At 40.0% G+C, this 144,179-nt stretch overlaps 1 protein-coding gene and 2 non-coding genes across 5 annotated transcripts; 2 read left to right on the top strand and 1 right to left on the bottom strand.

Moving 5' to 3' along the window:
• Positions 1-22,260: 22,260 nt before the first annotated feature.
• Positions 22,261-76,088, bottom strand: LOC126416281 (serine/threonine-protein phosphatase 2A regulatory subunit B'' subunit gamma-like). Of its 3 annotated transcripts, XM_050083926.1 has the most exons (10): positions 75,950-76,088; positions 75,732-75,856; positions 75,471-75,575; positions 75,271-75,383; positions 72,128-72,296; positions 56,013-56,201; positions 55,347-55,483; positions 54,729-54,942; positions 32,860-32,987; positions 22,261-22,412 (listed from the first exon to the last, which is right to left on the bottom strand). In XM_050083926.1, the coding sequence occupies exons 1-10, from the start codon at positions 76,011-76,013 to the stop codon at positions 22,301-22,303; spliced, it is 1,356 nt and encodes a 451-aa protein (XP_049939883.1). In that variant the 5' UTR covers positions 76,014-76,088; the 3' UTR covers positions 22,261-22,300. The 3 variants fall into 3 exon arrangements, with proteins under 3 accessions (XP_049939883.1, XP_049939884.1, XP_049939885.1); XM_050083927.1 differs by lacking the exon at positions 56,013-56,201; XM_050083928.1 differs by lacking the exon at positions 32,860-32,987.
• A 16,136-nt stretch (positions 76,089-92,224) lies between these two features.
• Trnal-caa (transfer RNA leucine (anticodon CAA)) lies at positions 92,225-92,299 on the top strand. The gene has a single exon. It is a non-coding gene; the product is annotated as a tRNA-Leu (tRNA).
• A 226-nt stretch (positions 92,300-92,525) lies between these two features.
• Positions 92,526-92,600, top strand: Trnal-caa (transfer RNA leucine (anticodon CAA)). Its single transcript has one exon. It is a non-coding gene; the product is annotated as a tRNA-Leu (tRNA).
• The last annotated feature ends 51,579 nt before the right edge of the window (positions 92,601-144,179 follow it).

Consider the following 144,179-nt stretch of genomic DNA (forward strand, 5'->3'; position numbering starts at 1 on the left):
CCAACACATCCTGTGTTTGAGAGCAGCATTCACAATGGGGCTGCATTTTGGCTGGTGCAATGTGTTACAAGGCAGTGAACAAATAACTTTAAGTTAAGCCTGCTGATCATCTTTTAATCTGTTAAGCTAAAAAGTTGCTAATTCTCTATAAGATTTGAAGCAAATATACAAAATGAGATTTCTATAAAGGCAACACAAAAAAAAAGTTATTAGTTCCATAAAACGTTTTGAGGTTAATTGTAGTTGTTATCAAACTCGGAATCAGAGTTAACTTACAATAAATGTAGATAATATGTAGGGTTACTCCTCTTTAAGGAAAAATTGGATGTAACGCAATTTGTTAGTTAGAATATCTGCTACAGTAACTAAATCACAAATGTCGAATAAATTCAGATAGCTTGTAGATTATGCAAAGGACGATGGTGGTGTCTGAAAATCCTCAAAAACACACATTTATTTCTGTTGGTATATGATGAAACTCTGTTGTAATGTATTCTTTGGCAGTAACTGTGAATCACAAACACTGATTTGCTATGGAGAAAGTTACATATCCAAAACACTCATCCCGGAAGGTTGAGAAAATACAGCATTAAAAAATTCTTAAAAATAACCTATTTCTCACATAATTATTCAATAAAATTAAAGCAAGATTGTTTTGAAAGAGGATAGGCCTAATGTTCTCAAAAGCTGCAAAAGAGCACAACCAAGTTTAAGCCTACAGTTGACGATAACAGTACGAGTTTATCATGGCACTTGCAAATGTCTGAAATTTCACAATTTATCACAATACAAATGGGTACTGATACAACCAACACGAACAGTGACATATGTGAATCTAGAACTTGAAATCGGCTCACAAATCTTGTATGTGTGGTCTTACACAAAGGAAAATTCTGAAGTCTGTTTTTATACATAGATAAACATGCTTATTGCACAGATTTTTCACTTAGCTTTTTCTGTGCACAATTCTAAACTGGCTAAAATGTACAGCATCAATAAAGCACATCTTGCCTGTCGCTGCTAATGATACAGATTCATAAAATGTATGGTTAATTATCTGGCTAACTACAGGGAGAATTTTTGTTACTAACATTTATACAGATTACTGTTATCAAGTACAACTAGTTTCTGATAGTACAATTGGAAATAAAAGAAAACATGAATATAGGTGTTTGTTTACATAATTTCAAACTTGACCATCCCAACTAGAAATACTACAGACTTTTACAACTGTTCACTATTTGATACTGTGCAACTTAGCTAGAAAAAAAATCACATTATCTATGTTTCAACAGTATGTAAAATCTGGAATCTATCTAGTTATGAGAATGAGGTATCGCACAATTCATTATATCCAACCTGGTACCCCATATTACAAATTGATCAAACAAATAATGGCATTTGAGCTAAAGTTGTTACCAGATCCACCAGTTACAATAAGTATTACTACAGTGGTTAATCTTGTGTGATAATTCCACTTCAAATCTATCCAAATTGTTAGACTCAGGCATCTGTATGAGTTGACCGATTCCATTTGTGATTCACTGATATTTTAATCCAAGGATACTATGTTTCTTTTCGTTTTGTTAAGTGCACAGTCTTACATTTATGAGCATTTAAAGGAAATTGCCAATTGTTGTACCACTTGGAATCCTATAAAGTTCCGACAATATCTTTGTTATTGATAACTGCATCATTTGCAAAAGGTCTGAGGTTACTACAGGCCTTTATTTATTTATTTATTTATTCAAATAACCCTTTTTGCTTCTTTGTGTTTAATTTTTGTTGCTCTCAGACTTCATTCACTCTTTGAAGGAGTAATTTCTTTTCTTCCTGGGTCCTTTCCCTTCCATTTTCAGCCTTTTTTCTTTCCTGAAATCCTCCTGTTGTGAATGCAGTAACTGAAGGCTACTCTTAATTCAGCCCAAACTTTCATGGTAGCAGAAAAACATTTCACTGCTATAGTTCATTTTATTTATTTATTTCATGTTCTGTAGATCCTGGAAGCGAATGAATTGCAAGGATATGGAAAGTGTCAAATTGTACATAGTTCAAGCATAACTTGTATAAATACATACAATAAAGACACAATGTAAATAAAATCAATAGACAACAGCACAATCAATAAACAGAAAATTGTTTTACACATATTAAGGATAAGTAATATATATATCATATGGCATGTGTCTGATTGTACACACCTGAAATATATCTTACAAAAAATGCAACAAAATGATACAATGTGAATACGGTACCAACTAAACAACAGCACATTCAACTAACAGAAAGTTTTTGTTTCACATGTTAAGGATGAGTAATATATACAGGAATCAAGATAAGTTCACTATTCCAAGGGAAATACAGAAATACCAATAAACAATTTTCATATGCCTATTCAAAACAAAATTAATTACACTATTTATACAATACTTGCAAGTTTAGTGATTATATACATTTTCTTTCACATATTCATCAATTGTATAAAAAGATTTCTCTATCAGGTACTCCTTGAGAGTTTGTTTGAATGCTGGCAATCTATTGTTAAGGCATTTGATGTGTGGTGCAAGAGCATTAAACAGCTTAATACTGGAGTAGTAAGCTCCTTTTTGAACCATAGTGAGACTTTTCAATTCAATGTGCAGACTGTTTTTGGTCCTTATGTTATAGTCATGAAATTGGCTGTTATCTTTATAGATAGAAGGGTTATACAGACAAAGGTCAACAAAGAAAAGATATACTGTGAGGCGGTGGTAAGGATCCCCATCTTTCGAAACAAGCATCTACAAGAGTGTCTGTGATGGACACCACTCATTATTCTGATGGCTTTTTTCTTTGCAGTGAAAATTTTCTTTGCGAGAGCAGAGGTTGGCTCCCCCAGAATATAATAGCATATGACATTAATGAATGAAAATAGCTGAAGTAAGAAGCCTTAATGGTATCTACGTCAGCCACTGAAGCAATAACCCGTAGTGCAAATATTGCTGAGCTAAGTGTTTTGTAAAGATGAAGAATGTGTGTCAACCAATTACATTTGCTGTCTATATAAGCACCCATGAATTTTGTAACCTCAACTTTTTGTATTGCTTGATCTCTACACTTAATGTTAATTTCTTCCAGATTTCTTTGTGGAGTATGGAATCTCATGTAAAGAGTTTTATCTGTATTGAGTGAGAGACCATTTGAAGAAAACCAATTTACTATATCATTGAAAACTTCGTTTGTAGTTTGTTCAAGATTGTTGTCAGTAAAATCATCAATTAGAATTGTAGTGTCATCTGCAAAAAGAGTAAATTTACTCTTTGCATCAGAGCAAAGTGTGAGATCATTAATGAAGATGAGAAGCCATTGCTTGCTATGATTATTTAATGCTTATCTGATAGGGCAGCACTATAACAGAGATGTGGTAACACAATAAGAAGTAACAAATAACATTTGTTATGAGCATGTTAAAAAATTGTACTTACCTTTGGTACACTTTGGTGTGTGACACTTCTCCTAACTAATACAATGATACTAATTAACTATGCTGTCTCTTGTGTAGTGGTACTACTCAACATACCTCTTTTTTTCTGCACGAAATATAGAACAACACAATACACAATAAGTTAAAGTTATGAATGTTACAATTTACTAGTGAACTTTCCCCACAGGCATGATTTACCTGAATGGTCATGTGTGAATAAGGAAATTCACAGAATTAATGCGAAACTTAAAAGTAGTTGTAGGCTATTCAGCAATGTGAAATTAATTGACTCAAGCACACTTGATAGAGAATGTTTTACGAAACATGGGCTTCACCTTAACAGAAATGGGAAGGCCAGGTTAGGAACCTTAATAAGGGAAGCAATTAAATGTAATTACAAAGCGACAGCTACTGAACTGGGATGGTATAAATCTCCAATAGCAGAAACACCAGCACAAACAGCAGCAGCACGCAAATGGACCGTCCAAAAAATAGTAGCAACAGAGGAACCTACTACTGGACCAACATTAGCAGCAGCAGAACTAACAACAGAAGCAATAGTTACAGCATCAGAAACCAACCAACCAGAATCATTAGCAGTCACAGCAACATCAGAAGCAGTAGTTCCAACATGAATAACCAAGCAACCAGAATCACTGGCATTCACTGCAACAGCACACAGCAGCAGCAGTGGAAATAGGAGCAGTCGTCACACCAGAAGAAGGCAGCCACAGTTGAGAAGCCAGGATTTTTGCTGGGGCAAAACAGTGAACAACAGCACATTACAGGGAAATGTTTGCAAGCAGAGGAATCTACAACAAGGTATGAAATCTTGTAACAGTGTAAGAGAAAATGCATCAACAGAGTGTAAAGTCATAGGTCAGTCGGTTTGTTCAAATCAGCTAAGAATTATGAGTCTGAACATTCAGTGTCTTAAAAACAAGTACCTTGAACTAGAGGGAGCAGCAAATAGTGTTATGGAACATTGGTGTAGGGACAGTGAACTAAGCAGCATAAACTTAAGCCAATATAAACTTGCCAGTCAGTTCTGTAGGCAAAATGCCAAAGGTGGTGGTGTATGCATTTATCTAAATCCCAAGCTTAAATTTAAGTTAAGATACTAGGCTAAACCATTAATCATAGAAAAGGATTTTGAGGCAGTAGCCATTCAGTTATATAGTTTAAAGAAGAAAATAATTGTTGCAGCAATTTACAGGTCACCATCTGGAGATACTGAAGTCTTTCTTAAGAATTCGGAAGAAATGCTCAACATTTTCTCAAATGAGAACTCTACCATAATTCTTTGTGGTGACTTTAATATTAATCTATTGGTCCAGAGTCCAGTAAAAAACAAGTTTTTAGACATACTAAAATGCTTCAACATGTTCCCCCACATATCAGCTCCCACTAGAACAACAGATTCCAGTGAAAGCCTAATAGATAACATCTTCTCAAATGTGGACACACATGAAGTTGCAGTTACAAACGTGAATATAGGATTATCAGATCATAATGCACAAACCATTAATCTCACTGCAACTCCCAAGGAGGAGGAAAATAAAAAGGAGTACAAACGATTTTTGTCTACTGAAAATTGTAATTGGTTCAAAAATAATTTAAAAAATGCAGTTTGGTCAGAGGTCCTGGCACAAACAAACACAAATGATGCTTACAATATATTTGCTTCCACTTTTATGACATACTTTGAAATGTGTTTCCCAAAAAAGCTTTTGAGTTATAGATCATCTGGATCCAAAGGGACCTGGATTACACCCGGAATTAAAAAGTCAAGTGAAACCATGAAATTACTAAGTTTAAAGTTAAAAACATGTCATGATCAGCAGTTTGTTGAGTATGTGAGGACATACAAAAAGACTTACCGCAAAGTAATAGCAAAAGCAAAATTATTAAGTAATGATAGATTAATAAGGCAGAATGATGTGGAAAATGGTAAAAAAAGAATGATGTGGAAAATGGTAAAAAAAGAAACTGGGGGTCAAACTAAAGAACAGGAAATCAATCTTAAAAATAATGAAAAAATTCCCATAGAGAAAGATGCCATGGCAAACTATGTAAACAATTATTTTGTAAATATTCCCCTTACTTTAAGTAGTAAATTTAAGCAACAACCAACAGTGACAACTCCAATGGTAAATACCAGCATGATGGCAATGCCAACAGATGAGCATGAAGTTCTAAAAGTCATTAAATGCTCGAAATCCAAAATGTCCTCTGGGTTGGATGATGTACCTGTATCAATAATTAAGAAAATTGCTCCATGTGTTGTCAAACCTATAGTGCACATAGCAAACTTGTCCCTTAGTGAAGGGATATTTCCAGACAAACTTAAAATCTCCAAAGTGATACCTCTATACAAAAATGGTGACAGACATAAAATAGAAAATTACCGACCTATATCTCTCCTCCAAGCCTTCTCCAAAATGCTTGAGGAATTAATGAAAATCAGGGTTACAAAATATCTAGAAAAACATAAACTAATAAATAACAGTCAACATGGTTTTTGAGCAGGGCACAGTACAGAAACAGCCATATTGGACTACACAACAGAAATAGTAAGAAATTTGGAGTCAAATAAACAGGTTGTCGAATTAATCGAGATTTATCCAAAGCCTTCGATACTGTGAACCATGTAATATTACTAGAGAAACTTGAAGCAATAGGCATCAGGGGTACTGTTAAAAAATGGTTTGAATCTTATCTGCAAAACAGGTCACAAGTTGTTGAGCTGAGGTCATCCAACAATCTTCACAATTTTAAACTCATATCTGAACCAAAACAAATTGAAATAGGTGTTCCACAGGGCAGCATTTTGGGCCCATAGTTATTTCTAATTTATATCAATGATATACAGGCTCCAGACAGCTCAGCCAAAATTCTACTATTTGCAGATGACACGAGTATCATAATTAGTGATATAAAAGAATCATTGTGTACTACAGCAGAGAAAATGCTCTCATACATACAGTCATGGTTTTATTTAAATAAGCTGACATTAAATACAAAGAAAACAAACTTTATACAATATGGAAGCAATTGTCAAGGGGAAAATATGTGCCTTATGCTGGAGAGCAAACAAATAGAAAAAGTGTGCACCACAAAGTTTCTGGGAATGCGAATTGACCAAGATTTAAACTGGAATGAACACAGTGTATATCTTACTCAGAAACTTAGCTCAGCATGTTTTGCCTTAAGAATAATATCCAAGGTATGCAGCAAAGAATGTATTAGAGCAGTGTATTTCAGTTATTTCCAATCAGTTGCAAGCTATGGCATAAGTTTTTGGGGAAAAACCAGATCAAGACTAAATGACATTTTTATTATGCAAAAAAGAGCTATTCGTATCATGACACACAGCCCACCACAAACTCACTATAGACCCTTATTCAGACAACTAAAGATACTTACAATACCATCAATATATATTTTTAAATGCCTGGAAATGATAAGTAAAAATAACTGTGATCTCCAAACCAACTCAAGCTACCATGATCACAATACAAGGCATTGTAAAGACTTCCACATTCCCTATGTAGCAAAAACTAGAAGTCAGAAACATGTTAGCCACTTAGGAATAAAGCTTTTAAATGCACTTCCATCTCAAATTAAAAAATTGAAAGGCAAAAATAATTTCAAGCATGAAGTAAAAAAAATACTTGATGGAAAAATGCTACTACAGTGTAAATGAATTACCTGTCTTAGACTGTGGATTGAAACCTGTAGCCTACTTATTTTTTAAAAATTCAGACTAATTTAATGATGTTTTCAACTTTGTAATTATGTGTTACGTGTAATCAAATGACAAATCCTATACCACATGTGTGATCTATTGGATGCTAAATAAATAAATAAATAAAATACTTAGGAAAAATTTGTTAAATACCTGTAATACATTTTGTGTATATCTGTAACACGTTTTGTGTATAAGGCATAGGTCATGATCTAAAATTGTTTATCATGAGCACGTACTTTTGTTTTTTGGGTAATAAGTTCTTGCACACTACTTATATACTATGTGTATGTAATTTGTTTGCTGTTTGTATATGTTTGTCAATTTATTATGTGTATGTGTTGTTATGTGTTACGTGTAATCAAATGACAAATCCTATACCACATGTGTGATCTATTGGATGCTAAATAAATAAATAAATAAAATAAATTATAATTGTACCTCTTGTTTTCCACAATCATTCAATACGATAAAATTGATAAAAATGCTTTAATTTATTGAAATATTAATTGACTGTATCTCTCTGGTTATGAAACATAGTATAACAATAGTATATGCATATGTTTGCATGTGAATAATCAATAAGTAACTGGAGTCAGTTTGTCTGTTATGGAGTAGCAAGATGGGAATGAGCATAAGGTGCTGGACTGTAAATTCGTATTGTAAATGATTTTATTAACTTGTGAACAAGTACTCTGATTGTTGTGCAGTGGAGGATTTGACATTCATTAAAAACTTATGCGAAGAAAGTAACCTGCTTCATTATTGTATTTCAATTTACACATTTCCAAGCAACAACTCAAATGTCTTGTAACAAGCACAATCAACCATCTAGATGAACAGTAGGACAAGAATTTCAACATCAATGAGCACAAAGTTAAGTATAAATAATAAACTTTAACTGTTCTACATTCACTTGCTCGTACTAACTTGTATTTATCATGCAAATGAATGCACAGTTAGAAGGTCACAAAGTTTGCTTATTTCTTTAGTACTTTAATTATTGAAGTGAACAGAGCTAAGAGTGGGTTGGACTTGGCAGTCACTGTAACTGATTATAATTGAGCAGACACTTGATAGTCCAAGTACTCCATGAATAGTGACTGCTATGGTGGAAGGCAGGCTTCAGAGTACTGTGCTGGACTAACTGCAGGCACTGAAGTATATTGTTGGTGCCGAACTTTGCGTTGCTTATGTGGAACTGACTGAGTGACCACTGCATGTCGTGTTTTGAGCCTGCTTGTGGAAGAATCCCACGTCCACCCATGCCTGCTGAGTTCCTCACCGGCTAACAGAAGACCATAAAGAGCAGTGAAGGGCCATCTGTCCAGAACTGCTTGCATATTACAAGGCTGATCGTGACAATTTTTTGTCAAACATCACCACATGTGACGGAACAAGGGTTCATCACTTCGAACCGGAAACAAAATGGTAGTCCATGGAGTAGTGCCACGCCAATCTCCCCTAAAGTAAAACTCCTAAGCTGCACCTTCAGGTGATGAAGTCACGGTGACCGTCTTCTGGGACTCTGAACAAATTATTCTGTTTGATGTCCTCCCTTATGGTGCAATGATCTACTCTGAAGTGTATTGTGCTGTCCTCAGGAAACTTGAGAAACTACTTCATTGCATTTGTTACCACAAAAATTCAAATAATCTTCTGCTTTGCCATGCCAATGCCAGGCCTCACACAAGGCTGCACACCCGAGAAGAGCTCACAAAACTTCATCAGAATGTTCTTCTTCATCCACCCAACATCTGGGATCTTGCACCATCTGATTTCCATCTGTTTGTTCCAATGAAGGATGTACTCCACAGGAAGTAGTAGTGAATGATGGGGAGGTTATTGATCCAGGAAGACATTGGCTCTGACATCAATCAGTAGAGTGGTACCAAGGGCGCATACATGCCTTTCTAGTAAGGTGGCAGAAGGCTGTCACACTGAACGGAGATTATGTTGAAAAATAGGGTTTTGTAGCCACAAGAGTGGAGAATAATATGGTGTATTGCACTCGTGAGCAAAACCAACCTGCTTTCAGGAAAGAAGTATGTTGCGTACTTCCTGAATGCCCCTCGTATTTTGTCTGCAGTTCTGTGATGGTGCTATTTAGTGCGCTAGTAATTAATGCCTCATTATCTGCAGAAGTTAAGACAATTTCTGGATGACTTTATTTGAGTTTCTTGCTAGTTGAACACCCTCAGTATTGATGGATTTTCTCAATTTTGTCACTACCTTCTCTAATGTGCAGTTGAAAAGCAGGGGTGACAAACCATCTCCTTTCATACTCCTGACTTTATTTCAAAAGTTTGGACAGTTCCCCCTGAACTGTATCCCTTTCCCTAAACCTCTACAGTCCTTTTCCTTCACCCCTCTTTCTTCCCCTTCAACTCTTCTGCCACAAGGAGTCACTGGCTCTGAAAGCTTGTAAAAGTTAAATCCTTTGCTAAAAATACACTTTTTCTTGTGTGAGAATATAATGTTTCCCTTGCAGAAATTCACTTTTCTTAGTTGAAAGTATATTTTTCCACATTAAGTGACAATACAGGTAATGTAACGGATGATGATAAACAGAAGGCCAAAATTCTAAACCTAGCTTTCAAAAACTCGTTTACGTAGAGGACTGCAGCACCATTCCCCTTTCAATTGATGAACAAATGCAAGGATGGCTGACATAGTGTTTAGTGTATCTGGGATTGTAAAACAGTTAAGATCCTTAGATGCCAGGAAGGCATCTTGCCCAGACAGTATCCCCATAAGATTTTATGTTGACTATGCTACAAATATAGCACCATTCTTATCCATCCTCTATCAGAGATCATTGGAATAGCAGGAAGTTCCACTAAACGGAAGGGGCTGCTCACTAAATTCCAAAATCCGATCTTCGCCGAGGATGTAGAGCGTATATTGTTACCACCAACTTTAAAATCACGCAATGATCACCATTCAAAGATAAGGGAAATTAGAGCTCATACTGTGGCGTTCAGACAGTGGTTTTTCCCTCATGCGATCCGAGTGGAACAGAGGGGGGGAAATATGACTTTGGTGTGAATAGTGGCCTCCGCCACACACTGCTTGATGGATAGTGGAGTATATATATGTAGATGTAGAAATATACTTTCCCTCGGAGCTGTAGAACATATCAATCATTTGAATGGTGGAAGTTTTATACACTGGCATAGAACTCCCCACTGCTTTAGAAAACTCAACCCAGCAAAAAAAAAAAAAAAAAAAAAAAAACATGGCAACATTTACATTGCATATTTTTGTATTATGAAAGTATAAACACAAATTCCACCAAATATACCACAGTAGCTTCCGAAGCATTGAAATCTAGAGTGTGATGCACATTTGTCAATCAATTATAGTTCACGTTACAGGACCTCGCTAGACAGTGAAGCAAATGTTCAGAGCATGTGATGTAGTCAGCCAATACCAGGAAGTTTCATATCAGCGCACACTCCGCTGCAGAGTGAAAATCTCATTCTGGAAATATCCCCCAGGCTGTGGCTAAGCCATGTCTCCGCAATATCCTTTCTTTCAGGAGTGCTAGTTCTGCAAGGTTCGCAGGAGAGCTTCTGAAAAGTTTGGAAGGTAGGAGACGAGGTACTGGCAGAAGTAAAGCTGTGAGTACCGGGCGTGAGTCGTGCTTCGGTAGCTCAGTTGGTAGAGCACTTGCCCGCGAAAGGCAAATGTCCCGAGTTCGAGTCTCGGTCGGGCACACAGTTTTAATCTGCCAGGAAGTTTCATATCAGCGCACACTCCGCTGCAGAGTGAAAATCTCATTCTGGAAATATCCCCCAGGCTGTGGCTAAGCCATGTCTCCGCAATATCCTTTCTTTCAGGAGTGCTAGTTCTGCAAGGTTCGCAGGAGAGCTTCTGAAAAGTTTGGAAGGTAGGAGACGAGGTACTGGCAGAAGTAAAGCTGTGAGTACCGGGCGTGAGTCGTGCTTCGGTAGCTCAGTTGGTAGAGCACTTGCTCGCGAAAGGCAAATGTCCCGAGTTCGAGTCTCGGTCGGGCACACAGTTTTAATCTGCCAGGAAGTTTCATATCAGCGCACACTCCGCTGCAGAGTGAAAATCTCATTCTGGAAATATCCCCCAGGCTGTGGCTAAGCCATGTCTCCGCAATATCCTTTCTTTCAGGAGTGCTAGTTCTGCAAGGTTCGCAGGAGAGCTTCTGAAAAGTTTGGAAGGTAGGAGACGAGGTACTGGCAGAAGTAAAGCTGTGAGTACCGGGCGTGAGTCGTGCTTCGGTAGCTCAGTTGGTAGAGCACTTGCCCGCGAAAGGCAAATGTCCCGAGTTCGAGTCTCGGTCGGGCACACAGTTTTAATCTGCCAGGAAGTTTCATATCAGCGCACACTCCGCTGCAGAGTGAAAATCTCATTCTGGAAATATCCCCCAGGCTGTGGCTAAGCCATGTCTCCGCAATATCCTTTCTTTCAGGAGTGCTAGTTCTGCAAGGTTCGCAGGAGAGCTTCTGAAATGTTTGGAAGGTAGGAGACGAGGTACTGGCAGAAGTAAAGCTGTGAGTACCGGGCGTGAGTCGTGCTTCGGTAGCTCAGTTGGTAGAGCACTTGCTCGCAAAAGGCAAATGTCCCGAGTTCGAGTCTCGGTCGGGCACACAGTTTTAATCTGCCAGGAAGTTTCATATCAGCGCACACTCCGCTGCAGAGTGAAAATCTCATTCTGGAAATATCCCCCAGGCTGTGGCTAAGCCATGTCTCCGCAATATCCTTTCTTTCAGGAGTGCTAGTTCTGCAAGGTTCGCAGGAGAGCTTCTGAAAAGTTTGGAAGGTAGGAGACGAGGTACTGGCAGAAGTAAAGCTATGAGTACCGGGCGTGAGTCGTGCTTCGGTAGCTCAGTTGGTAGAGCACTTGCCCGCGAAAGGCAAATGTCCCGAGTTCGAGTCCCGGTCGGGCACACAGTTTTAATCTGCCAGGAAGTTTCATTTTGTAGGTTATCTGGCAGAATATGTGTTTCGTCAAGCATTTACTTTTACAAGGAAAAGCCAATTATGTTAGAAATTGCTCAACGACTCACTTAACATTTTTTCTGAAGGATAGTTACTACTTTTTGCTGCTGTTGTTGCATAATTTGTAATCTATTAAAGAACTAAAATAAGTAAGACAAATTAACCACGAAACTTTGTCTTTGTAATGTGTGTTACCCTCTAAGATAGACCAGACACAAATGTTTCAGTAAAATTTTAAGTAATGGTCTTTTGTGCACAAAATTTTTCTAAGTTTCTGGTCCTCAGTGTTCAGTTTTAAATAAGTCTAAAGCTCCTTGATTTAAGAAAGTAATTGCATATTACCACATGTAACATAATTCACCTTGTGTAAAAGTACATCTACTTAGAAAGTAACCCTTTCCAAACCACCATTCGCAATATGTTTCAACAACCTGTTAGAAATTAAACACCTGTTGACATCATGCTCATCGAAACGAGGCCCACGAGAAAGAAACAACGAAAGCAGTTTGTTGTTAAGAAGTATTGCATAGTCTTTGACAGATTTTGCTGTTGCCAGATGCTTGTGTGTGCACTGAGTTTTGTTGTAACTGGTGCATTTCTTTGCAACTGAAGTTTCATTTTGGTGTTATTCTCTCGTCTATGTTTTATTGCTGCAATATTATTCTGCAGTAGCTGGTTAAAGTAAGATTTTTTGTTAGAGTATCAGTTCTTACTGGTCAAAACGACAAAAATTTAAGTGATCAAACAATGGAAAACCCAGGATGGAATGTAAAAGACCTTTGTTAGTCACTGTCCTCACCCATCCAGCACCTTCCGTTCCCATTCTAGCACTACACAGCCGTCATTCCACCATCACACCCACTCTTTTTATTTCTTTCCTTTTCTGCTACTTGACCCGACCCCACTCCACCCCCACTACCCATCTCTCCCCTGCCCTCAGTCTAACCTGCAGCACTTCACTGTCCGTCACCCCCCCCCCCCCATATTATCCCTCCCCCTCCTCACTCCAGCTTCATCCTTACCCCCACCAGTCGCCAGTCCCATCATGCGCTGGCGCTGCTGCTCGCAGTGTGGTTTCAATTGCCTGAGACAGCAATCACGTGGGTGAGTGTGTGCTTGCGTGCGCAAGAGAGAGATGTCTGTCTATTGTTGACGGAGGCCTTAATGGCTGAAAGCTATAATTGTGAGTGTCTTTTTGTTGTGCCTATCTGCGACTCAGCATCTCATCTATATGGTGAATAAAAAATTTAACTGAAAACTAAAACAATGAAAAACTCCCCACATTTGTCCTGGATGAAAAAATTCCCGGGTTTTTCCCAGTTATCCCAGGGTGTATACACCCTGGATACGCAGTTTGTTGTCCAAATATCTTGGACACAGAATAATGTTCTCACTAGTGTGTTTCCTTAAGTTGTTTTATAATTTCTCTGATTTGCTCTATAGTTTGTGGCTTTGAGTGTGGTTGTACTTGGATTATGTTATCACAATGAAATCGTCTTTTGGTGGATCACAGTTGTGTAGTTCTTTGAAGTATCTAAATGTGTTCTTCAGTTCTCAATGATATTATATGCAGACTTCTGTGCTTTTTGGGCTTGTAAACTGTAAACAAGGTGGTGCGTACTTCTTTAAACTATAAAAGTCTTTGTGGTTGTGTGCTTTTATGACTCAACTGATGTTAGTTGTTCTTTAATGTGTTGTACTCTGATATTTGTGAGATCTTTTGATGTAAGTTTCCTGGCTTCTATAAAATTTTCCCCACTCTTATCATTTCTATTTGTGTTTTAGATATCCCACATTTCTTGTCTCTTTATAATTAACTCACACCAATCATCATTCCACCAGGCAGTTTCCATTTCTTTTTAAGAGGAACAGTTTCTTTTCCACCTTACTAATTTTTTTTGAAGTTGTTCCCAACAAAAAAGAATTTTGAAATCATTTTCTCTATGTAGCGTCTGTATGCTAAACTTTTTGGGTTGGTATTGGTTCTTTTTTCTAAATAGTTAATGATACATAGGTAGTGGTCTGAAACTAACCAGCACTCAGCAACTTTTACATTGCGTACATTATAAAAAAAACACAATTATGGGATTTCTGAATCAGCTAGATCTTACAGTATCACCCTTGGTCAACTGAAAGAGATGATTCCACTTCCATTTGGGTAACATTTATAGCAATTCTGATCGTAAAGTATGGATGTTATGACTTTTACATAATTACACAATGCTCTGAGGTATTTACAAAATTGTATTCTTCGCAAATTTGTCTACAGTATAATAAAACTTTTCCCGAGTTGTTATGTAAAAAACTGATAGTATGAAAATTGGTGCTTCACTGTATTTAAAAAGAATTGGCACCCTTAACATGTTGACAGCTATAAGGCCACTGGTGCCACAGCAGAGCCTTAAGCCTGACCATGTGCTTGTCAGTGGGCACATCAAAGCCTGGCCTGGTGGTGTGAAATATCCATCGCTATACAGGGTGTTACAAAAAGGTACGGCCAAACTTTCAGGAAACATTCCTCACACACAAAGAAAGAAAATATGTTATGTGGATATGTGTCCAGAAACGCTTACTTTCCATGTTAGAGCTCATTTTATTACTTCTCTTCAAATCGCATTAATCATGGAATGGAAACACACAGCAACAGAACGTACCAGCGTGACTTCAAACACTTTGTTACAGGAAATGTTCAAAATGTTCTCCGTTAGTGAGGATACATGCATCCACCCTCCATCGCATGGAATCCCTGATGCGCTGATGCAGCCCTGGAGAATGGTGTATTGTATCACAGCCGTCCACAATACCTTGTACACCAACAACTTCTCTGACGCTGACATTAGGGTTATTGTCAACTGCATGAAGAATTACCTCATCCATTGCAGGTGTCCTCATCGTTCTAGGTCTTCCCCAGTCGCGAGTCAGAGGCTGGAATGTTCCGTGCTCCCTAAGACGCCGATTAATTCCTTCGAACGTCTTCCTGTCGGGACACCTTCGTTCTGGAAATCTGTCTTGATACAAACGCACCGTGCCATGGCTATTGCCCCGTGCTAATACATCAAATGGGCATCTGCCAACTCCGCATTTGTAAACATTGCACTGACTGCAAAACTACGTTCGTGATGAACACTAACCTGTTGATGCTACATACTGATGTGCTTGATGCTAGTACTGTAGAGCAATGAGTCGCATGTCAACACAAGCACTGAAGTCAACATTACCTTCCTTCAATTGGGCCAAATGGCGGTGAATCGAGGAAGTACAGTACATACTGATGAAACTAAAATGAACTCTAACATGGAAATTAAGTGTTTCCGGACACATGTCCACATAACATCTTTTCTTTATTTGTGTGTGAGGAAAGTTTCCCGAAAGTTTGGCCGTACCTTTTTGTAACATTCACCAGGAACCGCAACTGGAAATATCACTTCACTACCCAAACACAGCCCCCAAATACTAGATCCAGTGTTGAACCCCGTCTAGAACAGTTCCGATCGCCTTCTCAAAGGGATCCTCCTCCCATCCCCCAAAACCATCCCTTGCAGACATTTCAGGAATTCCTCACATCCAGTGTTGCCTCCCAGTCCTCCTTGAAGAACATCCCGACAGCCCCCAACATCACCCCAGCTGAATCCCGTGCCATTAAGGAGCTGAAAACAGACCGCTCTATTGTCATCCTCCCGGCAGATAAAGGCTCCACAACTGTGGTACTTGACCGTGTGGAGTATGTGGCAGAAGGACTGCGTCAACTCTCTGACACCTCAACCTACAAAGCTGTTACCCAAGATCCCATTCCCTCCATCCAGACTGAGCTGCAGAAAATCCTAAAAATCCAAGGTCCCTCACAAGGCCTCACAACGGCATCCATAGACTTACTCACTCCACCTGAGCCACGTACCCCTACCTTCTACCTATTACCCAATATCCACAAAGAGAACCATCCTGGCCGTCCCATTGTAGCAGGCTTCAAAGCCCCAACAGAACGTATCTCAGCTCTGGTAGACCAGCACCTCCAACCTATCACCCGCAGACTCCCATCCTACATCAAAGACACAAACCACTTCCTAGAATGCCTCAAATCCATTCCCACTCCTCTCCCACCTGAAACCTTTCTTGTCAGCATAGATGCTACATCCCTTTACACGAACATCCCACATACCCATGGTCTCTCTGCCCTTGAGCACTACCTCTCCCAACGCCCACCCGAAGATCTTCCAGAAACCTCGTTCCTTATCACACTTACCAACTTCATCCTCACCCATAATTAATTCACTTTTGAAAGCCAGACCTACAAACAAATCAGGGGAACGGCCATGGGAATCAGGATGGCTCCGTCCTATGCCAACCTCTTCATGGGCCGCATGGAGGAGGCTTTCCTGAAGACCCAACAGCTGCTTTCCCTGGCCTGGTATAGGTTTATAGATAACATCTTTGTGGTCTGGACTCATGGTGAAGAAACACTCCTTAATTTCCTCCATAACATCAACTCCTTTTCAAATCTGAATTTCACCTGGTCCTTCTCCAAAACCCAAGCCACTTTCCTGGATGTTGACCTTCACCTTGTTGAAGCTCACATCCACACCTCTGTCCATATCAAACCCACAAACAAACAACAGTACCTTCACTTTGATAGCTGCCATCCATTCCACATCAAACGCTCCCTTCCCTACAGCCTAGGTATTCGTGGCAAACGTATCTGCTTACACCAACAACCTGACCAGTGCTTTCCTCTCCCGCAATTATCCTGCAGAACTTGTCCACAAACAGATCTCCCGAGCAATACATTCCTCCCCGTCCAACAACAATGTTCCTACCCCCAGACCACACAGAAGCATCCCCCTTGTCACCCAATATTATCCTGGCCTCGAATACATCAACAAATTACTCCGCCAGGGATACGGCTTTCTCAAGTCAACCCCTGAAATGAGATCATCCCTTGACAAAATTCTCCCCACACCACCCAGAGTTGCCTTTCGTCGCCCCCCTAACCTCCGTAACATCCTTGTCAAACCCTACAATATTCCCAGACTACCTTCTCTACCCAGCGGTTCCTACCACTGTAACCGACCCCGCTGCAAAACCTGCCCCATGCATCCCCCCACAACCACCTACTCCAGCCCTGCTACTGGTAAAACATACACAATTCAAGGCAGGGCCACGTGTGAAACTACACATGTCATTTATCAGCTGACATGCCTACACTGCACAGCCTTTTACATCGGAATGACAACAACTAAACTGGCTGAGCGCATGAATAGACACAGACGAACTGTCCGCCTAGGAGATGTCCAATACCCAGTAGCGGAGCATGCCCTCCAGCATAATTCTAGGGACCTAGGAACCTGCTACACCGTATGTGCCATTTGGCTTCTCCCACGCAACACCAGTCCCTCTGAACTGCGGAGATGGGAACTTGCACTCCAACATGTCCTTCCATCCCGCCATCCCCCTGGACTGAACCTACGTTAAACAACCTCGCTCCCATTTACTCTTCAGTCTTCTCCTCTTTCCCTTTCCTCTTTAGCCATTCACGCATCTTTTCATCCTACATAGTTGTGTTTATCTTTATATTATATACCTCTTTACTTCTGTATGCATCCTCTTTGGTTTGAAGCTGGCGCAGTACTGACAGTAGTATATCTTTGGCTTCCCTCTGACAACCATGCCTCCATCCTTGCTACCCTCCCTGTTTTCCTTTCCCTGTTGCTTCATAACCTGGGTTGTGAGTAACTGAGTCCACTTTCCCTTCTTCCCTTTCTTTCCCCTCTCTCCTCCCTGATGAAGGAACATTTGTTCCGAAAGCTAGGAACGTAAATTTTCAGTTCTGTTCTGTTTTTTGTGTACCTATCGGCTGTACTGAGCTGAGGTAAGTACTGGCCAGCCCCTCTATCTCTTTGTTAGTATTTGTTTCACATCTTTATATAAGATTTTCCATTAATCATTTAGAGGATATAAAATGTAGACTGGCAATGGCAAGGAAAGCATTTCTGAAGAAGAGAAATTTGTTAACATCGAGTATATGTTTAAGTGTCAGGAAGTTCTTTCTGAAAGTTTGTATGGAGTGTAGCCATGTATGAAAGTGAAACATGGACGATAAATAGTTTGGACAAGAAGAGAATAGAAGTTTTCGAAATGTGGTGCTACAGTAGAATGCTGAAGATTAGATGGGTAGATCACGTAACTAATGAGGAAGTATTGAATAGGATTGGGGAGAAGAGAAGTTTGTGGCACAACTTGACTAGAAGAAGGGATCGGTTGGTAGGACATGTTCTGAAGCATCAAGGGATCACCAGTTTAGTATTGGAGGGCAGCGTGGAGGGTAAAAATCGTAGAGGGAGACCAAGAGATGAATACACTAAGCAGATTCAGAAGGATGTAAGTTGCAGTAGGTACTGGGAGATGAAGAAGCTTGCACAGGATAGAGTAGCATGGAGAGCTGCATCAAACCAGTCTCAGGACTGAAGGCCACAACAACAACAACAACAACAACAACATCAGTATCCACTGCAAATACTATGACAGTTAGGTGGGAGGTGAGAAAACATGGATTTCATGGCCAAGCAGCTGCTCGTAAACCACACATCATGCCGGTAAATGCCAAACGATGCCTAGCTTCGTGTACGGAGCGTAAACATTGGACGATTGAACAGTGGAAAAACATTGTGTGGAGTGACGAATCACGGTACACAATGTGGCGATCTGATGGGAGGGTGTTGGTATGGTGAATGCCTAGTGAACGTCGTCTGCCAGCATGTGTAGTGCCAGCAGTAAAATTCGGAGGCGGTGGTGTTAGGGTGTGGTCGTGTTTTTCATAAAGGGGGTTTGCGCACCTTGTTGTTTTGCATGGCACTATCACAGCACAGGCCTACATTGATGTTTTAAGCACCTTCTTGCTTCCCACTGTTGAAGAGAAATTCGGGGATGGTGACTGCATCTTTCAACACGATCGAGCACTTGTTCATAATGCACGGCCTGTGGCGGAGTGGTTACACGACAGTAACATCCCTGTAATGGACTCGCCTGCACAGATTCCTGACCTGAATCCTATAGAACACCTTTGGGATGTTTTGGTACGCCGACTTCATGCCAGGCCTCATCGACCGTCATTGATACCTCTCCTCAGTGCAACATTCCATGAAGAATGGGCTGCCATTCCCCAAGAAACCTTCCAGCACCTGACAATGTATGCCTGTGATAGTGGAAGCTGTCGTCAACGCTAAGGGTAGGCCAACAGCATACTGAATTTCAGCATAACCAATGGAGGGTGCCACAAACTTGTGAGTAATTTTCAGCCAGTTGTCCGCCTATATTTGATCACATAGTGTATGTCTTGTTATGAAAAATTGTGTGCAAATGAGCTTTCTTGGTGTAAAATCGATTTGTTATCTTTTATTACATGTGCCAGTTTAACTGAAAATAAAGAATAAATATTCAGAAATAGTGTCTTTACTGACTTGTGATGACCCTGTGGACCTATTCATCTACAAATCAGATGACACTGATGTGCTGTCTCATCAAAAAAAAGTGTGAATTTACCTTTATTCTACAAATTATTTGATCAAATTTTGAACGAGTCTCTTTTTCACCAAGTTTTGATGGACTAAAGGAGCACCAAAGAACTTTAGAAGTGTGCTACGGCATTGTTACAGGCTAATTTCAGCCTCCAGTTAAGAGTGTTTACTTATAGCAATATGACAGAGTTGTTTTTCAGCACAAATCGTATTTCATGATACCCTTGTAGTTTGTTTTCTAGAAAAGTTTTTTTGAAGAATATAGATTTTAGCACCATCTGTTTGCACAGACTTATGAATCTTTCTCTATTTGTGTTGGTTCTTTTATGTGCAGAAAATTTTCCTACTATGGCTGTGTGTTGACGTTCTTTGTCAGTTTGTATGTTAAAGTCTTCTAGCAGTATTACTGTGTTTTCCTATGTAATGAGACCTAGAAGGTTTGACAAATTTTGTCAAAAATTTTCTGTCTGCTCATTCTGAGTTCTGTTTTTCTCTTTTGTTGGTGCATGTATATTTAAAATAGTGCAAACTTACTTTGATAATTTACATGTTAGCACAGAAATCTTTCATTAACTGATTTAAACTCTATTATTTAGTTTAATGTGTTTTGTTTGCAATGAAACATGTTCCAAATTGAGGTACAGTGTTCATAATTCTTTTCTCTGGTTTTCCCTTAAATATCCCAAATCCTCCTGAATCAAAGGGATGGCCATCAGTAGATCTTGTTTCTTACAATGCATTTTTTGGTTTAAGAACGTTTATTAAAGTTTCTCTGTTTTTAAGAGTGAATTTATATTAAAGTGGGTAGGTAATTTATTTTGCTGTGGTTTATTTTTTGGGTTTCAGAATGCTCTGACTTATCCTTTGCAGTCTTTTGCAGGTCCCACGAATCCAAATGCCTAGTTTTCATTTCCTTGGAAATGGAAGACTGGTTACTTACTAGGGTAAAATCTGATGCAAAGTACATTTCCACTGTTGACTGCTAGTTCCCTGAAGACAATTCTAGTGACTGTTAGCTCAGAGGAAAATGTTTACAGCCATACCTCTGGTGAACAGATGTTGTTGCTTGTTGCAAGTCACACACACTGTGGATTTTTTTCTTTGAGTTGCTTCTTCCACTAGTTCTGCTGTTCCAAGATCCATTCTTTCTGACCTCACTACCATTGAAGTCCTCATTGTTATACTGTCTTGGATCACTCAAAGGGTACTACCACATGGGCCAGGTGAGCCCTGTTTTTAAGAGGTGGTTGCTCCTCCCCCCCCTCCTCACTTTCATAAGGCAGCCCTGGGCTTGGGATCAGCATATCAGAGTTCTGTAAGGCCACTAGTATACTAGATGTCGGGCTTGGTAGTCTGTATTAAAGGGTGTACTTGGAAATGGAGAGGTGTAAAATCAAATCCTGGTCACCCCATGAAATATTTCAACAAAAATGATAGGGCTGCTAGATAAGTAAACAATGCAGAACTGCAAAAACATGGGGTTATGGATACGACATCAAAACTAAGGCTCAGTCATCACTGAGCAGAAATCTGGGTTGCCAAGACTGAAAAAAACCTGATACGTGCGATCAAATGTGAATGTAATGCTCACTGTGTTCTTTGGTTTTAATGTCATAGTGCACTACAAGTTCTTTACAGGAGGTCAAAAGATACATAATGGAAAAAAAAAAAAGATTAGAGTTCAACGAGGCAATTAGAGACAATGCTCAAGTTTGAATTTGTTTTGTCCTCCCAAATGAGAGTCCAATGTGCTAATCACTGCACCATCTCCTTTGGTGAAGGTCAACACCATTTTCATAAATCAAATTGCACAGATTTGTGGAAAATAATTCATGGCTTTTGTACAAAAATAATGCTCATGCTGACTCTTTACTTGTTCATGATTTTTTGACCAAAAGCAATGCTCTAATGATACCACAGCCTCCATATTTGACAGATGTGGCACCAAGTAACTTTTTTTGTTGCTGAAAAGAAACCATTACAGGACTGTCATTTTACAGGCACAGGTCAGTTTAAAACCTCACTGCAGAGTGAGAAAGCTATTCCAAAGAACAAGTTCTGAAAGTGTTTTGGGGACTGGAAAAAGCAATGTCATAACTTACAATATCTAATGGGGACTATTGTGTAGGGATAACATTGATAAAGTCAAATAAAAAATATTCTTTCTAAAAACAAATATTCACTTTATTTTTCGAATGCCTACTGTACAGTAAGATGTGTAACACAGATGGAAAACAGGCAATAAGGGAGTCAAGAGACTACTATAAAGATTGTGACACAGTACTCTGTGTTGGTGTTTGCTTGTATGCATGTAATTCACCTAAAAGCGTTCTTACATTTTTGGGTCTATGACATCATAACCAACCTATGCAAGAGCTTTAAAAATATGAAATTTTAACACAATTTTCACTTGTTTCTGTGGATGAGTATTTTTAGAATTTTAAATACAATGATATTAAACAATATAGGACTCATTACTTTTAGCTTCATTTGTTAGTGTTTTTTTTTCATTTCCATATCAAAATCTCACAATAAGGCATGTATTTTTTTATAGTAAAAAGTAATAAAATAAGTTATAAAATAATTATAATGTTATCTCACAGCAAACTACACTTCTGCAGATGCCTCATTAGTATCAGTAGATATGGCTTCCCTGTTCTCATATGTCCAGAAATCATTCAAATCTATCAGGATGCTTACTACTGTATCACCTTGACCACTGCAGAAAGGAAGAAGAAAAATATCATTTACTACTTTAGAATATTATCAGCAATAAAAGATTAGCAAAGTTTGTTTATATTTCATGTAGATAATGAGTGGTAAATGAGTGAACTCAATGCAATAAGTATGTGATCAAGAGGGGAAATACAGTAATTAGAGAGCTTCAGTAGTTTGGTCTTTGAAAATAATCAGCACTCTTATGATACATGTCATTGCTTTAGAGAGAGATCAAATCAGGCAATCAACTGAATTAAATGGTTTGCAGAAATCATTATTTATAGGATGAGTAACAGAGTTACAAGGTCCATACACTCTATAAAATCTGAATCCTTGTTATAGAAAAGGTGCTTGGTTTACAAAATGAAGTAGTAAACTTAGATTCAAAATATGCTCTACTACACTACTGGAGGGAAGTAAATGTAATTTTCACAAACAAAACTTGGTGAGTTGACACATTTTATGTTACATTAGTACATTTTGCATTTTTGACTTGAACATACAAGATAAAAGGCTGCAACAGTTAGGAAGTAATTCATAAGATACAAGGCATTCATTTTTAATGTAATATATAGTCTGTACAATTAGTTTGGTGTTTATGTAGTTTCAGGACTTTTGTAAGTAGAGTGAAACATCTATTTTACATTTTTGTAGGGTCCATACTTAGAAACCGCTAAACTGAGGAAAATGCAGAATATGTCTATACAATAATTTGTGGTAATGAATTTCATCAGATCCTAAAAAAATCACAGACATGTAACAACAAGTAAAAACTTGCCAAAAAATTGAAATTGGTATCTGGGTACAAGGTAATCGAGCTATTTTCCAACATGCTACAACCACAAATTACACGCCAAAACATGCTGCTTGAGACAAGTTTTCAAAACATGTTTCCGGCTACACGATGTAGATACCATTTGGAAACATCTTTCAAAACACGGAAGCATTCTTAAAATTCTGGAGCAGAATCAGCTCTTCAGCTGTTTTGCTGCAGCTATTATTTCTTGGTAAAAGAAAGAAAGGAAGACCAGGATTAAAGTCCCCATTGGCGAAGAAGTTTTTAGAGAGGATATAACTCAGACTGCACAAGGATGAGGGGCAATTCCATCCTGTCCTATTCACAGGAACCATATCAGCATTTTCCTTAAGAAATTTAAGGAACCCAAAGAAACCCTAAATACAGATAACAATATGGGGATTTGCGAACACCACCTTCTGAATGAGAGTGCCAATGTTTTAACTATACCAGATTACCCTGTTCTCTTGTACTCTTCATCTGTATATTGTTTAACTTTTCTACAATTATTCCTATTCCTGCAAGATACCATTCTACTGCTTATGTGGTTAGCCATTAGAGAAATGGAATACACAATATATTACATGTGTAAAGGAATTCAGGTGCTTCAAAAAGCTCACCTTCACAATGGATGAAGTACTGTGGCTGTAAAAAGATTGAGCCATGACTATGTGAATGTATGTCCTTCGAAGGGGAAATTTAATTCTGGGCATAAATCTGGTTTAAAGTGATTAGAAAGGATGTGACAGAGGTTGAGGGAAATGTTCAGCAGTGGACACAACTGTACATGGTGTGGGGAAGGTAGTACAGAAATACCTAACATGAAGTGTGACCAGTAATTTTTGGATACTTGTACTGATATGGCTGATCAAGTGAAGTTTGGGAATTTGGTTTAATGATCATACAGCTGTCTGACTAACATATACTAAAACAAAAAGTGTTACATGCTACTTAAATGTTTTCCCAAACAGCAGTATCATGCCAAGAGACGTATCCAGTTATTTCTGTACGTGTATCTCATTATAATAAGAATGCACAAATACATAAAGCCAGGACATAATTAAAATCAGATCATGTATTCTATGACAGAAGAAATTTAGGTGTAGGCTTTCCTGTACAAAGGAAACTCAGGCACAGCAGAAAACCATGTTGTAGGGAAAGTGATCAAAGGGCATTTTTGGTTGGGATACCCCATCTGGGGTTGGTCTGTTGCCTACCGCTAAGTCCTTTTATACGATGCCACTTCGGCGACTTGAGCATTGACAATTAAAGGTGTGAGAATGATTTAGTCCAAAGCCAAACTCATCTTAAAATATGTTTCTTGTGTTAGTTGAACTTCTACTCACCAGAGGAAGCTACTGCGAAAATATTTTAACTTTCACTCACTAGATGGCAGAGCAGTTCACACTTGTTGTTCTCATTCAGTGAGGAAGTAGTCTTTTCGAGTGCGTGTGTCACAATTCAAAGCCACAGTAAAATGGCACTTGCAAAGAAGAGGTTATTTCCATGTGTAACCAAAAAAGAAGATTCTGAGACAGAAAAGGCCAGTTCTGAAGGGTTACTCATCCAGTGGAAGCGGTTAGTGTCCCTCTGATGAATATTCATCCGAAAATGACATGTAAAGTTGAAAATACTTACTTTTTTAAACATTTAAAAATTGAGGCTTAGGACTGTGTCACAGTAAAATATTATTGAGTAATTATAACTATTATATACTTGCTAATTAAAATATGTATGTGTTAATCATGAACAATTTACACTTCTCCTATTAATTACTGCATAATTAGTAATAATTTTAATATTATAAGGCTATTTGTATAATATATTAAGGTATGTTATATGTGTTAAAGTGGCTTTGGTCTTTCTCATTCTGAATACTTTGTTTGGCTTAGGATGCTGACGGACGTAAAAGGTCTCCCAGAGTATTTCCTGCTAAAGAACCTGAAGGCAGAAAGAAAGAAGAAATATGAACAATTGGGAAAGGGAAAAATGTAAACGTCAGAGAAATTCTGCCAGAGAGTACATATCTGATAAAACAGGACAAACTGCTGGTGCTAAAATGTGTAGTCCTGGAATTGGGTGATTTCAATCGCCAAAATAATTACCTTCTGAGCAATATTAACATGAAACAAGTGCAAAGGAGGTAACTATGATTAATGAAAATCTGAAATTAATTTTTTATATAATGTATTTTTTATACGTAAAATATTATTATTTTCATTAATATGTTTTACCTTTTTAGGTACTCAAAAGAAAAGGAATAGCGCAGTTTCACGGTGAATAGTTACTTTTTTTGTACCAGGTTAAGGTTAATGGCTGTAATATTTTGGTATGCAGAGAAGCATTTTTAAGTGTGCATGGGCTTCAGAACAATCAAGGATGCCTTAAGAACTTACAAAAACAATTGTCTGATGGATACTCTACTTCTCTAAAAGACAGAAGTGGTATTTAAAGATTAAATTAATGTTGCTTCCCAGAAAAACCATAATTTTGCTCTATTCTGATTATTTATCCAGCATTTTTCTTTAAGTATCATTTTCAAACAAAAATTCACTTAATTTCTCTTATCTGAGCATTTCCCTTTAAAATTACTATTATTCATTTTGTTTCCAGGAAAAATAGGGAATCCATCAAGGAAAATTTCACCAGAAGCAGTTCAGACAGCTCAAATACCTAAGTAAGCCAGTCATTACAGCCGCACACAGAAAACTAATGAAGTGTACTTCGACCATAACATGTTGATTTCTTCATCACCTCAAGAACATTGTTTGAAATATTGTGAATAAAATAGTGCACCACAAGTAAAAGTTTCGAAATTTCGAGATATTTTTAACTACAAATTTAATATTGGTTTTAAATTGCCATGTTAAGACACATGTCATGCATGTGATGAATTTCAAATTCAAATAAAAAATGCACAATTGACCAACTCTTAAGATATGATTAGAAGATTAAAAATTGAAAGGGAGCTACGTCATGCCAAAGGATGTGCTGGACAAAATATCGTTACACAGTTTTCCAAGTTAGCTAGGGAAAATCCTGAGGAACATCTTGCAATAGCTTTTGATCCACAACAATTTTTTCCAACACCCAGGCTGATGTCTGCACCTGCATTCTATAAGAGGAAGTTGTGGACGTATAATTTTGCTATTCATGATTGTGGATCTGAAAGGGGACATATGTTTGTGTGGAGTGAAGACAAAGCAAAGTGTGGATCTGATGAGATAGGAAGCTGTCCAGTAAAATTCATAGAAATAAAAAAAGTCTCAAGCAAACATTCTTCACATTATAAGCGATAATTGCAGAGGCCAAGGCAAAAACTGCACAACTGTTGCACTAGACAGATCACTAGTGCGTTCAGGAAAATTTATGCTGTTGAACACTGGTTTCAACAAGTTGGACACACACAATTGCCCTGTGATAGAGATTTCAATTGAATTGAGAAGCACATTAAGAACAGACACTCCACTGTGTACACCCCTGATGATTGTATTACAGTCATTAGAGAATCGAGCAAGATAAACCATTTTCAGCCGTTAAAATGAAGCAAGCAGACTTTATAGATCTGATATCTTTGCAGATAAATATTGCAAAGAAGGACAAACATGATTATGGATCTCAGTTCTGATTTTCTGAAGTGACAGCTTTTTGTTTTGATGAAGGAATGCCTCACATTTAAAAGTGAAGTATCAGTACACTGATATTGAAGAATTCAGAACTGTAAATATCACTAGAAAAGGATGAGCACAACAGGAGCTTAATCTGTTTGAGCTATCAAGGAAATACTTAAAACCCATTCCAATTTGTGACAAAGAACTCAAAGATGTTATGTCATTGATGCCATTTACACCAGATGTTTCGAATGGATACTTCAAGAGTCTGAGTGAAACAAAGGAAGAAAATGATGAAAATGACACAGAGGTTGATAGATATTGGCTATATTGTTTGAAATACTGTAGTCGCTATCATTATAAGTTCTGTTGTATGCTGACGTTCAAATTTTTGTAAACCTTGTATTCATTTAGTATGAGACAGGCCAAAGCCCAATGTTATTTCACCCAAGGGATAAAATATTTTTTGTTGATAATGTTTAAGTTTGTTCACACTATAATGCTGCACACTGTACAAATAACACCATTGGTCAGAATGACATCAAATTACAACGGAATGTTATTGGAGAAGGGAGAAAATGTATGGCACAAGCGGAAAAAAAAGTGTTAAAATTATCAACAGATGGTTCCGTATGTACCAGAATATGTAAATGAAAACACTTGTCACGCTTACAACCCATTGAAGTTGGTATAAACAAGTGGATACACAGCTTTTCCTCTCTGCAATGTTAGCCATGACTGTCTCAATGCAGGATCGCGCTCTCCTTGTAAAGCTGTATTACAGGAACGATGACTGTGCACACGTCAATCTGCAGAAGTTCTGGCCACTGAAGTGTTTGAAAAAAGGCATTTATCCGATGACTGCTGTGGGTCTGGAGAAAATGATTTGGAAATTCGGAAAGACGGGTTCTTTTGGTGTGCAACCTAGTAGAGGGAGGAAACAAATTAATTCGACGTCAGTGGAAGCAGTGGCCACAGCAATGCAGTAGGAGATGAGTGGTGGTGTGCAAATGTGTAGTGGACGGAGAATTGCCCGAACATTGGACATACCCGTCAGCACGGTGCTTAAAATCCTACGAAACATCCTTCTTTGTTATCCATTCAAAATTCCCCATGTGCAAGAGTGGCTTCCTGTTGACCTGCCAGCAAGAGAGACCTTTGCTTTAGAATTTCTTACTCTCAAGGAAGTGGACAATGATTGGCCGCGGAAGATTTTGTGGACAGACGAAGCCCACTTCCATCAGTAAAGATATATCAATGCACAGAATTGTTGAATATGGGCAATGGAAAATCCACACGCAAATCACCCAGCACCACTTCATCTTGAAAAGGTCACTGCGTGGTGCGGGCTTACAGCATCATTTATCATATGCCTGTATTTTTTCGAAGAGACAGGTGCTTCTGGTCCTGTTAACTGAACCGTCATTGGTAAGCACTATGAGTGTCTTTAGCACAACCAAGTCACTCCAGCTCTCCAACAGCATGGATGTGATCATTTTTATGCAAGATGGCACATCTCCACAGATTGCAAATCCAGTTAAGCAGCTGCTGAAGTGCCATTTCGAAAATGCTAGAATTATCAGCTGCAATTCCCCTACAGCCTGGCTGTCCTTATCACATGATCTTAATCTGTGTGACTTCTGGCTGTGGGGCTATATGAGAGATGATGTGTTCAGTGTTCCAATTGCAAACTTAGCTGTATTGAAGGCACACATTGTGCAACACATTCTGAACATGACCCCGGAAACACTTGTTGCAAACACAATCAGTTGTGGAACGTGCTGTTTCTCAGTTTCAACCCATTGCAAAAAACAGTGGACAGCATATTGAACATGTTTTGCACCAGTCGCACAGAAATTAATAATCTGATTTGATTTTGATTGATGCTTTTTATGCGGTTTTTGCTTCAGGACAATTGAAAACCGATTTTTCCCATCTGATGTGATATGACCTTGCCGTGGTGGACGGGCTTATGTTACTAACAGCATCACACCTGTACACCCACGCACACTGAGGAGTACAGTTTGTTTAATGTCAAATGTACACCTTAAGCATTGTTGTATGATTCATTTGTCATTTGTAATTGACCACTATTAAATTATGTTGTTTACAGCGCCATCTATTGTTACATTTTGTGACTATTTATTTTTCTTCCGTCATTCATTTTCCCCCTTCTGTGATAATATTCTGTTGAAATTTGATCTCATTCTGACCAGTGGTGTTATTTCTACAGTGGTTTGAAAGTTTAACTTTAATTATAATCACTCTGTATATTAACACATTGGAGAAATAAACTACTTTTGTAGGATACCCAGAAAAGTTGAAATATGATTCATGGATTTAGTTTTAAAACACTCTTCTGAAAAATTTACATTTTGTGGCTTTGGATTATATCTTTCTCACCCCTTCAATTATTACATACTGATAAGAATAACACAACACCCAGCCCTCAAGTGGATAAAATTTCTGACTTGGCTGGGAGTCAAACAGGTCCCCTGCACAGCAATTAGGCACATTGACCACTTATCCACAGAGGTGGACTATGAAAATCACTTAAGTCTATACATGAACATGCTCATGTTCTGATGACGAGGTAGAAGATTTCTGCAAACAGTTACTCAAGCTAATAAATGACATCAAACATCACTATAAGACATTAGTGAGGAGGTTTAATATATAATACTAAAGTACTACAAAATTAAAGATTGATTTCCCAATGAGAAATTTAGCATAAAACAAAAACAATTCAGGTCAAATAGCACTGAAATTTGTCAAAAAGAAAACATGTTCATTTTTAACGCATTATTCAGAAGAAAGCAAATGAAAAATGGACTTTGCAAAGAGCAAATGTAATTAAAAATGAAATTGACTACATTTTATCACACAACAAAGGAAATATATAAGACGTAAACATGCAAAGCTGTTTTATAATTTCATGAAGTCACACAGTCGTAATAAAGATGCAGAGTACAAATTAGCAATGTTATACGGATACAGACAGAAGGAACAATTGTTTAACACAAAATAAAATCTCAAATAGAATAAGGCAACTATTAATGAGAAGGTGAGAGATTTTAAATTTTATATCTGAGCCTCAGGTTACCGTAACAAACTTATTCAAATCTTCTGATGATGACTTGGTAATAACTCGACAACTGAACAGGCCCAGGGAGGTGCCTCTCCAGGCCTGTTCAACTGACATGTTACTATGCAATCTATTCTAATCATCAGATGATTTGGCAAAAAGTTGAAACCAGTAATGATATCATTTGAGTTACCTGAGGCTGAAATATGTAATTGTTAAAAAGCTTACAAGATCACCACCACATTTCTCTTAAGGCCATGTGCCTAGTCTATGTAAGATTCAAGGAAATTATTGGGAATGCAAAAAATGTTTTATGCAAATGACAATAAGAATGTGGAAGTATATACTAAATTAAACAAAAAAATACAAAAATATCTCTGAAAGGATGAGAAAAAACACAACAAAAATTTGGCGAAATGAACATCTGAAAACAATGAGAATGAAGAAGAAAACAACAGAGACACTTCTTGTGTATACACTATTATTTTATTGGACAAGTAATTACTAATACACAGATCACTGTATACAAGTGTTTTAAGATTTCTTTAAATGTTCATTTAGTTCACATGATGAATTAAAAACACAGATGGTTAGCAACTAAAATATTTATTTCGGAAGTAGCACAAGAAATCAGTCAAGGTATGAAGGAAAGAAGGGCACCTGAAAGTAATAATGCTTGAATAAAACTGGGTTAAGCTGGAGCCAAGTACTACAAAAGCTGTTGAAGAAGACGATTCCTGAATACTGGAACAATGCTGTAACTGATCTAATTCAGAGGAAAACATTTGAAGCAAAACAATGCTACAGCCTTCCTTAGCCTTCATCAGCAAGTTCAAAAATTCAGACTGCAAGAGGAAAAATATGAAGAGATTTTTTAAGGGACAGTCAAATGAAAATGAGACAGATGGAAAAAAGTAAGTAAACTGTTTGTTATTTCAAAAGTAATCACTTACCCACATGCTGCCAAGGTTGTTTCGAGTATGCTATAGAAGTTTCACTGGGAAGTCCTTACACATCCTCTATAAATTCCTGATCTCTCCCCATGTGTTTCCTATATTTTTGGAGCCCTGAATAAACGCATTTGCGGCTGTCGATTTGCTTTGGATGAAGAGGAGCATGTCTGGGTACAATCGTGGTTCCATAGGCGACCACAAACATTTTTCCATTAAGGCACTGACCATCTTGTTTCACAGAGGGATAAATGTATTAACAGTTATGGAAATTACTTTTGAAATAATAAACAGTTTACCAGCTTTTTTTGCCTCTGCCTCATTTTCATATGACTGCTCCTTATATATCAGGTTCACAAACTTGGAAAATGAAGAAGTAATGCTTGTTGATGGAATCTGCATTTTTCTCATGACATTGTACTTACTGCCTGTATTGCACATAAACTGTAAGAAATTAATACAGCAAGTCTGAAAGTACGCCTAAAAATCAGTTGCAATAAAACTAAAATAATGAATAACCAACACAATGGAAAAAAAGATTGTGAAAACAATGAAGTCATAGAAAAAGTTATGGCAGTCGCAGACAACAACTGGATGGACAAGAACAGAAATAAATAAAAATGTCAAAATGGCTCAGACAGTTTCCATTATTAAATAAAGCCAGTGAGATAAGATATTTTGACATGAAAACCATTAAGAAACTGAGGGTTGGTCACTGAGCACCGTAGCGATGCATGTTGGGAATTTCTACGCGACATAAGGAAAGAAATTGATCAGGGAACAGATAGGAAATTAACAAATAGATCAGGAAAAAGACTAGAGTGGACAATATTCCTATAACCGCAATGTAAGTGATAAAGGAGGTTGGCAGAACATGTATCCACGCAAACGGATGGTGAGCAATATAATCTTTTTGCTCAATTGAGAGAGATTAGAAACGACCAACCCTACGATCTAACGAAACATGACTAAATAACATTACAAAACATTCAGGAGCAGTATGAATGTGTGTAGCTGAAGACTGCAATATACGGTCGTGACTAGAGGCCTTTATCAAGCAGTGGATGAGCTATGGGAAAATCTCAAGACATTTTTATGCATGCACCATGAGACATGCCAATGGAAGGAAAAGGGCTTGGAAAAATGCTCATCAAATATAGTGATCATTACTGTGCATATAGAGCAACTGGTACTTTACAGAGTGCTTGCATTTTTCACTTGGTAGTCTCAGAGCTTTTTTTTGTTTTGTGGACAGAAACACAATTGTGTGTTTAGATCTCACTGAAACAAGATGATGTAAGGATGTTCTTACCCTTGTTATTTCTTAGCTTTTGAAAGCAGCCTGGCATGAGTGTTACATGAATGATATGACAGTGCAATTGACTATATCCTCAGAGGCTGGACTTCAACTTAGTTGAATAATTGTGGGTTGTCTCAGAACACAGAATTTCTTCTAGAACTAAACAAGCCACACAGATTCATCACTTTGCCTTCACTGTAGATTTCCAGAAAGAAGAGCCATAATTCCACAAGAGACTTTCTTAGGGCCGATTACAAGAATGTCATTAATTGTTGAGAAGACAGCTGTAAAGACTAATTCAGCATCAACTGTGTAGTAATTGGTACAATGTGAACTGAGTCTATGGAAGACTAGTAACTTCACCTTCTGAGATACATAGTCTACTTTTCATCATTTATGATTTTTGTTAAAGTGTGTGCTGACTTTCTAATTGGTTTTCAATCAACTGTCAAAAGTAAATTTTAATAGGTATTTCTGTCAGTCGAAGGGCGGAAGGGATTGTTAAAATTACTTTCCTGAAATTTGAAGGAGCAGGCTTCAAACCTCCATACAGCTTGAGGTTTTCTGTGGTTTTGCTAAATCAATTAAGGAAAATGGCAGGATTGTTCCTTTAAATAAATCATGGACAATTTTCTTCTCCATGCTTAATAAATACCGGGCTTCAACTCCAGCTCTAATAACTCTCTCTGACAGAGCATTAACTTACCAGTTTATTAGATCTTGAAGAGTGATTTTAGCTGGATTGGTGGGCTTGACCATGTCAAATATTTCATCACTAACATCTTCAAATGAGACAGGCTCTTGTCCATGTACTACCATCTGTTCTTGTATTGACTGAAAAAAGGTTACTTAGATTCAATATACAAACAAAGCAAGTGTGACAAAACACCAAACATTTCAGAGGTTTTTCCCCCAAAATACAGGATAATCTTGTATTTACATATTAATCTATTGGCTCTGAGGTCAAAGCCTTTGTGTTGAGTAACACCTTAAATAGACATCATCTTACATTTACAGATGAAGCTTTGGAAATGGAGGTCACATGCAGATTTAATTTGAAGAGTTCAGAAGGATAGGAGGGAGAACAGTGGCATCAGCTTGGCCGAGCACTAGGATGGATGTGTGGAGGAGAGTAGTGAACGAGCAGCAAATTTTGTTGTGCTACCAACCATGGGAATGTGTACTGTGTATCTTGGCTTTTTATGACCATCTACCACACTTAGAACTGTAGTCTGCCTGAATCCGACAATAGCTGGAACTGAAGAGACTTTAAGGAGGAGGAGGAGGAGGAGATCAGTGTTTAACGTCCCGTCGACAACGAGGTCATTAGAGACGGAGCGCAAGCTCGGGTTAGGGAAGGATGGGGAAGGAAATCGGCCGTGCCCTTTCAAAGGAACCATCCCGGCATTTGCCTGAAGCGATTTAGGGAAATCACGGAAAACCTAAATCAGGATGGCCGGAGACGGGATTGAACCGTCGTCCTCCCGAATGCGAGTCCAGTGTGCTAACCACTGTGCCACCTCGCTCGGTGAAGAGACTTTAAAATTGGACAAATACACAACAATAGTATACGTTTCTATAGGAGACAAATTAATACTAACAAAAATGTTTGCACAGAACACTTGAAATGCGCAATGACAAATGAAACATGATCTTCAAAGATGGAGCTATGGTGGTCACTGCTCTACAGAACAACTGATTTTCAAATTTGGCAAAACAGTTAAGTCCGTTTCCGTAGCTCACTGATCAGTGTGTCCGGTTGCTATGCAGAGGACCCTTGTTTGAATCCCGGTACTGTCAGAGATTTTCCTTGGTGGGAGGCCTGATAAGAGGTGCACCCAGCCTCATGAGGCTAACTGAGGAGCTACTTAAATGAGAAGCAAGGCTCCAAGGGCAATAAAGCTGACAGAGATCTGGAGAGTGGTATGCTGAGCCCACACCTCTTCATACCACACCCAATGATGCCATTGGCAGAGGACGACATGATGGTTGGTGGATCCTGGCTGGCCGATCAGGGCTAGAATGTAGAGCTTCACTTTGCAACACAGTGAACCCGAAGTGGTATGACTTCTGCCAATTCTGCTGCAAAGAGACAGAGAAGACAACATATTGCTGTCGTACAGTTTGCTAATAGTGTCAGCACTGTAAGAATTGTTAATTGTAGCAATCAATAGTGGACGCAAAATACAGCTGTGACTCTTGAGAAATGCGGATCTATGAATTCACAGTGCAAAACTGCTCAACATACGCAATACAATTTTTAGTTCTTGGTGATTCATGAAGCAGAGGCTATGAACATCTGTGCAGCAGGAAGAAAATTTGCTGTCACCTAAGTGAATGCTCATAGGTGGTGTCAGATGAAGAATAAATTGAAGAACATCAGTTGAACACATTAAATTTTCAGGAGAACGAAGCAGGATATTTTTCATGAACTAGGCCAGCAGGTTGGTCAGTATGTGTGAGAGAAATGTAATGGAGGCTCCCTGATTACTCGAGAAATTATCCAAATGCAGATAATAAACAGCGATTTTCCAACTACATGCACTGTGGAATTCAAAGGAAGTTCTGGCCAGTGTGCGAAGATGATTTGGGGACAAGGCTTATGTTATGATGCAGAACATTGTATCTCAGCAACTGCCCATGATATTTGATGAAAAACTACTTGTGTATCACTGTCATAAAATAAATCGAAGAAAACGTCACAATTACATCTTGGCCATATGGGAAATGTTAATCATACACATATTTATTCTGATATTCCAAAACTGTTACTGTTGATGTGAAGGGAGTTAAAAGTGTTCATATAAGAAGTTCTGTCAATGAAAAACCCATAATAACAGCAATGCTGGGGGCACTAGCAGATGGAAGCAAGCTCCCCTCTCCAAATTTACCTTTAAATGCCAAGAAAAGGGACAGATAACAAATGATCCAATGCCAGATTAGTTGAAGGTTGGTTGGAGCAGAGTAATAGGTTCTCTGCTTAAAAGAAGGAAAATGTGGGTGCTGGATTCTTTCAGGATAATCTCACCCACAAAGTCGAGGAGCCGATATTGAAGAACAACACAGACTTGGTAATAATTCCTCACAGAATGACCTTAGTTTCACGTAACAGATGCTACTGTGAACAGCCCTATCCGGCTCACCCATGATAGATTTACAGTGAGTGGTTTATTAGAGGCGGCCCTGCCCTCACTGCAGGTGGGAAGTTAAAGAAACCCTTAATACCTATGCTGTGCCAACAGATTCTTACTGCCTGGGGCAGAATATCAACTGGATCTATTATGAAAGGATTAAAAAGGTGTGTGTATCTAATACCAAGGATGGTTCAAAAGATTGACAATATGGGAGGAGTGCCAGAAACGAAGAAATGGAAGTAAATTTACAAATGAAGACACTGATTAAAAATAGTATTACCACAGAGTACTTGCTAAGACTGAAAGTAAAGAAGGAAGTGAAGATGAAAATTAATGTAAATCATTTCTTTTTCTTCATTTTGTTTCATGTTGTATAGTTGTTGTTGTCTTCAGTTCAGAGACTGGTTTGATGCAGCTCTCCATGCTATTCTATCCTGTGCAAGCTGCTTCATCTCCTACTGCACACTGCATCCTTCTGAATCTGCTTAGTGTATTCATCTCTTGGTCTCCCTCTGCCATTTTTACCCTCCACGCTGCCCTCCAATACTAAACTGGTGATAGTTTGATGCATCCGAACATGTTCTACCAATCAATCCCTTCTTCTGGTCAAGTTGTGCCACAAATTCCTTTTCTCCCCAATTCTATTCAGTACCTCCTCATCAGTTACATGATCTACCCATCTGATCTTCAGCATTCTTCTGTAACACCACATTTCGAAAGCTTATATTCTCTTCTTGTCTAAACCACTTATCGTCCATGTTTCACATCCATACATAGCTACACTCCATACAAATACTTTTAGAAAAGACTTCCTGACACTACAATCTATAACAAACAAATTTCTCTTCTTCAGAAATGCTTTCCTTGCTTTTGCCAGTCTACATTTTATATCCTCTCTACTTCAACCATCATCAGTTATTTGGCTTCCCAAATAGCAAAACTCATCTACTACTTTAAGTGTCTCATTTTCTAATCTAATTCCCTCAGCATCACCTGACTTAATTCGACTACATTCCATTATCCTCGTTTTGCTTTTGTTGATGTTCATCTCATATCCTCCTTTCAAGACACTGTCCATTCCATTCAACTGCTCTTCCAGATCCTTTGCTGTCTCTGACAGAATTACAATATCATCAGCAAACCACAAAGTTTTTATTTCTTCTCCACGGATTTTAATTCCTACTCCAAATTTTTCTTTTGTTTCCTTTACTGCTTGCTGAATATACAGATTGAATAACATCGGGGATAGGCAACAGCCCTGTCTCACTTCATTCGCAACCACTGCTTTCCTTTCGTGTCCCTTGACTCTTGTAACTGCCATCTGGTTTCTGTACAAATTGTAAGTAGCCTTTTGCTCCCTGTATTTGACCCCTGCCACCTTCAGAATTTGAAAGAGTATTCCAGTCAACATTGTTAAAAGCTCTCTCTAAGTCTACAAATGCTAGAAACGTAGGTTTACCTTTCCTTAATCTACTTTCTAAGATAAGTAGTAAGGTCAGTATTGCCTCACGTATTGCAACATTTCTACGGAATCCAAACTGATCTTCCCCGAGGTCGGCTTCTACCAGTTTTTCCATTTGTCTGTAAAGAATTTGCGTTAGTATTTTGCAGCTGTGACTTATTAAACTGATAATTCGGTAATTTTCACATCTGTCAACACCTGCTTCCTTGGGATTGGAATTATTATATTCTTCTTAAAGTCTGAGGGTATTTCGCCTGTATCATACATCTTGCTCACCAGATGGTAGAGTTTTGTCAGCACTGGCTCTCCCAAGGCCGTCAGTAGTTCTAATGGAATGTTGTCTACTTCCGGGGCCTTGTTTTGACTCGGTGCTCTGTCAAACTCTTCACGGAGTATCATATCTCCCATTTCATCTTCATCTACATCCTCTTGCATTTCCATAATATTTTCCTCAAGTACATCGCCCTTGTATAGACCATCTATATACTCTTTCCACCTTTCTGTTTTCCCTTCTTTGCTTAGAACTGGGTTTCCATCTGAGCTCTTGATATTCATACAAGTGGTTCTCTTTTCTCCAAAGGTATCTTTAATTTTCCTGTAGGCACTATCTATCCTACCCCTAGTTTGATAAGCCTCTACATCCTTACATTTGTCCTCTAGCCATCCCTGATTAGCAGTTTTGCACTTCCTGTCGATCTCATTTTTGAGATGTTTGTATTACTTTTTGCCTGCTTCATTTACTGCATTTTTATATTTTCTCCTTTCATCAATTAAATTCAATATTTCTTCTGTTACCCAAGGATTTCTACTAGCCCTCGTCTTTTTACCTACTTGATCGTCTGCTGCCTTCACTACTTCAACCCTCAGAGCTACCCATTCTTCTTCTACTGTAATTCTTTCCCCTGTTCCTGTCAATCATTCCCTGATGTTCTCTCTGAAACTCTCTACAACCTCTCGTTCTTTCAGTTATCCAGGTGCCTTCTCCTTAAATTCCTACCTTTTTGCAGTTTCTTGTTTTAATCTACAGTTCATAACCAATAGATTGCGGTCAGAGCCCACATTTGCCCCTGGAAATGTCTTACAATTTAAAACCTCATTCTTCCAGTGTCTCCAATACCAAAATATAATAAATGACGTAAGTTTAAAATAGATATATGTTAACTTTTTAGGGAGATATTTTATATCAATAACACTGTTTGTAATTTTAATTAGAATATGTTGAGCATAATAATTTCTCAAGGAGCTCTTTGTTTAAGGGGGGAGGTCATTTTATATTCAAGGTAGTCTTATAAATGGGTAAATAGGTACAGCAAATTGAGAGATGATCCTCATATGGAACTTTGTTGATGACACTTAGAAATTTCCTTCAGCAACTTCATTGGAAGTCCATGCCACTTTATAGGCTGTACACTGCAACCACCAGTAAAACGTTAATATATAATGCACACTTAAGAAAAGTGAAACAACAAACATTTATGAAAACAAGGATAAATATAAAAGCACAAAAAATGGAAGAGGCCACAAGTCAGCTGGTCTATTGTTTACAGTAGCTAGACAGCCATTTCAATCTTCAGCAGTTTCACCCAAGGCACAGAACCAGGAAAGAGGCACAGCAAAAGTATAACAGCAGTAGGAAAGTAATGAAATGCAGTGAGGTGGTGTAGGTATGTCAGCCAAAAGCAGGTGTGCGCTCCCGGGGGATAGTCTTGTGGCAGACCCCTGACCGGTGGTCCCCCGTCACTAATAAAGGCAGAATGCTCCCATCACATGGAAGGGGGGGGGAGGGGGGGGAGGGGGGGGAGGAGGAGGACTACAAGTATAAAAGCATGAAGACTTTATGTCATATGTCAGGCCATTGAACTATTTAAAGGCACGTAGTCAGCGAATTCAATCTTTAGAGATTCCCCCTGAGGTGTGAAACGAGAACGAGAAAGCAAAAGTGACATAAAAAATAATAAAATACAGTGAAGTGGTGGAGGTGCACTGTCCAAAAACAGTCCCAAAAGATTTATTTCGCAGTGGGTTGTCAGCTTCCGCTTCTGACCAGCAGCCCACTGTAGAAACCTGGCAAAGTGCTTGTGTCACAGAATGGTAAAGAGAGGTTATGAGGACACGTGACAAACTTCAAATGAGAGTAAATAAACCACTTTCTGCAGTAAAATGTAGAACCAAATTCACTGCTTGCATTTCATCAGCTAACAGCAGAGGTAATGAGCTCTCAAGTTTTTGCAAAGCACTAAACCTGGGGCAGCCTGATAAGGATGTAGGCCACTGATGGAGGGGGTGCCACAATGACAATAGGATGGGTCCTATTGCCTGAGGATGTAGCCATAAGTAAGCTGTGTGTGACCAACACGGAGCCAAGAAAAGATAGTCGATCCTCTTAGGAAATCGTGAAGGAAAGGCCAGTGTGCAGTTGATAGATCTTATGTTGCTTGACAGCTTGTTCGCAATGGCCATCTATATCTTTATCCACATCTACATACATACGCTACCAGCCACCGTACGATGCATGATGGAAGGTACCCTGTGCCACTACTAGTCATTTCCTTTCCTGTTCCACTTGCAAATAGAGCAAGGGGAAAACAATCATGTATGGTTCAAATCAATCAGTTCCAATGATAGCATTGTTTTAGGGCCTGTAAGACTGTTAAGGGGGCAATGCATATTAGAAAATTCTCACACTTCAGTGCAAGTGTAATGGAGAACTCGGATTGCGTAATTCAGATGAAAAAATTGTGCACCTGTATGGTAGGGAATGTTGCATGTGAGCCCTTGAAAGTGTGAAGTTAGTGCCATCTGATACTCTACTTTTGTCAATAGAGATCACTTCTTAAGCAGAAGACACACTAACTAGCAGAGGGGTTTACTATTTATATCTATCAGAAGAAAATGTCCAGGCTGAACTTAGGGTGAGGTACACACCTTGGGGAAAAGTAAGGAAGGGGGGGGGGGGGGGGTCCACCAGTCGCAAGTTGGATTCTGCAATAGTGCAAAACGGGGCCAGTATGCATAATGACAGTGGGGATACTGAACATAAGCCAGACACCCATAATCCAGTTGAGATAGAACGAGGGCTTTGTAAAAAAAAAAGTGGAGGTATTCCACACTACAGGTGGTGTTACAGAGGAAGAAGAGAATGTGCAGTTTCAACTCACTACTTTTTATAGGTTGGTGAGTACGTAGTGGTCACATCAACCGAACATCAAACAGAAACTTCTAAAAGTGAGATGAGCGTATCATTATGAAAGTGAAGTCTAGATGTTGAAAAAGTTCCAAGATGGCAAAAGAGCGTAACACGTTTTAAAAGAAGAAAATTTTAAGCCATGATGAAGCCCCAGGGCTGAACTTTCCTCATGGTGACTTGCAGCTGGTGTTAATCAACATTCACAGTTGAACTGCAGTAAATGAAAATGTTGGCAGCACATAGGGACGGTGAAACCATATCTTCTGTGAGCCAACTGATTGTCATTACAAAAAAGCCCATAGATCAGATGTACTTTTTGTTCCAACTGATTCATAATGAGAAGATCCTCCAGGATGTCTAACATGTTAGAAAAACAAGAATACACAATAAATATTAACAATGAAAAACAAATATGCTAATGTACCTTGCACAGATCCTAAGTGAAATAATTGTCACTGATCTGGAATGAGTCACAAAAATTTTAAGCATATTTTCATTTAAAAGGTAGTAATTACCAAATAGAAAAATCATTTTGCAACTCTTATTTACAATGACCATGTTGCTGCTCCAAACTTTTTTCTGAGTTATCAGTCTTCAGACTGGTTTGATGCACCCCACCACAAAGTCCTCTCCTGTGCCCTCCCTTTTATCTTCGAGTAATATTTGCAACCAACATACTCAATTATTTTGCTGGATTTACCCCAATCACTGTCTTCCTCTACAGTTTTTACCCTGCTCAGATCCCTCTAGTACCATGGAAGTTATTCTGTGATGTCTTAACAGATGACCCGTCATCCTGTAACTTCTTCACGTTAGTGTTTTCCAGATATTCCTCTCCTTGCTCATTCTGTGGAGAATCTCCTCATTCCTTACCTTCTCTGTCCATCTTATTTTCAACATTCTTTTCAAATGCTTCTATTCTCTTCTGTTCTGGCTTTCCCGCTATCCATGATTCACTACCAAACATATGTTCCCAGAAATTTCTTCCTCACATTAAGGTCTATGTTTAAGACAAGTAGACTTCTCTTTGCCAGGAACACCCTTTTTGCCAATGCTACTCTACTTTTTATGTCCTCCTTGCTATTTCCATTAAAGGTTATTTTGCTGCCTAGGTAGCAGAACCCCAAACTTCATATGCTTCATGCTCACCCATTATGATGTTAGATTTCTCACTGTACTCATTACTGCTACTTCTCATTGCTTTTGTCTTTCTTTGATACTCTCAATCCATATTGTGTACTCATTAGACTATTCATTCCATTCAACAGATCCAGTAGCTCACTGTCACTGAGGATTGCAAAGTCATCAGTGAATCTTATCACTGATATCCTTTCACATTGAATTTTAATCCCACTCTTACTTCCAACATTGCTTCTTCAATGCATGGATTGAACAGCACAGGTAAAAGATTACATCCCTGCCTTACACCCTTTTTAACCTAAAAACTTCGTTCTTTGTCTTCCCCTGTTTTGTTTCCTCTGCTTCTTGTACAGATTGTGTTTCACCTGTCTTTCCCTATACCTTACTCCTAGTTTTTTCAGAATTTTGAACATCTTGCACCATTTGACATTGTCGATTGCTTTTTCCAGGTTGACAAACCCAATCCAAGTGTCTTGCTTCCCTTATCAACCAGTGTTGGAATACTCCCAGGTGCCTTTACATTTTCTAAAGCCAAACAAATCCTCAATTTTCTTTCCATTCTTACGTATATTTTTCTTGTCAACAACTTGGATTCATGAGCAAATAAGCTTAATGTGCAATAATTCTTGCACTTGTAAGCTCTTGCAGTTTTCAATATGTTATGATGTTTTTCCAATTGACTGGTAATACATTGAGATTGAAAAGTCATTTTGTTGCCACTTCTCCCAATGATTTTAGAAGTCCCGATGGAATGTTATGTTCCCTTTTGCCCTTTCTGATATTAAGCTTTCCAAAGCTCTTTCAAATTCTGGTTCTAATACTGAATCCCCAATCCCACTCCTATCAACTCGTGTTTCTTCTTCTATCACACGATCATGTAAATCCTAACCCTCATAGAAGCCCTCAAAGTAATGTTTCCACCTATGATCTCTCTCCTGTGGATTTAATAGTGGAATTGCCATTGCACTCTTAATGTTAGTGCCTTTGCTTTTGATTTCACTGAAGGTTGTTTAGACTTTTCTGCATACTGAGTCAAGCCTTCCAACAATCATTTCTTTTTGGTTGGTTGGTTGATTTGCAGGAGTGGACCATACAGTGAGGTCATTGGTCCCATCGGATTAGGGAAGGATGGTTAAGGAACCATCCCAGCATTTGTCTGAAGCAATTTAGGGAAATTGCAGAAACCTAAATCAGAATGGCCGGACGCAGGTTTGAACCGCCATCCTCCCAAATGCGAGTCCAGTGTGCAAACTACTGCATGACCTCGTTCAGTCATTTCTTTTGGATTTCTTCACTTTTTCATGCAACCATTTTGTCTTAGTTTCTCTGCACTTCCTATTTGTTTCATTCTTAAGTGATCTGTATTCCTGAATTTCCTTACACATTTCTGTACTTCCTTCTTTGGTCAATCAAATGGAGTATTTCTTCTGTTATTCATGGTTTATTCACAGGTACCTTCTTGGTACCTATGTTTTTCTTTCCAACTTTTGTGATTGCCCTTTTAAGAGATGTTCATTCCTCTTCAACTGCAGTGCCGACAGAGCTATTCATCATCACAGTGCCTACAGCCTCAGAGAACTTCAAGCACCTCTCTTCATTTCTTACTGTTTCCATATTACACTTCTTTGTGCATTGATTTTTCCTGACTAGTCTCTTAAACTTCAGTCTAATCTTCATCATTAACAAATTGTGATCTGAGTCTATGTCTGCTCCTAGGTGTCTCACAATCCAATGTCTGATTTCAGAATCTCTGCCTGACCAGGATGTAACCTAACTAGTATCTTTCCGTATCTCCCAGCCTTTTCCAGGAATACAACCTCCTCTCATGATTCTTGAACAGAGTATTCACTATTACCATGTGAAATTTATTGCAGAACTCAACCAGTCTCTCTCCTCTCTCATTCTTACTACCAAGTCGATATTCTCTCGTAACCCTTTCTTCTAATTCTTCCCCAACCACATTCCAGTCCCCTATGACTATTACGTTCTGACCTCCCTTTATGTACTGAATTACCAGTTTAATATCCTCATATACCTTCTTTATCTCAACATCTTCTGTTTATGACATCAGCATGTGTACCCGAACTATCTTTCTGGGTGTTGGTTTGCTGTTGATTTTGACGAGAACAACCCTATCACTGTACTGTTCACAGTAACCACTCTCTGCCCTACCTTCCTATTCATAATGAACCCTACTTCTGTTATACCATTTTCTGCTGCTGTTGATATTACCCTACATTTATCTGATAGAAAAATCCTTCCTTCACTTCACTGAGCCCCACTGTATCTACATTGAACCTTAGCATTTCTGTTTGCAGATTTCCTAGCTTCCCTACGATCAAACTTCTGACATTCCACACCCTGAATCTTAGAACACTATGCTGTAGTTGGTTAGTCAATCCCTCCTGGCAGTCACCTCCCGGAGGCTGAATGAGGAACTAGTCCAGAATCTTTTTCCAATGGAGAGATGATCATGACACTTTTTCGATTGCTGGCCACAATTCCTATGGATACACATTACGAATTTTTATTGCAGTGGTTTCCATTGTCTTCTGCATCCTCATGCAACTGATCATTGCCATTTCTTCTGTCTTTTAGGGACAGTTTCCCACCCCAACAACAAGAGCGTGCCCTGATCCTCTGTTCACTCCTCTGCCCTCTTTCACAATGTTGTTGCCAGAATGAGGGTGACTTCTCTTTCTGGAAGACTTTGGACACCATGGCTGTTTTTTCTTCTTTTATTTTCAAAAATTTAAGCAGCAGCAGGGTATTGTATTAATACTCGCAATACTTGATATTACTAGTAAACTAATTTCATCAACCGAATTTTTGTAACACTCCACTTGTTTTGTTGTTTACTGCAATGTTTGTATAATTTGCATACATAACAAACTTGGCATTTTGTAACATTACTGATGAATCGTCATCGATATCCACATGACGGAATCTTGTAAGACACTACATGTAATTAGTTCCCAGTTGGATGATCCCTGATAGCTTAATATGTGTCTCTTTCCTAATGACACCCTTTGTGTCCTGTCATAGATACATGATTTTTACCATTTTGCAGCATTTCCTGTTACACAAGAATATTCTAATTTATTTAAAAGGATATTGTAATTTACACAGTCAAAGGGCTTTGACAGATCATTCAACACAGACACTAGGGGACAGCATTTTCCTGGGTATGGAGGGTACTGTAGGACACACTGACTCAAAAGCAAAACAACTGGAGAAGATTCCATACAAATATTGGGAAGGAGCATCTGAAACAAGACTCATACACAAGGGTGGCAAAGATGTGGCCAAACTACGAAGTGTCACAGGTGTTTCTCCAGTCCAAGATGATAGTGATGAGCTGTCGTTATAATGGAAATCAGGCAAATTAAGTGGTCAATTGTGGAATGTCTCTCCTAAAATCTGCACAAGTAATTTGCATAGAAGATTCAAGAGCTTGATGGAGTCAACCAGATGACCATCTTATGTCAGATATTGACAAAGTAATGACTTGTAGGTTGTTAAGCTTAAGATCGTTGGGAGCCATCAATGGCACTCCAAGATAGGACATCAGAGAGAGAATGCAGAGACCAGGCAAAAGTGGTAGTGTTTAGATTACCGGAGATAACAGTAACACTAGAGTCCTGCAAATTGCAGATGCTCTGGGCAACTGCACCAGGGGAGAAGTTCCATTTCAGAGAATTAACTGGTAACTCCATCAACAGCCTAGACGTTGTTGTAAGATGTCATAGTTGAAAATGGACACGAAAAGGCATGTCTAGCAGAGGCAGCAAGCTTGATACTTGCTCCTGAGAACTGTAAGGTCAGTGAGTTAATGCAGGTTACAGCACTACTACAGCAGTTCTCAGTCACAAAAGGACTGAGGAGGAGGTCAAGTGACACAAAACACTGTTGTTGTTGGTCACAATAGGAGTGGCAGTGATGTTTAGCTTTCAGATGAATGCTGTCATTACCAAATTTGGGATTTGTTTATGTAAAGTCCAGAAGCGTCCCTACCTACTGAGTAGAAGGGGAGGAATCTAAATGTGATGGCCAGAGGCGCCCTGAAGGTGCAGAACGACTCGTCAAATTGGCTAAAGATTATTACTGTCAGTGGATTGGTGGGATGATTATAGAAAGGGAGAAATAGAGTACCGCCATGATTATTTAAAAACCCATGTTCTTGTATTCAGAGGAAGTTCTCAGACAGATTGTTGAGGTGCTGACTCTATGTTGCTTGCGGCCAGCCTCGGTAAGCTCCAACATGTCTGCTTTTCTCACTTTGAGAACTGCTCTCAAGTTTGTACCTAACATGCTGCTGGTGTTTGCCATTTCTATTATCATTTACCCCTGTGGATTCAGACATTGGCTTCTGCTGTGCAACCAACAGCCTCTTTTTTTCCCCCCTAATGTTTAGAATTAATACCCCTGTGGATTCAGACACTGGCTTCTGCTGTGCAACCAACAGCCTCTTTTTTCCCCTAATGTTTAGAATTAACATTCAGTGTAGAATGTTAGTCTGGTCACAACTAAGTAGTATTAATCAGATTCCCGAATTCCATGAGTCTGCTGCTGCAAGCAGCAGAGTCCTAAAAATTCACGCCTCTTGTAGGTGCCCTGTGACAGTGTTTGGGCCTGATTCAAGTCAACCTGCCTCCACTGGCAATTTGTCTTTCTACATTTGCTCCCCACCACTCAGAGATTGCAAACTGACCTCAAAACCCATCTTCCCTCTATCCTCTGTTAGGACAACACTTATACAGGTTTTTACTTTCTTTCAAGGTTGTGACAATTCTGCTTTCCCTCGACTGGGTTGGGAATTTAGCTTCACACTAGATATGATTAAAAACGGCAAGGACGTGGTGTCTGTGATCTACAGATACACATAGTGCTTTGTTGTGGATTCTATGTACTGGACAGGCTATTTTCCTCCACATGCCTCTTGTGTAGATGGAAGTTGCCAGACACAGCTTGTTGAGTGAAGTTTTCAGAAAAGTGTGACGCAATAACTGTACAGTCAGTGGGAACATCAATATCTATGAGGCTTATAGGAAAATGTTGCTAATTGACAGCCATACGTACAATGCAAATTGGCCCACATCTGTTAAGAGGTGGTAAAGGTCCCTATGGAAATGATGTGCCTTTCCCATTGTTCTTTCTTCTGGTGTTTTATGAGACAGTGTGCCTGAACATAGAGCCTTTTAAAAGCAATAAGGTTTTAATAAATGTAAAACACTATCTGGATCACAGTTTCTTTTAATGCTATCAGTTTTGATTTGCTCTGTGGATAATCTTCACATTTAAGTTGCAACAGGAAAAAGAGGCAACAAAAATTGCAACACTGTAACATTATAAACAATACCATCAAAGATAGACTTAAAAACATCCAATCATCATGTCACTCATACATACCTGGCACATCATGGTGCAATTCATCAACAGTGGTTCAAATGACTTACAAGTAATGTGAAACACAAAGGATGGAGTAGCAGAAAAAGACTGTATAATCACATGGCACATGTACTGTGATTGGCTAGTACTTTGATATAAAATAAAAATAATTAATACAATTAAAAAATCAACAATTTAAAAAATTAAAAATGTTAGTGTATATGCATGTGTTACAGAGTAAATAATAATATAATAGAGGGAAACATTCCACGTGGGAAAAATATATCTAAAAACAAAGATGATGTGACTTACCAAACGAAAGCGCTGGCAGGTCGATAGACACACAAACAAACATACACACAAAATTCAAGCTTTCGCAACAAACTGTTGCCTCATCAGGAAAGAGGGAAGGAGAGGGAAAGACGAAAGGATGTGGGTTTTAAGGGAGAGGGTAAGGAGTCATTCCAATCCCGGGAGCGGAAAGACTTACCTTAGGGGGGAAAAAAAGGACGGGTATACACTCGCACACACACACATCCATGTGTGGATGAATATGTGTGTGTGTGCGAGTGTATCCATGTGTGGATGGATGTGTGTGTGTGTGCGCGAGTGTGTACCCGTCCTTTTTTCCCCCTAAGGTAAGTCTTTCCGCTCCCGGGATTGGAATGACTCCTTACCCTCTCCCTTAAAACCCACATCCTTTCGTCTTTCCCTCTCCTTCCCTCTTTCCTGATGAGGCAACAGTTTGTTGCGAAAGCTTGAATTTTGTGTGTATGGTTTTGTTTGTTTGTGTGTCTATCGACCTGCCAGCACTTTCGTTTGGTAAGTCACATCATCTTTGTTTTTAGAGTGAATAATAAAATACATATGTAGGAAACAATCAAGTGTAAATTTTACTTTTGGCTTTTTGTATATATATTTTGTGAAACTACAAAATTCACAAACACATCTTGTTGCATTGAGTCCTCCCTCTTTTGAAACAACTTTAAGAGCTTGCCTTTATTTAAAAATAAAGAATAATAAAACTAATGAGGACTCTTACTATAAGATGAAAACGGGATAAGGAATTAGGTTATAAAAAAGCTGTAGCTTGTAGCAAGCAATATTACTCATATTTATTTGTTTCCTGTTCCAACTTAGATTTGAAGATGATCTGCAGTCTGATTGAAACTAGTAGTTGGCAATAGAAGAAACTGTATTCCAGATGGTGTTTTTTCATTTATTAATTCAACGATATCACAGATCCTATGGTGTGGCAATCAATCACAAAATGTTTTCCTCTGAAGGATGAAACTAGATGTCATTGGAGCACCTGCCTGGAATCTTTGATGGCCTTGGCAATTTCCTGTAGCCACAATGGGACTGGTTTCTAATGCAGAGTTCCCAAGGAAAAGGGGGTCATTAATTGCACTACTTTTATTGGGTTGGTGCACTAGTTCGTAGCGTTTTCCACGAGTTTAATAAACACAACGGATACACATAACAAGAGACTTTAGCCATCAATAATATATTCTCGGTCACTATTTAAAACATTATGCCAATAAAAGAATAACTTTTCGATTCCATAACTGAAGAAATCATGCAGTTTTGAGGTGAAGAACTCATTGAGCAACGTTTGAAGCGCATTTTCATGCAGTACGGATGTTCTTTGAAGGCTGTTCAACAGAGAGTGGGAAAGGTGAAAATCTGATGGCACAAGATCAGTTAAAGAATGTGGATGCGGAATGAATTCCCAACCCAAGTCCTGTATAGTACTTTCTGTCAGTCAAGCAGAATGCAGCAAGGTGCTATCGTGGAGTAGCATCACTTCATGTAATCTTCTTGGTCATTGTTCTTGGACTGTGTTTGCAAGACATCTCAACTGTTGACAAATTTCAGCAGTGATGGTTACACCTTGAGGAAGCAATTCATAGTACCCCACCCCATTGCTGTTCTACCAGATGCATAACATAAGCTTTTCTGGATGTGAGTATATTTGTATGAAGAGTTGCTGCTTTGTTAGGGCTCAACCAATCCTTTATTTTCCTTATGGTAGCATAAAGACACCATTTCTTGTCGTCAGTAACCATAAAGGATAGGAACGGTCAGTGTCATTCACGAGTCAATTGATGAGAAGAAAGCAGAGATGCACATATGGCAACCCACTGATTTTTGTGATTTTAGCTAGGAGCACATAGTAAACATACACCTGATTTTTGAACCTTTCCCATCACATTCAAGTGTCGCACTGTGGCTGTTTCTACCTGCTTTTATTTATTCATCAATTGATGATTGTTGTCCTCGGTGTTGACGTACAGCGTTGCTACACTGGCTGAAAAATGGGTTGTGGATTCCGACACTGACTACTGCAAACTACGTAGCCGACAGGTGCACAGTTGTGTTTAATAATACTTTAATTTCACTGTTCCCCCCCCCCCCCCCCCATAATAACAGTTATATGACCGGTGCACTATTGTTTAACTTGTGATAAGCCTCATTAATAGTTTGCAGGCGAAACTCCACATACTGCTACAATAGTTAACTGTTGAACATCTACGAGCAGTAAAAACATAACCACAAAGCCCACAGTTCTTAAAGAATAATCAGGTACCTATGGAGCTGTCACTGTCATTGGTTTTTACACACAGCCTAATTGTTTAACACTTCTTTCACAGTTAAATTGAAGCATTGTTGTTGTTCTAACCAGCACAGGTTACTTCTCTGAAACTCTGCCGTGGGCTGACTGTCTTGTGACCAAAAATTAGGCCCTTATACAGGGTGTTACAAAAAGGTACGGCTAAACTTTCAGGAAACATTCCTTACACACAAATAAAGAAAAGATGTTATGTGGACATGTGTCTGGAAATGCTTTATTTCCATGTTAGAGCTCATTTTAGTTTTGTCAGTAATGACTGTACTTCCTGGATTCACCGCCATGATTTCATACGGGATACTCTACCTGTGCTGCTAGCACATGTGCCTTTACAAGTACGACACAACATGTGGTTCATGCACGATGGAGGTCCTGCACATTTCAGTCGAAGTGTTCGTATGCTTCTCGGTGACCGATGGATTGGTAGAGGCGGACCAATTCCATGGCCTTCACGCTCTCCTGACCTCAACCCTCTTGACTTTCATTTGTGGGGGCATTTGAAAGCTCTTGTCTACGCAACCCCGGTACCAAATGTAGAGACTCTTCGCGCTTGTATTGTGGACGGCTGTGATACAATACGCCATTCTCCAGGGCTGCATCATGGCATCAGGGATTCCATGCGACGGAGGGTGGATGCATGTATCCTTGCTAACGGAGAACATTTTGAACATTTCCTGTAACAAAGTGTTTGAAGTCACGCTGGTACGTCCTGTTGCTGTGTGTTTCCATTCCATGATTAATGTGATTTGAAGAGAAGTAATAAAATGAGCTCTAACATGGAAAGTAAGCGTTTCCGGACACATCCACATAACATATTTTCTTTCTTTGTGTGTGAGGAATGTTTCCTGAAAGTTTGGCCGTACCTTTTTGTAACACCCTGTATATCATCACAATAGTAGGTGCTGAAACTACACACTGTTTAAAGTTAAATTTACAGAAATTACAATTAAAACTTAATTCACTCAATTAACTGAATACATCGGAAAATTGCATCTTTTTAACATTTTCTTGTACTGTGAGGTTTAGGCCGAATTATTTGTTTAAATCATGAAATTAACAAATATTGTTACACAAACAATACTTTTGACAAAACTGTAATTACTTTGGAATTAATTCCTAGCTGGTTTTGCTAACATGTTTTCAAATATAGCCAAACAGATACTTTGAGATTACTAGCATTTCGTCTTCCAAATGTTTATAATCATTACAGAATTTATACTTGTTTATATGTCAACAATAGAATTTAAGTCACAAAACAATTAATGATTTCGCTCTATAATGAAATATAGTAACCAGTAATAGTCAAAATAAATTAGAAAATCAATTACATACCTAAAACTAAGCACAAAATTAGATATAGTATTATTTATTTTAAAACTGAGGGCCAATATTTCTCTTTTATGGAAATGCAGATTATATTCGCGTACGTTAATGATAATTAGTTAAAAGTAACAAAACGAATTTAAAGGAGGCAGATGGCAAAATAAGAGGGGAATTACAATCATCTCAGCTTGCTTCGTCACAGCACGATGGTGGAATGAGCACGGTTCATTACATTTGACAGTTCTTGAGTATACTGACATGGATCTTTGTGGATTAATGCATTTAAAAGATCTTCATCAAATTCCCAAATATCTTCCTGAACATGGAGAGTCACTAATGTCAAAACAATCATCCTCAAAATGAGAAAAACATTTTCGATTTACGGCATTATCCCTATACATACTGCAATGTTCTTGGCTGCCTCTGTTGCTGTCACCCCTCAACTGAACTCTAACAGAGGAATCCACTAAACTCTAACAGAGGAATATGTTGGAAATGCTCCAATTTCTCCACCTGGCATTCCATTTTCTAGCACCCACAGCTCCACTTTCTATCTCGAACTGACAAAATGACAATATGTAAATTCAAATAGCAACAGTAAACTACTATAAAAATGACAATCGATCAATACACCCATAGCAACTGCAACACTAGCACGCAAAACAAAACTGCTACGAACTTATGCACCAACCTAATAGTATTGTGATACTTGTATCCAGTAGTATATTGTCGATATTCCCTTGTGGAGTAGCACTGAATGATAAGGTGACATTGAAAGCATACCAGTCAACTTTATTAAGGTGCCACTGTAGTGGGCACGCACTGGATGACAAGGTGGCATTGACAATTAACTTCAGTAAGGCCCCACTGTGGTGGGCACGCAGGTGGGTGATGGTGAGGAAGGTATATGAAAATTAGCAAATGATAACTCCTGCAGAAGTCAGTGTGTGTGCTCTATTGCACTGAGGGGAGGAGGCAAAAGTTACAGATCAATAGACTGATATTAAATACATTTAATATGCCACATTAATTTGACGAAAGTGGAGTGTTCCATTGATTGCATTAGTCAGATGTTCTGATACCATTCCTCAACAGCTTATGGGCATAGAAATTGGCCAGCAGGAGGAGAGGCTGGGGTAGCTGGTGGATCAAGTTAACTACCTCTTGATAGGGCAGCTCCCTATCCAGAGAGAGAAATTTTTGTTTGTCATCAGTTTCTGACTGGTCTGATGTGGCCTGTCACGAATTCCTCTCCTGTGATAACCTTGTCATCTCAGAGTAACACTAGCAACCAACGTCCTCAGTTATTTGCTGGATGTATAAAATCTGTCTTTCTTCACTATTTTTAACCTCTACAGCTCCCTGCAGTACCTGGGAAGATATTACCTGATGTGTAACATTTCCTATCATGCTCTCTCTCCTCCTTGTTGGTTCAATTCATAAGCTCCTTTTTCGTTGTTTCTGCGGAGAACCCCCTAATTCCATATCTTATCAGTCCACCTAATTTTCAATATTCTTCTGTAACATCACTTCTCAAATGCTTCGATTCACTACCACACAGTGGTCGTGCTCCGAATATACATTTTCAGAAATTTCTTCCTTAAATTACGGCCTATGTTTGACACCAGTAGACTTCTCTTGGCCAGGAACACCCTCTTTGCCTTTGCTAGTCTCCTTTTTATGTCCTCCTTGCTTTGTCCATCATGGATTACTCTGCTTCCACAGTAGCAAAATTCGTTAACTTCATCTTGTTACTCCTCATTACTTTCATCTTTTTTTAGTTCGTTCTCAATACATATTCTCTGCTTAAGAAATTGTAAGTTACATTCAACGAAATTCTTCATTACATTTAACAAATCCTGTAATTCTTCTTCGCTTTCACTGAGGATAACATCTGCAGATCATCTAATTGATATCTTTTTACCCTGAACAGTACAGAAAGTAAAATCTCTACTTGCACACATGTGGAAAGCCACATCATCTAATTCTGTATGGAGTGGTACGTGTTCTCTGAAAAACTTAAGTACCAGTGTACAGACGTCACCTGACACTCTTTCATGGTCACTCTATTTCTGAAATAAGCCTGGTTCTTATGCAGGGCAGGGTTATATGTTTCAGACAAGTTTTCTGAAAGGCAATACATACTGCTGGAAATATGATATTCACTGTTTAATTAATGGAAACTTGTTTTGTTTGTGATCTATGTAATTGATAAATATGAAATCAAGCCATATGCAGCGTGACTGCATTGCTGTTTAGGTGTGGAACTTTAGTAGTTCCCCTTCTCACACTCAGACAGCATGGTGTGGCAGTGAGGGATGTGCGCATCCATGCGAGAGAGCTATGGTACATGAGCAAGAGCACTGCACGTGTGCCGATTTCTTGGCCATTCCTAACTTACATTATGCACTAAAGAAGTAACATCCAAATCATACAACTGAAAGTCAGTTGGATTTAAAGTACCCAATGATTTCGTGAGAAAGCTAGGCGTATAATTCATTACACAATAAGAGGGTTTAAGAGGATTTATGTTTTGACACATTTGAAAAATCCAAATCATAATTTTACAAATAAAAGGCTAAAAACAGGTTTTCAGATTTAATAAAAGCATAAAATAGTTGCAGTGGAGGGGGCATCCATGTTAAGGGTAGACTTACGTCCTCTAGCTTGAGAAAATTCAACCACAGGCAGATGCTGGGATGTGAAGTGGTGGTAGTCAGGTAATCCTTCATTATATGAAGAAGGTATACTTTATGAACACACATGAAGAATTAGAAATTTATGCCCACCTGAAAAAATTGAAAGAAAAGATGCTCAGCCCGCTCGGTTGGCCGTGCGGTCTAACTCGCGGCTTTCCGGGCGGGAAGGAGCGCCTGGTCCCCGGCACGAATCCGCCCAGCGGATTTGTGTCGAGGTCCGGTGAGCCAGCCAGTCTATGGATGGTTTTTAGGCGGTTTTCCATCTGCCTCGGCAAATGTGGGCTGGTTCCCCTTATCTCGCCTCAGCTACACTATGTCGGCGATTGCTGCGCAAACAAGTTCTCAAGTTCTCCATGTATACTCTACCACGCAAACATAGGGGTTACACTCGTCTGGTGTGAGACGTTTCCTGAGGGGGGGGGGGGGGTTACCGCACAATAACCCTGGGTTCGATGTGGGGCACCAGAGGGGTGATGTGGACTGTAGTAGCCATCGTGGGGTTGCAGACCACTGCGACTGCGGCGGAGCCTCTCTGTCATTTCTAGGTCCCCGGTTAACATAACATAAAGATGCTCAATGAGCAATGTATATTTGAAAACACCGGTTTCTTCCTGACCTGTTATTAACAACTCCATAAATTCAAAGCTGTATTTACAGATTTATAAACAGCTCTGTAAGCAGTCCACAATGCATCCAAGCTGCAGTTTCCTGTGGTTCAACTTTCGTACACTAGAGGACGTAGTTCTACATCTGAAACCTCCAGGACAGAGATGGGGAAGAGAAGGCAACATTTGGAGCAGGCCAGAGTTGAACATAATGATTCGGAAGTGTACAGCCTCTGAGCACTTTGATACAATGTTTATTTAACAATTCTAATGTTACACAGGCACATATTGGCATGAATGCAATACATGCCAGTGAGGCGCTCTTTAGACACTGAGCTTAAGCCCCTTTGATACATTATTGGCAGCTTACAAATATGCAGCAAAATCTAACAAAACTATGTTTAGTCTTTTATCTGTAAAACACCCAATTTGGATTTTTTGTGTAATTCAGAACACAAATACTCTTAAACCTAAGGAATGCTGATAATGTAATTAACTGTACAGCCCATGTTTCTCACAAATACATTTTGAATTCACCTGACTTGCTATTTTATTATTTGGCTGTTGCTTCTTTAGAGAATAATTTAAGTTTAATACTGTATCTGACCTTATAATATGCTGGGTATATCAAAATTAATGATCTAGTTTGTGACTGTAACAATTAAGAAAGAGGAGCTGCACTGGACACGAAATGATTGAATGGGCATGGCCTAGAGTTTTAGACAATTGCTGCTACATGTCACTCCATGCATTGCTCAGTCAATGTGACACAAGACAGTAGTGGGTCAACACAAAGTGTTTTGTGTACTGCAGTTTAGGAAGAGTGAGTCATGGATTACAGTCTAGCATGAGCTTCATTGAAATCTTGGGACAGATCCATCTTTGCTGTGGGGAGGGAGAGAGGGACAGGGGGAGGGGGGGGGGGGGGAGGGATGGAGAGAGAGAGAGAGAGAGAGAGAGAGAGAGAGAGAGAGAGAGAGAGAGAGAGATTTATTTTTGACTCACCCGAAAGAAGTAGTTGAGTGTGAATACATCTAAGTAGCCTTTGCCATGTACATCAAGAATTTTAAAGAGGTAATGCAGGGATTGTGGTTCCTGTCTATTTTCCATGGCCAGCACAAAGTCAAGGTATGTCTTGTAATCCATTTCACCATCATACGTGAGACATTCTTGAAATACTCGTTCCGTGAAAACCTTTGATAGAGTACCAGTGCCATACCTAAAAAAATATTTCATTAACTCATTCACGAATTACATTGAAAATGTTATGACAAACATAATCATCTCTTAAGTTTAACTACATTAACATATATCACAGGAGCTGAAAGATTCTCAAAAACAATAACCACAACAATGGCATTAATTGCCTAAAGAAGAAGTGAACCAATATTTGTTAATTAAGTGTGAATGTTTTCTTCAATTAAAGACAATTATTTCTTACAGTAATGAATACTGAAGACATTATACAATTGAAAGGACCTCACCACATCGAATGTAAAACAGCTTCAAAGGTTTCATTTTATATAAAAATTGACATAAAAAACATTACACAGAGGCTAGTAGAACAGAAGCTTAAGATAATACTACTGCTCATTTATTATAGAATATAAAACTTGTCCATACCCCGAAAGCTCACTGCAACTGAGCATACCATTGTGATCCTTGTCAAGATTCAGGTACTGGCCATAGACACGTAAAGCTGATGGAGCTGAAAACCAGTTGCTATCTTGCAGGTCCTTTGGTAGGTCCACATCACGCAACTGTAAATGTCATTGTATACAAGTTATATATAAATTACCATACTTTTCCACCAAAATATTTACAAGAGCAGCAGTATTTTAATGTCAGTGCCTTGTTGGAGTGTATCTGTTCTTAAAAGTGTACATTATACTGCAGAGATCTTGAATCAGCATATAAGAATTATTTCCTACAGTCCAATTAATTGTTTAGAGCTGACACTTGAATCTGGTAAGACAGGTAAGGAGGAAGTTGAGAGTTTTATGCCCATCAGCAGAGTTTGTGGCCTGTCGAACTAACACAACTTTTACTTGAAGTCATTTAAGGAGACCACACAATACACAAATCAGGACTGTTGGAAGGAGATAGAAATTCTCCCATTTTGAATATAAGTACAGTGCCTTCACCAATCTGAAACTGCACTAGTTCTGAACATATTTTTAGCCTATGTCATAGGGTCCATTATTATTTATCCCACCTACTAAACATTACAACCATAAATACACACGTGTTCTAAATCAAACAGCATAACACAAATTCAACAGTACACACCTCAAGCAAGTCATCAAGGAAGCTACATGCAAGTATGTCTTGGATTCGTACACGGCCTGTACGCAATGGATCCAAGAAAAAGAGAAACTTGCGAACTGCTGTACACACATAAAAACTATGGAATGATTTCTCCAATCCATCCAACTGAGGGAGTGTAGGTATCAGCTCCATGATGTAATTTTCTAGATCCTGCAACATGAATAATAATGTCACGTAAGTGTAGTCTGCAATAGTACTAAACAGAAATGAAGGACCAGCAGTATCGCATGAGATAATAAAGCAAATAAATTCTCCATTTGTATCATTTGTCACATTCTTGTACTTGCTAAATCCTTACTAATATGATAACTGCAGAAGTAACTATCTGTTATGCTTTCACAGGGTCTGAAGCGGTTTTGATGAAATTTGGCGTGGAGATAGCCTATGTTCTTCCTTAGGGTTCAAGATGTTTTAGAAAGTGAGTAGTATAACATGTTTACTGATTTGAAGAATATAACACGAAATATGGAACAATAATTACTCTTTCAAAAAGCTATTTACTCTTTTTCTTTTGAATTTTACCATATTTGTGACAAGGCTTTTATTGTTTGATATGTTCTACATACAAAGTAATGAATACAATGCTTATTCAATGATCCACACTTCCATACTAATGTCAGTCATAACCCCATTGCAGTTCAACCACTAATCTTAATGTGTCTGTTACAACTTCTAAGATGTGTGTCTATATCTGTGAGCAGCTCGTGGGCATGTGGGAAATGTTACTGACCGTCAACCGTGGGGTCCCGTGTTTGATTCTTGTCCGGGTCGTATTTTTTTCCAAGCGACTGGATGTGTGTGTGGTCCTCAGCACCATTTTATCATCGCTGATGCAGAAGTTGCATCAGTGGAGAGTAAAAGGACTAGCAGAAGCTCCCAAACATCATGACTGGGGTCTCCTTTAATTTAATTTCTTTTCATTTAACCGCTATGTGAGCACAGCCATGAGTAACAGTTAGAATGCAATGTTTATACAATCTTAACCCATACTAATACTATGAATGCGAAAGTAATTCTGTTTGTTACATTTTCATGACTACACCATTGAAGTGATACTCATGAAATTGGTATGAGATAGCTTGAACCTTGAGGAAGAACACAAGTTACTTTATAAAGTTTGTAGTACAAGGTAACAGTCAATAAAATTCTTCTGGGTTTGAGGCCGCATTGTCATCTGTAAACTTCCAACGTTTCGGCGACTGTTGCAAGGTACCTTCCTCAGGCTGTATTGCTAACTGCTCCAGAAGGATTTTATTGACTGTGACAATGGCTGCGGAAGACTACGTTTACATACAGAACAAGTTACTTACTGATTTGGAGAATATTACGTGCATTAAACAAAAATATTTATTCTTTGCAAAAAACTATTTACTCTTTCACTTTTGAACTTTACCATATATTTCAAAATGCTTTTATTGGTTGGTATGTTCAACACAATATGATTCAACATAATCAATACACCGCTGATTCAATTCTCAATGTGTTTAATCCATAGTTCCATACCAATATCAATATTATCAAACATAAAAGAAGTTCTGTCTATTACATTTTCACGACTTTACTGCTTAACTGATTCTGATGAAATTTGTCATGGAGATAGCTTGAAACCTGAGGAAAGTCACAGGCTACAGCAGAAAGTGTTTTTTTTTTTATATTATTAACATGTTTAATTATGGTAAATGTGTGTGGGATGCAGACAACATGGTGCAATCATCGGTAACTCTTAGTGTTTGTAGAGTATTCTGTGAAAAGTGCAAATCCAATGTTATTGTGCATGCGGTTTATGATACCGAGTTGTTACACAACCTGGCAGAGCTGGAGATACAACAATAAAACCCAATGGTAAGCCCAAGGACCATATTTAAAACTATTATGATAAGCCACAAAACGCTAAGTCTGATTTAGCACTAAGTTCTAAGGGAGCTCAAGCTGCGAAAGTTACTCGAATCCAACTAACTCTGGAGCAATCTCAGGTCCAATGGAGCTTCCATGCAGTCAGGCAGCCTTGACACTTACGGAGGCAGTAGAAGACTCACAAGCCCAGTTGACCATAACGCATCTCATACAGCTTCCATGATGCTTCAAGACTCACAACAACGGCAACATTTAAAGGCTGTACGACAAACAGAGACTTCGTACTTTTACATGTGGAACATGGGTGAGCAGGGAGAGGGGGGAGGGTGGGAGTGAGAAGCTGCATATGATTACAATCTATTAAATGATTATGTTAATATAAATTAGTCATTTTAGGGGGATGGATGAAAAATGTAGACTCTATAATGCATTGGAATGGGAAGAAGAGACAGTTACTGTGTGATGCTCTGGTAGTAAAAAAAAAATCTCACATCCAGAACTGTGTGACAGTGCAATCGCTAAAAACTACTACTGTATACTGGCACTGCATATATAGATGCATCTCTACAGCACTATATACATACACATTTATAAATTGTCAGCTTACTTATTCACCATCTCTCATCATAAAAAAACTACTGATATGTGAACATAGCAGTGGGTAACACCTAGTTTTCCATAAGTTGATTTGTTCTGACAGAAAGAGACAGCTCTTTTTAAATCAAAACAGTGCCACCTTGACTTCTACCAATGTAGTTTTAAATAAATATGTTGATTTAATCTGGATTAGAGAGATTCAGGTTTTAACATTAATGATAACCATCATTTACATTGCACTGAAACATAATTTTTTTCTGTAACTTAAATTTGTGGTGAAGCAAATAAATGTGCGTATTCTTTAACCTATTTTTTTTACAATTGTGCAGGATATATCACAATAATAATAATTAAAAAAAAAAAAAAAAAAAAAAAAAAAAAAAAAAAAAAAAAAAAAAAAAAAAAAAAAAAAAAAAACCACCAGCTTCCAAGACAAAAATGTTTCAGCAAACAAGGACGTAAATGAATATGTGAAAGTTATTTTCATTCTACAAGCCTTACTTCTGAAGTTTCTGTAAGCATAGTATTTCATTTTTAGGTTTGTATCTGCAACATTTATCAACTATGAATTATAGTATCTTTGTACATGTCATCTACTCTCTCTGTAAACATAATACAGAAGTACTGCAACTGAAGTAAACACGTCCTCTATATACCTTTGAGAACTTCCACTCACAATAACTAGAGACACATGCAAAAATTTCTAAAATCATCTCCTTCCAAGACAACCTAAATTTATGGAACACCTTGGCTCCTTGCAAAAACAGTGTGCTTTCTTTTGAAACACTGTAAACTACAACCATTACAAAATACCTATTGAAATGCGTACTTTAGTTGATGAGCCTCTACAATTTACTGGCCACAGGCTTCACTCAGATATCTAAGATACCGACCATTTTCTGAACTGCTTCAATGTGTATGTGTCACGTTCACACTGTGTGTTGCTAGTTAACATAAATTCAGCATACATTAATATTAGTTACACTGAAAATATCATAAATCAACTATCACTTGCAAGTAAAACTATGATCACTTTTCTTCCTAATTTCATTTGGGCAGGACTGAACAACATTCAACTTGAAAGAGCACATTGATTAAGATCATTATTTCTGAAGCCTCTGTCAAGAAGAATGACTACGCAGCCAAATTTAAAGTTGCAATTGTACAAGGTCAATACCACGCCACAGTTACATGAAATGATTATGAAAACCGAATGTCACTGTCTGTTGACTAAAATTAGGCACAATGAAGGCTTCTTCAATTTGCTGTGCAGCTCTTACACAGTCAGAAAGTCACAATGTGGTGTAATGTCTCTTCAAAGGGTATAATCAGCCTTTTTTCTTTTAAGATTAACATGGATGAGCAACCACAGTCACATCTCAGTGGTGTGCTGCCATGGTTGACAACATTCCTCACACTTGAACAGTCTCCTGCAAAATACACACACACACACACACACACACACACACACACACACACACACACACACAGAGAGAGAGAGAGAGAGAGAGAGAGAGAGAGAGAGAGAGAGAGAGGGGGGGGGGGGGGGTTCCTTAGTCATAACAGAAAAATGATAATGAATAGCAGAGGTAAGAGCATAATAGAACAGAATATTGGCAAAAACAAATTGAAAGATAATGACAATGTGCAGGAATATGTCATTAAGCTTCAAGGTAGACCTGAGTTTCTAACAATGGAAGACAACATTGGCTTTGAAGGCAAGTGGGAAATGATATAAGCAAATGTGGAAGATGCAGCAGTAGACATGTGTGGAAAACAGAGGGAGTAAAATCTATCGTTCTTAGAAGAATGCAAATAAAAAGTGAAATACAGGAGAATAACAATGGAAAAACACCAAAATGAAGATTCCAATCAAAGTAAACAAGCACATGAAAATGCTAATAATCTTCTCAGAAGAAAAAAAGGGGGAGAACATGTGGAGAGTCTAATTAAAAGAGCAGAAGAGGATAAGACTACAGGGAATGCAAGAGATTTTTACAAGTCACATAGGTTCTTCAGTAAAGGATATATACCAGGGATCTATGGGATAAAAGATGAAAAAATGGAAATATAATTTTGGAAAGAACAAAAAGTACGGAAATCTGGAAGGAATATTTTTGACTAACTTTTAAATGTTGAAGTTGGAAGTACAGAAAAGAAGGAACAACAGCAATATCAGAATGTTGATGTCTTAGTAGCATCGCCAACAATGTAACATACAGTCCGTAGAGTCAAACTAGTAAAAATCAACAAAATTCCATGGTGTGATGGAATAAAAACAAAACTACTTAAAAATAGAGAAGACGAACTTGAGAAATGCACCAACCCATAACGAACACTTGGAACAAAACAGAGTGACAGGAGAGGGAAAAGATGCGACCATATTACCAGTCAGTAAAAAAGGCGATAAACATGAATGAAGATATTGTAGAGACATCTCATTAATTAGCACAGCCAACAAAGTAGTCTCAAGATCTTTCAGAAAAGATAGGAACCATATTTAAAAGAGGTAACATTTGAGAAACAAGTGGTACTTATGAATAACTGAGCAACCACTGAATAGATATTTGTACTATATAAAAAAATACAATACACAAAAAACCTCTAAAAACTTAAAATTTAAAAATACCCAACACAAAAACTTCTAAAATTGTTTTATTTAAGGTTTTTATACATTTTCTACATTTCTTTTTAATTTTAACTTTAAGTTTCATTTCATGTTATTTAAACTTTATATTATTAGCACAGTATGATCAACATGCTACCCCACATTCACCTGACTACTTTCCGGAATGAAACAAGACTCTGCAGCACGAGATCTTTTCACTTATGGAATTTACACGTTTCTTTCTTTAATTCACACATATATTTATTGACTGTGTTTTAGCATATAGTTAACTAATTTATATAACATAAGTAATAAGCAATGGTGACAATTCTAAATCGAGTCGGAAGAAAGTGGGCTGCCATTGCACTCTCTTGCAATAGGCTGCTTAAAGTGTTATGGCAAGATCATTTGATTTTATACTGAATTGTAGTCCTCAAAAAGAGTCTTTGAAAGCATATGTTTATCTTTTACAGTTGAGTTACAATCACCCTTTTCCTACTTTGTTAGTGCTGAAATGGGTGACTTCTCAAGCCAAAAATCATCACTGTCTGTCAACCATAAAAGGCAAACATATGTTCTAGTGGACTTTTATTTCGATCTTTTTCAGCTATACAGTCTGGTCCTTCATAACTTGATGTAGCTCTTATGTATTACGTAGTGTATATCAAGACAGAGCACTGGCGGAAAACATTTTTATTTAATTTAGCTGATGAAGTGTAAATGGCTGAATGGACTTCCATGGAACATAGCTATGAACCAGTCTTACTACACCAGCTTCCAAATAAAAAAATTAAAAAAAAAACTGTATTAAAATTGGACCTTTTGTTTTGGAGCTGTGAAGCCACAGACAGATACACATGTTAATCTTGTAACACCCCTCTGTTTTCATCAGAGGTTAAAAACATGCTGTATAAAAATACTGAGAATACAATGAAACAATGGCAGCATTAACTTTTCATAACTGGGATTCACAGTCATGTGAAATTTCTTGAAAGACATCATGTTTACACCAGTGACTGTTAAACTTTTTATTTCCACTATTGCAATTCCGGCCTTAGGCCATTATCAAGTGCATATTTTTTGGCTTTAAGCCATGTCTACTTTGTACAAGCTGACATATTTATATGTCTTTGTTAACATATATAACAGTGAATGACGTAGCTCTTATGTATTACGTAGCATATATCAAGACAGAGCAATGGCGAAAAACATTTTTATTTAATTTAGCTGATGAAATTTAAATGGCTGAATGGACTTTCATGGAACACAGTTGTCAATGTATATAACAGCAAATGACAATGACACATAAATGTGTCAGCTTGTAGACGTGGCTTTAAGCCAAAACATCTGTACTTGATAATGGCCCGAGGCCGAAATTGCAATAGTGGAAATAAAAAGTTTAACAGTCACTGGCATAAAAATGATATCTTTCAAGAAATTGCAGTATTGTTTGTTCTGGTCCACAGAGCTCAAACACTTCAGACAGGGAGAGACTTACTGAAGTTCTGAAGGAATAGTTACTCAGATTGTCAAGCAGAGTGGGCATCATAGACAAAAGCAAGAATGCCTGAGAAAGAAGTTGAGACTGGGACAGAGAAAGAATGGCCAAGAATCACTAATCCTTCTAATAATTTCCGGGTATGCAGCCGGATCCCGTCGACATTCTGCCACGATATTTCGGCCCAGAGACGTCCGGCCATCATCAGGTGAGTACACAACTACTGAAGAGCCCAGGTGCAGTCGCGGTATCCTGGGCTCTTCAGTAGTTGTGTACTCACCTGATGATGGCCGGACGTCTCTGGGCCGAAATATCGTGGCAGAATGTCGACGGGATCCGGCTGCATACCCGGAAATTATTAGAAGAAGAAATACGCCGGGAAAATTTCAGAAGTCAAATCACTAATCCGACTTATACTGGCCAAATACACAGAGAGATTGTAGATTTCTATGGAAATATGGTGTCCAGTGCATTTTGCTTCTGTCAACAAAGATAAGAAATTATCCCTGTAATTTTAAAGATAATCTAGATCTTGGAAAGCCAGGTGCATACTGCATTGTATGTGAAGGTAGCATGTATTATGTGGGACAGACTATTAGAACAGTAGACGAGAGAGAAAAGCAACATCAGCAACACATCCTACTAAAACAACCAAGAAAGTGAACTGTCACTGAGCACTGCCTAAAATGTAATTGTCAATGAAATATGATGAGACTAGTATTATGATGGAAATATCATGCTTTTGGATAGAGAAGTTAAGGTGTCTATCAAAATAAAGATGTTGAAAACCTCATAAGAAGGGATGGAGGTTTTAATTTGTGCAAAGGTTGGGGTCTGGCACTCAATTTATTAAGATTTCATCAGCCATCACATCCACTAGAACAGGAAAATGCGGAGAGAATGTGCATTTCACAGAAAAATGAAAGAGCAGCAAAGGGCATGGAGGGCATCAGGAGTTGCTATAAATAGCTGCGTGACGTCCACATTAGTTTACAGTCTGGTTGGAATACAGACATTGGACTGCATATTGCTAACGGTCCTGTTGTTTTTGTAAGACGGAATTAGATATGAAGTTTATACGTGTAGGTGAGAACAGTAGATAAGTGTGCATCCTCCATGATACAGGGTGTATCAAAAAGAATAATCCAGTTTGGCATGTTTTATATTCCTGAAACTAATAAACATATACAATGAATTTTGTTTTTTGACGAATGGGAAACACAAGAAGTTTTTTTTTTTTTTAATACCTTTTCATAGGTGTCCGATCACCCCTTTGAGATGCAGAATGTGCTATTCAAATTGTTCCCACACCGCAGCAAGCATGTCTTGAGTTACAGCCTCAACGGCTGCTGTTAAGCGATGTATCAGTTCATTTATTGTTGTTGGTAATGGAGGCACATAAACAGAATCTTTTATAAACCCCCGCAAGAAATAATTAGACACAGTCAGGTCCGGTGACCTTGGAAGCCAGTAATGTAAGGCTGAATCATCTGGTCCAGTGCGACTAATTCATTGTTCAGTAATCCTTCAATTTAAAAATTCCCCCACATCCAGATGCCAGTGTGGTGGTGCCTCATCCTGTTGGTACATGAAGTCATTTAAGTCAGTCTCCTACTGCGCAAAAAGAAAGTTCTCAAGCATATCCAAATATGTGGTTCCTGTAACAGTGTTCTCGGCAAAGAAAAATGGACCATACACCTTTTCCGATGCAACAGCACAAAACACACCTCCCATGTTTGTACAACTTTAAATGGTTGTTCCATACCCCATATTCTCATATTATGATGGTTCACCTTTCCATTTAAATGAAATATTGCCTTGTCACTAAACACTAAGCATGGAAGAAAATGGTCGTCCTCCATCTTGCCAATAATGAAATTACAGAAATCCACACATTGTTTGACACCTTCATGAAGAGCTTGCAGTAGGCGAATTTTGTACGGTTTCATGTGTAAACGTCAACAACACATACCAGATGGACATTGGGAGTATGTCGAGCTGTTGAACTGCAGAGCGAATGGATTTCTGTGAACTCCTTGTGAAACTATGGCGGGTGCATTCAATGTCTGTGTCAGACACTCTAGGACGGCCCGGCGATTTGCCTTTCCACAAAAAACATGTTTCTTGGAATTGTTCATGCCATTGTCTAATGCTCTGTGCAGTAGGAGGATCCACACCATACCTAGTATGAAAGTAACACTGAACAGTTATTACTGAGCTGCACTGCGCAAAACGTAGAACACAAAACACTCCCTGTTGTCCTGACACCATTTTTAATAGAACTGAAGTGGATACACACTGCTGCTACCTAGCAGGAACCATGTAAAACTCTAGAGTTTACTCTTTCCAACAGTACATTGTTCATGCACATATCTCAAACAACATAATAGTTATTATTTTTTTAAATCAGATGATTCTTTTTGGTACATCCTGTATTATTCAAATAATAATGCTTCCGAAGTATTTTAGGGAGCTGGTCTTCTTAACTAGTGTGTTCCTTCTCCAGTGCTTCCTCCGCTTCTTCATTTTTACTTTTTACTTTGATTCACTTGATTTTCTCTCTGCTGTTCCAACATAATACATTCAGATTCCTCACCTTCAACCCTCACTTTACACTTAGTTTGTTCAATGTATAACCTACTCAATAGAGCAGCTTCAAAGTTCTGTAATACACGAAACATGAAATTTAACTGATAAAAGTATAAAACAGAAAAAAATCAGCATATGAAGTAGGCAACAGGGAATACAGGTTCTTAAAAAAAATTGACAGAAAGTAAAAAGTGCCAAAGCAGATATGGCTAGGAGACAACTACAAAGCTGGTGAAGCATGCATGACTGCCCAAAAGATACAAATCACTTGTAGGAAAATAATAGAAACCTTTGGAGAAAAAGAGAAGCAGCCGTATGAACACTTTGAACTCTTAACAGCAAACCAGTATGAAGGAAGTAGGATGAGGCCGAAAGTGGGGCTCGAAGGGGAGGGGTGGGGGCATACAAAGCAGGGCTGTAAAAGTGGAAGAAACTAGAGTCAAATATTATGGAAAGGAAAGAAGATGTGGATGACCATGAGATGGGTAATATGAAGAATTTTATTGGGCACTGAAAGACCTAAGTTGAAACAAGGCACTCTGAGTGGGTAACAATCTCTCAGAATAATTAAGATTATTGAGAGAATCAACCACGACATAACTGGAAAAATACCCTCATACTGATAAGAAAACTATAATAACGCAAATAACAAAAAAGCCAGGTACTGACAGGTGGTGTGTGTGTGTGTGTGTGTGTGTGTGTGTGTGTGTGTGTGTGTGTGTGTTTGTGTGTGTGTGTGTGCACACTGCAATAAGTCGTGGCTCCATAACAATATGGATTATACTCGATGAATCACCTAACACTTGCATTGCAAATATTTCAGACATAGAAGTAGCTCCCATACAGTTGCATGAGAAAATGGCACACATTCTCCACTGACATTAAGTTCCATCGCTATCACATATCTCTTCATCGAATGCTGCATGGAAATGATTTTGCGAATCTTGCGAACTTTTGAGCATAACCATTAAGATGTGTTTACGGATGAAGCAACATTTACGAACCATGACCAAGTAAATCTCAGAAACATGCACTGCTGCTCTGTTAACAATCCCTGTCGGCTTCTACAGGTGGTACATCAGTGCCCATGGAGTTTAACCATGTAGTGTGGAATAGTGTACCATCACCTCCTCAGCCCTCTATTCATAGAGAGAACACTGAATTTGCTCAGGTATCTCAACCTGCAGACAGACCCGAGTCATGTTAGACAACATTCCCCTTCAGACTAGGAGGAACCTGTGGTATCAACATGATAGCACACAAATTAAAACTGCGTGTCTTCAGGTATTGTTTCCAAATCGATGGATTGGATGAAGAGGACCTGTACCTTGGCCAGGGAAGCTGAAAGACGCTGTCTACAAGGACATACCAACGACACCAGACGGTATGAAATGGTGTATTACTTCTGCCTGTGCTGCAATTTCCACTGGAATGCTGGAACATGTACGGCAACCATTGCATGGCAGACTGCAATCTTGTATTGACATTGGTGGTGATCATTTGGTTCTTTACGTGTCAGACCTCAGAGGTATTGTATTCACTTTTGTCTGTCTTTTGTTTGTCCTAGATAATGGCCCATTTAACAAAATGGTATTTCCGTAGATATATTAACATCTGTGTACGGATGCATATACACACCCGTATCTAACATTCGTTTGTGCAACCACATGGAACAAACAAATGTCTTTGTTTACACTGTTCAAACTACTATATCTCTAACTACTTGCACTCGACACTAGTAACAAACACTTCTGACATTCCTAATTTACTCTAATTTGATTGTGGTACTGTCAATCGGCATTGTTCCAATGAAATACTTGTACCTTTTCCAAATACAGCAAAACCTCTATTTTACGTTTTCGCGTGGTCCAGACTTATACGAAAAACGGAGGAAACTGCAGAATTGAGGAAAATGTTATAACTCCCCAAATTATGAGCAAAAACAGATGTAATTGGTGCATATGACTAAAAATCGCAATCCTCTCAAATACTTTGTATAAAATCTATCCAAGTGAAGGAAATTAAATATACAGTACAATGTTTATACAATAATTTGTGGTAATGAATTTCATCAGTTCTTAAAAAAATCACAGATGTGTAACAGCAAGTAAAAACTCAACAAAAAAACTGTGGTATCTGGGTATAAGGTAATCGAGCTGATTTCCACCATGCTCGACTGCAAATTATACATTTGAAACAGACATTTTTGAGAGATCATCCTTTGTATACACCTAGAAAAACGCAAAAATTGATGAACATGTTGAATTAAACCAAAAACATCACAGCAGCTAAGTGGTTAAACCATAAATGTACACGTGGACATCTGCTTAATGATGTACTTTGTCACCACTGCTGTTACTGTTTAATGCTTTTCTTATGAGTTGCATTTCATATGCTCACCACCTTTGAAGTGTTAGTTTAGGCTTGATGAGCGAAACAGAGACATGAAAAAATGAGTTTACTTCCCTAGTTGACATATTACAAGCTTATTGGAAGTTGGCTCAGTGTATTTCTGTACAGTGTGTAAAATGTAAATCTGAAAGAAAGCTCAGATGCTACAGTTTTGCTTCATGCCCTCTATCACTGCTGCCAGCCTTTACAAACTGTAGTGTGTGCTGCAAAGTACATAAATGTGTAGTGTATGTAGTTGTTGCAACTGTATCGTGTCAGATTTGAACACAGAAGTCTTCAAAATGTGCCCTTGTTCAATTTCTGTGAGATACCTCTGTCACAGCACTTCATCTGGACGAAAAGTATATTTTCAGCACTTCAAAAAATGCTTTCACCCCTTCTTGCAATCCCATCACTGAAGGACCACTCCCCCTCTCTACACATCCGTGAGCTCATTTCACATGTGTTAGTGTTGTGTGGTGGCTATGCTGGCTATTGGGCAACTTAACAATAACCGTTCACTAGCCAGAAATGGGCAACCTTTACTCAATTACGACCAAGCATATTCTTCGAGACTCAGGGTTTGAATTTAAAAGGTTGACGATAGATATTGTTGCTGAATACAGTACATTGGAAATATATGCAAGAAGATGAGACTGAGTTACAAGTGGCACAAGAAAACATGGTGGCTGGACTCCTTCATCATGTATTGGCTGGATCCGGTACACTTTGCACCGACGGTCTTGTTTTCCATTACCACTGCAATCTAGCAGAAGTTGTATCATAATTTCAGGGTGAAGCTAAATACTGCAAGTTGTGTTGGCAACACTGATTGTGGATTACATCAGAATTTCCTCTCTCTCATCTCACCACTCCATAGCAGCCTAAAATAGTCCCTTAATTTTGCCACCACCAGTGATGCGAACTATCTGTCTTTTGAGCCACTTAAAACTTTTTCAGTCACATCAAATGTCAACAGGAAGAAAACATGATAAAGTCAAACGAGACATCAAGTAAGAACTTAGAATCGAGGTAAATCTTACTAGGACGAAATGTAAAATCAGGGAATTTAGCATTGATCTTGTGGGTTTTTCACAGCGGCTATGAAGTTATGGTATGGAAACACGGAAAATGTAAAATCGAAGGTTCACTGTAAACACACATCCAAAACTGATAACACTGTATATAGGCTGCAAAGGTGGCCCTCTGCCTACCATTACCATCTGCAAAATCCGTATAGCAATGGTGCCTCCCTTTCTGAATATCAGTTTATGTTTAGGAGAAAAGTAGAAACAGGTGAGGCAATGCTGCCCCTAAGATTAATCTTAGAAGATATGCATTTGTAGATTTTGAAACAGTTATTGAAAAGATTGACTGGAATATATTCTTTGAAATCCTGCAGTTATCAGGCAGCAACATGTTACCTCCAAATTGTTCTGCAGAGGACAGATTGAAGGTAATGAGATTCACGGAACATGAAAGGAAGGCAGTAATTGAGAAGGGGGTGAGACAGGGTTGTAGGCATAACCCACATCATTCAATCCATAAAGGAAGCTAAAGAGAAATATGGAAAGAGAATTGAAGTTCAAGGAAAAGAACTGAAAACTTTAAATAAACATTAACAGAAGTAAAACATGGGTAATGGAATTTAGTTAAATTAAGTCAAATGCTACTGGCAACAGTACGTCAGGAAATGGGGCTTTAAAAGTGGCAGACAGTGTTTGCTATTTGGGCATCAAAAGAACTCAGAACACAAAATAAAAGAGGATACAAATGTAGAAAGGTAATAGTACGAACAGCTTTTTTGAAAAAGAAAAATATGCTAACATCAAATATAAATTTAGGTGTTATACAATCTTGTTTGAAAGAATTTATCTTGTGTGTGGTGGTACATGGAAGGCAATTATAAACAACCAATAGCACAGACAAGAAGAGAATCGAAACTTTTGGAATGTGGTTACAGAAGAATGTTAACAATTAGACAATTTAGATCTCACAATAAAGGAAGAGGTACTACATTTAATTAGAGAGGAAAGAGCTTTATGGCTACAGTTATTCATCCTGATTTTTCTGTGATATTCCTGATTTTTAACAAAATGATAAATGAAAAGCACCAGTTTGCTTCTGTTCTACAGTATTAACAAAATGTTTCAGTTTTTCATCTTACATTGTTACACTTTTCTTTTTCACCTATCCTGATACAATGTTTTGTTTGTCTGAGTTTTTTGAATGTTGTTATTACACTTCATTCGCACGAAAGAACTAAACTGTGTCGGTTGTCAAGTTCAATACAATATATCAATTCTTTTGGCAACACAATGGTACTGTAACCTCATAAACAACAACACATGTTCTAATTTCAGTATGTTGTACAGTTTACTGTTTCCAGTCCTTGAGGTGGTGACTGATAAACTTCATTTTAATATTAACTCTGTTAATCATGGGAAACCACAAGTGCAAACTAAACAATAAGATGCCACAAGGATTCCCTTTTACTAAAGGACAAAGGGAGTATGCTCAGTGTACAGTTTGTACTGTGAAATTTAGCATTGGGCATGAAGAATGCACTGGCATAGCAACTCATATGAGGCCCTACAAAACATTATTCTACATTTCAGGTTAACTCTAAGTTCAAAATTAATAAGTACTAATCGTGAAAGTAGTTTCAAGTCCATGGACTGAACCAGTGACATAGTTAACTCGCTCAAACCAGTTATCACAAATGAGATTGTATTCCTTGCTATTGAACAAATAATGAAGGAAGAGAAAGAAGCACAATTTATTTCAGAGATTGTAGATTCTTCCAGCCACATGGACTTTGAGCTGGCTCCTTCAGTGATTAAGCTTCACCATCTGGATGAAGGCATGATAATGAGTGTTGGAGTTGGTATTAAACGTACCAAGCATTCGACTTCATATTTCCTAAATATGTTGGCAAAGTTCACTCTTAAGAAAATGGTTGTAGCAAATTTGACTGACAACACAAATACCAATTATGGATGAAAGAAAAGAAAAGGAAAGGTAAAAACTAACTTTACTTTATGTTGCATGAAGAGAGTGAAAATAATTTAATAGGTGTAAGATGTCCTGCTCACATTGTTCACAATGGTGCCCACACAGGCACAGATGAATCACGCATTGATATACAACTCATAACTCGTAAAAAATCTACTGAAATTTCCATATTTATGCTACGTAAGTTGAACAACTAAAATCATTCTGTGAGTTTGCGGAAAAGAATGCAAGAAACTTCTACATCACAGTAAACTAGATCGGCATCTCTTGTACTAGCTGCTGAAATAGTAATGATGTTTTCCAAACATTAAAATACTACCTCCTGTCCCTTGATAAGTATTCTATCATCACGAAGAATTTTTTTAAAAATCTGCAATGCTTCACCACCCTTCAGTTACTTCCACGCCAGTTACATACTTTCTCCAATAGTATTCTGAGTATTGGAAAAGATGTAACTATAATTGAAGTTGCAGACAAAATAATATATTGCTTGAAAAATTATAAGCCAGAAAACCCAGAAGAGTTTTGACATCTGCAGCAAGTCAGTACTCACATGTGTTGGTAAGTGAGGGGCTAGTGACATTTGATTGAAATCATGATAGTTCTCTGTGGTACCTGCACTGGATATATTCATAAATGGTGTAAGTCATTTCTTGAATCTCTTCAGCTGATGGAGTGGATTGCCCTAAATAAAAGAACTGTGCAGTTTTGTAAAATCTAGTGTCAGGAACTTCACTGAAGATGAGGAACAGAGTGAATGAGTGAGTGAATGGATGTCAGCTGTGGTAATCACACAGAAATGAAGTCATCTGCACATGCCAAACTAGCGTGGAGAGCCATATCACATCATTCTTCGGACTCGCCTACAACCTTGACATTTGCAATAGTTTCTCTTCCAAAACTGGAAATAACTTGGTGCATGGACAGCACTACAAGGTATTTATTTCAAAACATTCTATCCAATGGAACACAACAGCCCCTGTGTGCCAAGTGCATATGAGCAATGACATGCAATATATAGTGCCATGTGCTGTTTAATTTGAATAGATAAGCGTAGCTTGTGCAACATGACGCAGCACACATTAACACCAATAACCTACCCTGGGAGTAAAACTGCAATCAAATGAGGACTCTCTCTGTCTCTCTGATCCACAAAATTATTGTCTTAGTTTTTAAGCTTAAGTTGAAAGCTTTGAACTTTCCGGTGTGTGTGTGTGTGTGTGTGTGTGTGTGTGTGTGTGTGTGTGTGTGTGTGTGTGTGTGTGTGTAAAACTCTTAAACAGGTGATAATTACAGACTGATGCTAATTCTTGCTTATAATAAGCAACATACATTTATTAGACAGATATATATCTTCTATCTGGCTATCATATTTAATAAAATAAACAAATGGGAAACTAATGAACTTGGAAATAGAACAGTAATTGTTAGATTAGTCTGAGCAAGAAATGTTAAAGTTCTATGCAGCCAATGTGTCAGTGTTTTTCATAATTATATTATTTATTTGCAAGAGTATATCCTTACCAGCTCACGTAAATAGCCCTGACCCACAAAATCGTAGAGAGACAAACCAATGCGAGTCTCGTGGTACCATACTTTACGCATAATGTAGTTGAAAAGTACCATTATGTTGATTCTACAATAGGGATCTCCATGTTGCAACTTAGCAAATACCCGTGGTGTGAAATAGTGCCTGCAATGAAGTAAGAGTAACAGAAATTTTTAAAGATTATGTATTATATATTACAACAATATGCTATGGAAAAAAATGAAAGTACAAGGGTGAATGAAATATAAACCAGCATTTTTGTTTTAGTCACCTTTTGGTAAATGAAGAGTGGGACAATCACTGCTCATTGTTGGTTTCATTTCTAGTGACTATTCTCAACAGCTAGAACAATGTTGGACTGTTTCTTTAGTTTGAATTGCAATCTCAGAGCAAGAGTACCGTCATCTGTTGTGCAATGCATTATAGTCAAGTTTCTCACACAGAGGGCATAAAACCATCTGAAATTTTGAAAAGACTGGCAACACAGTTTGAGGACAACAACCTGAGAAAGCCTCAAATGTTCGGAAGACACAAACAGTTTTTTACAGGATGAGAAACAACTGAGAATGCAGCTCACTAATGTCACCGGAGCAGGATGACTGAGGAGAATATCTGCATTTTTAGCCAGCTCACTAAAGACAGTTGTTGAATACCAGTTGCTGTTGAGGATGGCATAAGCTACGGTAGTGCTCAGGCAATCATTACTAACAACTTTAGGTTTGGAAAAGCATCCAAAGGTGGGTGCTTCATCATCTCACTGCAGAACACCAATTTCATTGTTTCAAGGTTTGTAAATGGGTACTGTCATGCTACGAAACTGAAAGGAAATATTTTTTGTAACAGACTGTGTCCTATGATGAAATGTGGGTGCATATTACACCCCCGAACCAAAAAGAAAGCACCTTGGAACAGTGCAAAACTGACAAATCTGCACCTCTCAGAGCCAAAAACAGTTTCTGTGTGGGGAAGATTCTTGCAACAGTCTATTTTGATTTTAAAGGTGTTCTTCACATACATTTTCTCCACTAATGTTGTACTGTGAACACTGCATATTATTGCCAACTTTTGGACTAAACAAAAAATGTGCATATCACCAGAAAACGCACACATTTCCAATCCAGGATGCAATCAGGCTTCATGATAATGCTCGATACGACACTGCTACCAAAACTCAACAAAATGTCCAAGAATTGTTCTGGACCATGCTACAACATCCTTCCTACAGTCCAGACTTATCCCACTGCAATTTTCATTTGTTTGGACCACTAAAGGAAGCAACCTGAGGACACAGATTTGATGAAGTGTTCATGTGCAACTAGCTGTTGTCACAGCCACATTCATTTTACAAAAATAGAACCAAGAAACTGCCTATCCAATGGGAAAAATGTATTTCCCATACAGGATACTACATAAAAAGACAAATCTGTGTGTATGAATTTTTCTGAAGCTTAAATACACTTATAAAAAGAAATTCCGGTTTATATTTGATTAACCCTTGTGATTTTATAGAATTATCATAGCTAAAAATAGAGATGGAATGTTTCCTAAAGTAGCAATATAATGACTTTTTGAAACCAATGATGACAATATATTGGAGGTACAACTATTTATGTTTCTGATACACCGTATTTTGCTGCATGGTGCACATGAACTCTGGCCTATCAGTATTTCTGCTTCTCCCATTGGATGTGGAAGCCGCTCTTTGTCAATGCTGTGACTTCGGTGACTGAAGATTGTGTCTCACGCTTTACTAAGAGTGAACCACTGTCCATATTGATCAGGCCGCTGCTCACTCAACAGCCTCCTTTAAGAGACAATCCCAAAATGGTGATGTTTGTCTTAACACTTGCATTTGTTCACATTTCATGAAGCGCACCATAGCTATGTAGTGTTACACAAATACACATTTAGTGTGCTCCAGGCATCCTTCTTTGACTGTCTGCACATTCTGGTTGATGTACGGCTAACCGTATTACACAGATTATGATAGGCACCCAGCTGACAAAGTCCCACCTCACCTTTCAGAGTACCTAACGGTGCTCATGTTTTTGGAGGAAGACAAAAAACACATTACACCAAGCCACGATTCTGCTAGTTGTTCTGAAACTTTGTTGGCACGCAGCAGGTATGCCACTGTCTTATTCTCCTCATAGTGTTCCATTTGTTGGGCGTCTACCTTCTGCTCAAAAGCAAGTCGGATTTGTCACTCATTTTATCTGTTCTCTTAGACTACACCTTTACGACAGGTGAGCTCCATTGGTATGCTTTCTTTGTCAGATATTGCATACACCCCATGGATCAGTGCACGTTGCACATCTTCAAGTTGTTGGCAATAATGGTAGCTGAAAGTGTGCAGGTACAAAGAAGCATGGATGGATTTTCTGCACACACTGTGCTCCATAGTATCTTCCACTTCAATGGTGAACTGATGCTGAGTTGCAGTGTTCAAACATTGGAGGAAATACTGAAGCCATCACACCCATGTAGCCTCATGTCAAATGTGTCACCACAATAGCTACGGACACACATGAATTTCAGTGCACCATTTTTGAGATCATTCTCTTCAAAATCCTCCATGCATATGTTCAAGCTCTACTGTTAACAGAGGGCAACCCTTGGTGAAACCATCTGTTTGTCCACAACCACTATTGAAGAGAAGGAATTTAGATGTGAGAACAAACTGGAAGAGGTTAGTCATTATGGAATTGAGCTTCTCCCTGATCAATTGGAGAGAGTCAGATAGCAGCACCCTGCTGAAAACACAAACATATGTAATCAAGTCTCAGTCCCTTTATATAGATAACTAATGAATATGAAACTAAAAACAGCCTGTTTGTGGTGAAAAACTGATTATAGCACAGAGGCACTACCTCAGAGCAAAATACTGATGCCATGCTCTCAGTTGCCTCTACAATAAACAGCACACAAAAAAAGATTTATTGTTCAACAGTACTTTAAAGCTATGAGGCTCATTTTTACACACAGTGTGAAGAAACTTTGCGCTAACACACTTAAAAAATCATGCAGTCAATCACGGAGATGGGCATTATCATTAATACAAATAAACAATCCATCTCTAAAGCAAGATCGTACCCTAATAAACAAGAACGATGTTTACTTGCACTTTGGTCCTCCCTTCTCTGCCACTTTCAGAAAGTCTTCATAGTTAATTAACTGTTCATCATCTGATAAGGGTGGGCTATGATGATTCTCCAGCAGGACCCACAGAGCCTACGACATTTTAAAAATTAACAGATTGCAGGCAATCACATCAGATAAAACCAGCAACAGTTCGAAGAACCAACAAATGTTACATACCTTCAGTTCATTGCTGTTCAACAACTGACGGCCTCTTCGTTGTAGAAACACAGCTCTGGCTTCTTCTCTCAACTTTTGCGCAAGAACATCATCTTGCTTTGGTAGCTGCAAATTTTGGACAATTATTAAATCACCACATATACTTTTAACGAAATTATGGTATAAAACAGTAATTACCATGCTCCTGAAGTGGTGAGAACGTAAGACTGCACGTTTAGGAGAAAAGTGAAAAAAAAAGTCATGAATGGAACACTGACTAACCTTGCGATAGAACTTCGGTATTACGTCGTAGGACGAATGGTTTTCTTTCGGTTCAGAGCGCCATTCAGTCAGATACTTTCTATACAGCTGCTGTTCCAATTCTTTCAATTTCTCTGGTGATTTCTCTGCACAACAAGTTACATCGTAAAGTAAGGTATTTGGTGTATCAAATATAAGTTAGGATTTACAAACGTACTTTCTTTCTATGAGTTACTTACTATTGCCACTGGATACGCATGCTTGTAAAGCTTCCTTTAAAGAACTCAGTGGATTGTCATCCATTATTTCAGCTAAACATAAACGTCAACAAAAGGTACATTTCAAATGATGCGGAATTATGCCAAAGATATACTTAATAGTTACGACCAGAGAGCTAAACTACTAACTAGACTGTGGCTAAACGTCAAAATAATCATCTTGGGGTTGAAGCTCTTTCGTTCCGTGTTTGCTTTAACAATACGTATCTTTTTGGATAGGGTCCGCCTTTAGCAAAACACAGTTTTGTTTTCTAACCCAAAATGTTTTACTGGAGTTGCAGCATCTTCAGTGGCCTTTCATTTTTCAGCTGTTAAAGATAAAGTGTTCTTTGCTTTTTGTATACATGTAGCTATCAGTTTTTAAATCGTAATTGCAAATATTTGAGAAAACACATAAATTACGAATTCATACCTTTTTACCACATGGTGTGGTTTTCCTGACGTGTTGTGTTTCTGCAGTGTCCGTTTTGTTCCACGGTTTGTCATCTGCAACCACTTATACCTTAAAGTAGGTAAACTGTTTAAGCCAAAATTACAATTTGAAAACTTGTTATTTCTATGCCTGAAATTATTTAATTCTGTGTGTGTGTGTGTGTGTGTGTGTGTGTATTTACATAATGTTTCACTACATTTTCCTTTTAATCATCTTCATCACTGTCAAACAGTGACAGTCCAAAATTCTTGAAAAAGTAATGTATTGTATAGTAGCTTCACACCTTTGTAAAAATAAAGTTTTAACAAAATGTCAGTTTGGTTTCCAGAAAGGTTTTTCAACGGAAAATGCTGTATATACTTTCACTAATGAAATATTAAATGCTCTGAGTAACCAGAAGTCACCTGTTGGCATTTTTTTTGTGATCTCTCAAAGGCTTTTGATTGTGTAAATCATGAAATACTTCTAGATAAGCTCAAGTACTATGGTATGAATGGGACAGCACTCAAATGGTTTAAATCATACCTAACTGGAAGAGTGCAGAAAGTTGAAATAAGCAGTTCACATAATATGCAAAAAACTGGTGATTTCTCAAACTGGGAAACAAACAGGAATGCGGTGCCACAAGGTTCGGTCTTGGGTCCTCTGCTGTTCTTAGTATATATTAATGACTTGCCATTCTATATTCACGAAGATGCAAAACTGGAACTTTTTGCTGATGATACAAGTATAGCTATCACACCCAACAGACAAGAATTAACTGCTGAAATTGTAAACGATGTTTTTCAGAAAATGATTAAGTGGTTCTCTGCAAATGGGCTCTCATTAAACTTTGACAAAACACATTATATACAGTTCCACACAGTAAATGGAATGACACCATTAATAAATATAGACTTCGATCAGAAATCGGTAGCTAAGGTAGAATGTTCAGAATTTCTAGGTGTATGCATTGATGCGGGGTTGAACTGGAAAAAACACACTGAAAATCTGCTGAAACGTTTGAGTTCAGCTACTTATGCAATTAGTGTCATTGCAAATTTTGGCGATATACATCTCAGTAAATTAGCTTACCACACCTATTTTCATTCTCTGCTTTCGTATGGCATCATATTCTGGGGTAACTCATCATTGAGTAAAAGAGTGTTCATTGCACAAAAGCGTGTAATCAGAATAATTGCTGGAGCTCATCCAACATCATCCTGCAGACACCTATTTAAAGAGCTAGAAATCTTCACTGTAGCCTCACAATATATATATATATATATATATATATATATATATATATATATTCACTTATGAAATTTGTTATTAACAATCCAAACGAATTCAAAAATAATAGCAGTGTACATGGCTACAACACTAGGAGAAAGGATGATCTTCACCACTCAAAGTTAAATCTAACTTTGGCTCAGAAGGGGGTAAATTATGCTGCCACAAAAATCTTTGGTCGCTTACCTAATAGTATCAAAAGTGTGACAGATAGCCATATAGCATTTAAAAGGAAATTAAAAGAATTTCTGAATGGCAAATCCTTCTAATCATTAGATGAATTTTTGGATATAGTAAGTGGGTAATTTCCCCACCCCCCACAAAGAAATTAAAAATACACTACTGGCCATTAAAATTGCTACACCACAAAGAAGACGTGCTACAGATGCGAAATTTAACTGACAGGAAGAAGATGCTGTGATATGCAAATGATTACCTCTCCAGAACATTCACACAAGGTTGGCGCCAGTGACGACACCTACAACGTGCTGACATGAGGAAAGTTTCCAATCGATTTCCCAAACACAAACAGCAGTTGTCTGGCGTTGTCTGGTGAAACATTGCTGTGATGCCTCGTGTAAACAGGAGAAATGCATACCATCACTTTGATAAAGGTCGGATTGTAGCCAATCGCGACTGCGGATTATCGTGTCGCGACAATGCTGCTCGCGTTGGTCGAGATCCAATGACTGTTAGCAGGATATGGAATCAGTGGGTTCAGGAGGGTACTATGGAACGCCGTGCTGGATTCCAACGGCCTCGTATCACTAGCAGTCGAGATGACAGGCATCTTATCCTCATGGCTGTAATGGATCGTGCAGCCATGTCTCGATCCCTGAGTCAACAGATGGGGACGTTTGCAAGACAACAACCACCTGCACAAACAGTTCGACGACGATTGCGGCAGCATGGACTATCAGCTCGGAGACTATGGCTGCGGTTACTCTTGATGCTGCATCACAGACAGGAGTGCCTGCGATGGTGTACTCAACGATGAACCTGGGTGCACGAATGGCAAAATGTCATTTTTTCGGATGAATCCAGTTTCTGTTTACAGCAGCATGATGGTCGCATCCATGTTTGGCAACATTGCGGTGAACACACATTGGAAGCGTATATTCGTTATCACCATACTGGTGTATCACCTGGCGTGATGGTATGGGGTGCCATTGGTTACATGTCTCGGTCACCTCTTGTTCGCATTGACGTCGCTTTGAACAGTGGACGTTACATTTCAGATGTGTTACTACCCGTGGCTCTACCCTTCATTCGATCCCTGCAAATCCCTACATTTCAGCAGGATAATGCACAATGGCATGTTGCAGGTCCTGTACAGGCCTTTCTGGATACAGAAAATGTTCGACTGCTGCCCTGGCCAGCACATTCTCCAGATCTCTCACCAATTGAAAACGTCTGGTCAATGGTGGCTGAACAACTGGCTCGTCACAATATGCCAGTTACTATTCTTGATGAACTGTGGTATCGTGCTGAAGTTGCATGGGCAGATGTACCTGTACACGCCATCCAAGCTCTGTTTGACTCAACGTCCAGCCGCATCAAGGCTGTTATTACGGCCAAAGGTGGTTGTTCTGGGTACTGATTTCTCAGGATCTATGCATCCAAATTGCGTGAAAATGTAATCACATGTCAGTTCTAGTATAATATATTTGTCCAATGAGTACCCGTTTATCGTCTGCATTTCTTCTTGGTGTACCAATTTTAATCGTCAGTAGTGTATTAAGTGTTATGTAATATTTTGTGTAATGTAATATCTTGTATAGACACCTTTTATTAACCTGACATGTTCCACATCAATACGAAGTGTCGTATTCATGATCTATGGAACAAGTAGTGATCTAATCTATATATTGAGTTGCCAGTGTCACTCTCAGTGTAACTGTTTCACTGCTTTACTAGCTATAAAAACAAACATGGTGGGCAGTGGAACAATTGAAAGTGTAAAAAGATTGCTGATAGTGGAACAGTTGTAGGTGTTCCTTTTTAATACTAGATACACAGAACACAGAAGAGCATTAAAAAGTAACAGCTGACATTTCACATTTGCTGAACATCTCATGGACAAGAAACATAACCCAACAGACATCAATATGGATTTGAAAATCCTCCAATGCAGCAACAGCCCCCCCACAAAAACTAATAATTGAAGAAAATTATCAGATACATAAAGCCATAGTGGAAGGCAAACAAGTGATAACCAACCTATAGAGCTCTCACCTTCCCCCCCCCCCCCCAACCATCCCAGCCCCCCCACACACAAAAATAATAAAAAAATAAAAATAAAAAAAAGAAAGAAATCCCTAAATCTACTGCCATTCTCTCTCTCTCTCTCCCCTTCTCCCTCTCCCTTTTCACACACACACACACACACACACACACACACACATACACACACACACACACACACACACACACACACACACACACAAGCACACACACACACAAAAGCAAAAAGAAAAAATCACAGACACCTCTGAAAGATTCAGAACAACCGCCAGGAACACCTTCAACTGTTCCCCTGTCAGCCATCTTGTTTTTACACCTTCAATTCTTCCATTGCCCGCCATGTTTGTTTTTACATCTGGTAAAGCAGTGAAACAGTTACAGTGAGAGTGACAGTGGCAACTCAATATATAGTGTTTGAAAGTGATGAAGATGATTAAAAGGAAAATGTAAGTGAAACTTTATGTAAATAGACACACACACACACACATACACACACACACACACACACACACACACACACACACACACACACACACACACATACACATAGAATTAAATAATTTCAGGCATAGAAATAACAAGTTTTCAAATCGTAATTTTGGCTTAAACAATTTATCTACTTTGAGGTATAAGTGGTTTCAGTTGACAAACTGTGGAACAAATTGGTCACTGTAGAAACACAACACATCAGAAAAACCACACCATGTGATATAAAGGTATGAATTAATAATTTATGTGTTTTTTTTCAAATATTTGTAATTACGATTTAAAAAGTAATAGCTACATGTTTACAAACAGCAAGGAAGACCCTTTGACTTAAACAGATGAAAAATAAAACCCCACTGAAGATGCTGGAACTGCAGTGAAACATGTTTGGGTTAAAACACAAAATTGCGTTTCGCTAAAGGCACACCCTATCCAAAAACATACCTAAATTTCAAGGTTTACATCTACGAAGCTATCGACAAGAAGGAAAATCTTAAAGGCCAGGTCACAAACTGACCTCCACGTCAAGTTGTACTCACACTCACTACGTTTACGTGCGACACATCTTCCGAAATACGAAAACCGAATGTCGGGAACTGTTTTTGGCTATCGTGTTTACATATTAAGGTCTGAAGCGGGTTTTCTACCGCAGTTAAATATGGCGCCTGGGAAACAACTGACGCAGTTTATGATTTAATCAGTACAATCACTATTTCTCTTCAATCAGTCTAGGTGTAAACAGCTTCAGTCTAATACTTCTACTCATCCTTCACTGCCCAAAAAGCCACTCCGCCCATATTAGCCGAAAATTTTTAAAAAGAAGACGATACCTGACAGCGCAAGAACGTTTCAAAACCGGTTGCGTTTACATGGGAACGACAATAGGATGCGGAATTGATAATTCGAGAACCAGAAGCGGATTTCCAGAATCGATCTTTAAAGCCCTTTCCACACGAGACATATGAGCTTGCAAGATTACCCATGACGCACCATTTCCGCCAGCATCTAACGTGTAGACGGACCCACCTGCACGAGATTCGGGTGTACGATCGCTAGAAGGCGGAATAGCATGGATCCTATTCTCACGCATATGTAGGTGCTTCGCAGATGTGCAGACCTCCAAGTGGAGAGCGCAACTGACGAACAGCGCGAAGTTCTTTGTGACTTGTGTCTCCTGCTCAACGAAACGTTGTAGTTCGTTCATCTTAAAAATAGTTAAGGGTGGAACATCTGCTATAAGCGTTCACTGGATTTAAACCGATAAGACGCTTGTATTAGTAAGTGAATGTAAACCAGTGGTCTGGATCTATCTGGAACCGCTCTTAAGAAAAATGTTCTTGTTCACTCGCATAAGAGCCATAAAGTTCCTTCTCATCAAAGGAAAAACGTGAGTTAATCTAGTAAATTAATTCTGGCAACAGAAAAGCAACATTTCTATTGGTTTGTCCATGATTTCGAGCTTTTATAGTGAGGTCGTTTACACATGTAAGTGACTTACTTTCACATAAACTGCACGAAAACAACTAAATACAGCGTCACAGTGTCCGTCTGAAATACAGTTAAATATAGTAATCATTACAAAAGGACATAGAATACTTTATAGTCGCGAAGAGTAAATTTAAGCCGTTGGTTCACTTCCTAGTATTTGATAACAAAAACAGTAGACCTGTAGAGCAGACGACTAGACAGGCATGTATTGTGTAAACGCTATTTTGTTGCTGAACCGTCTGTCGGGTGGAGCACTGCAGCAGATGGGGATTTTGTTGTTCATGTGGCATGTCCTGTGTAAAATGGGCTTAAGTATTTACATTTCAGCCAGCTACTGCTTATCTCTGTTCACTGAAGAGATTCAACGAAGTCGTTAGGCAATAAATTTTCATTTTCAAGCTCAAACACCATATACTCGAAAATCTAAGTCAATATGAAGATTAGTAATAAAAATCAAAGAGTGAAGAAGATTGTCCGTGCGCTCGTCGTCACAGAATAATGGGCTTAAGTATTTACATTTCAGCCAGCTACAGCTTATCTCTGTTCACTGAAGAGATTCAACGAAGTCGTTAGGCAATAACTTTTTATTTTCAAGCTCAAACACCATGAACTCGAAAATCTAAGTCAATATGAAGATTAGTAATAAAAATCAAAGAGTGAAGAAGATTGTCCGTGCCCTCGTCGCCACAGAATAATGCTATGCTTCACTGTGCATTCGCAGATGTTCTTCTGGCGACTCTCAGAAACGCCTCCCACTCCACCCCTCGCACTGAAGAGCAGAGGAGGAGGAGGAGATTACTGTTTAACGTCCCATCGACAACGAGGTCATTAGAGACAGAGCACAAGCTCGGATTAGGGAAGGATGGGGAAGGAAATCGGCTGTGCCCTTTCTAAGGAACCATCCCGGCATTTGCCTGAAGCGATTTACGGAAATCACGGAAAACCTAAATCAGGATGGCCGGACGCGGGATTGAACTGTCGTCCTCCCGAGTGTGAGTCCAGTGTGCTAACCACTGTGTGAAGAGCAGACATCCGGGAATATATATCACCTAATGCCCAGCTGTCGTAGGTAGTAAAGGTGTTGCTTGAATTTCTTCAGCCTCTGTTATTGGTAGTGACGGTACCACTTCATCTTGTGGTACCGAGGTGGTGTTGTCCATGTCCAGTAGTGCAGAAGATGACACTTGGTGTTGCGACGTATGTCCTCTTCAGTCGGTAATATATGTGCAGTCTGACCCATTCCAACAATACCATTGGGTCATCCCATTTTTATCTACATGCCTATATAGGAAATCAGTTATAGTTACCAATTCCAATATTAGCAACTTTTTCACAGAAGAAATGTAATCAATGGAAATATTAAAACAAACCACTGTGAACACACATTATAAAAATGCAGAATTTGCATATCTTGGAATCAACGAAAGAATTCACCTGTGCAGGACAAAGCTACTAATACAACTCAAAAGACATTATTGTTAGGTAGTAAAGAAAACATTTCCTAAAATGAAAATCTATAAAAAAACATCACTCTACACCTGAAACACAAAATCACAAAAATGACAAACCTTGGAATCTGTACCTAGGCTACACATAATTCACACCAGCTACAATGGCTCAAAAATGAAAACCGTAGCATGTGTACCGCAGGAACGAAAGTGAAACTGACAGAAGTATAGCAGAAACATTGAAATGGAAAAAAGAAAATGGCTACATATAAAGAAGCTTACCACTTATGAACTCCCAGAGGAGCTGAACATTGAAGCTGACAAGGAGAGCAAAATAGAACATTACAAGGAATAAGAATGGTATGAGGTCAAACTACAACAAAATATGCAAAAACCAAAATAATTAACTAAAAATTAATAATAAACGCTAAATGCCAGGCACAAAGGAGGTGCCACTCAAATTAGTTCTTCCCCACCATCCTCCCTCACCTGGCTGCAAAATCTTAAAATGGAAAACACAAAGAATATCACAAATCAGAGACAGAAACCTACACATACAACTAACCTCTTGCCCTATCATTGTATTCAAAAAATATTAAAACAACAGAAAAACGTCCCACCACAGAGAAACCAAAAAATGCCACAAATCCACAGATCATAGTAACGGAAAGAAAAGCAACAGAAAACAAGAAAAATCCACTGACACCTAACTAACAAAACAAAGCTTGTACAGTTTGCTGATTACGCTCATAAAGGCTAAAAATACACAATAACCTTAAGAAATACTCTTCCTCCAACACTATTCAACCAAATGGCCTTGCAACACTGAAATCCATCTCCTTCTCCGTTCTGCAACAGATGTTACAGCCCCCCCCCCCCAACGTCCCTCAATTGCATTTGTACATGACCCCATCTCATAATCTTTACACTGAATGTCATGATTTACAACCAAACTACGATGACCCATGTGACCCAACTCTTGTATCAAGCAAGCCCATCTGACATTACTACTGAACCTTCATCGACATATTCTTCAATTAAAGATATTAACACTTTTTTGATACGATTTCAATCCACCCTATAGAATGAGAACCAGCTGCCATGCAGGATTAGCCGAACGGTCTAAGGTGCTGCAGTCACGGACTGGGCAGCTGGTCCTGGTGGAGATTCGAGTCCTCCCTTGGGCATGAGTGTGTGTGTTTGTCCTTAGGATAATTTAGTTTAAGTAGTGTGTGAGCTTAGGGACTGATGACCATAGCAGTTAAGTCCCATAAGATTTCACACACATTTGAACATTTTTGGGAACCAGTTACCTACAGTGCCATACACAATCCCTGTTTCGTGCATAGCGGATTCAGCGGAATATTCAAAGCAAAAATAGGAAGTTAACAGGACTATTACTTCTAAATTCAGCCTCGATGTTTCGAACTAGGTCCTTCTACAGATAGAACTCCATATATTACTTCCTCTACATCTCCACATGTATTCATCAGATGTTCTTGAAGCTGGAATCTTTGTCAGCACCATGTAATTTCCACTAGCAAAATTCACTGGTAACACCCAGTGACTGTAAAAGTGTGGTAGTAGATTTACGATTAAGAATTCTATCAAGGAAAATTTTCGCACAATTGCTGAAGAATGGGATACAACCATCGGATTCGATCAATGACGTCAGCTGTTACCACAGGTGACGTATTGCTCAAATTTAACAGCAAAGACGAATGTTGAGAAACAAAAGAATGTAGGACAGAGTAAACAGGTGATGGACATAGTAGTAGTAGTAGTAGTAGTAGTAGTAGTAGCTTTATTCATCTGTGGATCTTTTCACAAGGATATAGGACATGTCAAAGTATTTACAAATTTAGATCAATTTAAAATAAGCTAATTTGTATACACATATATTTACAGACTTCCAGTTAGAGACAATCATTAGACTTACTCCTGTTATACAACACTTTTTTTTACAAATAACTTATTAAATAATGTAATGCCACACTGTTCACTCATATCTCACTATCAGTCACTGCACACACTATACACACATTGTTTCATAACGCTTCACTCACTACACACACACACACACACACACACACACACACACACACACACAAACAAACACACACACACACTGGTGACCTCTGGGCCATTTTCTGTACTGCAAATTCCTATTTGCTATCCTGAAAAACTGAGTCAGCATCCCTCCATAATGAGTGAGATGTTGAGCTCAGAAAGAGGAAGAGGTGTTAGTATTGTGCTATGCATAGCTTGGGGTAAGTATTTCTAGAATGGAAAAAAAGAATGAAGAAAACATAAAGTGAAGGTGTTATGTGGAATGTTGGGTATTTTATAATCGTTATTATTATTATTTATTTGTATAACATTTTTTATCAGACCCCTACTCTGTTTTAGCTAAATAATCCGTCACTGTATAAAATGTATTGCATAACAGGTACTTTTTAGATGCCTTTTTAAATAAATGTATTTTTGCAATTTCTTTAATCTCTTTTGGTAATTTATTGTACAGTTTTATTCCTTGGTACTAAATGTTGTTTTGAGTTTTATGATTATTTTTTCTTGGTAAATATAAGTTGAGTGTATCTCTTGTAGCATGGTAATGGACAGAGCTGTTTGTGCAGTAATTACCAACGTTATTTTTGGTGTGTGCAACTGACTGGTAAATGTATTCACATGGAGCAGCTAAAATCGCCAATGTTTTGAACAGATCTTTACAATGACCGCAACTACTATTTTTGGTTATTATTCTTATGGCTATTTTCTGGAGTTTGAAAATTGTGTTCATATTTTGTGTGTTTGTTCCCCAAAAACAATACCATAGCTAAGAATTGAGTGTACATATGAATAATATGTAATTAAAAGACACTGCATGTTACACACTGATGATAGGATTCTAAGCGCATAACATGCTGATGACATTCTGTTTGCAAGTACCTTTGTGTGTTCACATCACTTCAACTGAGAATCAATATTCATTCCTAGAAATTTTGCGTTTGTTACACAGTCTATAGAGGTGCCATCTACATTTAATTTAACAGCGTCATTTTTCCTCTTGAAACTGAAATTGATGGCATTAGTTTTCTTAATGTTCAATGCCACTTTATTGCTTATTGACCAATCATAAACTTTCTTGACAGTTTCATTTGCCTTCTGGGCAAAGAGTTCTCCTGTTATCTGAGTGACTATAATATTGCTGTCATCAGTGAAGAGAATTTTCTCACCATGAGTAAGAGTACTGAGAAAGTCATTGATGTATATCAGGAACAGTATTGGTCCTAATATTCTACCTTGTGGAACTCCTATATTAATGTAGTTTGGTTCTGCTAAGTGTTTTACTAAATGTTTAGATCTATTTGAAGTATGTGTTATCTCTGCTCTTTGTACCCTATCTGTTAGGTATAACCAAAACCAGTCATTAGCTACCCCTCTTATTCCTAATGCTTATAATTTTATAATTTATTAACAGAATCTTGTGGTCGGTTTTATCAGACGCCTTAGAACGATCCAAAAATATGCCTGTGACACACTCAGCTTTATCAAGAGTATCAAGTACAGCTTTTGTGAATTCTACTGTTGCTGACTCTGTAGTTTTCCCATTTCGGAAACCAAACTGTGATTTGCTGAAGAGATTGTATTTATTCAGGTAATTCTTTTGTAATTGCTTCTATTATTTTTGAGTATGGTGATAGCAGGGAAATGGGCTGGTAATTTTCTGTGTCTTCTGCATTACCTTTCTTAAGCAAAGGTACAACACTTGCCTGTTTTAACTGCTCTGGAAATGTCCCTGATGTGAAGGATTCATTTGTTATATTTGTTAAGGGGCCATGTATAATCCTTATGCATTGTATCAGTACACACATTGGTACTTCATCTCAGCCTATGTGACTTTTTATTTTTTAGTTTTTGAACAGTTTTATTGACATCATTCTCTGTGGTTGGAGGTAACATCATTGTATTTAGTGCAACATCGTTTAAAGGTGTTATATTTGTTCAGGGGAATTGTTGCTGTAACTTCTCTGCAATACTTGAAAAATGCTCGTTTACATAGTTTGCTAAGTGTTATGGATCATTTATTATCTTATCCTTCTCCCTTAGCAGTATGTTATTCTGCATTTGTTTGCCTCTCCCTGTTTACTTTTTTATAACATCCCACACTGCTTTGCTTTTATTCTCTGCATTACATATTATTTTGTCATTAAATGACTTTTTTGCAGCAATCAGCACCTTCCTATAGATCTTTTTGTATCTATGATAAAAATTTAAGAATTCTGGATCACTGCTAATCTGTTTCATGGAACTGAAGAATTAAAGTGTTTGGGAGGACTTCTTAATATCTGCTGTTATCCATCTGTTTTTGTGAGATGTTGATACAGACATGCATACTTTTGGAAATGCCTTTTCAAAATTCAATTGAAACAATGTGGAGAATTTAGGGAATTTCATATTCACATTGGTTTCCTTGTACACTTCATCCCAGTTTTATTTTTCTAGTTCTTTTGAAAAATCTTTTATTTTGATTTCTGATGGATGTCATTTGTATGCTTATAGTTTAGTGAATGATTTGATGCCTGATTTTACTGTTGTTATTTGACAGAGATGGTCTCATAGTCCGAGATCTTTTACAGCTACATCACATATATCATGCACAATCATATTTCGAACACAGTGTTAACTGTATCTCTTCTTTGAGACCTAGTGTCCTATTCTTCAGTTAACCTATATAGCTCAACTGAAGAATGGGATACTAGTGCAAAAAAGAAAGCCAAAAGGGACAGAAGTAACATTAGCATGAGGTGCCTCAGTTGACATATATGAGTTATGTCCCGAACTTCATCTGATCTTTATAGGTCATCTGAAGTACGAGATACATATTTTCATGGTACAGGATACAAATTTAACGTATGTCGACTTTTTCGCCTTCACTAGCACTGTTATCCTATTCTTCAGTTGACCTACAAAAGTCAACTGAAGCATTAGATATAAATTTTACAGGTCTTGATTTTTTGGCCTCTGCTACTACTAGCATCCTATTCTTCAGCTGATACTAGTACTAACGAAGGTGAAAATACCAACACACATAAAATTCGTATCCCAAACTTCAGTTGACCTATATATGTCAACTGAAGAATAGGATACACCTCCAAAAGTACTAGTATCAAGTGAAAAATACCATAGTGATAATAGTGCTAGCAAAGGCGAAAAATAGAGACAACCATAAAATTTGTATTCTGAACTGCAGTTGACAAATCCTGCTTCAGGTCTTGCATATTCATAGGAATGTACAAATCCATACCTACAAACAAAAATCAAAAAGTAAAAGCTGTCAAGAATAAAAAACAATTCTTCCAAAATATCTCCAACTCACTAAGAATGAAAATAAATATTGAATGAATTGGAATGAACAAATAATTTAATACAAGTGACAAAAATTGTACACAATATCTAGCCCTGTCTTTTATAAGCTCTTTCATTTATTTCGTTTTACAATGATGACGCTTTGCCACAGAAGATAACCGATTTATTATCTATGGCTCGAAAATTAATATCTATGAGTAAACTATGACATCATTGATAGAAGCTGATGGGTTGTATCCCATCCTTCAGTTGACCTGTTTTCACTGAGGCACCTCATCCATAATGCAGAAGCAATTGTGTGTGAAATTGTGATCTTACAAATCTTGAATAGTTTCAACAACCAAAGATACTGAAAACAAATTATGGTAAGAAAACAAAAAGATTGTACATCAAATTTTTAATATAGTCGTGTAACGAATAAATCCAAAGAAAACATTAACATTCACAGCCACAGTTTGCAACATAAAAATAATAATCTATTGGTCCGTTGGCTTGTTAGGTAATAGTCAATGTCAATGAAATTCATCAACAGCACTGTAATTTAAGATGTAATTTTATTTTATTTTGAAGGCTACCAGTTTCAGCATTTCATTATGTCATCTTCAGGCCCCTGCATAAAAAAGAGTATATACATAACGTACATCTGGGTGTACAATGCAAGCTTACAGAAAGTAATGGATAACCAGAGTAGTGCTTAAAGCTTGAAAATGAAAGTAATGGCGTTAAACCAAACTCTGTGTACATACAGCATAATAGACTGAAACATGTTTATATATTTGTTAGTCATAAACCATTTAACAGCTCAGATTTACAAGAGAACATGCAAAAAATTAAAACGCTCAGAACCAGACAGCATACAATCAGGATATCCATTGAATATATATGCATTTATAAAATCCTATAAAATTCTTACACATGGGGAAACTCCTAGTATATATGAGGACCGATCTTCATTTAGAGTTAAATGTCACACAGTAATCTATGAAGTACAATAGTATGTAGATTTACAGCCTGGGTACTATCACAACTGGTAATATAATTAGTTGTCATAGCATCAAGAAACAACCTGATGCAAAACCCAATGGCAGTCGACATATCAAGAGAAAAAGAGCATGCAACGACCATGCTAAGAATATTCACAAATATTTTGTGGACCTAGGTTATACATCAAATCGAAAGAAAAAGATAGGATTTGGTTTCCTTTGTATCACTTAACAGCTCGGCATTAGCACAGTGAAACAAACCAACAAGGATCTCAAATCCTACTTAACCAAGGGGAGTCCTCCAAGTTCTCAGCCAACAATGTCATATTATTTCCCTTGGGGTGGAAGACAATACCCTAACGACCTATCTATAGATGATGAACCATTGTCTTTTAAATTTAGTTGATGAATTTGGCCTATCAGTGTCTAGTCATAAGTCATTTCTGGTACTTTTTTTAGTAAATTTCATCTTGTTACTTTGTTTTTTTTATGTGGATGATAGGTGTTAGTTTTGTTCCGCAATATTTATGTACCTCTACATTAATTTAAGCCTTTACATGTCTGACCATTATGTTTCCGACAATATACATTTTTCTTCACCTATAATTTTGTTGTCTAAGAAACTTAGCATGAATGTTATTTTTCCACCTTACTGTAACGCACTGATTTGTTTTGATGAGCCATATGATGTGTCACCTTTATGTGAGCTTGTAGATCTTGTTTTATTCTGCAACTCTTTGTGTCCTGCTTTATAGCAGTCTGCTCTCTTGGTAGGCACAATGTTTTCATTAGTGACCACGTTTTCAGTTACTTGTTATCTTATATACACTACTTTTATACTTAGGACAATGCAGTATTTTACTGCTTCCTTATGGTGGGAATTGGTGTTATCATTGTCAGCTACCACCTTTCAGCCAGTGGCATTTCTAGAGTCAAATTGACACATTCACCAGTTCACTTGTGGGAATTCGGTATGTCTTGAATACATGTTATGAGTACGATTCGTACCTGGATGGTTTATCAGCGTGTCAGCGTTGTCCTTAGTTCCCCATACAGCTCAGAGAGAATGTTATGATGTTCTTACTAGAGACATGTTTTGGTGCTCATACAGTTTGATGATGTTACCCACTTTGTGGGCCTCAGCTATGATGATATGGTGGTCTTTCCACACTCATTTACGTGTCATCTTCTTCCATACCCAACTTCTGTATTACTACACAACTTGCTATGTCTTACTATGTAGATGGATTTGTCATCTATGTATAGGTCGTTAGCAAGTTGCCTTACACTCTCAGAGAAATAGTATGACATTCCAGAATGAGATTTTCACTCTGCAGCGGAGTGTGCGCTGATATGAAACTTCCTGGCAGATTAAAACTGTGTGCCCGACCGAGACTCGAACTCGGGACCTTTGCCTTTCGCAGGCAAGTGCTCTACCAACTGAGCTACCGAAGCACGACTCACGCCCAGTACTCACAGCTTTACTTCTGCCAGTGCCTCGTCTCCTACCTTCCAAACTTTACAGAAGCTCTCCTGCGAACCTTGCAGAACTAGCACTCCTGAAAGAAAGGATATTGCGGAGACATGGCTTAGCCACAGCCTGGGGGATGTTTCCAGAATGAGATTTTCACTCTGCAGCGGAGTGCGCGCTGATATGAAACTTCCTGGCAGATTAAAACTGTGTGCCCGACCGAGACTCGAACTCGGGACCTTTGCCTTTCGCGGGCAAGTGCTCTACCAACTGAGCTACCAAAGCACGACTCACGCCCGGTACTCACAGCTTTACTTCTGCCAGTACCTCGTCTCCTACCTTCCAAACTTTACAGAAGCTCTCCTGCGAACCTTGCAGAACTAGCACTCCTGAAAGAAAGGATATTGCGGAGACATGGCTTAGCCACAGCCTGGGGGATGTTTCCAGAACGAGATTTTCACTCTGCAGCGGAGTGTGCGCTGATATGAAACTTCCTGGCAGATTAAAACTGTGTGCCCGACCGAGACTCGAACTCGGGACCTTTGCCTTTCGCGGGCAAGTGCTCTACCAACTGAGCTACCGAAGCACGACTCACGCCCGGTACTCACAGCTTTACTTCTGCCAGTACCCCGTCTCCTACCTTCCAAACTTTACAGAAGCTCTCCTGCGAACCTTGCAGAACTAGCACTCCTGAAAGAAAGGATATTGCGGAGACATGGCTTAGCCATAGCCTGGGGGATGTTTCCAGAATGAGATTTTCACTCTGCAGCGGAGTGTGCGCTGATATGAAACTTCCTGGCAGATTAAAACTGTGTGCCCGACCGAGACTCGAACTCGGGACCTTTGCCTTTTGCGGGCAAGTGCTCTACCAACTGAGCTACTGAAGCACGACTCACGCCCGGTACTCACAGCTTTACTTCTGCCAGTACCTCTTTCAGGAGTGCTAGTTCTGCAAGGTTCGCAGGAGAGCTTCTGTAAAGTTTGGAAGGTAGGAGACGAGGCACTGGCAGAAGTAAAGCTGTGAGTACTGGGCGTGAGTCGTGCTTCGGTAGCTCAGTTGGTAGAGCACTTGCCCGCAAAAGGCAAAGGTCCCGAGTTCGAGTCTCGGTCGGGCACACAGTTTTAATCTGCCAGGAAGTTTCATATCAGCGCACACTCCGCTGCAGAGTGAAAATCTCATTCTGGAAATATCCCCCAGGCTGTGGCTAAGCCATGTCTCCGCAATATCCTTTCTTTCAGGAGTGCTAGTTCTGCAAGGTTCGCAGGAGAGCTTCTGAAATGTTTGGAAGGTAGGAGACGAGGTACTGGCAGAAGTAAAGCTGTGAGTACCGGGCGTGAGTCGTGCTTCGGTAGCTCAGTTGGTAGAGCACTTGCCCGCAAAAGGCAAAGGTCCCGAGTTCGAGTCTCGGTCGGGCACACAGTTTTAATCTGCCAGGAAGTTTCAGTATGACATTGTTGGCTGAGAACTTGGAGGACTCCCCTTGGTTATGCAGGATTTGGATCCTTGTTGGTTTGTTTCGCTGTGGTAATGCCAACCTGTTAAGTGAAACCAAATCATATCTTTTTATTTCGATTTGTTGTACAACTGTACAATCTCTCTCTCTCTCCACACACACACACACACACACACACACACACACACACACATACACACACACACACACACACACACACACACACACACACACATATATATATATATATATATATATATATATATATATATATATATATATAGGTATTGTTTCAACAGAGCTCCTGATTGTACACTGTTTAGTTCTGATCTTGTTAATGTTTCTGTATGTTCTCTTGTAAATCTGTGGTGTTAAATAGTTTTATGACTAACAAATTTGTACACAGGTTTTAGTCTATTGTACTGCATGTACACAGAGATTTGGTTTAACACCACTACTTTCATTTTTAAGCTTTAAATGCTGCTATGATTACCCATCATTTTCTGTAAGCTTGCTTTGTACATTACATATATACTCTTTTTTATGCATGGGACTGAAGGTGGTATACAATTAAAAAGATCTTAAGTTACACAGCTGTTGGTAAATTTCATTGACACTGACAATTAAACAAAATAACGTCAGAAATTATGCCATTTCTCAAAGCTGATGGGTGGAATCTGACACTAGAATTGACCTTTTCATAGCATCACATTGCACATGACTGTAGATCTTTGTGCACAAACTTAGTTACCGCCCCACATCTCTAGACAGTGGATGGGCGAAGTGTGGCCATATGCTTGTTTACCGTTTGGAGTACATACAGCAATTCGGCCTGTCGTGTCCCGGTTTGATCAGCAAAGAATTCTCCGAGCAGTCATAAGTTCACCATAAACCAATTCTGGAGTGGATGCTTCTAAATACGCATTTAATGATGTATGAAGGCCCAACCAAACTAGTGGCAAAGCTGATGGTCAAGATTGCGTGTGGCACATTAAGGTGGCTTTTAACATCCTACGCCAGCATTCCACCATTCTAGTGCTTGTCGGGTGGCACACTGTGGTATGGTGATGGTGGAAACTACAGAAGTTGGCCAGTTCTGAGAACAACGTCGATTCGAATGGACGCCCCTGGTCTGTGGTGACATGTAAAGGGCAGCCGAAACGTGCGATCCATGACGAAAGAAGTACCCATGCCACCGTTTTCGCGGAAGTGTCCGATAATGGAATCGCCTCCGCCCATCTGCTGAAGCAGTGCACTGCAGTGAGGAGGTAACGGTATCCTTCCGATGGAAACAGAGGCTCCACGATGTCCAGGTGCACATGTGTGAAACATTGCGTCATAAGTGGGAAGTCTCGTACCGCTTTGTGCACGTGTCGTCGAACCTTGGCAGTCTGACAGTCTAAGCAATTTTTTACCCGACTATGACAGCCCTTATTTATATTGGACCACACGAATCTGTCCATCATCAGTTCGACGCAGGCGTTTATTACCATGTGAGCCAGCACATGGATGCTGTCAAATAATTTCCGTTGCAATATCTCAGGTACAAAAGGTATCGGTTTCCCCTGTGATGCGTTGCACAAAACTCGGAAACTTTCACCATCAGATGTACTATTGCAATGAAATTCAGCGAGTTGTTGGTTTGTCTCTTGTGCAGCAGCTAACTCCTTGTAGTCAGTGGCATGAGAGGTCGACTCCAACCGAAGCAGGAAATCCACCACGATGTTCTCAGCTCCTTTTATATGCTGCAGGTCTGCCTTAAATTGGATGATGAATTCAAGTTGTCAAAATTGTTGCGGTGAGCAGCCATCCTTGTTCTTACAGAAGGCTTGTGGTCTGCGAAAAGTGTGAATTGTTTGTCCTCCACTTATGGCCGGATGTGGCTAATAGCTTCGTAAACTGCCAGCAGTTCCATACCGTAAGTACTCCAATTAACTTCTGATGACATGGCCTTATGGGAAATCCAGGGGCTGCCAGTGGCCTTTGACATGCTGGTATAGAGCTGCGCCAGTGGCTTGCTGGCTGATACCCACAACACCTGCCAGTCGTTCCTGAGGAACCGAATTTGCCATCACGATTGCATGACACAGACACACCTTGATCTTATCGAATGCCATCAGCATCTCTGGTGTCCACTTCATAGGTCGTTTGCCTATTGCGCCCTTGGCACCTCGTGCTGACATCAAAGGTGCCTGGATGGTCGCCACATTAGGGAGATGTTTTCTACAGAAATGAACTGCTCCAACGAACTGGTGTAATAGGTGATATATGGAGGTATTCGAGTAGGTCCATTAGTGTCTTAATAGCCGTCTTTGGCATATTGGCAGGTGTAACTGGTATCTGGTGATATCCTTTCTGGCAATCAATGATCTAAAATGACTGCACCTGCCAGCTAGTGCGCAAGATCCTAATATGTGGTATCGTGTAACGATCGGGAATGGTATGGGCACTGAGTGCCCGGTAGTCTCCACATGGTCTCCAGATCCTGTCTCTCTTCTTTACTGGATGAAATGGGGATCTTCATTGGCTGTTGGATCTACAGATGGCACCCGAGCGCAATAGTGCTTTGAATGCTGCCTTTGCTGTGGCGGAACGATCAGGAGCTAACCGTCGCGGGTGCTGAGACACTGGTTGACCTGGTGTGTTCGTTGTGTGATGGACCTTGTTGTGCTTAACAGTCTTCACATACGGCACGGATTCGCGGTTTGCTACGTGTGGCGTCAGCCCCTGTCTGTTATCGGACGGAGGCAGAGAACCTTGGCCTAGGGTGCCTTTAATGCACTTCAACTGCATAATGAAACGAAAAATCCGCACCCAATATTGAGTCTGACACATCAGCAATCACGAAAGCCCATAGTAAACGTTCTTGAAAACCGATGTCTACATCTATGTCGTTTCCCGTAAGTCATTATTGAAGTCTGGTTTGCCGCTATGAGCTTTAATTGAGATGGGGGAAGCTCCATATCACAACTTCTAACAGGCAATGCACTGACGTCCGAATCTGAGTCGATTAGATAAGCGCGGCCGGATTTAACGTCTGTGACAAAAATTCGATGGGACAGCGAGGGTAAAGATGAAAGGTTACTCACCAGTAGTAGCCCGTCATCGCTCTCACCTAGCAGTGGTAGGCGGTGGTGCTCGAACTCGCGACCGACGGGGCTTATCGCTGGCTGCTGTCGCCATTGGAGCGAGTGCACCGTTCCGCCTTGTTACCGAAGCGACATTCGTACCAGCAGATATTGCCTTCTTCCTTGCTCTTCTTGTATGTATTTTCCTTGCCTCCGAGCAAGGTCGATATCTGTCGCTGTGATTTCGTAGCTCGGCCAATTGTTGAGTAACGTCCGGTCGTTGGCGTCGTTGTATCGCTGCAGCTTCCTGAAGGTCTGTACTGCTGCGTTAGAACGTCACAGACGACGTATGCCCTGCATCTAACGAGGCATAGACCTTATTGGCTACTAGGAGCAACGATGAAATACCGCGTGCGTCGGACATAGAGTAAATATCTCTGGAGTGAGCATTGCATTCTGCACATGTTGTCAACATTAAACCAGGATTGTCACGTGTTTTCGGGACTTCGCTGTGCGTGTGTGCTTTCCACAGCGTTTGAAGTTTGTAATATCAAGAGCTTTTGTTGTGTTTCACCGTTTGTTGATAGTGTAATAGCGATGGTGAATTGCTGTTGTTGCTACGGATGAAAAAAAAAAAAAAAAAAAAAAAAAATATATATATATATATATATATATATATATATATGAAAGGAGGGATAGTAACTTTTCATGGGTACATACCATGTAGCTCCAATTATAGTTATCATATTAATAAGAGACACTGTACATGTTAAAAATTTCGAACGCATTATAATTAACGCTTGATTCTGTAGACCTATTTTTCTACGATTTTATGACTATATAATAAATATTACGGCTCGTACAAAAGCTTACAAACAATCGCTTCCTCTCGTAAATTTGCTAGTAGAATAGGAAAGGGAATGGTCAGTTGTTTCAGCAAATACTATCCTCCATGCATTTATCAGTGACTTTTCGATTATGTACATAGATTACTCAGTCTACTATTTACCTAATAAACTGGGAGCAAGTACGTAAAATGCGTTAAATAATTACTTCGAAGTGTCACCAGTAAGAAAAATTGTGCTTTAGGTCGCAAAAACGAGAAAAGAAATTCGCAGAAATAGCAGAGAAAAAGGACGAATTAGCAGGGATATAATCGATAATGAGTGGCAAATTCGGTGTTTTTCGGACACTTGCAAATGTACTAGCCTACTGTCAAGTCGTTTTGCAAGACTATCACTGCAAAAATGGGTACATCAGGCTCTTTAACACTATAAAGTGCCGTATCATACCGAAAACGACCAAAAATCGAGTCCATCTGAACTGTGACAGCTATCGCAAAGAAGCAGAATGCAATACCACTTGCCCTTAAAAGTTACGTAGCTAGTTTATTCCCGGTATCAAATTGATACTGATAAAATGTCTGCGCAACATATATAAATAATCCACGACACGTATGAAAAGAATCCGTCTGTACTAGGGATGTAGTGACATTCTAAATATACAGGGCGCTATACGGACAAACACACGACGTCCCGAGAACACGTGACCTGGCCGGCAATGTATGTTGACAACACAAAATCTGCTCTGCGCATGTGAATGCTCACTCCAGAGATATTTACTCTATGGCGTCGGAAAGCGCCACAGCTATTCTGACTCTGGCAACAGTGCGCGCCATACATGTTACAGTGTCGTGTCTGGCAAGTCGGTGTCGTCGACTAAGCTTCGCAGGTGCCGCCAAAATTCCGAAGGCCACTTATCTCCTCTCTTTTAACCATGTAGTGCTTGTTGGATACCAGCCGACGTAGCCATTCAAGAAGTAACTGTTTAAAATGCGTATACTTCTGCGTGGCGGGCGGAGTATTATACCTGCGTTGATCGTTGCTGTTTTATTGTCGAGCTCACTAACGGCGATCGTAAATTTGATATCTTCATTTACAATGCCGTGGTGCTAGAACGTCAGATGGAGCATTGTAAGCCATAATTCAGGTTTATCAGGAATGAACTGGGGTAGGCATATTTTCATCTTGCTGCTGTTATCCGCTGAACGACCGTTCCTTGATGCAATACAAAAGTTCATCGCAGCGTTTCCCTGGTTTTCAAAACCTCGTCGTAAATCTTCGAGGTGCTTCAACAAAGTGTCGCGCCGATCCGTAGTACTCTCTGTGTTGCGCGGTCGCGCCGCCTCTGCAGTAGACGATAACCGACGGTGGTGCATCTGTTCGTCTACAACGGATTTCAGTGTATGGGGTCACAAAACACCGTGAGCAAAAATCTAACTTCGTATAAAGAATAGTAATAAAAACCAAAGGGGGAGTCAGATTGTCCGGTGCTCTAGGCCACAGAGTAATGCTGTGCTACAATGTGCATTCACAGATATTCTTCTGGCCATTCCCACAACATGACCACCCAGTAGCGGTATTGGGAAAGCGGTTTAAGGAATCCGGTTTTGGGAGCAATATGTAAGCAGAGTGATTCTCCGTCACGACATGGCACTACAAGTCAATTCAAGTCACGTTACCTCAACTCGCATGGCTGTCCTCAGCTGTTTTTCTCGCAGGAATTGCGATCTTCGCTAGATGATTTTCAACTATTTTTACGCTCGAAGTGCATCCACGCAATGCAGCAGCACATATACATGGATGATGCAGTGCACATTTCTACGAAAGTGACATTTATTGGACTCAAATGGTTTGCAGCTTGCAGGGATAGGATGTGTATTACAGAAGGAAGACAGAGGTGCAAAACAAAACAAAAGAAAGTGTGGGTTCGAAAAATGTCATTACATGGCACAGAAGGGGAATTTCACACATTATACAAGGAGCTCAAGGAAGAGGAATCTACCTTTTGTATTTTAAAAAATTCTAACCAGCAGCTTTTCCATTTATTACGTCAAACTGCATCCAGAATTACTAAAAATAAAATAGTGTTACGAGCTGCCATCACATCCCATGAAAAATTGGTTTGTTTGAAGTTAAGCTTAGTTGCTAATCCAGTGCAAATTCTTGTGCAATAGTCATATCTCCCTCAACATCTTTCCATTCAAGACTTATAGGTTTTCTTTGCATCTTGTGCTTAGCTTCTAATAGTTCAAGTGCCTTATTTCTACTGGAGCTGGCTAGTGAAACCACATAAGTATTGACCAATGATGCTTGCAAAACTGTTTCACACACAATCCAGAGAACTACTTAACAATAAATAAGCCTGCCATGAGCACATGTTTAAGCAAACAATTTTCTGTGTCTGAAGGTTTCAGTCAATTTCTTTATGAAACTCTACAAATGCCTGACAACATTAAAATAAATTCCACCTACTAATCAATCTGTTTCTAAATGCAGCACTTTTTTCACTTCAAATTGCAACCATTTCATTGTAAAATATTAAATATGGCACCGGTGTGTATAAAGATCCACTTTATAAATGTATTAGAAGACAATTAATTTAGTATGCTCATGTTGCACAATTCAGACTGCTACCACACTGCTTTAATTAACCTTCCAACATTTATCTTAAATTTTAACAAAAGAAATAAAGAAATGTCCAGAAGACTTTTTTCTTTTAGCTTTTTTCATAACCTATGTCACTTCTTCTGATACTGGTTTCAGGAACATTGAGTGGCTTGGCTTATCTGTCACTGTGGTCTGGTGACATCCTTGGTTATTACATTCTTGCTTCAGGTTTTCTGCTGTATCTATGTAGTTATTATTCAGCATGTTGACAATTTATATTTTATCTGTGATGATTTTGTTACACACTTTCTATTTCATTTGTTTTCTGTGTGTTCTTTTGTTGCCCCTCTCACAGTTAATTATATCCCAGGGTGTTTTCACTTTGTTTGTTGATTTTCAAATAATCTCATTAATTGTTTTGGCTTTTTCTTCTCTTATCAACTGTCAGTACTTCTTCTGGTACTCTTTGTGGGTTCAATAGTTTCCCTGTGTTTTGTTACTCCTAAGGCAACCCTCAGTTCTATTATTTCCTTTGTTATCCATTGCTGGGTTCGGAGAATTTTTCTTTTTCTCTTGGTTTTTGGAAATGCTATATTGAAATAATGTGTTCACATTTCTTGGAAAGAATTGTATTTTTCATGTGTTCCCCAAGCTTGAAGAGTGTCTGCCCACTGTCCTTTTCTTAACATTACTTTAAATATGTTGATGTTTTGTTGGTTGAAAAACCAAAAGCCTAAAATCTCTTTCTACATTTTTATCTTCTGTTTGTGAGCTCAGTTTTTCACATACTCCACAAAGCTGTCAAAACGTAATGTTTTACAATGAAATGGACTGCAATACAGCTACAATGTGAAGTGAAAATAGTATTGTGGGTACAATCAGTTTGATTAGTGGAGAGAGTTTATATGTTGGCAGGCATTTGTAATTTGTGGACTCAGTAACAGTGGAAAAATGCTTTTTTGTGAAGTATATATCAAGTAATGTACTGGAATCATTTGCTTAAATATGTGTTTGTGGCAGGCTTCTTTATTGTTAAGCAGCTATCAGGATTGTGTATGAAATAGTTTTTCGTATCATGGTCAATATTTATGTGGTTTCACAAGCTAACCCCAGTAAAAAAAGGCTCTTGAACTATTAAAAGCCAAATACAGCATGTAAAGAACATTTATAACTCCAAGGTACTGAAGGAGATGTGACTGTTATACTATTGACTGTGCTGGCAACTAAACCTTAAACAATCCAGTTTTCAGGAGATGTGATGGCAGGTTGTAACACTGTTGTAGCTCTGTGTTCCTTTTAGTAATTCTGGTTGCACTTTGATGTAACAAATGTAAAATTGGTGCGTTGACATTCTAAAATATTTATAAAATGCAGGATCCTCTTCCTCAAGCTTCTTGTGGAGTGTGTGAAATTGCTATTACGCACCATACAATGACATCATTTTTTGGACCTACACTATTTTTTTTGCATTGTTTGACACTTCGGTTTTCCCCCTCTAATATACAAGCTACCCCTGAATGCTGCGAATCATCTGAGGCCAATAAATGCAATTTTAGTACAAACATGGACTCTAGCATCCATGTGTATAAGCTACTGCATTGTGTATGTGCGCTTCACATGTAATAACAGTTGAGGACAGCTATGTGAGTTGAGATCACATGACTTGATGTGAACTGATGTGATGGACAGTTTTAATACACCCTGATGTGATGGTACCATGACATGATGGTGCTGTGATGGCCATTGTGCATTGGCCTATTGTGAGCTGGTTTTTGCAGGATGGTCTATCTCTAAGTTAAATCATCTATCTTCAAGCTTTTGCCAGTTCAAGTTTTTCAGAATATCAGTCATATTCTCCCATGGGTCAAACAAACCTTTGACAATTATGCTGTTGTTCTTTGTATACATTCAATATTCCCTATCAGTTGTAATACCTTAGTTTTATTTTGTGCTTCCAACAAAGCAAGGTAACTGAGCGAGATTCACATCCAAACATAATTCTGTAGAGATGTTGGCATCTTCAATATATAGATAAAATATTCACTTTGTCCCCCTCTTTACAAAGATAGAGACGATATCAGAGGATGTTAGTTCACATCCAGCAGTGGTAAGAAACTGACACTATTTCTACAAGCTTCACCGTTTTTTGTTATCAACCATTACATGTGACAAATTAATGTTAAACTATGTGGCATAAAGACTTGGAATTATTTTATACAGAAGTGTATGAAGAGTGCATACTTCTTTTGCTCAGAGCAAAATAAAAGTAAAAGCTAAAAAAAGATTATAATTCATGTCTTCAGCGTTTTACTAATGAAAATAAATTTTTCTGTTCTCATGATCCTGTACACAGAGGACCAAAAAAAGAAGAATTGCTGTAGAACATTCCATCACCCATGAAAAAAATGGTAGGTGGCCCACCTTGCATAAGGAAGTGCCTAATACTGCCTTGTATTGAAAGAAGCAAGGCACTGTGCATGCTTACTTTAAGAAATATTTGAACAAGAAGAAATTTTAGGAATAGGAGATGCACCCACTGATGTATTAAAAATGTTAAAGGGAAAACTACCCATTAATACCAGAGCATTCCTGATCACAACATGGACAAATATCTGTCTGTAATCGATACCACCTATTTGAGTGAAGAGGAGAGCCATTGCACCAAATACAATGGTCACAAATCACACACTGACAATTGCAAGAGCAACAGACACCACTAACACACGGAAGTACATGCTGTGAGTTGCAAAATAACCATGACTATGAATAACACAACTCGATCAAATAATAGAAAATGGAAAAATAGACACAATGGTCAATACCACCCCAGTTAGAATAATAGGCTTTGTGCTTAACTTTGACAGCTGCTGGGGTAAACACAATGTGACCATGTCATCAAAACAGCAAGAACGCTCAGTATTTCTAGACACCTGCTGTTGAAATTTAACTCCCTGCGACTGATGGAAATGAGGATAAAAGTTATTTGCCAAGTGATTCATTACATCATATTTGAGCAGTTTTGCAAGTTCATCACCAATCGTGTACTTCCAGTGAGTCATCATCATTTGTCAATAGAAAGACTCACTTTAACTATTTTGGCACATGTTTACATGTCCAACTCAGACAATCACGGCTTTTGTGCTGTTAAAGCTATCCTTCACTGGCAAACTGTGAAGTGTGTTTATCCTGGAAATTATGAGAAGAAAGACACTGCACAGTCACGTCCCATCATGACAAGACAGCGAACCGTTGGATAGTAGGAGATAACTGCAGTTGATGAGCACTGCAAGCATATCAGCAACATGGAATATAACTTATATTTTTCCGCACCTGTATTCTAATTGACCAACTAAACAATACGTGGATTCCATAACTGCTAACATTCTTATTCTTTCATGTAAAAAACAGCACCTTACTTCTAGACATAATCATGAAAAGTAAAATTATTTTAAACAACAAACCATATTAATTCATGACTACGAAGTCTTTCGCGACGGAGTCCTTGCATAAAAAGTTCTCGGTTTACTTGCCGTGTCAAATTTCGATAAAATCTGATATTAATTCATATCAGAAAATTTAATTACAATTGAAGATATGACTGGTGTCTTATGTAATTTTTTATTTATTATACAGTTTCATATCCTTGTGTCAATCCAAACCCCTTATTTTCTGTGAACTAAGAAAGCCGAGTAAATACAGTCCTGGACATTGGATATGTATGATCTCAAATTGTCCAATCCATAGAAATTCCCACACCCTTATTTTCTTGGTGATTAGAGAAGAACTATGATTATGAATCAGGACTAAGTCACTGATATTATAGTCATATATTTGACTGACTTATCAGAATAGGATTTCCTTTAGTTCACTCTCATGGATAAGTTTAGCAATGTTTGCCTTATGTCACCTATATGAGACTTTCTAATTCACACTAGTTTTGAATTGGATATACATCAATCGTTATCTCCTGAATTGTCAAACAGAAATTCACACGGTGCGTGTAACCAGTTGTTGTGTTTGGCAAATCATTCACTATTCTCTCTATGGGTCACATGTATTCTAACCACTTAGTCTATATGCAGCCTTGCACTATATGTGGCTGCATAATCAGAGACAGTTCATCTAAATATTGTGATCAGGATTCTTTTCAAGGTGGTATTTTGAGATCAGAAGTTGCCGTATCCCATTGTTCGAGAAAAACCTGTCACTCATAAATGTTGTGCCATTGTGAGAGAGTAGTGCTTCAGGCTTGCCCCCTCTCACAAAATAACCAGCTTTTATGTGTCATACTCATCATATTTTGAATCCATACTTTCTAAACTCGTCATACAATGCTACCACATAGTGGATTGCAGTCATAGCTCATGTGTGAGATCCTTAGATATCTATAGGGCAAGTTAAATTGGCTTATTTGGAACAATATAATGCAATATTCCCTTGTGGCAGAAGTTTGAGGTTTTTGTTTTCTGAGAAATCAAGCAGCCCTTGACTATCTGTTAAATTCATTGTCATATACTGGAGAATAACCAATACACATTGATTTTTTTTTGCAAAGTTTAATATGCCAAAATGACCCAACATAAGATGCATGCAACAAAACAGTTTTTTGATTGCTTCATGGGGAATGCACATATGCTACTTCTCACTATTCAAATTTTCTGGTAATACAAGACATTAACTTCAACGAAATTGTCGGACATGAGCTGTACATGATTCTCTTCTAATAGTTTTTCTGCTAAATAATGGTTAGACCACTGCTAATGTCTCTAGTTTGTTTGTCAGATAAGCCAGTTCAAAATTATTTAACACACAGTTCGCTACACTGCTTGTTTGTACCACTGTTTCAAAATGGCTCTGAGCACTATGGGACTTAACATCTATGGTCATCAGTCCCCTAGAACTTAGAACTACTTAAACCTAACTAACCTAAGGACATTACACAACACCCAGTCATCACGAGGCAGAGAAAATCCCTGACCCTGCCGGGAATCGAACCCGGGCGTGGGAAGAGAGAACGCTACCGCACGACCACGAGCTGCGGACCCACTGTTTCACCATTTACTTGTTTTGTTGGAATAGGCAGCATCCTATTCCTATTTCTGAAGCATCAGCTGGTAGAAAAAGGTAGAGATTCATGTCAGTATGATATAGTACCCATCATTCAGACAAGCTGGCCTTGAACTTCTGAAAAGACGCTTGCTACTCAGGTGACCAATACCGATATGACCAATACCAGTGCCGATTTTTCTTTAATAGATTGGTCAACGCCATGCTATTTAGAGTCTGATCATGTTCAGAACGTCTATACACAGAAAAATGATGTGAGTTATTTCATCATCTGAGAATGTGGAAAATTGGTGAGTGCTTTTCTTTTCTCTCTATTGGGCATGATAGCTTATTGATTGATAATGTGCCCAAGAAATTTAAGTTTGGCCTTACCATACTTTGAGTTCTGGAAATTAGCAGTAATTTCTGCATCTCTAAACAATTGTCATACTTTTTGGAACTGAGGCTCCTATTGTGGACTGGCATGAGGGCTGTCTGTGGGTTCAGAAGTTCCCTAATGCAACAACTGGTTTATTTATTTTAAGAGTGCAGGTCTTTTTTGTCCAGGAATTGGAGAACGGTGGCAGATTGAATGGTTCATGAGGTAGAGCTTTCAATTTGCACTCACAACAATAAGTCACTCTAGGCTTTTTCTCAAAAATGTCGCTATATTTGGTGAGAATACTTTGCAGATCGACTCACTGCTGATCAATAATATGACTTGTTTCAGATGCTTTATCTTCAGTGGCTGTTAGTATGCATTTGGTGCCCATCATCTGCACTCATACCTGTGAACAGAACCAAACACAGCCTTCAGCTAAACATAACAAATTGACCTTGTAGGTACAGGGCACTGATTGTAAAATCAATGTTCCAGCAGAAAAGTCGATCATTGCATTCTTCTCGGCAAGGAAATCAACACCTAGGACGCAATTATCAGCAGACAGTTGACAATGAGAAAGGTGTTACACTACATGATCCTCAAGTTTCACTTCAAGATGGGAGCCCACAGCTCATGGTCTACAGGCTAACGTTGTTGCCTCTGGATCATGGGGTCCCAGGTTAGATTCTTGGTCGGGTTGTGGAGTTTACTCTGCCCGGCGTCTGGGTGTTTGTGTTGTCCTCATCATTTTATCTTCATGATCATTCGTAACCATGGCTAATTTGGACTGTGTAAAAACTGGACTGTGAAAAAATTGGGACTTTGTATGGGCGCTGATGACCACGCAGCTGAGCGCCTCACAAATAAAACATCATCATCATCATCATCATCATCATCATCATCATCAAGATGGGTCTGCTGCTAAACAGCTTTACTTCACATACCTACAGCACCTAGGATTGTCTATGTGTTAACAGGCAATGTTGGCACCATTTTGCATTCAGAAATTCGTTTGAACAGGGAGGTTGAGACTGATGTCATTTCAGGTCCAGAATCAATAACTGAGATGGTATCGATTCCCTCAATATGAATCGCGATAGCTGAGTCTTTCATTATGGGTTTGAACCAAGGACAACTGTTGTGGATATCTTGTAAGTCATCACAAATGTCAATGCCATCATTGTAGTACAACATGTGAATGTCTAAATTTATGCCTCTCACATCCCCCTTGAGCACAATGGGGCTAACTTATATGGTTATGATTGGTGTTCCTGTGGGTTGTGATCAGCAGGTTCATCCAAACCTTGGCTCTAATTATGATCCCTGAGCCGTGGCGGGACCAGCGCCACTAGTTTACTGTGATTGTGCTCGCTCTTGGTATAGTAAGACGTTGCTGGACGCGTGATGTTATGTTTGTTCGATTTCATTTGATGCCTGTTACTAAGTGTGTGCTCTGTTTCCTCATAATATTGATGTATTTGCAGAATGTTAGCTCATTAGCTATTATTAGCAAGTGTTTCATTTGCTTACGATATCGGTTAATCCATGTCAATATGCCCTCTGCGGGCGATCTGAGTTTTTATTTCTAAAGGTTACCGTGTTGAGCTTTGCAGGCCCACTTAAGGTGGCTAGTATGTGTGTCATGAAGTTCTAGTGAGTGTCGGTTCTCTTGAGCCAGTTCTTTTCCCACTCTTAGCGTTTGTTTATCAGGTACTGTTTCACTTAAAGAAAGGACTTCCGAGCGAAATTAGTTGTTTATTAGCCTTGATTTTATAGTGTTAATTTACTGGACAATCTTGAATGATAAAGTTAAGAAAAGTTTCTTTGGGTCTCCTGTTGTCGGGCGTGGTCTGTGTTTCAGTGAGCTGAGGCAGCGGGCAAACAAAGCACAGAGCTTCCCTTTAGATTACAAGTTCGGCTTACGGGCAGTGGATTTCGCCTGAGCTTGTGTGTTCCTCTTCGGTAGCGTATGCTGGGTTCACATTTTGGTGGCCTACGCGATGTGGAGTTGCAAACGGAGCCACGTCTTGGTTCGAACTTAAGTATTACTTCCTTCAGTTGGCTCCACTGTTCGTGGTTAAACTTGGGCTTTACAAGCTTGGGTCTTACTTCTGTTCTTACATATTTTTGACTGTAAGAAGTTGAAACCTTCTATGCCCTAAAAGCCCATCTTACAAGCCAATGGGCATTTGAATAATTTTGTGGTTCGCTCTGCAAGGTCCTCTAGTCTAGTAATTTCCAAGATTGCCCAAGTTACGTTTTAATAATTTAATCGTACAATTTCGTATCAGTTATCTATTGTCATAAATCTCAATATTCAGATTACAATTCTTCAAACAATGCTCAGGATAATCGGCACGAAGACAATCTCTGAAGCTCTTTTTCTAACAACCACCAGAGAGAGTACTACAAAGAATAATTATGCGCTCATGGCATAGCTATTGTATGAAACTACTTTGCGCATGGATTCTGCGAGTATGAAGATAGAAAATTAGTAAACGTCATTCAAGGGTAGAATAGTATCAGAATAATTCATCGAATATTGTTGTTGTTGTTGTGGTCTTCAGTCCTGAGACTGGTTTGATGCAGCTCTCCATGCTACTCTATCCTGTGCAAGCTTCTTCATCTCCCTGTACTTACTGCAGCCTACATCCTTCTGAATCTGCTTTGTGTATTCATCTCTTGGTCTCCCTCTACTATCTTTACCCTCCACGCTGCCCTCCAATGCTAAATTTGTGATCCCTTGATGCCTCAGGACATGTCCTACCAACCGGTCCCTTCTTCTTGTCAAGTTGTGCCCAAACTCCTCTTCTCCCCAATTCTATTCAATACCTCCTCATTGGTTATGTGATCTACCCATCTAATCTTCAGCATTCTTTTGTAGCACCACATTTCGAAAGCTCCTTTTCTCTTCTTGTCCAAACTATTTATCGTCCATGTTTCACTTCCATACATGGCTACACTCCATACAAATACTTTCGGAAATGACTTCCTGACACTTAAATCTATACTCGATGTTAACAAATTTCTCTTCTTCAGAAACGCTTTTCTTGCCATTGCCAGTCTACATTTTATATCCTCTCTACTTCGACCATCATCAGTTATTTTGCTCCAAATAGCAAAACTCCTTTACTACTTTAACTGTCTCATTTCCTAATCTAATTTCCTCAGGATCACCAGACTTAATTCGACTACATTCCATTATCCTCGTTCTGCTTTTGTTGATATTCATCTTATATCCTCCTTTCAAGACACTGTCCATTCCGTTCAACTGCTCTTCCAAGTCATACCGAGCGAGGTGGTGCAGTGGTTAGACACTGGACTCGCATTCGGGAGGACGACGGTTCAATCCCGCGTCCGGCCATCCTGATTTAGGTTTTCCGTGATTTCCCTAAATCGCTCCAGGCAAATGCCGGGATGGTTTTTTCAAAGGGCACTGCCGACTTCCTTCCTTGTCCTTCCCTAATCCGATGAGACCGATGACCTCGCTGTCTGGTCTCCTTCCCCAACACAACCAACCAACCATCTTCCAAGTCCTTTGCTGAATCTGACAGAATTACAACGTCATCGGCGAACCTCGAAGTTTTTATTTCTTCTCCATGGATTTTAATTTCTACTCCGAACTTTTCTTTTGTTTCCTTTACTGCTTGCTCAATATACAGATTGAATAACATCGGGGAGAGGCTACAACCCTGTCTCACTCCCTTCCCAACCACTGCTTCCCTTTCATGCCCCTCGACTCTCATAACTGCCATCTGGTTTCTGTACAAATTGTAAATAGCCTTTCGTTCCCTGTATTTTACCCCTGCCACCTTTAGAATTTGAAAGAGAGTATTCCAGTCAACATTGTCAAAAGCTTTCTCTAAGTCTACAAATGCTAGAAACGTAGGTTTGCCTTTCCTTAATCTTTCATCTAAGATAAGTCGTGAGGTCAGTATTGCCTCACGTGTTCCAACATTTCTACGGAATCTAAACTGATCTTCCCCGAGGTCGGCCTCTACCAGTTTTTCCATTCGTCTGTAAAGAATTCGCGTTAGTATTTTGCAGCTGTGACTTATTAACTTGATAGTTCGGTAATTTTCACATCTGTCAACACCTGCTTTCTTTGGGATTGGAATTACTATATTCTTCTTGAAGTCTGAGGGTATTTCGCCTGTCTCATACATCTTGGTCACCAGATGGTAGAGTTTTGTCAGGACTGGCTCTCCCAAGGCCGTCAATAGTTCTAATGGAATGTTGTCTACTCCCAGGGCCTTGTTTTGACTCAGGTCTTTCAGTGCTTTGTCAAACTCTTCACAAAGTATCGTATCTCCCATTTCATCTTCATCTGCATCCTCTTCCATTTCCATAATATTGTCCTCAAGTACATCGCCCTTGTATAGACCCTCTATATACTCTTTCCACCTTTCTGCTTTCCCTTCTTTGCGTAGAACTGGGTTTCCATCTGAGCTGTTGATATTCATACAAGTGGTTCTCTTCTCTCCAAAGGTCTCTTTAATTTTCCTGTAGGCAGTATCTATCCTACCCCTAGTGAAATAAGCCTCTACATCCTTACATTTGTCCTCTAGCCATCCCTGCTTAGGAGTTTTTCACTTCCTGTTGATCTCATTTTTGAGCTGTTTGTATTCCTTTTTGCCTGCTTCATTTACTGCATTTTTATATTTTCTCCTTTCATCAATTAAATTCAATGTTTCTTCTGTTGCCCAAGGATTTCTACTAGCCCTCGTCTTTTTACCAATTTGATCCTCTGCTGCCTTCAGTACTTCATCCCTCAGACCTACCCATTCTTCTTCTACTGTATTTATTTCCACCATTTGTGACAATTGTTCTCTTATGCTCTTCCTGAAACTCTGTACAACCTCTTGTTTAGTCAGTTTATCCAGGTCCCACCTCCTTAAATTCCTACCTTTTTGCAGTTTCTTCAGTTTTAATTTACAGTTCATAACCAATAGATTGTGGTCAGAGTCCACACCTCTTCCCCCTGGAAATGTCTTACAATTTAAAACCTGGTTCCTAAATCTCTGTCTTACCATTATATAATCTATCTGATACCTTCTAGTATCTCCAGGATTCTTCCATGTGTACAGCCTTCTTTTAGGATTCTTGATTAAGTTATGCTCTGTGCAAAATTCTACCAGGTGGCTTCCTCTTTCATTTCTTTCCCCCAATCCATATTCACCTACTATATTTCCTTCTTTCCCTTTCCCTACTCTCGAATTCATGTCACCCGTGACTATTAAATTTTCGTCTCCCTTCACTACCTGAATAATTTCTTTTATCTCATCATACATTTCTTCAATTTCTTCATCATCTGCAGAGCTAGTTGGCATATAAACTTGTACTACTGTAGTAGGTGTGGGCTTCATGTCTATCTTGGCCACAGTAATGCGTTCACTATTCATCGAATATAAAGAGATATTACATCATTATAAATTTTTTAAAAGGGAATGGGGACGAAATTCTACGTGCACGTTCAGGATAAACTCAGGCGTAGTTTTAAGGCATCTCATTATTGCCACCCCTTCTAAAATGTTTACCGATGGCTTTTAGGTTCCCCATCTAAGAGGCCGGCAAGGGTGACCGCGCGGTTCTAGGCGTTTCAATTTGGAACCGCGCGACCGCTACGGTCGCAGGTTCGAATCCTGCCTCGTGCATGAATGTGTGTGATGTCCTTAGGTTAGTTAGGTTTAAGTAGTTCTAAGTTCTAGGGGATTGATGACCTCAGATGTTAAGTCCCATAGTGCTTAGAGCCATTTGAACCATTTGAACCCATCTGAGATTTTTAAATTTTTCGAAACGTTAGAGATTGAGTGACCCTCACACGTAAATGTGCAGTGAGTACTGTTTTCGAGTTCGTCTTATCAGAGTGTTCTTTAAATCTGGCATTAAAACTTCCACCCATCTGATGAGCATTCACTGACCAACAGTCGCCTGAGTGGCATCGCGGTGGACTGGTTATCTGACCGGTGTACTACGCCAATAGTTAGACAAGGGGCAGACAGGAATCCTTGACTTCATCAAGGCGTAGTGAGAGTTCGATTGGTGAAGGTCAGTCCAGATAGAAAGAGATAGTTTTGTTATTTTTCAGCGGCGAACGACGCAGGCAGCAGATGTCGCAACGCACGGTATTGTGCGCTGCAGCGTAGGCGAGCCCCATCTTCCCTTCATTAGAAATAACATACTTCATTCACGTCACTCCATTACATTTCTCACGCGACAGCCTCGACCGTACTTAGAAAAATTCAATCGGATAATTATTCAAGTTGAGTAGGCGCGGCTCTCAGCCATTCTGCCGAGTAAATAACATTCCTAAAGAAAAGGGATAAAAGAGCTTTCCCACACTTTGTATATAAATGTCATTAACGGGATTCCTATCCATAAGAGGTAACCTCATATTCTGAAAAGAACCCAGAAATTTGTGTATCAGTTCATAAATAAAAGTTTCATTTGATTTTTCTTAAATTTTGCAATAAATAACATTTTCCGTTCGTTTGATGTCTTTCTTACACTAACTAGCAATACTTCAGTACCCAAGTATCTCACTAGTTACGTAAGAAATTTTGTGAATTTTTGTGTCTTTTCCTTACAGCGGACGACTCCAGAAGATATTTGTTGCTTAAAGTTTTTCAGGCATTTCTTTTTGGTATGTTGCCGGCCGCGGTGGTCTAGTGGTTTTAGGCGCTCAGTCCGGAACCGCGCGACTGCTACGGTCGCAGGTTCGAATCGTGTCTCGGACATGGATGTGTGTGACGTCCTTAGGTTAGTTAGGTTTAAGTAGTTCTAAGTTCTAGGGGACTGATGACCACAGATGTTAAGTCCCATAGTGCTCACAGCCAGAGCCTTTTTGGTATGTTAGGAGCGTCTGTCTGAAATTGCCGCTTGCAGGAGCCTGTCAGAGTAATCCGCTGCGCAACTCGTCAACATAACACCCACACACTGACACTAACTGTGATCACCAAATCATTTTGAAGCAGCTGTTGGGGTTTTCATCAGTTGAAATGTAGTATCACAGCTGTGATTGCTGTTTGTGCCAAGTGATTAAAAAACAGTTCGTAAATTTAACCCGAACATTATCCGCTAATGAAGTTGGCAGTTCATTGTGTGTAGCATTTATCCTTGTTGGGATTTCCTTCTAACAGGGCGATGTCTTTTTGTTGAAATCCGTCACTCATTTCAAGTTAGTTGTGAAGTGTTGTACTCACTTTTACATTGTGTTCGGCCCAATCCACACTGACAGCTCATGAACGATGTGATATTCTCCGCTTATTACACGCTATGCTGAAAGTGCGCTCAACATACCTATGCGCTAAAGGTAATCGATAGTTAAATATCAGCCGCTTTTCCTCGTAGGAAGTCATTAAACTTTCTACCAGCCAAAATGCTTCATCACCTACGCTCACGTAATTGAGTGCCCTATCGTGGTTTTCCGTTAAAATTCTTTGTTTAGATTTATTCTAAGATTGTACAGCGTTGTTGATACTTGTGGCCGAGCAGTTCTAGACGCTACAGTCTGGAACCGCGCTACCACTACGGTCGCAGGTTCGAATCCTGGCTCGGGCATGGATGTGTGTGATGTCCTTAGGTTAGTTAGGTTTAAGTAGTTCTAAACTCTAGGGGACTGAGGACCTCGTAAGTTAAGTATCATAGTGCTCAGAGCCGTTTGAACCATTTGTTCCTACGTAATACAATCTCTGTGTCGCTGTCTTTTCCATAAATGTGAGTGTCTACCCAGGAAAGCGATGGTCAGAGTCACATAGCGCCGATGGCACTAGAGAAAAAAAGTTTATAAGTCAAATATAAGAACTTAAACGTACTGGATTTTTTATTCTGACATTTTTACCATCGAGAACTCCGGTGAAATGAAGAAACATTGCGTACTATTCAAATCCTTGAGATATATCAATCCATTTGTTTTTTGGATCACCGTGTCTTTTAATTTCATCCAGATAAATTTACGTACTTGACGAGTTATCCCAGATATACTCGATTTTCCAATTTTGTGTGAATTGTGTATCTCCGCCATTGAAAAATCGCTTGCAAGGTACCCGAAACCGAAAGAGACTGCGAAAGTAGCTGCAGCGACTAACGCGCTCTGCTCCTCGTCATCTGAACTCTTTTGAAATTACATCGCGTGTTAGCGAGCGTCAACGCACGTTACATCCGACCTTAGCCTCAAACCGTTGGCACTCAGGACGAGGCAGCTAACGTTGACGTGCACGCAGGCGAGATATCCAAAGTCACGAGAGACAACGACGTCGGCACGCTCGACGATCTGGTTAACGATATTCTGCGCTCTCAGCGGTAGTTGTCGGCTAAGAGGGCGGGGGATGGAGAGGAAGGAGGAAACCAGGGGTTGGGGGGATCAAGCCTGCGGACAATGTGAAGGATGCGGAGATGTTGGAGGAACAAGAGGAGGTGGGGGAAGGGGATGAGTTCATACAGGAGACATGTGGGGGAAGGAAGGCGGATACGGAAGGCAAGGTGGAGCGCATGGCGTTCAAGCATTTGGAGGGCCTCGTAAAAGCGGGTGGGTGTGGAGATGCAGGCAACGCTGGCATAACAGAGGATAGGACGGATGAGGGATTTGTAGGTGTGGAGGATGATGGAAGGATGCAATCCTCATGTCTGGCCAGATAGGAGTTTCAGAAGGTGGAGGTGGGAATGGGCTTTCTGCTGAATGGTCTGGAGGTGAGGGGTCCAGGTGAGGTGACGGTCGAGGGTGAGGCCAAGGTATCTCAGGGTGGGGGTGAGTTAGATGCGACGACCATAAAGGGTGAGGTAGAAATCATAGAGACGGAAGGAGCGGGTGGTGTGGCCTATGATGATTGCCTGGGTTTTGGAGGGGTTGAGATGGAGGAACCACTGGTTACACCAAGTGGTGAACTGGTTAAGATGGGTTTGGAGGGTGTGTTGGGACCATTGAAGGATAGCATAGAGAGCCAGGAAGGCGGTGTCATCAGCATACTGGAGAAGGTGACAGGTTTGGTGGCTTGAGCATACCAGCCGTATACGAGAGATAAAGGAGAGGGGAGAGGACAGAGCCCTGGGGGACGCCAGCAGTGGGAGAAAAGATATGGAAGTTGGTGTTGTGGAAGGTGACATAGGAAGGATGGCGTGTGAGGAAGGAAATGACCAGATGGACAAAATTAACAGGCAGGGCGGAGGTTTGAATTTTAAAGAGGAGACTGGGATGCTATACATGGCCATAGGCATTTTGAAGGTCGAGGGAAACAAAAATGGCGGAGCGACGGGAGTTGAGCTGGAGGGAGAGAAGGTGAACGAGGTTAAGGAATTGGTCTTCAGTGGAGAAGGAGGGTCAGAAGCCACAATGGGTAAAGGGGAGGAGGTGGTGTTGATTAAGGTGCTGATGGATACGGCGGGAGAGGATGGATTTGAAGACCTTACTGAAGATGGAGGTGAGGCAGATGGGACGATAGGAAGAGGCGGCAGAAGGGGTTTTGTTGGGTTTTAGGGATAAGAGGATGTGGGAAGTCTTCCACAGGTCAGGGTAGAAGTTGGTAGAGAGGATGACGTCATAGAGATACGCAAGGACAGTCAAGAAGGAATAGGGGCTTTCTCTAAGGTGGCTGTAGGTGATACAGTCGTCACCAGGGGCCGTGTTGCGTGTGGACTGGAGGATAAGTGTAATGTCTTGTGCTGTGATTGGAGTGTTGATGTCAGAGGGAGGCAACTGCCCCAAGTACTGGAGACTAGGAGCAAGTGGAGCGACTGAGGTATCGACACGTTCCATGATGGTGGGGAAAAGATAGTAATCAAAGTGGGGATCATCTGGGGTGGAGAACACCTTGGAAAGGTGTGAAGTGAAGTGGTTGGTCTTACTGAGGTCGCCAGGAAGGGGGCGGTCGTTATGGAGAAGGGGGTAGTGGTGAGCGGAGTGGGAACCAGTAAGGCGATGGAAGGCGGACCAGTACTTGCAGGAGTCGATAGGGAGGGTGTCGCTGAGTCATGTGCAGGTCTGGCACCAGTCTCGGCGTTTCGTTGCTGTAATAAGGTTCCATACGTGTCGTGTTAGAGTGTATCCCTGTCACGACTGTGCAGGAAGGAGAGACAGAGGCAGCGGGATTCACGGAGGAGGAGGACAGCTCACGGAGGTAGAGTGGGATGGAGGGGGTGGATGGTTTTAGTAGGGACATGGGCATCCACGGCGTCAGTAATTACCTTCTGTAGGAAGGACGAGGCATGGATGATGTCGTCAGGATGGCGATAAGTAAGAGGGTGGCTTTCGACCTTGGTGGTGATGGATTCCCAGTAGGCATCCCAGTTGGCATGGTGGTAGTCATGGACGACCTTGGGAGGGGGTGCAGGGTGGGGAGCCGGAGGGGGCAGTGAGCAGACGTTATGGTGAGAAGGATGTGGAGGTGATCACTACCTGTGGGGTCAAGGATGGCGACGGCGATATGCCCAAGGAGGTTGGCGGAGTGAATGACAACATCTGGGGTGGTGTGCTGGGGAAGGGGAACAAGGTCGCCTTGGATCATGTAGAGGAACTGATGCCATCACCGAAGGGCAGCAAGAGAATGGCTGTGTACGCTGAGGTCAGCGGCAATCACATAGGTGGAGAAGGTGCGGTCAATGTGCGAGATGAAGTCATAAGGAAGAGGAGCAGTGGAGTGGACATAGATGGTGGCACAGGTAATGGTGAGGGAGGGGAAGAAGACGCTGAGGATAAGGTGTTCTGTGGGGTCATTGAGGAGAGGTTGTGGCCGGACGGGGATATGCTTAAGATGGCCAATCGCAACTCCACCCTTCGTACGAGGACCAGGAGCATCACTGCGTGGAGGATATAGGGAGAGTTGCGGATAGAATGGTGGGGCTGGAGAAAGGTTCCGTTTAAGAGGAAGGTGTCGATCTGGTGGTGGGAGAGGGTGTGCATGAGTAGGTATTTGTTGGAACGGAAGGAGCGAATGTTCTGGAAGAGGATGCAATACTCGTGCCGCGCCATGGCGGGATGAGAGGGGGGAGGGGAAGAGAGGAAAGGGAAGAGATTTAAACTAGGGTGTCGAAGCAGGTGAAGGTGAAATGGGCTTGGTTGTGGGAGTAAGTGGCAAAGGTGTTCAGGTGGAAAACGGAGCGGGCAGCAAGGGCGATTTGTTGGAAGGTGTGGTGGCGCTGAAAAGGGTGACTGTTTTGGAGTACAACGGTAAGGAACCGGATGATGTCCTCGGCCGTGGAGGGTGGGCGGAAACAGATGGACAGAGTTAATGCCATTTCACCTGTTGTTTACCAGTTTTCACTTTCGACAACTTGTGACGTCGGTCATCTTTTGTTGTGTGGTGGCGCCAACGTGTAAGGAGCGCGCGCGCGTTCCGGAATTTCTCTGCAAATTGAAGTTTTAAATTGTCTTGCACAGTGCATATTTGCAGCAGTTTTGCCTTGAAAATGACAGAGTGTGTACCTGTTGAAATGTCGGCGCTAGTCGACATCCTCACATAGCAGCAGTTCAGTAAGTTAATTGAACATTGTACGTACTGGAAGAAGATCAGATCTCACATATTCCTCCTCTCCAAGTGCTTCTTCTTCTACTTCTTACTGTTATTCTTCTTCGTCTAGCGTTCTGGATAGCCTTCTATTCACAACTCCAAGAAGAACTTTTGCTGACTGCGATATTAGGCTAGTACTCCTGCGTTGTTCACACTTTTTAGAACTCATCCTCTTTGGGATTGGTACTATTATGGATACAAGAAAGTCCTCTGAATATTCCCCTTCATCGCAAATGTAACTGAAAAGAGAGATCAGTTCCTTTTCGGCTCTTCCTCTTAAACCCCTTAAGATTTCTTTTTTTTTTTTTTTCGTTTCCTCCAAAGTCTTATTCACTTCTAACCCCAGGCTAAAGTATCCCCTTTCCTCTTCATTTACTGCGTCATCCTTCTCAGTTTTCAGATCAGAAGACCTTTGATATCTTCATAGAGACTTCCAGTGTACTGTTTCCATCCATCCTGAATTTCACGTGGGTCTCTTAATAGAGTCCTGTCTTTACTTTCCATCTTCACATTAGGTTTGCCCTTCCTTTCCTAAAACACTATCTCCTTGGCTACTTGATACATTTTTTCATATCTGCCCTCTCTCTCAGTTACTACTACTGAATCTGAACTTACTTTCTCTGATGTCGTCTCCACATTCGTGAAGAGAGAGACAATTGCATATATACAGTCAGTAAAAGAAATCTTATATTTATAGATACCAAAATATGTTCAAAATTACGTTTGAATGTGAATGTTATCATGTTGGAAGCGCAAAAAAAAATTTAGATACTACTCTGCCCCCAATGTACATATATTGAAATTATTAAGTTAGAATCATTTCTGCCCACTTTAGAATCTTAGTTTCATTAGTTATTATTTTTTGCATTACTGTGGCAGAGATATTAAATCTGTAAGTTGCACTTACGAAGATTATCGGCAAACGTTTATACAATCCAGACAGAAAATTATATTAGCCAAGTCTTTGCCTTTTTTGGTCTGTTGTTAAGGATTTTGGATTGATTTGGGTGAAGAGACCAAACAACGACGTCATCGGTCTCATTAGATTGGGGAAGGATGAGGAAGGAAGTTGGCCGTGCCCTGTCAAAGGAACCATCCCGGAATTTGCCTGAAGCATTTAGGGAAATCACGGAAAACCTAAATCAGGATGGCCGGACGCGGGATTGAACCGTCGTCCTCACGAATGCGTGTTGTTAAGGTTTTAAGGCTCTCTGTCTGTGACAGTGATTAATCAGTTGTTTCGATGGAAGTTATGAGGTTCTGGAACATTATTTTACACAAACACGAAGAAAATACATTGAGGTGACAAAAGTCATGGGATAGCGATATGCTCATGTACAGAAGGCGGTAGTATCGCGTACACGAGGTATGAAAGGGCAGTGCATTGGCGGAGCTGTCATTTGTACTTAATTAATTGATGAGAAAAGGTGTCCGGCGTGCTTATGGCCGCACTGCGTGAATTAACAGACTTTGAACGCTAAATGGTAGTTGGAGCTGGACGCATGGGACATTCCGTTTCGGAAATCGTTGGGGATTTCATATTCCCAGATCCACAGTGTCCAGAGCGTGCCAAGAATACCAAATATCAGGCATTACCACTCACCACAGACAACGAACTGGCCGACAGCCTTCACTTACCGACCGAGAGCAGCGCCGTCTGCGTGGAGTTGTCAACGCTAACAGACAAGCAACACTGCGTGAAATCAGTGTGAGACGTACGAAGGATGTATCCTTTAAGACAGTGCTGCTAAATTTGTCGTTAATGGGCTACGGCAGCAGACGACCAGTGCGAGTGCCTTTGCTAATAGCACTACTGCAGGGGCTCTCCTGGGCTTCTGGCGATATCAGTTGGACCCTAAACGACTGGTAACCTGCAGTCTGGTCAGATTAGACCCAGTTTCGGTTGGTAAGAGCTGATGGTAGGATTCAAAAGTGGCGCAGACCCCATGAAGCCATGGACACTAGTTGTCAAGAAGGCACTCTGCAAGCTGGTGGTGGCTTCGTGATGCAGTGGGCTGTGTTTACATGGATTTGGTTGGGTTCTCTGGTTCAACTGAACTGATGTTTAAGTGAAAGCGGCTATATTCGGCCTCTTGGAGACGAATTGCAGCCATTCAAAGTAGTAATTTTTATGGATGACAATGTGCCATGTCATCAGGCCACAATTCTTCACGACTGGTTTTAAGAACATTCTGGACGAGTGAATGATTTGGCCACCCATACCGCCAGATGTAAATCCCAACGAACATTTCAAATTGGCTCTAAGCACTATGGGACTTAACATCTGAAGTCGTACCTAAGGTGAGGGGACTGATGACCTCAGAAGTTAAGTCCCCAACTAACCTAAGAACATCACACATATCCATGCCTGAGGCAGGATTCGAACCTGCGACCATAGCAAAACGTGGTTCCGGACAGAAGGGCCTAGAACCGCTCGGCCACAGTGGTCGGCATTGAACATTTATGGGACATAATCAAGAGGTCAGTTCGTGCACAAAATTCTGCATTGGCCACGCTATCGCAATTATGGATGGCTACAGAGGCAGCAAGACTCAATATTTCTGCAAGGAATTTCTAACGATCTGTTGAGTCCATGCCATTTCGAGTTGCTTCACTACGTTGAGTAAAAGGAGGTCCGGCACGATATTAGGAGGTATCGCATGACTTTCGTCACTTCAGTTTATATCAATACCTCTAAGAAAAAAATAGTTATCAAATGACAATGTTACTTTGAAAGATGGCGCCGCTATTCCACCGTAGTTTTACATACATGAAAGTATCAGGTTTTTTAGTATGTTTGTTAAAAGGTTGGTTACATACAAATGAAAATGTTGCTCGATTTGTGTCACTGTACGGGTATACACTGTTCCAAAGATATTTTTGTGTAGCATATAGTTTGTTTGAAGTCACCAATTTTTGGAAAATAACATACAGAACAACGAACATAGTAAATCTATAAAAAGGAAGATAAATCATATGTTAATCCTGCAGTTCCCACCCCCCATGAACCGTGGACCTTGCCGATGGTGGGGAGGCTTGCGTGCCTCAGCGATACAGATAGCTGTACCGTAGGTGCAACCACAACGGAGGGGTATCTGTTGAGAGGCCAGACAAACGTGTGGTTCCTGAAGAGCGGCAGCAGCCTTTTCAGTAGTTGCTAGGGCAACTGTCTGGATGATTGACTGATCTGGCCTTGTAACACTAACCAAAACGGCCTTGCTGTGCTGGTACTGCGAATGGCTGAAAGCAAGGGGAAACTACGGCCGTAATTTTTCCCGAGGGCATGTAGCTTTACTGTATGGTTAAATGATGATGGCGTTCTCTTGGGAAAAATATTCTGGAGGTAAGATAGTCCCCCATTCGGATCTCCGGGCGGGGACTACTCAAGAGGACGTTGTTATCAGGAGAAAGAAAACTGGCGTTCTATGGATCGGAGCGTGGAATGTCAGATTCCTTAATCGGGCAGGTAGGTTAGAAAATTTAAAAAGGGAAATGGATAGGTTAAAGTTAGATATAGCGGGAATTAGTGAAGTTCGGTGGCAAGAGGAACAAGACTTCTGGTCAGGTGAATACAGGGTTATAAACACAAAATCAAATAGGGGTAATGCAGGAGTCGGTTTAATAATGAATAAAAAAATAGGAGTGCGGGTAAGCTACTACAAACAGCATAGTGAACGCATTATCGTGGCCAAGATAGATATGAAGCCCACGCGTACTACAGTAGTACAAGTTTATATGCCAACTAGCTCTGCAGATGACGAAGAAATTGAAGAAATGTATGATGAAATAAAAGAAATTATTCAGATAGTGAAGGGTGATGAAAATTTAATAGTCATGGGTGACTGGAATTCGGTAGTAGGAAAAGGGAGAGAAGGAAACGTAGTAGGTGAATATGGATTGGGGCTAAGAAATGAAAGAGGAAGCCGCCTGGTAGAATTTTGCACAGAGCACAACTTAAATCATAGCTAACACTTGGTTCAAGAATCATAAAAGAAGGGTGTATACATGGAAGAAGCCTGGAGATACTGACAGGTTTCAGATAGATTATCTAATGGTAAGACAGAGATTTAGGAACCAGGTTTTAAATTGTAAGACATTTCCAGGGGCAGATGTGGACTCTGACCACAATCTATTGGTTATGAACTGTAGATTAAAACTGAAGAAACTGCAAAAAGGTGGGAATTTAAGGAGATGGGACCTGGATAAACTGAAATAACCAGAGGTTGTACAGAGTTTCGTGGAGAGCATAAGGGAACAATTGACAGGAATGGGGGAAAGAAATACAGTAGAAGAAGAATGGGTGGCTTTGAGGGATGAAGTACTGAAGGCAACAGAGGATCAAGTAGGTAAAAAGACGAGGGCTAGTAGAAATCCTTGGGTAACAGAAGATATATTGAATTTAATTGATGAAAGGAGAAAATATAAAAATGCAGTAAATGAAGCAGGCAAAAAGCAATACAAACGTCTCAAAAATGAGATCGACACGAAGTGCAAAATGGCTAAGCAGGGATGGCTAGAGGACAAATGTAAGGATGTAGAGGCTTATCTCACTAGGGGTAAGATAGATACTGCCTACAGGAAAATTAAAGATACCTTTGGAGATAAGAGAACCACTTGCATGAACATCAAGAGCTCAGATGGAAACCCAGTTCTAAGCAAAGAAGGGAAAGCAGAAAGGTGGAAGGAGTATATAGAAGGTCTATACAAGGGCGATGTATTTGAGGACAATAGTATGGAAATGGAAGAGGATGTAGATGAAGATGAAATGGGAGATACGATACTGCGTGAAGAGTTTGACAGAGCACTGAAAGACCTGAGTCGAAACAAGGCCCCCTGAGTAGACAACATTCCATTGGAACTACTGACAGTCTTGAGAGAGCCAGTCCTGACAAAACTCTACCATCTGGTGAGCAAGACGTATGAAACAAGCGAAATACCCTCAGACTTCAAGAAGAATATAATAATTCCTATCCCAAAGTAAGCAGCTGTTGACAGATGTGAAAATTACCGAACTATCAGTTTAATAAGTCACAGCTGCAAAATACTAACTCGAATTCTTTACAGAAGAATGGAAAAACTAGTAGAAGCCGACCGCGGGGATGATCAGTTTGGATTCCGTAGAAATGTTGGAACACGTGAGGCAATACTGACCCTACGACTCGGCTTATCAGTATGTACTACACCTGTACCATAATTCCTATCACCTTGTACACCAATAGAAAATGTACGATAGGAGATTATGTCTCTGTCATAGTACGATTCCAATCCTTGTAATGCTTTATCACTACCTCGTACTATAGCAAGTGTTAACCATGAGTTACCAGGAACAAGTTCTGTCGTAGTACATGAAAAATTAATCTTGCATCCAACAAATGTGATAGGACCAGTCAGTAGCTCTTCTTGAGCAACTTTATTAGGAACAAAACTGAATGTGTCCACAGTCTTATACACTGGAAGTCTGCTCCTCCTCATGTATCTTCTGCGACGGTACGGCATGGCTGTGTGCTCGGTGCGGCTGCCTCGAGTCGAATGAGCCTGCTGCTGCCTCAGAACAGGATGTACTTCCTGTCCCCCACCAGCGCGCAAAGCACTAGCACGCCTTATCAGTGTTGCGCAATCTTGATTTTCCAGCAACACGGTGCCCAGCTGCCTCGCTCAGCGGCTAAGTCCGCTTCAAGGTCACACGCCTTACACAGCAGCATAAGGCAAATACACACAGCCATGAAAAAACCCACCTACCTCCCCAGGGGTCGTACCCCTGCAACCCACACAAGAGGGAGCCTGCTGCTGCCTCAGAACAGGATGTACTTTCTGCCCCCCACCACTTTCAGTTTTGTTCCTAATAATGTTTCTCAAGAAGAAATACTGACTGGTACTATCACATTTGTTGGATACCTATCACTATCTTGTACTATACAAGAAACTATTATCATTCTTAATAAAGATCCTTATCCTAAAAAATATTATTATCAGCTACTGAAGCATCTTTCTCTTGTGTGGGTTGCAGGGGTTACGACCCCTGGGGAGGTGGGTGGTTTTTTTCATGGCTGTGTGTATTTGCCTTATGCTGCTGTGTAAGGCATGTGACCTTGAAGCGGACTTAGCCGCTGAGCGAGGCAGCCGGGCAACACGGTGCCTAGTATTACTAGCACCGTGTTGCTGGAAAATCAAGATTGCGCAACACTGATAAGGCGCGCTGGCGCTGTGCGCGATAGTGGGGGGCAGGAAGTACATCCTGTTCTGAGGCAGCAGCAGGCTCATTCGACTCGAGGGAGCCGCACCGAGCACACAGCCATGCCGTACCGTCACAGAAGATACATGAGGAGGAGCAGACTTCCAGTGTATAAGACTGTGGACACTTTCAGTTTTGTTCCTAATAAACTCAAGTGGCACTCTCTGCAAGAGAGGCGCTCTGCATCGCGGTGTAGCTTGCTCGCCAGGTTTCGAGGGGGTGCGTTTCTGGATGAGGTATCGAATATATTGCTTCCCCCTACTTATACCTCCCGAGGAGATCGCGAATGTAAAATTAGAGAGATTAGAGCGCGCACGGAGGCTTTCAGACAGTCGTTCTTCCCGCGAACCATACGCGACTGGAACAGGAAAGGGAGGTAATGACAGTGGCACGTAAAGTGCCCTCCGCCACACACTGTTGGGAGGCTTGCGGAGTATAAATGTAGATGTAGATGTAGTCTTAGAAGCTAGATTAAGGAAGGGCAAACCTACGTTTCTAGCATTTGTAGACTTAGAGAAAGCTTTTGACAATGTTGACTGGAATACACTCTTTCAAATTCTGAAGGTGGCAGGGGTAAAACACAGGGAGCGAAAGGCTATTTACAATTTGTACAGAAACCAGATGGCAGTTATAAGAGTTGAGGGACAAGAAAGGGAAACAGTGGTTGGGAAGGGAGTGAGACAGGGCTCTAGCCTATCCCCGATGTTATTCAATCTGTATATTGAGCAAGCAGTGAAGGAAACAAAAGAAAAATTCGGAGTAGGTATTAAAATCCATGGAGAAGAAATAAAAACTTTGAGGTTCGCCGATGACATTGTAATTGTATCAGAGACAGCAAAGGACTTGGAAGAGCAGTTGAACGGAATGGACAGTGTCTTGAAAGGAGGATATAAGACGAACATAAACAAAAGCAAAACGAGGATAATGGAATGTAGTCGAATTAAGTCGGGTGATGCTGAGGGAATTAGATTAGGAAATGAGACACTTAAAGTAGTAAAGGAGTTTTGCTATTTGGGGAGCAAAATAACTGATGGTCGAAGGAGAGAGGATATAAAATGTAGACTTGCAATGGCAAGGAAAGCATTTCTGAAGAAGAGAAATTTGTTAACATCGAGTATAGATTTAAGTGCCAGGAAGTCATTTCTGAAAGTATTTGTATGGAGTGTAGCCATGTATGGAAGTGAAACATGGACGATAAATAGTTTGGACAAGAAGAGAATAGAAGCTTTCGAAATGTGGTGCTACAGAAGAATGCTGAAGATTAGATGGGTAGATCATATAACTAATGAGGAGGTATTGAATAGGATTGGGGAGAAGAGAAGTTTGTGGCACAACTTGACTAGAAGAAGGGATCGGTTGGTACGACATGTTCTGAGGCATCAAGGGATCACCAATTTAGTATTGGAGGGCAGTGTGGCAGGGTCAAAATCGTAGAGGGAGACCAAGAGATGAATACACTGAGCAGATTCAGAAGGATGTAGGTTGTGGTAGGTACTGGGAGATGAAGAGGCTTGTACAGAATAGAGTAGTATGGAGAGCTGCATCAAACCAGTCTCAGGACTGAAGTCCACAACAACTACAACAACAATCCCACAGTGCATATTTGGTTGTCAGTACCATTTAGATATAGCTGCTTCAGATATCAGAGTTACAAATTTTTGTAAAAGTCTTTTTAGATTACGTTGAATGGTTTTCGAGTAAATCAATAATAATAATAATAATAATAATAATAGGGGTTGGAACGTTTTTGCTTAACACCTGCTTAGTTTAACCTTTACATCTAAAGGGAGTGGAAGAGCTGACCCAATAAAGTGAACATTTCAATTCCAATGTGTTTATCAACTACCAAAAACAATCTCACATAAAAACTGACAGACGCCACTCAGGCAAGATTATTTATGAAACACTCATTACATAAAACCATAAGCAAGTTAATAAATCATTAGCCAACGATCTCCCACAAACATTGAGAAACGTCACTAAGGCTGAATTTGACCATAACTTTAACAAAACAACTCTAGTTAAGACACGTTATGTAAGACCCTTTCAATTACAATACATTAACATTACATGTAAAATAACAGTGCACACACGGCCTCAGTTTTAACACGTATACTTAGAACACATTTATTGTAATTTTTCCTCCCATCTATGTAATTATGTAGTTATGTAGTTCTCAATTCGTTCGAGCAATCAATCATTCATAATAGGAAACACAGTCATAACTCAGTCACTCAAAATGATTCAGAAGCTTTACTTTTTAGAATGAAATCAGGCGATGATTCTTCTTCTCTGCAGGCTCGTGCTTTGCGGCAGTCTGCTAATCTGTACAAATAAAATGCCTCGTATTTTTCGGAGCGTTGTATAATCAGTCGGGAAACCTCAGATCAAGCGGATATTTGGCTTTGATGAAGTTTAACCTTTCGAAGAAGTAATGGAGCTCTTGGATTATTAAATGCAGGTTCGTATCCAGTCTTTCGGAAGTTCCCTTCTGATTAACAACTACGCAATATATCCATGAATATCATTAATTCTCAAACGTCAAATAATGTAAATTGTTACACACCTTTTGTATGAAAGAGCAATATATATATATATATATATATATATATATATATATATATATATATATATATATATATGGAGCTTCTATATATTTCAAAATTACTGGATTTAGGCTTTCCTATCTTCTTTAATACCTGAGCTGGGGTCTATTCTTCCGGGTTTTCCAGGGTTTCCCTGTGAAGGCCAGTTCCCAACTGGGTAGACCTTTTTCGTAATTACACCAATCTACATCTTCCCTGGTTATGTACTCGGGGTGCGGGTATACCCCGGTACATGTAAAAGCTACAGCTTAGGTATTCTTGAAAATTACTGCCTTAACATGTTACCCATACTCTCTATAGTAAAATTCTATTAATTCAAAATATTTCTCTTTTGAATAAACAACCCAACAATTTTTTTTCTGTTAGCTCGCAAAGTGTATTATCATTAACTGTGCTCGCTGCGAGGGGCAATTGTAATATCTCTTTATATTCGATGAAGTATTCTGATACAATTCTACCCTTGAATGACGTTTACTAATTTTCTATCTTCATACTCGCAGAATTCATGCGCAAAGTAGTTTCGTACGGCAGCTATGCCATGAGCGCATAATTATTCTTTGCAGTACTCTCTATGGTGGTTTTTAGGAAAAAAGCTTCAGAGATTGTCTTCGTGCCGATTAGCCTGAGCATTGTTTGAAGAATTGTAATCTGAATATTGAGATTTATGACAAAAGATAACTGATACGAAATTGTACGATTAAAAGGTGCGTAACAATTTACATTATGTGACATTTGAGAATTAATGATATCATCGATATATTGCGTAGTTGTTAATCAGAAGGGAACTTCCGAAAGACTGGATACGAACCTGCATTTAATAATCCAAGAGCTCCATTACTTCTTCGAAAGGTTAAACTTCATCAAAGCCAAATATCCGCTTGATCTGAGGTTTCCCGATTGATTATGCAACGCTCCAAAAATACGAGGCATTTTATTTGTACAGATTAGCAGACTGCCGCAAAGCACGAGCCTGCGGAGATGAAGAATCATCGCCTGATTTCATTCTAACAAGTAAACTTTCTGAATGATTTTGAGTGACTGAGTTATGACTGTGTTTCCTATTATGAATGACTGATTGCTCGAACGAATTGAGAACTACATAACTACACAATTACATAGATAGGAGGAAAATTTACAATGGCTACACAAAGTACGGACGAGTGACGTGGGGGGGGGGGGGGGAGGAAGGGGAGCTAACTGGAGGGGGGGGGGCATAACAATGAATGTTACCCTCTTGCTCTGTCTTTTGTGGCATCATTCTATCTTCTTTCCATAGTTTGACATTTGGCATATTACTGTGATGCAGACCTCTTATGGTAGTGTTCCACTCTGAAGTTTTAGCAAAATGGTAAATTTTATTAAGTTATTTCGTTTTTAAAGATACAAACGCTATCTGATCTTTTTAAGATGGCGCAACTTTTACCTCTGAATTTTTGTGTTTTGTTTGCACTTCATTTTCTGTCTCCTGCAGAGTCCATGTGTATCATTTCACACTGTAGCATTTAAGGTAGATTATACAGTGACTGTGTTATGGTACACTCCTGGAAATGGAAAAAAGAACACATTGACACCGGTGTGTCAGACCCACCATACTTGCTCCGGACACTGCGAGAGGGCTGTACAAGCAATGATCACACGCACGGCACAGCGGACACACCAGGAACCACGGTGTTGGCCGTCGAATGGCGCTAGCTGCGCAGCATTTGTGCACCGCCGCCGTCAGTGTCAGGCAGTTTGCCGTGGCATACGGAGCTCCATCGCAGTCTTTAACACTGGTAGCATGCCACGACAGCGTGGACGTGAACCGTATGTGCAGTTGACGGACTTTGAGCGAGGGCGTATAGTGGGCATGCGGGAGGCCGGGTGGACGTACCGCCGAATTGCTCAACACGTGGGGCGTGAGGTCTCCACAGTACATCGATGTTGTCGCCAGTGGTCGGCGGAAGGTGCACGTGTCCGTCGACCTGGGACCGGACCGCAGCGACGCACGGATGCACGCCAAGACCGTAGGATCCTACGCAGTGCCGTAGGGGACCGCACCGCCACTTCCCAGCAAATTAGGGACACTGTTGCTCCTGGGGTATCGGCGAGGACCATTCGCAACCGTCTCCATGAAGCTGGGCTACGGTCCCGCACACCGTTAGGCCGTCTTCCGCTCACGCCCCAACATCGTGCAGCCCGCCTCCAGTTGTGTCGCGACAGGCGTGAATGGAGGGACGAATGGAGACGTGTCGTCTTCAGCGATGAGAGTCGCTTCTGCCTTGGTGCCAATGATGGTCGTATGCGTGATTGGCGCCGTGCAGGTGAGCGCCACAATCAGGACTGCATACGACCGAGGCACACAGGGCCAACACCCGGCATCATGGTGTGGGGTGCGATCTCCTACACTGGCCGTACACCACTGGTGATCGTCGAGGGGACACTGAATAGTGCGCGGTACATCCAAACCGTCATCGAACCCATCGTTCTACCATTCCTAGACCGGCAAGGGAACTTGCTGTTCCAACAGGACAATGCACGTCCGCATGTATCCCGTGCCACCCAACGTGCTCTAGAAGGTGTAAGTCAACTACCCTGGCCAGCAAGATCTCCGGATCTGTCCCCCACTGAGCATGTTTGGGACTGGATGAAGCGTCGTCTCACGCGGTCTGCACGTCCAGCACGAACGCTGGTCCAACTGAGGCGCCAGGTGGAAATGGCATGGCAAGCCGTTCCACAGGACTACATCCAGCATCTCTACGATCGTCTCCAGCCTGCATTGCTGCGAAAGGTGGATATACACTGTACTAGTGCCGACATTGTGCATGCTCTGTTGCCTGTGTCTATGTGCCTGTGGTTCTGTCAGTGTGATCATGTGATGTATCTGACCCCAGGAATGTGTCAATAAAGTTTCCCCTTCCTGGGACAATGAATTCACGGTGTTCTTATTTCAATTTCCAGGAGTGTATTTTATATATTTTTACGCAAACTGAAGGTGGAGAAAGGAAAGGAAGGGGAGGGACTATTGATGGCAGCTGCATCAGGATCGTATGAAGAATCAGCGGTGACGAGTAAATATGTGTGCCAGAGCGGAATTCGAACCCGGGATCTCCTGCTTAATAGCCAGTTGCATTAACCATTGCGCCACCCGGGCACAGTCTTAATAACAGTTGCGGAGACTATCCCGGTACACCTCTCGGCTGGGCGCCATTCCCACCTAGTGCCACATCCACAGTCCCTGTCTATGTTCTCCATGCTCGCTGCTTTGAGATTCCGGCAGGAAGTCAAACGTAATTGTGCATCCGCACTGGAAGTGGTAGCTTCATTGCCCAACGAGGTGGTATCTGTTCTTTCGGGTGCGTCCGAGTTTGTATGGGTGGTAACTGCGGACCTCATGTTGTCACGATGATGTTAACCCTCAGTTTTCCTGTATCGGGATGATATTCCCGGCATTTTGCTCCATTTTAAATTGGTCTAACGACCTTTTCAAGGTTAAACAGCTATTCATAATTGGACAAAAAAATTGGGACATCTACTGATTATCGTTTGGAGTAAATTACAAATTTTCCCCGTATCGGGATGATACTCCCAGCATTCTGCTCTATTTTAAACTGGACTGCCGACCTCTTGACGGTTAAACGATTTATCGCAATTGGACAAAGAATATTCGGTCTTCTACTGATTATCGTTTAGGATAAATTACAATTCTTTATCTCTGAAGATGTAACTCTGACGCTGCGAAACTAGCTGGATCAGAAATAAAGGTTTATCACACAGCTCAAGCGGTCATGTTCATCATGGTTCAATTCTACAGCTATGGATGCGCACAATACAAAATTTGCTGCTTGGCGATTCCAACAACAAAGTAGGAGCAAAGTGCACAGAAGGCCATCTCTTCAGTGGAAATTTGGGACTTTCAACTCGAAATCAGAGAAGACAAATGATGATGAATTTTCTTAACAACCAACAGAAAAGTTAAGAGGAATGGAACTGAACGTACTCTCGATAGAAATTACCAGCAATATTGAACCGTTTAACCCGAGCATATTTTACAAGAGAAATCCGAAAAGGAAGTAGACCTGGAGAAGTCCTGGCGGCATGGTTATGAGTGAAGTAGATTACTAGGGCACGCCCTCACATCGAACAACCGAATTTGCTCAGCTTTCGGAGTCATAAATCTCTACTACACTTGTAGCGATCATAGGCTGTTAAAGCCAGGAACCACCATCAACACTCAACTGGGGAGTAAAGATATGATTGGAAGAAAGATCCGACCAACAATAAAAGAGTTGAAAGAGAAAAGAAAGTAATTTCAACCAACGCATGAACAAGAAACTACCAATGGAAAAGTGAAGAAGAATAGAACTGAATGAACTCTCGATAGAAATTACCAGCAGTATTTCAACAGCAGCAAAGAGAGTTGGTGCTCGCCAAAAACAGAGAAATCCGAGACGCCACCTCGAAACAGAACAGCTTACAGAGAAATACGAAACACTGATAGAGTCGCATCAAAATACAGAAATCTCAACAAAAACGTAAAGAGAAGGTGGTCAGAAGAAATAATTGAATGCAAAAGACAAGACTGTTCGAGGAGATCATCAAAATCAGTTCGATCATGAGAGTCCTTCTTCCAGTCCATCATAAGGCTAGGTTATCATCCACAACATTCGGAACGGCGGAGGAGAAGTTGTTACTGAAAGAAACAAGATTATAAGAACTGTCGAGAGTTTTTTTCATCAGAAGCTCTACAGAGAGTCAATGATAAGGCAAAGCGTGCATGATTAATCACGAAAAATTGTTATGAATGAAGAACTGGAACCTATCGATAAAAGGTGAGAACACTAACGTCGAGAATTACAGACATGTTAATCTTTTATTCATATTTTATAAGTTACCAACAAAAATCATTACGAACTGCCTCAGTCACAAATTCGACTTTTTCGAGCCAGTCGAACAAGCGAGATTCAGAAAAGAATGGGTACAAATTGCGGAGACTATCCGTAGGCTGCAGATCCTTGACGCTAAACTACGACTACTTCAACAGGGCCGTTGTTAGCCAGGTTATAACCTAGAATTATTTTTTGTCTGTGAAAGAAATACTCGACAGTGTGTGAATAGCATCAACACTCGTGCACCCCTCACGCAACAGCTTGGATATGGTCATCGGTACTGAATCCTTTGGCCCACCCGGCTAGCCGAGCGGTATAAAATTGTAAATTTGTGGTAAGATCTTGTGGGACCAAACCGCTTAGGTCGTCGGTCCCTAAGCTAATCTAAGTTAAACTAACTTATGCTATGGACAGCACACACACTCATGCCCGAGGGAGGACTCGAGCCTCCGACGGGGGGAGAGCCGCACTGACCGTGACAAGACGCCCTAGACCGTGAGGTCTAACGCGCTGCTTCCCGAGCGGGAAGGCGTGCCGGTTCCCGGCACAAGTTCACCCGGCGGATTGGTGTCGAGGTCTGGTCTGCCCGCCTGCTGCTGCTCTCATCTTTTACTTTCCCCTCTTTGGGGAAGTGTGAGTGGGAGTTTGTAGCCTTTCGGCTTTTACTCCCCTGTGTACTTGTGTGTATGATTTTGTCTGTACTTTTTTGGTGTCTGGGATATGTGATGACTGTTCTGTATGTGTCTGGTATTTGCCTGGGGTTGGCGAGATGTTTGGTGTTATATGGGCAAGGAGCGGGATTTTGGATTTGGTATTGGGATTTTCTCTTCGACTTAATCGTCGAAGATCGTCATAGGGCGCTTGTGCTTATCGCGGGACATGTCATACCGACCTAGGGAGTGGATGAGGGCGTTTCCCGATCTCGAAGAACCCTCATAGAATGCTCTCGCCAGATCCTGGAAACGCTCTCTTAGGAGTGGGATTTCGGCTGCGGCGTGCAGGTTGTCTGTGGGGAATCCAAGGGGTAAATGCAGTGCCCTCCTGAGGGCGCGGTTCTGCAGCCTCTGGAGTTTGTCCAGGTGCTGCTTTGCCGCGTATCCCCAGACAGGGCACGCATATTCCATTACTGGCCGGATCAGGGCCTGGTATACATTTACTGCTACTGAGCAGGGAAGGGAGCTGGTTGAGATCAGGATTGGGTATAGGATGGACATTGTGGTGCAGACCTTCCTGTGGACATCGTCTATGTGGGGTTTCCACGTAAGACGAGAGTCCAAGGTTACGCCAAGGTACTTGGCGGTTCTACGCCAGGGGAGTTGGGTTCCGTTTAGGTGAAGGTGGAGGGGGGGACGTCGAGGAGGTTCGCGCCTTCCGAGCCTGCGGGTAATCAGCATTGCCTGCGTCTTTTCTGAGTTGATGGTGATGCACCAGCGACGGGCCCAGGTTTCTGTGTCGTCTAAAACCCTTTCTAGGCTACGGATGACCAGGTCCTTGTTCGCATTTCTCGTGTAGAAGGCTGTGTCGTCCGCGTACTGCGCAGTGTGCACCAGGGGGGCCGTTGGAGTGTCAGCCGTGTAGAAACTGTACAAAACGGGCCCCAGGACCGATCCCTGTGGCACCCCCGCACGAATACGCCTTTTGGTGGAGGTGGCAGTTTCTACTTTGACGGAGAAAGTCCTATTCGTGAGATAGCTTTTGATCAGCTGAACTATGCTCCCGGGAAACCCTTGTGTGTACAACTTGTAGAGTAGCCCTCTATGCCATACCGAATCAAAGGCTTTGGCTACGTCTAGCAGCACTATCCCGCAGTAGCCTCTGTGGTTGAAGCCCTCTGTGGCTGCCCGCCAGCCTGTGGATGGTTTTTAAGGCGGTTTTCCAACTGCCTCAGAGAATGTGGGCTGGTTACCCTTACTCCGTCTCAGTTACACTATGTCGGCGATTGCTGCGCAAACACTGCCTCCTCATACGCGTCACCATAATTACTCTACCACGCAAACATCTGGGGTTACATTCGTCTGGTACGAGACGTTCCCGGTGGGGTGGGGTGGGGTGGGGGGGGGGGTGGGGGAGGGAGTAAGGGGTGTCCACTGGGGCCGAACCGCACAATAACCCTGGGTTAGGTGTGGGGCGGCAGTGGAGTGGATGGACTGCTGTGGCCTGTTATGGGGTTGTGTACCACTGAGGGCTACGGCGGGACGAAGCCTCTCCATCGTTTCTAGGTCGTGGGTTTAATACATAATACACTGAATCCTTTTCTGAATCCTGTCTGTTAGACTGTGTGGAAAGTCAAATTTGTGACTCAGGCTATTAGTAATGATTTTTGTTAGGTGCTTGTACAACATAGATAAAAGTATAATTCTCGATTTTCATACTGTTATCTTTTTGACAGGGAGACTGACTTATTCATTTTTCCATGATTCTGGAATCTCCCCTTCCTCGAGACATTTATTTAATAGGATGAGGAATGTTCCTTCGTCTCTCCACCAATTTTAAGCATCTCTTACATGATCTGTTCTTTTCCTGGACCCTTACAAGTCTTGTGTATTTTCAGATGTTATTCCATTTCAGTTTTATTGCTAGGTTCCAATTCTTATGATCCCACAGTTATAACAAACCTTCGTGATTTGTCATGCAGGCTTTTACTTGATGATGATTGACTGTCGAGCTTCCGATTAACAAATTCTCCTCGGTCGTTCCGAATGTTGTGGATGATAAGCTTGCCTTCTGATTGGCTTGAACGGAGGACTCCAAATTGTTTTTGATGGTCTCAGTGAATCTTGTGTTTTGTGTTCCATGATCTCTTCTGTTCGCCTCCTCTTTAAAGTTTTTGTCGAGGTCTCTGTATCTGGCTGCGACTCTGTCAGTGTTTCGCCTTTTCTGTTTCAAGGTTGAATCTCGGATTTTTCAGTTTTTGGAATGCACTAACTTTCTTTACCGCTGTTCGAATACTGCTGGTCCCAGCAGTCGACGGTTCGTTCTGTACCATTCCTCATCTCTGATGGTTGCTAAGAAAAGTCATCATTTGTTCTCTATAGTTTCACTTTGAAAGTCCCAAATTTCCAAGGAATCATTTCCTGTGGACTTCACACCTGTAAATATATTAATAACGCCAAGTATTAAGGAAAATATGGTATTTCTGAATTTTTTGGTATTGTCAGATCGTCATAGAACTGTTCTAGTTCTTCATCGGCTGAGGTGCAAGTAGGTGCGTAGGCACAAATTATTTGAAGGCTAATCTTGCATTCAGCTCAAGAAACGCGTAGACCACGCTGTCTGAAATAGACATGGTCTTGGTGACAAGGCGTTTCCTCCTGCTGTGAATTCTCCAATATGCGAAATTGCGTCTGAGTGTTTCTGTAATAGGAGGTGCCCAGATTTGAGGACATTAACCCCTTCGCCTCTGAGTCTCGTGTCACTGATTCCGAACATGACCCGCTTGTTCTGCAGTTCATGTTCCAAACAGCCGAGATGTCCTTTTGTGTTTATTTCGTACTTTAATCTTATTAATCAATTTTTTAGCCCCACTCCCCCTCCTCTCAAGCATAAGCCATGGAGCAGACTGAAATTTCAGTACGAGTTTTTCGAGTCTCCAACTCTGCTTGCCTGGGGTGTGCTTGTTTTCAGTATTTTTGTTCAGGGAAGGTTTGGATCTTGTCTTCATGTGCTGGTCCATTGTGGGTTGAGAAGAGGTGGAGGGAGGTGTAGGAATTAATAGATACCTATATAGATAAGGAATTTATAGTGTATTCCCATCCAGATTTGCAGATGTGGAAGAACAAGTGCTCGTACAGGGCAGGGTCGCCGCTCCCTGAGACGTTCCTGCTCCCGCGCGTTCATGAGAGGGAACCACCCTTCACAGCCGTCACATAGCACCACTACAGTAGCTAAGCATCTACAATGCTTAGCAGCTTATTTTTACTGAATATTTCACTAAACATTTACTTATAAGTGTGTCATGTTTACAACAGAGGTGTTCTGTGTAGCTGAAAGTATTCTTCTCCCCACTAATCAACTCAGTACAGGTATGGTGTCCATATTAGTCATTTGCAGTGCAACATCGTCGTCTCAACGTGTTGTCCTTTAATATTTGTGCCCCCCTCTTCAGCGTTTTTTTAATAACGTTACTTTGCCGGCTCCTTTAACCAAAATTCTACTTGTATTGTAAGATATAAGCTCCGCATTATAGACAGAGTTCAGTAAAGTGAATACTGCTTACTTACCACACAAGATGCGGCTAACTCCGTAAGACTGTGAATACGACCGTTCTCTCAAACAGCAAACTAATTGGAGAAAAATGAGCTATTTTATTTTCATGGTAACTGTGGTTTTTGCATGTACGGCTGTTGATGAACTAGAAAACATTTATAAGCAGCTGAAAATAGCAAAAAAAAGAGAGCTGAATCCATGTTTAATATACGCGGCTGGCTGCATTCTGGTTGCGATGCCCCACCCAGATTTAGCCTAATATGGATACTTGTTCGCCTATAACTGACTGTGAACCGTTATTGACTCCTGAATTTTTGTGGGCGGACACTCACATGTGGTAAGTAAGCAGTATTCACTTCACTGAACTCTGTCTGTCATGCAGAGCTTATATCTTACCACACAAGTAGAATTTTGGTTAAAGGAACCGACAAAGTAACGTTATTAAAAAACACTGAACTGGCACACATATTAATGGACAACACGTTTAGAGGACGATGTAGCACTGCAAATGACTAATATGGACATCATGCCTGCACTGAGATAAAATGGTTCAAATGGCTCTGAGCACTATGGGACTCAACTGCTGTGGTCATCAGTCCCCTAGAACTTAGAACTACTTAAACCTAACTAACCTAAGGACATCACACACATCCATGCCCGAGGCGGGATTCGAACCTGCGACCACAGCAGTCGCACGGTTCCGGACTGCGCGCCTAGAACCGCGAGACCACCGCGGCCGGCCTGCACTGAGATAATTAGTGGGAAGAAGAGTGCTTTCATCTACACAAAACAACTCTATTGTAAACATGAGACACTTATAAATAAATGTATAGTGAAATATTCAGTACAAATAAGCTGCTAAGAATTGAAGATGCTTATCTACTTTGGTGGTGCTTTTATTTGTAATGTACGTAGTAATCATTACTTTCGTATTATTTCACAATATCTGATCACTCAATATAGAAATGTGCTTTGTATCACTATTAAAACATTACACCTTGTGACTACACTTTCATTAAACAAAAAAACACTGTATCCTGCACTTTATCAAACTGGAAGCTACTTTCGTCACATGCAATTAAATTTGTGAAATCATGTAGACTAAAGTGCCACCACAGTAATTTTCTGTTGTAGGTAAGAAAATTACACAGTACATTTTGGTGTCTTCTTCTGCAACATTGCTTAAAATTTGTAGTAATATCTACAGCGAAACAGCTGGTAAAATTCTTTGGAAACACTACGATGTTTTACTCAGTGACGCCAGTAATAGAAATTTAGAACATGTTATATTCATAACCAACTCAAATAACTTCACAAAAAGAGAAAGGAGGTCATAACCTTCACCACATATCGTCCTGGTATGAAAACTGTTACACACTGATACACTGAGTTGCACCAATAAAAATATATATACTTTAGTCTTTTAACAGGTGGTGACCACTGCTTGTAGCCTCTAACGAGAACTGCTACAGTGCGGTGAATTTGCAGCTTCTAATTGTGGCTTAGACGTCGTAGTACTTTCTATCGCCATACGTGGCCAGCACAGTAGATCGTGTTGCAACTAAGTGCATGCCGTTAACCAGCATATTGCATATTGAAGCCTGCAATATATATATTGCCACCTCCTTTCTTGGATAAGAGCTGCTTAAAACGCTGCAGAATTAATAGTAGAAACTTTGTCTCGTCCACCTGAGGCTTATGGAGAAATATGCTCAATTTTGCCCTACCCGCCCAAAAAAAAAAAAAAAAAACGTAATAAAGGGGCTCGCCATTTCACGTCTGCAGCTCGTGGTCTAGTGGCTAGGGTTGCTGCCTCTGGATCACGGGGTCCCGGGTTCGATTCCCTGCCGGGTTGGGGATTTTCTCTGCCCGAGGACTGGGTGTTTGTGTTGTCCTCATCATTTCATCCACATCATCATCATTCGTGACAGTGGGCTCGATTGGACTGTGTAAAAAAATTGGACTGTGAAAAAGTTGGGACTTTGTACGGGCACTGATGACTGCGCATTTGAGCGTCCCACAAAACCAAACATCATCATCATCATCGCCACTTCACATGTAACTCGAGACTCTCTCTCAACACCACTTCTATTTAGAGAATGTGCTAGTGAGTAAAAGGGCGGTACTTTTGCCGCCACAATCCTTCCACGAGGAAGGCTGAGGTAGCAGGCACCCAAGCGCAGGGGTTCCCTTTAGATTACAAGTTTGGCTTACGGGCGGTGGACTTCGCCTGAGCTCGGGTGTTCCTCTTCGGTAGCGTTTGCTTGGTTCATGTTTTGGTGGTCTACTCGACGTGGGGTTGCAAACGGAGCCACGTCTTGGTTCGAAGTTAAGTATTACTTCTCTCAGTCGGTTCCACCGTTCGTGGTTAAACTTCGGCCTTACAAGCTTGGGCCTTGCTTCTGTTATTACACATTTATCATTGTACAAGGTTGTAACTTTCTATGGCCTAAAGTCTATCTTACAAGTCAAAGGGCGTTTGAATCATTTCGGGGTCGCGCTGTAAGGCTGACCAAGTTGTAAATACGTTTTAAGTATTCGTGTTGAATTGAGGCTGTGTGTCGAATGTTATTTTACAGCTAATGTTAATTGAAAGGGTCTTAAATAATGTGTCTTAACTAGAGTTGTTTGTTAAAGTTATTTATTCTCTTGCTTATGATTTATGTAATGAATGTCTCTTAAATAATCTTGCCCGAGTGGCGCCTGTAAAATTGTATCTGTGGTTGTTTTGGGTAGTTAATAAAATAGAATTGAAATGTTCACTTTATTGGGTCCGCTCTTCCACCCCCTTCAGATTTAAGGTTCAACAAAACAGCTGTTAAGTGATGGCGTACCAGTAGCGTTCGAGTGTGGCTCAGGCATCATCGAACTATGGACCCTAGTTGTCAACAAGACACTGTGCAAGCTTGTGGTGGCTCCGTAATGGTGTGGGCTGTGTTTACATGGAATGGATTGGATCCTCTGCTCCAACTGATCCGATGATTGACTGGACGTGACCATGTTCAGCCATTCATCGATTTCATGTTTCCAAACAACGATGGAATGTTTATGGATGACAACGTGCCGTGTCACCGAACCACAGTTGTTCGCGATTTGTTTGAAGAAAATTTTGGACAATTCGGACGAATGATTTGGCGACTCGATTCGCCCGACATGAATCCCATCGAACTTTTATGGGGCATAAAAGAGAGGTCAGTTCGTTCACAGAATCCTGCACCTGCAACATTTCCGCAATTATGGACGGCTGTAGAGGCAGCATGGCTCAATACTTCTGCTGGGGGCTTCCAGAGAGGATGCATGGCTCGGTAGTTCTGATGGGGACTTTCAACGACTTTATGAGTCCACGCTAATTGGAGTTGCTGTAAAAGAAGTTCCGACACGGTATTAGGAGGAATCACGCCACTTTCGTCCCTTCAGTGTAGAGCTGGCACTAGTGTTACAGAGCTTACATGGTCAGTGATTCTGTATCAGTTGATTACGTATTAATACCACCTTTAACACGTCGAGTATGGAGACGATTTTATTTGGCATTCCGCTGAAGCAGCAGTCCAGTGTGCCGGCGACCATTTGGCGTGTGTGGAGTACAAAAGGTCGCGTAATGGTGCTCCTGCCCGCCAGCAACCCACCCGACATCCACGCAGTACTTATCACCTAGCACACAAGCGTTATCGGGAAAAAAATCACTTGGTAACTGCCGCCGGGTTGGGTAAGCAAACGAAATGTAAGCACGCTATTTGACCGTTGTTGAGTTGGAGTGTGAAAGGGCGTGGTACGGTTAAGACAACCTTCAAGGGATGACCAGGTAGAGAAAGCCACAGTTGTGTGTGGAGGGACTAGCTTCACTGTTGAAATCGGGTATTATCAGGATCAGGGAAATGATATGGAAGGGCTAGGTCCCCTTCACTACCATAAGTAATCCTTGAACAACAACAACATATATTTTTGTATATTTTCTTTAATTTTCCTTATATTTGCCATTACGTGAATTCAAAATGGTGAGAGAACCGAGCGTGGTGGCGCAGTGGTTAGCACACTGGACTCGCATTCGGGAGGACGACGGTTCAATCCCGTCTCCGGCCATTCTGATTTAGGTTTTCCGTGATTTCCCTAAATCGCTTCAGGCAAATGCCGGGATGGTTCCTTTGAAAGGGCACGGCCGATTTCCTTCCCCATCCTTCTCTCACCCGAGCTTGCGCTCCGTCTCTAATGACCTCGTTGTCGACGGGACGTTAAACACTAATCTCCTCCTCCTCAAAATGGTGAGTAAGACAGTCGTTAAATTACAATAATAATAACCTCAAACAAATTTAAGAAATGAGATCTTAATCATAGTGGCCTTTTTAACATTAATAAATTAAACGATTTTAAATAACCAGCCAATTAAAATAAGTAAAACAATTCTAGATAAATTTCTTCAAGAGAATTCAAGTCCCAGGCATTAGGCGGATCCCCCCCCCCCCCCTCCCAGAAGATAGATAAAGACAACATAGGGATTATCCAAAGGTTTACACAAAATATTTACAATAAAACTTAGAACGAGAATACAGTATGTATTCAACACTAAAGAGAAAATTTCCTGTGGGAAGCCACGAAGCCAGTTAATCAATGGTGTCTTGGCCGACAGCAAAATTTCGTTTACAGCGCAAGTCAGATAACATAGGATACTCAACTTGAGCACAGACAGCCAGGACGCACGACTGCAAACAAATAGCAAGCCGCTCAAGGAAAAGCTCGAGAGCCCTGCACATGGTCGCAAGTAAGTCAGGCCCACGCGGCAGGAAACCGCCGACATGGAACACTCTTCCAGCAACTTAGTAAGTGCTGTTAACTAACAAGAAAGATAAGTTTCTGACTAGGTTATACTTCAGGCATACTTGTGGTTTAACCATGATTGCAGTTGTAGAGTATTTCCAATCAGATGATACGCGCTAGGAAATAAGCTTCGGTAACAAAGAACTACAGAAAGGGAGCTGTAATTTCTTCCAGGAAGAAATTCATGGTGTATCAAAAAGTATCATCCGATTTCAAAAAAATCATAAGTATTATGTTGTTTGAGATACGTGCGTGAACAACGAAATGTTGGAAAGAGAAAATTCTCGAGTTTTACATGGTTCCCGCTAGGTAGCAGTAGTGTGCGCTCACTTCAGTTTTAGTAAAAATGGTGTTAGGACAAGAGAGAGCGTTTTGTGTTATAAGTTTTGCACAGTGCGGGTCAGTAATAACTGTTGAGCATGACTTTCGCACTAGATATGGTATGGATCCTCCCACAGCACAGAGCATTAGACGATGGCATGAACAATTCCTAGAAACAGGTTGTTTGTGTAAAGGCAAACCGACGGGCCTTCCCCGAGAGTCTGATACAGACATCGAACGCATCCGCCGTGATTTGAAAAGGAGTCCGCAGAAATCCGTTGGCGGTGCAACTCGACAGCTCAGCATGCCTCCGATGTCCGTCTGGCGTGCGTTGCATCGAGGTTTACACGTGAAACCATACAAAATTCAGCTACTGCAAGCTCTTCGTAAAGGTGAGAAACGACAACGAATGGAGTTCTGTAATTTCGTTCTTGGCAAGATGGAGGATGACAGTTTTCTTCCACGCTTAGTGTTTAGAGACGAGGCAACATTTTATTTAAATGGAAAGGTGAACGGTCACAATGTGAGAATGTGGGGTACAGAACAACCACATGAAGTTGTACAACGCGGAGGGACTCTCCAAAACTTAGTGTGTTTTGTGAAATTTCACGGGAAAAGGTGTATGGTCCATTTTTCATTGCCGAGAACGCTGTTACAGGAAGCACATATCTCGATATGCTTGAGAGCTTTCTTTTCCCACAGTTGGAGACTGATTCGAACTACTCTATTTACCAAAAGGATGGGACACCACCACATTGGGATCTGTAAGTGCGGGAATTTTTAAATCAAAGGTACTGATCGATGAATTGGTCGCAGTGGACCAAATGATTCAGCCTTACACTACTGGCCTCCAAGGTCACAGAACCTTGCGATGCATGTATAGTTCAAATGGCTCTGAGCACTATGGGACCCAACATCTTAAGTCGTCAGTCCCCTAGAACTTAGAACTAGTCAAACCTAACTAACCTAAGCACATCACACACACATCCATGCCCGAGGCAGGATTCGAACCTGCGACCGTAGCAGTCGCGCGGTTCCGGACTGCGCTCCTAGAACCGCGAGACCACCGCGGCCGGCGATGCATGTATGTGATTGTTTCTTGTGGGAGTTCATAAAAGACTGTTTATGTGCCTCCGTTACCAACAACAATGAATGACTGAAACATCGCACAACAACAGCTGTGGAAGCTGTAACTCAAGACATGCTCGCTGCAGTGTGATAACAATTTGAATTCTGCGTTGACATATGCCGTGCATGTCAAGGGGGGCATACTGAACACTTATGAAAAGATATGAAAAAACTTCTTAAGTTTCCCATTCATCAAAAAACGAAATTCATTGTATATGTTTATTAGTTTCAGAAATACAGACATGCCAAATTGGATGATTCTTTTTGATACACCCTGTATAATAAACAACCCGCTAGGGTCTTACTGTTAGCCACAGCTTACAACATGCTTAAAAGCGCTGGATAATAGTAATACTAGAGAGCCATCCAGCTTCTAAAACATAGTGAAAACAAATGTTAAAACTTAGTACTGGTTCTCTTGAATGGGATTATTAAAAAAACAAAATTTAAAAAAGATACTATACAGGACGTAGGCCCCCCTCACAGCTATGCGTGACTACTGAGCACATAACCTTAACAACATTAAACACGGCAAAAATTTCTTTTGAGAGAGAACGCTGGTCAACAGATTAAGACAAGTTACTTCAAAATCGCACAGAGTAGGCAGGGTAATACACTATTCACAAAATCACAGAGCCAAGTAACCAGGCGTGCATGACGACTCAATGAAACAAAGCAAGAATATCAGCTCGAACAGTCTGCGGAGCGAGAAATCGGTGCACAGAGCTGAACAACTAGTTTCGCTCCACATGAGAGAACCAGACCTTGCCTTCAGCCCAGTCCTGGCAAAGAAGAGTGAACGTAGACCCGGAAAATACGCCGTGCCGATCCACAACCCGTGTGTGTCGGTCGCTCCTTGTGCACTGCCCCCCCCCCCCCCCCCCCCCTCCTGGCCATACGCTGTGCTAGCTAAAACTACCGTCAACTGCCGGCCCCGCACTCTTCGCCCCCCCCCCCTCCGAGCCCTCCACCTCTCTCTCTCTCTCTCTCTCTCTGTCTGTTGTCTCTCTCTCACTCTCTCTCTCTCTAGACGCGGCTCTAGCGGCAACTTTTGAAGACTAGGCGAGGCAGCTGTAACCGCACAAGGGAATAATCCGCGCCCCCTGGTTAAACGCCAATTAAAAGTTATCGATAGTGAAATGACCCGCCACGGCTCAACTGTGATTACTGTCAAAATGCTTTGTTGCACCCAGTGTTAAAACTGTCGCGAGAAGAAGACAGCGGTCGGTCGAGTGCGTTATTTGTTCCACGTGAACGCCGCTGTGTAATACGATCGCCATCATCTAAAAATGGGAATTCGTCTGATGGCTCAATAATTGATTGAAGTACATGTTTTGATTCTCGAGGCAACCAGTCGAACATTTTGTATTTCACGAGTGACCATAGAGCCAAAGTGAGCGATCAAAATGCGCAGAAGGATAACACAGACGAAGAAATTTATAGTCACAAATGAAATATTTGAACACATCAGTGAACAAACAAATGTTTATCCTAAACAAACGGCAATGGTTTCCAAACGTTCGAATCAGAGGGTCCCAACAAAGAAGGATGAAATAAAGCGGTTGTTTGGATTGATTTTGTGGATGGTTTAAAGGCACATTTTTAGCCATAGCAAGTAAATCTATTTTTTTCTTAATCAGAGAACCCTGTTTAATAAAGCATGAAAGCCAATGCAAGTTATCTTGTGCGCGGTCGCATGTGATCGCTGGTGAGACACAGAAAGGATGTCTAGTCTTTTGTTAATTACTTCTTCTGTTATCTGTTCTGGAATGGAGTCGAGGGAGAGCCTCGCGCGTTAGATTGGCCGCTCTAATTTAAACTCTTTAATTTTATAAAAAGCCACTGCGTACTGCAGGGCGCATACTTGCGCATGCTAGTAATTATATAAGGAAATTTCCACTGCGCACGGACGAGATACCGACGTGCGGATAATCAGCATATCACTAGCGATTAATATTGTATTCCCAATGTAAGTAGCATAGTGCACTTCAGTAATTATAGCTATGATTAACGCTATTGTGATTTCATTATTTGTTTAATCCATGATCCTAAAATTTCAACATTATATGTAAACTGTATTTTCAGTATTTATTTCATTTTAGCTCAGAAATAACGTGGCCCACGAACCTTCTTCTTACGGCGACGAAATTCTCAAAGTATATGTCCGATGCCACCTTATCATGGTTTAAATATATTCACTGATTTTTAAAATATTTCCATCCATCTCAATTCAGTTCAACAAAAATTAAAATAATATAAATAATCATATATATATATATGATTATTTATATTATTTTAATTATATATACGTATATATATATATATATATATATATATATATATATATATATATATATATATATATATATATATATATATATATATATACACATACGTATATTTTTATTTAATTATTTACAATGGGATTGGCGAAACTTCTATCCATACATTTGTGTTTATTCAGACATTCTCACGAAAGGCAATGACTAGATATTGTTTCGAAATTCTGTTAAGAATTCTGCATTTCACTGATGATACAAAAGCCGGTGTTTCAGATCGTATCTGAAAAGTTCAATTTGTCATCGACGACTGAACAAAAATTAAAGAAGTTATGATCCTTCCGAAATACAATGTATTGACGACTCTAATACAGTTCCGAGGACGAACTGTATGCAGGCAATATCTGAAGCTAAAGAGACACAAGTATGGCAACAGAACGCTTAAATTGTGCTGCAACAGTGGATACAGCTACAGTTTCCTAATTTACACTGGCAAAGTACTTGATAAAGAAATACCACACCGACAAATAAATTTGTGTCAAAATGTATTGAATAAGCACCGTACATTATGTATCAATAATTACCAGCGTATATTTGGCAAGCAAACACATAACAAAGAATACGCGTTTGATTGGTACCAATTGACTAAACCACACAGAAATTTCCAAATAAATCGTAACGACGAAATTGAAAAGGGGGAAATGATTACAAAAAAGAATAGTCAAGGAACTATGGTCCTGAAAGAGGAAGGCAAAAGAAACGGTTTATTTCGTTTCACCAAACGTTCCAGGGAAATGGAAAATGTGACAACCAAAAGAGAGGTTTATCGAAATCCAAAAAATGTTACCGAATATAATCAGCGAAAAAATTGCCATTGACCTTTCTGATCAGATGAATGCACATAGCAGTCCCTTAAGAAAGACAGTAAATTGGTATCGAAAGTTAGCATTCGATCTTTTTTGAACACCATTGTTCAGCTGCACTTCGTGAATACTTCTACATTGCGAAATTGGTCTGGCGTTCCGTATGACTATGTGTCATGTTTGTATTACCTATGTGTGAATTGGCTGACGCCTAACGAAGCACTATTAGTGCAGCTTTAATAGATCGATGAAGTTGACATTTCGAAACTAGTAACCAGTTTAATACAACGAAGCACTGACGGAATTACGATAAAGAATTTAGAGGAAGGTACCACCAACAATCCCATAGGACTGACGGCGCACTTAACGCGTTAACTGACTTATGTGTAGTTGCTTCCGACTGATTAGCTAAACGTGAGGGCTGTGCTATTAAGCCACGTTATTAATTAATAGTATAATGTAGCCGCTGAGGGATTTTAAACACATGAACTTAGTGTGCGACTTCTGTGGGCTCTGTGCTCTAGGATCTAATATTATTTATTCTGCTGTTTTTGGTAGAGTTAGATAGACTTCATTATTCATAAACTTTGTTCATTTCGTTGTGGATTTTAATTACTGTATATGAAATACAGGCTTTCGTTTTACCAAGTAAAATGTAATCCTACTGTTTTCTGGGTATCATTAGTATTGACCCTTCACTCATAAGATCTTGTTCTATTTATTTCATCTTTTAACTGCTGTTACGTGTATAATAGGCATTGACATTTGTTACTCACATAAA

Source organism: Schistocerca serialis, chromosome 8 (genome assembly GCF_023864345.2).
Source record: "Schistocerca serialis cubense isolate TAMUIC-IGC-003099 chromosome 8, iqSchSeri2.2, whole genome shotgun sequence".
Lineage (NCBI taxonomy): Eukaryota > Metazoa > Arthropoda > Insecta > Orthoptera > Acrididae > Schistocerca > Schistocerca serialis.

What these genes read in the sequence shown, in the direction of transcription:
- LOC126416281 (XM_050083926.1), bottom strand. Translation starts at nt 76,013, where the DNA reads ATGGATGACAATCCACTGAGTTCTTTAAAGGAAGCTTTACAAGCATGC. An exon ending in ATGCGTATCCAGTGGCAATA is followed by an intron (nt 75,857 to 75,949) that starts GTAAGTAACTCA and finishes CTTGTTGTGCAG; the next exon opens with AGAAATCACCAGAGAAATTG. An exon ending in CTTCAAGATCTAATAAACTG is followed by an intron (nt 22,413 to 32,859) that starts GTAAGTTAATGC and finishes TCCTTTCTGCAG; the next exon opens with TGGTCAAGGTGATACAGTAG.